A 140751-nucleotide genomic window follows, 5' to 3' on the forward strand; every position below is an offset into this window, starting at 1 on the left:
AGGAGACTAACATAGCAGGGAAATTCTTGATAAGGGTTTGTGTTTTATTTCATCTTGAGATGGGGTCTCACCATGTAACCCTGGTAGGCCTAGAACTAATTATGTAAACCAGACTGGCCTGGAATTCACAGAAATCTGCCTGCTTCTTCCTCCAAACTACTGGGATTAAAGGTGTGGGCCACCACCCCCTGATAAATTTTAAAAACAGAAATCATCCAGATTTGACTATCTAGGACCAAGTGAAATGAGATCAGTAACAGAAACTCTCTAGTCATATGCAAACATGCCTTAAAAAAAAAACAACAAAAAACCAGCAACAGCAAAATAAAACATCCTATATGGTCAAGAAAACCACACACACCCACAAAAAGGAAATTGTAACTCAAATTATGTAAAATGCATGTTAACCAAAATTTAAACAGAAATCTATAATTTAAAAATAATTACTTTAAAAAAACACAAAAGAAAACCATTTCACAGGCTGGGGATATAGCACAGTTAAAGCAATGTTTGCCAAGCATGCCAGGCTGTGGATGGCTAGCACCACATAAAACAGTGTGGTAGCACAGGCCTGTAAGTTCTGGGTTTGGGAGATCGAGACAGGAGAATCAGGACTGCAAAAGCATCCTTAGCTACATCGCCAGTTCACAGGCAGTCTAGGTATATAGTGTACCCCCACCCCCAAAAACAAAATCCTCAAAAAAAAACTGGAATAGAGGGGGCATCTGTCTTTGTAGAATTTCTACAAAATCACTCCTAAGATCACACTCGGTAGGGAAATTCTTCACCTTTCTTTGCTTTGTTTGTTTTTTTGTTTGTTTTCGTGGGTTTTATTTTTAATTTTTTTGTCTCTGTTTTTCAAGACAGGTTTTTTCTGTGTAACAATCCGAGCTGTCTTGCTATCATGAACTCATTTTGTAGACCAGGCTGGCCTCGAACTCACAGAGATCTGCTTGCCTCTCGAGTGCTGGGATTAAAGGCATGTGCCGCCACCACCACCACAGCTGGGCCTCATTTTTTACTTAAGTGGACTGAGCAGAAAAGCCCTCCCCAGCTTCATGCCGCATCCATCCGGCCTGAAGTCCCGCCCCCCCTACAGTCAGGACACTGCGCATGTCAAGTCTCTTTGGCCTCCACGAGGCCCTCGGGGCTCCCTCACGTGCTAACCGTCAAACTCGCCTTGCTAACGGTCGTGGCTCACGGCATATGCAAGGATCCTATTGGCTGAGTCCTAGGACAGGCAGGCGCAGGCGCAGACACAACAAGCCTATTGGCTGAGTTCTAGGGGCGCTTGCGTAGTGGCCAATGGGCGGGGCTGTGGCGTGCAAGCTCCTGGGGCCGAGGTGGAAGCTGAGTGGGTGCCATGCTACGCCTCGCAGCCAAGTTGGTGTCCTTCTTCTGGAGGAGGGAGGACCTCCCCGAGGAGGAGGTCAGGCAACTGGGGCCGGAGCTGTTGGAAGGTAAGGGCTCGAGGAGCCCCCAGCAGGAAGCCCTTCGGCAGGTCTGGGAGGTGGGGAGGGCTGTGACCCCTTAGGGTCATGCTAGGGTGCCTTCTTTGGTGTTCCCCTCTTTCTGTGTGGCCCAAGAACAGGCCTTTAGAGGCAAAGGTTGGCTCATGCTTCTTGGTTTTGGTTTTGGTTTTTCAAGACAGGGTTTCTCTGTGTAGTCCTGGCTGTTCTGGATCTCACGCTGTAGACCAGGCTGGCCTCGAGCTCACAGAGATGTGCCTGCCTCTGCCTCCTGAGTGCTGGACTAAAGGCGTGCCTTATTACTCTTGGGTCGCTGCCACTGGCTTCCTCGTTCTCCCCAAAAGGAGTTGCTGAGCGCAGCATGATAAAGGCCTGTATGTAGGTGTGCTAATGTGCAAAATGTAACATGCGGAAATAACGCTATCCTTCCAAAGAAATGGCTCTCAGCCTATGGCTCGCCACCCCGAGGGAGGTCACATATCCGATATTTACATTATGGTTCGCAATGGTAACAAAATTACAGTTATGAAGTAGCAATGAAATAATGTTATGGTGGGGGTCACCACGGCATGAGGAGCTGTATTAAAGGGCCACAGCATGAGGAAGGACAAGAACAGAGGCTTTCAGCCACAGCTTGATCCGGTTTTCATGAGGCACTGGCTCCACAGGTGTCCTGTGGCCTGGGGGCTGAGAATTTAATTGCCAGTGAGAGGTCAGGGAAAGGTGTAATGGGGACTCAGAGGTGGTGGCTGCAGCTCCAGCCCACGCTGGATCACTGGCTGGCCGGGTCTCTCTCCTCTCCTTGAGGAGATGCACTTTGGTGGGCCCTCACTGCTGCGTTTGCAGCCTTGCGCTCATAGGCTGTGTCTAAGGTGGCGATGAGATGGTAACAGATAGCGCATGTCTAGGCCTCCTCGGATGCCCACGTACACCTGATCATGTACAGGGCACCCTAGCCTGTGCTAGCCACTCACAAATCTGCACGCTGTGCGTGTATTCTGTCATTTAATTATCCAACAGCTGTCATGTAGTGATAGCTACTGCCTTCATTTCATAGGTGGTAGCTGGCGTGTAAAGGGTTAAGGGCCGCGTCAGGGTTACACGTGGTAGAAGCGCTAGAGTCAAGCCAGGCAGCCTAAGTTTGGAGTCAAAGCTCTCCCTGCTTTCACTGCCTGTGTCCCTCAGAACCTAGGATCCTGTCTTCAAAATCACTCTTTCAAACGTACTTCAATGGCTGCTTCTTCAGTTCTCAAATCCAGTCAATAAGTTCCTGTCCCCATGGATACCCATACTTTGCCCTTTTCCGTATAGTTTAATTGTAGTAGGATTTGACTTTTTAAAATTGTGTGTGTGTATGAGAGAGAGAGAGAGAGAGAGAGAGAGAGAGAGAGAGAGAGAGAGAGAGAGAGAACGAACGAACAAGCGCACTCTATGGGTGTGGTAGCTACAGAGGCCGGAAGAAGGTATGAGATCCTCAGGGGCTACAGATGGTTATGACACTCCACCGCACCCCCTGTGGGTGCTAGGCACTGAACTTGGGTCCTCTGGAAGAAGAGCGAGCCCTAAGCCACTGAGCCATTCTCTCTGGCTCTGGGATTATCTTTTGTTATTAATGTAACCTCGTTGCTCACTTGTCCCAGGTGATACCAGGTTGAAAACTGTGCAGGGCGTTGTGACAAGATACTGCAGTGATTATGGCATGATTGATGATCTGATCTACTTTTCCAATGATGCTGTGACCAGCAAAGTCCTTCTGAATGTTGGGCAGGAGGTTATTGCCGTTGTTGAAGAAAACAAGGTGTCGAATGGACTGAAAGCAATCAGGGTGAGTCTTAGCTTGCTAGGAGCAGTTACCCTTCACCGTGACTCTCAGACATGGCCCAGCCAAGAAGGCCGTGGTGAAGTGTGCCTGGGAGGGACAGCTTTTGTCCATTATAGAGATTTCTGTTTTAAAACACAAATAATGGTAATGGCGAATAATTCAGACATAGAAATTTGTAATTCAGAAAACAAAGTTTTCCTATAAATTTATACTGTGTCACCTATTCTTTAATGTTTATTTAAAATTTCTCCAGTGTTTTAAAAATAATTGTTTAAAATTATAAAGATCGGCCATCCTAGCACTTGGAAAGTAGAGGCAGGCAGATCTTTGTGACTTCTAAAGCAACCTGGTTTACATAGTGAGCTCCAGGCCAGCCAAGGCTTCCTAGTGAGACCCTGTCTCAAACAAAGACAAAACAACAGCAACAAAACATTTGATTATCAAAATGATCAGTGGCTTTTATTCAGCAATTTTCTTTTTTATATAAAAATAGTTCTTTGATAGCATAAAGTCTTAGAAGTAGAATTGATAGATTAAAGTATACAAAATGATCAAATTAATATTAAATTAGCAACATTGTATCAACTTGTTTACATGGATGTTAGGATCTGCACTCTAGACCTGATGATAACAGTGCAGGAATTCTTAACCACTAGCTCTCAACATTATTGCTGATTTTGTTACATAGTTTCATTTAGTGTAATTACATGTTTAAGTTTTTCATCTTTGTCTCCTTGACTGTTGATTCCTAAGTATTCTTTTAAAAAAAAAATGGAGCTTCTTTTAAAACCTAAGCTAGCCTTGAGTTCACAATCTTCTGTCTTAGCCACCCAAGTGCTAGTATTACCACATCCAGCTTCTTTTTGAAGTTTAATTTCTATTTTGTATTCTTTATTGTAAGAACATAGAAACAAAACAAATTGTTTGACTGGTACCTTGTCAAATTCAGTTAATAGCTTTAATCACTTGGTTTTTTCTTTTAAGAATGTGAAATCTTTAGGAATTTATACATGCATCTGTGAACAAAGATAATTTTCTAATTTTTTAATTTGGATATAACCTTTAGTTTCTTTTTCTTACCTAATTTTTTTGGTGAGGACTTTTAGTACAGTGTTGAATAGACACGAGGAGAGTGGACACCCTCGCCTATTTCCTGATAGTGGAGGAAAGCATTTCATCATCCATCATTGGGCGACGCTAACCATGGCATGTTCCTTTATTTATGTTCCTTTACTGTGCTGGAAAAGTTCCCTTTTTATTCCTGCTTCGTTGTTTGTATTGCAAAGGATTGCTGAGATTTTTTGTTTGTTTTAGACAGAATTTCGCTATGTATACTTGGCTGCCCTGGAACTTGCTATGTAGACCACATTGACCTCCAAAACATCTACCTCCTTCTGCATCCTGAATGCTAGGAGTAAAGGTGTGTGCCACTACTCCCAGCCTGAAAATTTTTAAATATAAAATTATTGTGGCATCTATTCCTTGCATGGTGACAATTTTTATAAAGACATTAAAATTTTTGAGTTTTTTTTTTAATTTGTGTATGGATGTTTTGCCTGCACATATGTCTGTTTACCTTGTGTGTGCAGTGCATGACAAGGCCAGAAGAGGGCATCAGATCCCCTGGAACTGGCGTTACAGATGGTTATTTGTAACATGATTAATAAAAGCCCAGAGACAGAAATTGGGGTTCAGCCTGAAGGCTAGAAAAACAAAACAGCCAGCCACTGGCTCTTACCTCTACCTCAGTCTGAAATGGTGATCCTGCCTCCAGGAATCTCAGAATGAGACTGTGTGAGAGCTGTCTCCTCACTTCTTATATTCCTCTCTAGGGCTGGGATTAAAGGCGTGCACCACTACTGCCAGGTGTCTGTGGCACACTAGTGTGGCTACTGGGATTAAAGGTGTGTGCCCCCACTGCTTGATGTGTAAGGCTGACCGGTGGAGCTGTTTTACTCTCTGATCTTCAGGCAAACTTTATTTATTAAAATACAAATGAAATACAGTTATTGCTATGTAGGTTGTGGGAATTGAACCCGGGTCCTGAAAGAACAATCAGTGCTCTTAACTGTTTAGCCATCTCTTAGTCCCAAGACACTTTTATACAAGTTTGCTATATGCTTTGGCCATATTAGATCCCATCCTTCCTTTCTTCCCTATCCTAGAAGGTTTGAATTTTATCAAGTGATTTTTATACATCAATGGAAATATTCACTTAATTTTTTTCTTTCTCTTATCAGTGTGATATGTTGACTGAATTTTAAATGTTTAACTACTTCTGCAGTCTGGGATAAACCATATTTGTTCGTGGTATATATTCCTTATATGCCGTTACATTCATTTTGCTAATACGTTCTTGAATATTTTTCTGTTTATTCAAAAGGAATTGCTATACAGATGTCTCCAAAAGTATGTTATATTCTGAAACCCATGGTGGCCAGAAGTACAGGCAAAGCTCCCCCCACTTTTTATTGATTTTTATTGAGCTCTACATTTTTCTCTGCTCCCCTCCCTGCCTCTCCCCCACCCCTTCAGCCCTCTCCCAAGGTCCCCATGCTCCCAATTTACTCAGGAGAGCTTGTCATTTTCTACTTCCCATGTAGATTAGATGGGATTGTGATTTGTAGTCTGGTTTTCTTTGCTTTATGTTTAAAAACCACTTATGAGTGAGTACATGTGATAACTGTCTTTCTGTGTCTGGGTTACCTCACTCGAAATGATGTTTTCTAGCTCTGTTCATTTGCCTGCAAAATTCAAGATGTCATTATTTTTTTCTGCTGTATAGTACTCCATTGTGTACTACACAATGTACCACATTTTCCTTATTCACTCTTTGGTCGAGGGTCATTTAGGTTGTTTCCAGGTTCTGGCTATGACAAACAAAGCTGCTATGAACATAGTTGAGCACATGTCCTTGTGGCATGATTGAGCATCCTTTGGATATATACCCAAAAGTTGTATTACTGGGTCTTGAGGAAGGTTGTTTCCTAATTTTCTGAGAAATCTCCACACTGACATCCAAAAGGGTTGTACCAGCTTGCCTTCCCACCAGCAATGCACAAGTATTCCCTTTTCTCCACAACCTCTCCAGCATAAGTTGTCATCAGTGTTTTTGATCTTGGCCATTCTTATAGGTGTAAGATGGAATCTCAGAGTTGTTTTGATTTGCATTTCTCTGATGACTAAGGATGTTGAACATTTTCTTAAGTATCTTTCAGCCATTTTAGATTCCTCTGTTGAGAGTTCTCTGTTTAGGTCTGTACTCCATTTTTTTACTGGATTATGTGATCTTTTGGTGTCCAGTTTCTTGAGTTTTTTGTATATTTTGGAGATCAGACCTCTGTCTGATGTGGGGTTAGAGAAGATTTTTTTTAAATATTTATTTATTTATTATGTATACAATACTATGTCTGTGTATATGTCTGCAGGCCAGAAGAGGGCACCAGACCTCATTACAGATGGTTGTGAGCCACCATGTGGTTGCCGGGAATTGAACTCAGGACCTTTGGAAGAACAGGCAATGCTCTTAACCACTGAGCCCATCTCTCCAGCCCTAGTGAAGATCTTTTTTATTCTGTAGGCTGTCGTTTTGTCTTGTTGACCATGTCTTTTGCTTTACAGAAGCTTTTCAGTTTCAGGAGGTCCCATTTATTAATTGTTTCTCTCAGTGTCTGTGCTGCTGGGGTTATATTTAGGAAGTAGTCTCCTATGCCAATGCATTCAAGTGTACTTCCCACTTTCTCTTCTATGAGGTTCAGTGTGGCTGGCTTTATGTTGAGGTCTTTGATCCATTTGGACTTGAGTTTTGTGCATGGTGATAGATGTGGGCCTATTTTCATTCTTCTCCATGTTGATAATCCAGTTATGCCAGCAACAGGCGAAGCTTTTAAGGAGTGACTGGCTCATGCGAGCTTATGTGTAAGATTCATGTCCTTCTAAAGGACTCTCCAGGAGCTGTCAGTAGGAGTGCTTGTTGCTCCTGTAGGGGACATACTTTGGGTCCCAGCACCCACATCAGCTGGCTTACAACTGTTACTCCGGTGGATCAGATTCTGCCTTCTGGCTTCCATGGGCAATTGCACACACACACGCACACACACACACACACACACACACACACACACACACAAAACTAAAAGAATTTTTTTTGAGACGGTATCAGTGTGTAGACTTGGTTGACCTGGGACTACTACGTAGACCAGGCAGGACTCTAATAGAGACTCATCTGCCTCTGTGTCCTGAATGCTGGAATTAAAACTATGCTCTACCACATCCAGCTTAATCTGGGTGTCTGTTTGTTTTAATTCTTTTTTTACAAAGTGCCTTCATGAGGCACTTTCTGTGAATCAGGAAGCAAATCTCTCTAAGACACTGAACCCTGTTCTTGAACACTGTACCTGTTCTTGAACGCCCCAGTCCTGCCTGTAATTTGTTTCTTATTCTTCTTTATAATGATGTAAAGAGTCACTCATTTGTCTTACAGGTGGAAGCTGTCTCTGATAAATGGGAAGATGATAACAAAAACTCTAGCAAAGGGTTGGCAGACTCCAGACCCAGAGTGCTGATTGGCTGTGTGACTTCCATGTTGGAAGGTGCTGGTTACATAAGCCAGACCACATACTTCTCTCTGGAGAGTGTGTGTGAAGGTAGCTAAATGGATTTCTGTTTCATATTTAAGATTAAATGTTCTCTTTTAGTAATTTTTATGTATTAAGTTTGAATTGACTACATGTATTATTGAAACAGTCATGTTTCAGAATGGCTGCCAGGTGTTGGCCTCACACAGGGGTTCTTGAATGTTGGGTAGACTTTGGATTGGGGGGGATCATGATTTAAACTCTGCTTTTACTTATTTTGTATTTATCTCTCAAACACATTCACTGGTCACTAATACAAGAATAGTATGTTGTGCCAGGTGGTGGTGGCACACGTACTGGGGAGGCAGAGGCAGGCAGATCTCTGTGAGTTCAAGGCTAGTCTACAAGAGCTAGTTCCAGGACAGGCTTCAAAGCTACAGAGAAACCTATCTTGAAAAAACAAAAACCAACCAACCAAACAAACAAACAAACAAAAAAAGTGTGTTGCTAATATAGGAGCAGTATATTGGTCTAAGAAATGTTCTTTTTGTTTGTTGAGACCGGGTTTCACATTGTAGACCAGGATAGAGCTTGCAGTGATCTCCCTTTCCTGCCAAAGTCTCCTGAGTGCTTGGTCTGACTACAGGTTTGAGACATTACACGTGGTTACGAATAGTTCTAAGATACTTTGCATTCATTAAAGTAAGACTTGGATCACCTTGCATTTTTTTTTCATTTTCCATTTTTAGTTACATTTGTTTCTAGCCAAGCTAAATTTTTACTTTTGTACCTAAAGAAATAATTTGCTCTTGTCATTCACTAAGTTTAATTCTGTGTATGCTAACAACAGCTGTCTAGTAGTGTAGTAGCGTAGTGTCCAGTAGCTAGTCATTGGAGACCTCGGGCCAAAAGGTGTGCCCACTGCAAACTGGAAGGGAATTGGAACCGTTACCATGGGAGTGACTTCTGAGCTGTCAAGCAGCACTAGGCTGACGTGTCAAAAGATGAGGGATCAGTGGCACCTATAGCCTGGGTGCCACTCTCACTGGACCTGTGGTTCCCAAAATGAAATTGGCAGGTGCTATTGGGGATTTTGAAGAAGGCTGTCTGTGATTGTTTAGACCCCTCAGCCATGCCAACTGGAAGCCATCCCCAGTGCAGCCTTGATGGGAGATGTATTTCACACTGCGGCCATGGGTTATGTTGAGCGAATCTTTCTGGAATAAGCACTCTGACACCAGTGGCAGTCAGAAGAGTGATGTCACTAGTGACCCGAAACCAGGATAATTCCTGAAAGGCCTCAGTATCGGCTCCAGTTTATATTTTCATTTTAGACTTTAAAACCACAAGGTAGGAGGCGTGGGGGCAGGGTGTCATGATTTTACAGAAGTGTATATGGCAGTCAGCAGGTTGGTAAGGGCAACAACTGATTGTTTCAGCTCTTTCTCCAGGTCATCCTGCTCAAGGTAGCAAGTGAAGTCATGTTTAGAAATGGGCAGTAAAAACAGTGCTTTAATGATGCCTCTGAATGAGCATCTAATAATTGGTCTTTTATGCCTTGTTCTACCTCACTAGAGGTACAGAAGGTGTACCTGAGAGGTAAAGAGGCGTTTGGATTTTCTAACACAGAAAAACTCCGGTGAGGCAAAGGTTCTTCTGTAGGGTGAGAGGTGTGCTCAGAGATGTGAAATTTTCTACTAACATCATGATTGATAAAACCCAGTGACTATAGCAAAATAACATCCTTGAAAGGAATACAATGTGAAAGACTGGGTAAGATCCCAAAGCATGGGGTCCAAATAGTAGTAGACTAAGAGGCTTTCCAGGACTCTAGCACCAGACACAGCCCAGCGAGGTCCGCCTGGCTCACATTCCTTCTCGTTAAAGCCACTACTTGAGTTGTTCTCATCTCTGATATTCCTGGGGTCTTGGTTTTTGCTTTTAAGACCTACACCTGAAGCTGGTCAGTTTGCTTAATGGGTAAAGGTAAAGGTGTATATTATGCATCCCTGGCACCCTGAGTATGAACCCTAGAATCTTGTATAGATGAAAGGAGAGAATTGACTCTACAGAGTTGTCCTCAAAGCTGAGGACACTGTTTCATAAATACACAGTACAAAATGGCAGAATTATGTTAAGGATTAGAAATTAGACTAATTAGAAATTAGTCTAATTCCAAGACTTCACATTCATTCTCTCCCTCCTTCCCTCCCTTCTTCCCTCCCTTCCTGTCTCCCTTTCTCTCCCTCACCCTCCCTCACCACACCTAGATTTTATGTGATTTTAACACAGGTCATCTTGCATATGCAGTCTTCACAGCCCAGGTTCTTTGGGATTTTATTCTGGTTTTGGTTTTGTTATTGTTTTGTTTTTGTCTAAGCCCTGGATAACTTAGAACTCTCTGTGTAGACCAGGCTGGCCTTGAACTCACAGAGATCTACCTGCCTCTGCTTTCTGTGTGTTATGACTTAAGGTGTGCCCCACCATACCTGGTTAAAATATTTTTGATATGACAAAATATAGAGAGTAGATTTCATGGGGTTGGGGATCTGAGCTAACAGGCCTGACATGAGACTGACCACTGGGTTCTCTGTGCTTTTAGAGCAGTGTTCTCAGCCTGAGGGTTGTGACCCCTCAGTGATCGCATAGCAGATGTTTACGTTATGATTCATAAAAGCAGCAAATTAGAGTTATGAAGTAGCAATGAGATAATGTTATAGTTGGGGGTCACCACAGATAAGGAATTGTATTAAGGCGTCGTAGCATTAGGAAGGTTAGAGCCACTGTTTAGAGACTGGAGGGTGGTTGGTACCCAACACTCTGCTCCATTTAACTATGTGAGAGCATGGATTGCTTCAGGGTAAGGGGTTACATGAATTGGGTCATGACAGAGAAATGAGGGAAGGTGGACCAGAAATTATTTCAATGTGTCATGACTTCAGAGTGCACTGTACATTTGAATTTTACTGAAGCTTTTTCTTTGGCCATTCAGGCTTCCGCCCATGTAAGGGAGACTGGGTAGAGGCTGAGTACTGGATCAGACCAGGGACATGGAGCAGCGAGGCAATCTCAGTGAAGCCACTGCGGTACAAGCGTGTGGACAAGGTAATGTGCTGATGAGTGAGTTTCTGCCACAACTGCTGCCAGGGATTCTCCTTGATGCTGTAGTAAGCCTGCATAGATAAAGCTCAGTCCTAGCCTGTGTTTCATTAAGGAAGTAGATGTGGGGCTGGAGTGATGGCTCAGTGGTTAAGAGCACTGGCTATTCTTCCAGAGGACCTAGGGTTTTTGCCAGCACCCACATGGTGGCTCACAACTGTCTGTGAACTCCAGTTCCAAAGGATCTAGTGAACTCCCTCTTCTGATGTCCAAGGGCCCTGTGTGCACATGGTGCAGAAACATCCAGGCAAATCACCCACACAGAGAAAATAACTATTTTTAAAGGGAAGTAGAGGCAGCAGCATGCTTGTATAATTAAGACCTGGCTTACAGCATTTGCCTGGATGTGTTAAAGGTGTCTGGGAAAAAGCATATACATGAGAAATTGAGGGCCTTGGACTTCCTTGTCATCTGGCGATTTAGGGAATGACATGGGTTGTGGAAGCATTGAGTTTGCACTAGGGTGAGGCAGATGCTTGAACTGGACCATGATAGAGCAGTTGGGGAAAGATGTCAGCCACCACCAAAAATCTCTTTTTTAGCCTGAAAACTCCCAGGCTCGTGTGCATCCATGTTGTACTGGACTTTGCTGGCTTTGCAAGACCAGAGTGGGTTAGTCAGAGTAGAGAAATAAGTATTGAGAACTGTGTCCCTTGTGCATAGACACTTTGAAGCAATATTCAGCACTGCACTTGCAGGTTTGCATTTCCAGCCTGTGTGGGAGGAATGGGGTGATAGAGGACAGCATCTTCTTCAGCCTGAACTCTCTGAAGCTGCCGGAAGGGTACATACCAAGGAGGCACGACATTGTCAATGCTGTGGTGGTGGAGAGCAGCCAGTCATGCTACATCTGGAGAGCACTGTGCATGACCCCCGTGAAGAGGTGGTACCCAAACCATTCTTCTTTGGAAATAAAAAGGCCAATTTTAACTATATTTTTAAGAGTTGTAGTCAAATTCTGTCTAACGTTTCAGTCATTCATGGGTTGTGTATATATGATGCTTGTCCCATAAGATCATACCACCAGGCTGACAAGGTGGCTCAGCAGCTAAAAGTACTCATTGCCAAGGCTAATAGCCTGAGTTCAGTCCCTAGAACTAATATACTAGGAGAGAACTGACTCCCATAAGTTGTCCTCTGTCTTCCATGTGAGACATGACATTACGCGCGCGCGCGCGCGAGAGAGAGAGAGAGAGAGAGAGAGAGAGAGAGACGAGAGAGAGACGAGAGAGAGACTATAAGAGAAAGGTAGGTTTAAAATTTTCCTTAAAGAGTGTATCACATAGTGACATTGATTGTGGCCTGCTTAGGTCTTTGCAAGTATAGTGTGATATTGACACAAGCATACAGTCACCTGGTGACCCATTTCTCAGAACGTACTCCTGTTTTGAGCATGTGTGCTGTATTTTATTAAGCCAGAATAGTTGACATTCCAGGCCCTGTATTTACTGGTGGTTAAAAGAGTCTTCTTTGTGGTTGATTGAAGGTAGAATATTCAAGGGTCTCCTTTTATTTGCTTTTTAGACAGGGTCTCTATTATGTAGCTCTAGCTGTCCTGGAATTCTCTATGTATATCAGGCTGGTCTTAAACTCACAGAGATTCACCTAGTTCTGCCTCCTTTAGGTGTATTCCACTATGCTCAGCCCCAAGAATTCCTTAATCCTTATTCTTTTGGTAGTGATTGTCTTCCTTCATTTTCTGTTGCTGATGACACATTACCATAGATTGGGTCAGGTACAAGAGAATGAGGTTTATTTTGACTCTTTGCCTGGGTCCTTGATCAAGGGCTGCATCTAATGATGGGACTCCCTCCACCTCTCCCACCCAGCCTCAGTGCTAAGGATTGATGCCAGGGCCTTGTGCATTCTAGGAAAATGCTCTACCACTGAGCTATACCCCAGATCCAGAAATGGCCTTCTGGTCAGCAGAGTCCTGAGGTAGCACAAAGCATCACATGTTAAGAGAACCCTAGTTAAATTGGTTTATATAATGGACCCATTGGAGATAACCCATTACTCTGAGTTTAATCTATTCATGAGGACAGAGCCCTGGGATTCAGTCCCCAAAAGTGCTATCTGGACCCACCTCTTTGTTGCTTTACTTTGTTTTGTTTGGGTAGGGGCAGCATCCCACCTCTTCATAGTAGAGATTAAATTTCAGCATGAGTCTTGTTGTAATATGAGGGGGCCGGCTTGTTGGGGTTTCCGTCCCGCCCGGTACCCCACAGCCAGCAAACCCCAAAGAAAATCAACCACACAGAGAACTCTATAAGTTATAAAGCTGATTGGCCCATTAGGTCAGGCTACTTATTAGTTCTTATGACTTATCTTAACCCATTATTCTGATCTATGTTAGCCATACGGGCTCAGTACCTTTCTCAGCTGGGCAGGTTACATCCTGTCTCTTCGGTGGTCTGCGCAGGAGTGGCAGAGGGAGCTTTCTCCTCCCTAGCCTTTTCCTATTCTCATTGCCCCGCCTCTACTTCCTGTCTGGTTGATCTGCCTATACTTCCTGCCTGGCCAATCAGCGTTTTATTAAAATACATGATTGACAGAATACAGACAATTCTCTCGCACCATCTTGTAAAGGACAAATCATATTAAAACCATATAATAGTTGTCATTTTATAATTTTATTCTTTACTCACCTATTTTATTTGACAGGGTCTTAAGACAGCCTCAAACTTACTATGTAGCTGAGGATGGCCTTGAATTTTGATACTCTTGCCTCTGTCTCCTAAAACCTGGAATAAAGGGGCATATACAATCATACCATTTGGGGAGTGAACCCAGAGCTTTGTGTATGCTAAGTAAGCACTCTGTCCACTGAGCTACACATTTAGCCCAACTTTTATATGAAGTTTGTTGTTAAATTGTTTGTTTTAAACAATGTCTCACTATATGGTCCTGCTTGGCCTGGAGCTTCCTATATAGACCAAGCTGGCCTTGAACTCAGAAGGATCTGCCCCCTTTGCCTTTCAACTTCTGGGACTAAGGGCATGCACCAGCATATCTAACATCATTTTTTTTGTTTTAATCTGTTGTCCTTTCAATATGAAAAATATATATTGAGGGGTGGAGAATTGGCTCAGTGATTAAGAGCACTTGTTTTTGCAGAGGAGCCAGCTTTTTTTTTTTCAGCATCCTATGGCAAATCACAGCTCTCTGTAACTCGAGCCCCAGGGCATCTGATCCCTACCTCCTCTGACCTCCTTAAGTACCTGGCACATAAACAATCAGGCAGGCAAAACACTCCCAGCACAAAAGTAAATATATATATATATATATATATATATATATATATATATAATGTAGTAGGTTCTTTTGCTGTTATTGTTATCTTTCTTTCTTTGTTTCTGAGACAGGGTTTCTCTGTACAACATTAGTCCTGACTGTTCTGGCACTTGCTCTGTAGACCAGGCTGGCCTTGAACTCAGAGATCTGCCTGCCTCTGCCTTCCTAGTGCTGGGATCAAAGGTGGCCAACACTGCCTGGCAAAATTTTTTTGTTTGTTTGTGAGACAAGGTTTTTCTGTGTTGCCCTGGCTGTCCTGTAACTTTCTCTGTAGAACACGCTGGCCTTGAACTCAAAGAGATCTATCTATCTGCCTGCCCCTGCTTCCCAAGTGCTGGAATTAAAGGTGTGTGCCACCACCATTGCCTGACATAGTAGGTTATTACAGTGATTAGATATCCTATGTCTGAGTTTTTTCTGTACTTTATTTGCAACAGTGCCTGTCTTCTGGGCTTCCTTGTCTCTTGTTGCAATGACCACTAGTAGGCTCCCTTAGATGCCTTTCATTCTTCTAATCACGGTTCTGTTTCCTCCATGAAACACCAGTTAGTGCTTCGTCTACTTTTCTTCCCCACATCTAGCACCTAGTCCAGTGTCTGAGACAGCTCTGCCCCACACAAGCTGGTGGGCAGCACTTGTCTGATGGGGTGTAGAGGGTGGACTCACCTTGTGGGGCTAGAAATGATTCCACATCTTAATGCTGGAAGATACTTGTTTCTGGCTACTTGGAGCCCAGTTCTCTTATTCATGGGATCCTGATTACTTTCTGGAAGAAGAAACAAAACATGGCCCTCACTTCTCATTCTCTCACATGTTCATCTGCCAAGGCACAGAGTCCAGAGTAAAGCAGGCTAGTTTACTAACTGGGCCTCACCCTGGGGTCTTGATGGGCCTCAGCTCTATATCTGTTTCTCAGTCCTTCATACTCTGGTATTCTTCCCCATGGAGTTGGGGGCAATGCCCATGTATGACCAGTGGGCCTGACTAAGTCCATGAGTGTCACAGCCTCTTGAAGGGTTTATCTCCTTCATTCCACACATGCTGCCTCAATTCTTCTCTGAAAGCCATACATTTTGTTGTTGTTATTGTGTTATGTTTAGTTTTGTTTTATAGTAAGGTCTTGTTATGTAGCCCAGGCTGACCTATAACTAGCAGTCCTGTATCTGCTTCCTGAATACTACAGTTCATGCTGTAGCACATGTCCAGCCACCATGAATTCATGAAGTTCTGCTTCTGCTCCGTGACATGCCCAGTCTATCTTGACCATGGAGTGGAAGCTGCTGGGCCTAGGGAGCCAGGGCATGCTGCCCATTTCCATGCTTGGATCACAGAGCATGTGGACAAGAGGAAGCAAAGGATTCCTTTGTGAGAGAAAGAAGTTTATTTTCTGAAGAGCAAAATTTCTCCTTGAGTTGTTTTCACATACAGTCAGATATTGCTTAATACTGGATATATGTTCTGAGAAATATGTCACTGGTCAGGCAGCTTAGTGATTGTGCATATATCATAGAATACAGTTCTATAAGTATTGCTGTAGGCTACAAAGTAGCATACTGTTCCACATACTGCAGGCTGTTGTTGACCATCTAGACAAATGCAAGTGTAGAAAAGAACAATGAAATGTTTAAGTAGTGGGAATTTTTCATCTCCATCTTACTCTTACAGGACCAGTGCTAAGTATGCAGTCCTGTAATTAAAAGCAAAGAAAAATACTCCACATACAAGTTGGGGAGATCTCTGAATGCAAGGCCCTGTGTGTACCTCCTCTCCTCCTCCCAACATCCATCCACTGTAGGCTTTGAGGCAATGGAGAACAGAAATCTCAGCACTGTAACCTCTATGGGAATAGGTCAGATGCCACCTGTTTCACCCCTTGCTGGTAGCCTTTGAGGGACTTGTGATGCTCTTTTAGAAATTGTGGGACTTGTAGACTCCCTGACTGGCCTCTCTGTCATCTTATCAGGCAGTTGATCTCCAGGGAGGTGGGAGGAAGGTGAGGAAGAGCAGCTACGCTGCAGGGAGGCTTCAGCACCTTGACACTGTTGGGTGTTCTTCAGAGACCCTGCCGCTGTTTCTGAGGCCCCTCAAGATCCCTATGGAGCCCTCTTATTGCAAAACAAAGGTGATATTGAAGTTACGAGAATGACCAGTTTTGGAACATTGAAGGAGGGAGAAAGCAAGGCAATGGTGATCTGGATAGAGTAAGTATGCCCTGGAGATTCAAGTAAAAGGAGCGGGTACAAGTTGCTTTTAAACTGTGATTTAAGGTATCTGTAAAAACTGTATGGTGCCTTTTATTTTTTCCTCTGAAAGTCTATAAAAATCTTACTCCTTGGCCTGGTGAGTTGCCTCACTGGGTAAAGGCACTTGCTGTGCATGCTGAGAAACCTAATTCAGGCCTCCAAACCCATGTAAAGGAAGAAACAAAGAACTGATTCTCTTGAGTTACTCTCTGACTTCTGCAAGCACACCCTGAGGTGCATGCCCACACATGTATTAGAATGAATGAATGAATGAATATTAAAAAGAAATTTCACCTCAAGGCGGTATGGTGACTCATGCCTACAACACCAGCACTGGGAGGCAGAGGCAGGAGAATTATTGCAAGTTGAAGGCTGGTCTGCATAACAAGACTATATTACCCTCTCCATAGACTTTGCCCTAAAATGTCCCTCAATCACGGTGAAGATGTTTGCAGCACCCTTCACTGTTGAATTGTGTGGTTTTAGTTGACTATAAAGTCTCCGCTCTGAACTCCTGACAGTCCATGGTCTTTTTTCTTTTTTTTCCAGGAATAAAGGAGAGATTTCTCAGGACCTCGTCAGTTGCAGACTGGCTGGCTGGGATAAAGCTCGGCAGTTCAGATTTGAGGCACAGGGCAGAGGACAGACCTTCTCAGGGGAGGCTGCTGTTTCTGTTCCTGAGGGTGAAAATGTTAATTCATTGAATCATCACAGAGAAAACGGAAATGATGAGATCCCAGAGAGCAATCTGGTGAACAACACAGAAAACTCTCCAGGTAGATGGTGCAGCTGTTGCTCCATAAGGTCCAGGAATTGAGCTGGCCTTGTGGCCCACTTGTCTGAACTCTTTAATCTGGATACTTGTGCTCCTCCGGTCTTGGGGCTGAGAGAGGGTTGGACACAGCTTGACACAGACCAGCATGTGCTTTAGGAGATACAGGCAACCCTCAGCTGGGAGATGGCCAGTGCCAGAGGCCTTTCCCTAGTCCTGGCTGGTCTTGTGGGGACATCCTCTTCCCTTGCTTCCCTGTTCTGTTAGCCACCTGCAAAAGTGTGTGTGTATGTGTGTGTGTGTGTGTGTGTGTGTGTGTGTGTGTGTGTACATGTACATTTCTTCCTAACATTGTTAGGAAGAAGTTACCTTTCCCCACTAATTGTTGGTTTAAATGTCATTCCCTAGATGACTGTGCTTGTGAAGAAGAAAGTAGAGAAAAAGGAAACACATCAAAGAAACAGGAGTCTGGGCCCGGGGGCCTCATTCCTCCAGGGGAGAAAGTTTCCATTGTGGTCGTATGTCATGCCAAGTATGTGCTTGGAGCTGGGAAGAGCTTCCTGTGGGGTACTAGTGCATGTTTCTCTCTTGGATCATCTGGATGCTTATGTATTTTTTTTCTTCAAGACAGGGTTTCTCTGTGTAGCACTGGCTGTCCTGGAGCTTACTCTGTAGCCCAGGCTCTTGAACTCACAGAGATCTGCCTGCCTCTGCTTCCCTAGTGCTGAGATTAAGGGTGTGTGCCACCGCTGCCTGGCTATGTTCTATGTTTTTAAAGCATGTATTCCTGTCTCTGATGGAACCAATACATAGACAAGAATTGATCCAGAAACTGCCCACCTAGAATAGGATCCACAGTCATCTTCAGCAGACAACCTAACTCCATCTTTACATTTGGATGTGATTTCCCTCACTACCTTTGAGCCCTACTGATGGTAGCCATCTTGAGTTTATTTTCACTGCGTCCTGGTATCCCCAAGGTCTCAATCCATCTACACCCCTCTTCCCATCCTCTGGGCATCTTGTCAAGACACTATAGTGAACGAGAGGTGGAGGGGAAAGACAGGCACAGCCCAGACTAGAAAGTCATTGTCTCCATTGTGCCTCTTCACCTGGTTGGCTGTAACCAGATAGCATTCCCTAGCCTTTCGCTTAAGCCTCCTCTCCTGTTCTCTCTCCTCATGTACCGTTCTGGCTGCTCACAAACATATAGTCACCAGGGTTGACATTTGGGTGCAGGCTTCCTTCCCATCGACAGTCATTTAAATCTTTTTGATCTGACTGGCTTACTTCAAATCCATCGTATTGTAGGTGAGTCACCCATGTAAAATGAGACAGCTTAACTGAGTTTTAACATAGCAGGAGTAATTAGGTAGAGAAAAATAGTTATGAAGAGAGGTTAGCACGTCACAGCTGGGAGCGAGCAGTCAAGAAGAGTGCTGTGCTCGTCACGTGATTAGAATTTGTGAATACTGAAAATGTTTTCCCTGTCAACTTTCGGAATTACAGAAAGGGTTGTTTTAGCACGTAAATTTATCTTGATGTATTAGGTACTTTGCCTGTTGCCCTGATAAAATACTGGAAAAAGACAGTGACTTGGGGAATAAATGGTTCATTTGGTCTCACAGTTCTAAGTTATAATCCAGTAGGATGTGGTGGTGCAGCCTTTGATCCCAGCACTCAGGAGGCAGAGGCAGGCAGATCTCTGTGAGTTCAAGAGCTGCCTGGTCTACAGAGTGAGTTCCAGGACAGCCAAGGCTATACAGAGAAACCCTGTCTCAAACAAAACAAAACGACAGAGTAGATTCTGTCATGGCAACAGCAGGAGTTTTTGGCAGTATCAGCCCAATGCTCTCCTATTTGAAGACCTCTCTGTCAAACAAATAAGTCCATTATCTTTAAATTTAGTTCTACTCAAGTTCTCAGGGTAGAGGCAGAAGGAGGTCAGATTCTTAGCCAAAATAATCACACAGATGACCTTAAGCCCAAATCCTGTTGGAGGATCTTTGTTGTACTTCGAAATCTCCATCAGCCCTGCCTCCATGTTTTCCTCTGCATTTTTGTCTTCCACTCACCCGAATGGCCCATTAAGCCCTGCTTCCAGTGTGCTAGGGATTTTCTAGCCTTAAGTATCAAACTCTTCCACAGTCCAGCCACAAACACGTGGTGTTTGGATTTAACACAGCATTGGCCCACTTCTCAGCACCAATTTTCTATATTAGCTTTTTTTCCTGTTGTTATGATACAAATGTCCCAATGAAAGCAGCCTAAAGGAAATGTGGTTTGTTTAGGTTCACAGTCCATCAGTCAGAGAGCAGTGATGCCTGTGCTCAGCCTGCTTCTCCTTCCTATTTGGTTCAGAATCTCATCCCAGGAAATGGAGACAAAATCAGCAAGTTTTCCTGTCTTCTTAATCTAACCAAGAACAACATCCAGAGCCCCAGCTCCCTCGTGATTATGGACCTTCACCACATTGACAGTTGGGATTAACCTTCACACTTGGAAAATTCTACATTTCTTGTTTTATAAAGTAAACTTTTCTGTGTAAAATTACTGTGTAAAAAAATTACTAAGAAATCAGCATAGCTGTTACAGATTTACAACTTCCTGAAATACTGAAGGAAAAGCAGATTGAATCTGCCTCATTCATAATGAAGACTACATTTCTTTCTTTTTTTTTTTTTCTTCTAAGAAACCCTGGCCGTTGCAAGGAGCTCCTTCTGCTGTGTTTCTCCAACTTTCTCATTGGGCGACATCTTGAAGTGAATGTCGTGAGTGGTGAGGAGGCATTAATAGCCGTGCGTGAGCCGTTTTCTTGGAAAAAACCTAAAGGCTCCCAAGTGTTAGTGCCTGCAAAGACTACAGTTGTTGTGACCACACAGAAAAGGTACCATCTGGAGAGCTGTGTGATTTCCTGTCTGTTAGCTTTATATGCTATGGAGAGGCAGAGCCGTCAGCTGTCATATTGTCCCTTCCACCTCATCCTCAGCTAAGGCGGTGACAAGGGCAAGGCTGGTGTTTGAGCCTCTTCCATTACTGCTCCTGGGGCAGGATGTGTTCCCATGGAACTTGTACAAGCTGATCTGTGTCTGTGCAGGCCAGGCCTGTGCACTCCTCGGCTCTGCCCGAGGCCACTTTGAAGCCAGGATGAATTGGCTTTTGGCTCGTGCCATCCACTCCCGCCAGGCCCAGCTCTGATGCCCAGCTGCACCATCAGCAGCAGATCTGTGCTGTGTCGGCTGGTGTGGCCTTTAGAGCTGTTCCCAGAATTGCAGTACAGCTTGTGTTGGGCCCCAAGATTGCTTGGCCACTGGAAGCCTTTTGGAAGGCCTGATGCCATTTAAGATTGAGGTCTGACTAGAGCATAGGTTCAGAGTTGTGGTTCTTACAACTCTTATAAAAAAAAAAAACATTTAATTGACTTGCTTACAGTTTTAGAGGTTCAGTCATTATCATCATGACGGGGAACGTAACAATGTGCAGGCAGACATAGTGCTGGAGCTGAGTCCTACATTTTGCAGACAGTAGAAGTCAACTGACATACTGAGTGGTATCCTGAGCATAGGAAACCTCAAAGCCCACCCCCACTTCCACTCCAACAAAGCCACACCTCCTAATAGTGCTGCTCCCTATGAGGTTATAAATTACCACAGAGTCTTGATCCATTTTGAAGTGATTTTTGTAGAAAACAGGAGGTGGAGATCTGTTTCATTCTTCACTTACATGATTTATTAGGACTGTCATTTCGCCACTGTTTTTTATACCATTGTTGAAAACCAATGGTTGTAGCTGTATGAGTTCATTTCTGGCTATGTGAGCAGAACTCTTTTGTGTTTGTTTTGTGTTTGAGACAAGGTCTCACTGTGTAACTCTGGCTACCCTAGAAGTTACTATGCAGACCAGGCTGGTCTCAAACTCAGAGAGCAGCTTATGTATAGGTATGTTAATTGTCTTAGTCCCTCCATGTCTCAGTACTTTTTGCAGCTAGTTATTAGCAGTTACTAGGTGCCCTGCTTTCCAGATGTGCATTTGCCTGAGTACCCTACAGCTGCAGAGGTGAGCACAGTCCTGAGTTGCAGCAGCAGCAGCTTTAGTACTGTTGGGTGCCCTGCAGTAGACTGCAGCATTTCTACCCAGAGTCACACAATCAGACCACCTGCAGAGTTCTCAAGGAACCCGATGAAGCTGAGAGACTGAGAGTTCACTTCTGCTCCCTCCACTTGCACAAACTGCATCAGAGTTGAAGGAGTCCTGGGACTGAGATCCCTGTCCTGTCCTCATTATCTCTCCTCACTTCTTCCCATGTCGCTAACTAGATGAAGGCAGAAGCTTAAATTTCTCCAGAGAAACATAGCACCAAGAACCAGCAAAACAATTGAAGCAGATTCTACACAGGGCAGCTTTTACCAAGTGTGGTGTCTGTCTCTGTGTCTCTCCTTCCCTCCCTCTTTCCCTCCCTCCTTTCCTTTCCTTTTTTTACAAATTCACTTTCTTTTTTAATAATTTATTTTTATTTTATGTGCATTGGTGTTTTGCCTGAATTTATGTCTGTGTCAGGGTGTCAGATCCCCTGGAATTTGAGCCCGGGTCCTCTGGAAGAGCAGACAGTGCTCTTAACAGTGGAGCCATCTCTCCAGCCCCTCCACATATCTTCTTATTGGTGATATGTCAGTATCATTTCTGGTACTCGTGTCTTCACTAAAAGTGCAGTAAGAAGAGTTTAGCTACTGAGGAAGTTAGACACGTTGTCTTCGAACTTCATGGTTTGAGCAGGCCCCTGGGACTTTTTCAGTCTGGTCCCCCAGCTTGCACAGATCTGCCTGGCTTCTGTTACAGAGACTGGAGAGCCAAGCTAGAGCTTGTATGGGGATACATTGTGAACCCAGTGTGACCTAGTCTGGTTTTCACATCAGGTGTTTCCATGAACTAATGAACTCTAGCCTTTCTGAAACAGGACAGAATATCTGAGGGGAAATGCCTCATACTGGTTGAACATCTTTAACCCAAAACCCAAAGTCTTCTGAAATCTGAAAATGTCTGAATGTTGAAATCTAAAAATTTCAGATTTTGTTACATTTTAGAAATTCTGTGGCTGATAAAATCTATATAAATATTGCAGAGTAAAATATAATGGGCTAGAAGTATAGCTCAGAGGTAAAGTGCCTAGTAAATGTGCGGCCTGGGGAGACAAAAATCTAGAAAATCTGCAACATCTCTGGACCCATACACTACAGATAAGAGATACTCATAAACATGAAAGTCTGGACTGAGAATTACATGGAGTTCAGTCAGTACTTGCTGTGCAGTCATAAGAAACTGAGTTCAGTCTCCAGACCCATATAAAATAACAAGTCACTATGGTATGCCATGTTGTAATCCCACCCCTGGGGAGGTAGACAGGCAGCTCCTGGGGCTCGCTGGCTGGCCTCACCTAATCAGGTAATCCTAGGCCAACCAGGGACCACGTTTAAAAGTCAAGGATGATACACCTGATGACTAACATCTACAGTTGTCCTCAGGCCTCTGCACATGTGTATGCACACACACACGCACATACATGCTATACACACATAATATAATTGCTTTTGATTTAACTTTTTTTTCTTTTAAGGAATTCAAGGCGACAACTTCCAAGTTTTCTTCCACAGTATCCAATACCAGATAGACTAAAAAAATGTGTGGAACAGAAAATTGACATCCTGACTTTCCAGCCGCTTCTTGCAGAGGTAGGAAAACCATCTGTGGGATGGTACTACTAAGGCACCATTCCAAAAAAGCAGGGTGAGTCGTTGGATTCAGATCTCCTGTCAGTAATTTCCATCATAGGTAACTAGGAATTTCAGGATGACACGAGAATCACCTTCACGTATGACCTGGTGTTAAAGAGTGCTCAGGAAGATGAGTGGGAATGGGAGATCCAAGCCAGCCTTCTGCTCTGCCAGGTCTACTATGGTCTACCCTGGTCTACTGTGCCAGGGACAGGAAACTTCCCCACTTTCCTTACGTAGAGTCTCAGGACACTAAAGACGGGTGGACAGCACACTGGTGCTTGGTGAAGGAGCACTGAGAATCGGGTCTGTGGAAAGACTTAGATATGCACCAACTCAGGAAGTTCAGCCCTTCTGAACTCAGCAGCGAGGCACAGACCTGAGTGACTGTGGAGTCAGATGCTTTAGCTTAGGTCCAGATGGAAACGCCGTCAACCCCTCAGCATCCCCTTGTGCTCTGCATTGTCCCTTTGCTGAAATGTTCTTCCCAGGAGAACAGGCAGGGAAAGAGTTGTGCACTGCTTGCAGGGAAGGTGGAAGACCATCTTTTAGAGTTCAGAAGCTGCAGAGAAGTCTAGAAAACAAAGGTCTGATTAAGGTCTGGCATTGGATGGGACGTCTACCCTGTCCCAGGAAGTACTTGCTATGCAGCTTCCAATAGTCTGAGGAACATCCACTTGGGAATGTATGGGCTGGGCTGGGGGCGGGGTCTATACAAGCATAACTTGAACTTTTCACAGGCTTCTATCTAGATTTCAGAGGGAATCTTGGAAAGCTAAGCATTTGTAGCAGCAAGAAGTACATTCCCTGTGAGAAACCTTCAGAGGGCGATGCCTGAAACTTTGAGTGAAGCTGAAAGTATAACGGAAGGTTTGAGACTATCACATGTTATGAATGACAATGTTTTTAACTGTACAGATTAAGTTTTCTGCTCTTAAGAAACATAATGGTTAGCCTGACGGTAGTGGCCCACACCTTTAATCCCAGCACTCAGGGAGGCAGAGGCAGGTGTATCTCTGTGAGTTCATGGCAGCCTGGTCTACAGAGTGAGTTCCAGGACAGCTGAAGCTACACTGAGAAACCTTGTCTTGAAAAGAAAAAAAAAGAAAGAAAGAAAAGAAAAGAAAGAAAGAAAAGAAAAGAAAAGAAAGAAACAATGGTTTAATCATCCAGTTTAAAACACAAATAAGGCAGGGCAGAGAAGGGAATTCAAAGGCCAGTCAGTCTAGCCGAAATGGTGAGCTACAGGTTCAATGAGTGAATCTGTCTCAAAACATAAGATGAAAGGGGCTGGAGAGATGCCCTGGCAGTTAGTGGTAACACTTGTTCCTGTTGCAGAGGACCTGGGTTTGGTTCCCAGCACCCATACGGGACTCATAGCTTTTTGTAACAACAGTTGTAGGTGACTCTGATGCCCTCTTTGGCCTCTGTGGGCATTGCAAGAATGTGGTATAGATAAACATTTGTACATAAAAATAACAAATAATATGGTCAGTGGTGATGTACACCTTTAATCCTAGCACTTGGAAGGCAGAGACAGGTGGATCTCTGAATTCGAGGCCATCCTGGTCTGCAGAGTGAGTTCCTGTACAGCCAGGGGCTGTTATTCAGAGAAATCCTGTCTCAAATAAATAAATAAATAAATAAAACAAATAAATAAAACAAATAAATGATAATAATAATAAAACTTAAAAGAGTAAAAATATGCAGAAGTAACTGAAGACATTCTGACATCAGTCTCTGAATGCTACATGTACCCAACACAGGTAAGTATACCTACATGTACACATGTGCATGGATGCATACACACAAAGTTAAGTGAAGTTTGACTGGGCATTAGAGTAGAATTTCTAACTATTCCTGTTTAGTGCCTTAAACATAGTTCTGGCATTTTAGTGTGTGTATGAAGAGCTTTCTCAGCACTGATGATTTTACACTCACAATGCTTACTGTCATAGTTGGCTTCAGATGCTAATTTGATGCAATCCAAAATCATGTGGGAAGAACTGCCTCCATCAGATTGATTTGTGGACTTTTTTTCTTTCTCTTTTTTAATTTATTTATTTAATGTATATGTGTGTTTTGTCTGCATCTATGTCTGTGCATAGTCTGTGTGCCTTGTCAGCAGGGACCAGAAGAGTGTATTGGATCTCCAGGGATGAAGTTAACAGACAGATGTGAGCTGCAGTGTAAATGCTGAGAATTGAACCCAGGTCCTCTGGAAGAGCAACTAGTTTTCTTAGCCTCTGAGCCGTCTCTCCAGCCCATGAAACATTTTCTTTATTGCTAATTGATGTAGAAAGACCCAGTATGCCTGCCATCCCTAGGCTGGTAGGCCTGAGCTCTATAAGAAAGGTAGCTGAGCAAGCCAGGGGAACAAACTAGTAAACTGCATTTCTCTGCTAGTTTCTGCTTAGAGCTCCCACCCTGAGTTCATTTATGTAACTAATTGCTATAGCAAAGACCTCTAGAAATAAGTAGAAGTGATGAGAATGGGCGTCTTTGTTTTGTTCCTGATCTTAGGGAAATAGTTTTCAGTTTTTCATCACTACGTATGACTTTTATAGTCATACTTTGTCATGAGAGAATGTTGTACTTGGTCAGATACTTTTTTCTGTATCTGGATGATCATGTGCTTTTCTCCCTTCATTCTGTTAAGCACTTTGCTGTATTTGTTAATTTTCATGGGTTGACCTATTTCTACCTCCTAAGAATAAGAACTCCTTGGCCATAGTATATAATCCTTTTACTATACTATAGCATTGTTTGTTAGCATTTTGTGACAATCCTTGTATCAATATTCATAAGAGATACTGGTCTGTATTGGAGCAGGAGGTATGGTTAGGGAAGTTCTGTTTGTTTTGTTTTAAGATAGAATCTACTTATGTTACCCATAATAGCCTCAAACTCGTGAGCTGAAATGATCCTCTTTCTTTAGCCTGCTGGGTAGCCAAGTGAAGTACACTCTTCTCTCCACCTTTTCTTACCGTCCCTTTTCCCCCTCCTTTCACCTCTCTATCCCCTTCTTCCTCTTGCCCTTCATCTTCTTCCTCCCCATTCCCTCATATAACTGACTCTGTGCAGCCCAAGCCAGCCTCAAACTACAATTCTCCTCTCTCCATTTCCTGAGTGATGGAATTATATGTGTGTACCACATTTTTTTCCTTTCTTTAGAATGTCCTTTCTGACTCTGATATCAGAGTAACGCTGACCTCTTAGAATGAGTTATAAAGTATTCCCTTGGGCTTCTGGAAAAGTTTAAAGAGGATTTCTGCCTATTTTTAAGAGTGTTTTTTAGAATTCACTCATGAAACCACCAGGTCCAGGGATTTCCTTTGTTGAAAAAGTTTTTGGTTTCTGATTCTGTTTCCTGAGTAGTTACAGTTATATTCTGATTGTATTGTTTCTTTGTGGTATAGTCCTTGTATCTTTTATGTTTCTAAGAACTTACCATTTCATCTAGATATTTTTACAGTTATTTCAGATGTGAAGGAAAATGACCCTTGACACTATTTCTAGGCCAATGGAGAGCCTGTCCTCTTTCACAAACATCCATGAAGTTACACTGCCCTTTCCAGAATAGCTCAAAGACCTGACCGATTAGGGACAACAGAGTTGGCTGAGAGCCCAGAATGTGGTAGTGGGTAGTGGTTTTGGCCAATGAGGTGCTGTGGTCCTCCATAAGCCCAAAGGTGGAGGTATGCTGACTGGGTGCATGACCTCTAACCCTGAATCATCCTGTCTGGAGTAGATGTCTTGGATGTAAGCAGTTTAGACATCTGAACCCTAAGGGTGCTTATTCCCTAGACATAGATATGGGATGTGCTCACACTGGGTGATTCTTTTTTTTTTCAGCTTTTGAACATGTCAAACTACAAGGAGAAGTTCTCCACTCTGCTGTGGCTGGAGGAGATCCATGCAGAAATAGAGCTGAAAGAGTATAACATGAGTGGCGTTGTCCTGAAGAGGAAGGGGGATCTGCTGGTTCTGGAGGTCCCCGGGCTTGCCGAGAGCAGACCTTCTCTCTATGCAGGTAGATCTCACTGTGGATTACCTGAGGCCAGAAGAAAGTAGTTTTAACCGGCCACGCACTTGGATTATCCCATTTCTGTTCACGAGGCAACATTTACTGAGAAAGAAATGATCTAATGTATATGCTATACATGTTTCTTTGTTACACATTATCTATCCTTAAGCAACAAATACCAGAAATTTTATATTTTATTATACTTCATTAAGACTTGATTTCAGAGTGAAATGGGAAATTTATGATTTGGTGTTTAACTCATAGTAATATATTTTTTACCTAGGTGACAAACTGATTTTAAAATCTCAAGAATACAATGGACATGTCATTGAATATATCGGCTATGTCATGGAGGTAAGAGGACACTCCTCAAAGAGTGAAGGTCAGACTGACTCACCCATTCTCACAGAGGGTACTCCAGTGGCTTTGTCTGTATTGTTGGAAACTTAAAGACACAGTGATCTTTGAGTAGATTTTTTTGTGTAAAGGAACCTTCCTGTGTAAGAAAGTGTAATTTTCAACTATATAAAACTACTTGTAAGCCGTGTTTGCATTGAATCAGCTTTGGACACTGTGGGCATGATGTAGAAGAGCCAGTGGGTAGGAGCCCCAGAAGGATGCACTAGTTAAGTATGGTGCTGAGGCAATCAGTAGGATGCTTTGTGCAGTAAAGTCAGGTGCTTGCTCAGAAAATGCATGCTTCATTCTCAGCATGACTTCCCTTGGTTCTGCCATCAGTTTTCTGGTCAGAACATGGGATAGGATATTCAAGTTGATACAGAAGGCATCCAAGAGGCCCAGATGGTGGTAGAGAAGCCACATCTGAAACACATCATGCTGAAGTCAAGTTTGCCAGCTTTCAACCAGCAGGTATAGTCCACCTTAGGTAGCTTGGTCTTGAAAAGTTGTGTCCTGTTAGGAGAGTTTGGGGAGAGACAACACAATGCTCAGCCCTTACTGAGGGCTACCCACTTCCAACTGACACAGAGAAGGATCTTCCTGCCTAGCCATGTGCTAGATGTCTTAATTAGGTTTTTGTTGTGATAAAACATCAAAACCAGGACTGGAGAAATGGCTCAGAGGTTAAGAGCATTGACTGCTCTTCCAAAGGTCCTGAGTTCAATTCTTGGCAACCACATGGTGACTCATAACCATCTATAATGAGATCTGATGTCCTCTTCTGGTATGCAGGCAAACAGTGTATAATAAATCTTTAAAAAAAAACAGAACAAAAACACCACAACCAAAAATTAGAGGAAAAATGGTTTTTTGGTTTACACCTTACAGTTTATCATCAGAAGAAGCCAAAGCGTGACTTTAAGGCAGCAGAAGCCATGGAGAAATGCTGCTTATTGACTTATTTCTCATGGGATGCTCAGTCTGACATATTATCACCCAGGCAACCTACTCAGGGGTGGCACCACCTTCAATGGACTGGGCCTTCCTGGGTGGATCATTAATCAAGAAAATGACCCACAGACTTGCCTGCAGGCCAGCCTGAGATGCTGTCTTAGTCGAGGTCTCCTCTTCTCAGATGACTGGCTGTGTCAAATTGGCGTGGAAGGAGCTAGGACTGCTCCACTTGCAGCGCCCCTCCTACCTCTGTCTTCAAAAACTCTGACTGTTCTAATGTTTAAGTTGCCTTGTGCTTGCTTTTATGTCTTCCCATTTTCTTATTTCATTTGCAACTTTTCAGATAGAAGGTCACATCAGTCTACAGGATCCTAAGCTGCTGAGGATCACGGTCCCTCACTCATAGTTGTTTGGTTTTAGTATGCTTACTGACCTTAGTTGTAGACTCCCTTTCATGTTTTGTAATCTCTGGGTTACTCAGAAGCCTATGCTGGGTGGCTTTTCATGGAAAGGGCTGTGTCAGCATCTTCTGAGAATGGAAGAACTCTGACAGGCTGTCCCCATGTTTACTGTGTGTCACCTCCTGCCCGCAGTCTCAGGGTCTGAATTGTCATTGCGGCTTCTGCCCTTGCACAGTGTCGGGCCTGGGCCTTGGAAAGCCACAGCCTCAGCACTGCTTCCACCTGAGGATGTTTGCGTTCCTTTGCCCCGAGTGTACCCGAGGTTTCCTTTCTTGACTTTCAGGAGAAACTTTGAGGTCTTATTTTATGCAGGATCCAGCCTTATTCATCCCCTGTATTACTAGAAAGGGAAAGTCTTAAGTGACCCTTCTGTGGCAGTTTTAACTCAGCAGGACCACTCTGATGACTTGGAGTTGTTAGCAGGTTGATCTCCTTTGAGTCCTAGGCACCATATTGTAGGTGCACTTGGCACAGGGAGAGACTGGTTAAGTGTTGCTGATGCGAATGGAGACATTGCCCATTTGTGTAGTTTAAGAATGATTTACTCACTTCCAGTTAATTTTGCAGGTACTTAAGATACTAAATTTTGGCTCAAATCTATAAAATGATATTTTTATGATGTATTGCTAGATAAAGATGCAAGATTGTCCCTGGAAGTCCAGTCTAGTGTATAGAAGTTGAATCACTCGCTTGTTTATCACTCACTTGTTTTTTTAGATTCATGAAGAAGATGTAACTCTTAAACTTAATCCAGGATTTGAACAAATGTATAACTTTGAACCTATGGATGTGGAGTTTACATACAATAGGTAAGATTTTAGTAAGTTTAATAAAAATATTTTTCATCCTCCCAGATGGGCTATCCTTGAGTGAATCAGTTGACGTCTCCATGAGTGTGCAAAAAGAAATGGCTTTTTAGCCTTCCTGTGCTTTGTGAGTGATCTGTGTATTAGGTCCCAAACTTCCCAAAAGGCAATAGCACTGACTGTGGCCCAAAGCGACAATCTGGGGCCAGCTCAGGCTAGATGCTGACAGGGAAAACAGAAGGATTACTGGTGGAGAGAAAAAAGTCTGCAGTCAGAGGTCTTCTGAAGCCTGTGATTTCTGCCTGTCAGGAAGAGCTGCTTCCCTTACCTCCCTTGCCACTGGCAAATGGGGCATGTTGTTCTTTTTTTTCTTTTCTTTTCTTTTCTTTTCTTTTTATTATTATTATTATTATTAAATTTTTTCACCTCCTCCCCTCCTCCCATTTCCCTCTCCCCATTCCCCTTCCCCCTCCCTCTTCAGTCCAAAGTGCAGTCAGGGTTCTCTGCCCTGTGGGAAGTCCAAGGTCCTCCCCGCTCCATCCAGTTCTAGGAAGGTGAGCATCCAAACAGACTAGGTTCCCACAAAGCCAGTACATGTAGTAGAATCAAAACCCAGTGCCATTGTCCTTGGCTTCTCAGTTAGCCCTTCTTGTCAGCCACGTTCAGAGAGTCCGGTTTGATCACATACTCCATCAGTCCCAGTCCAGCTGACCTTGGTGAGTTCCCATTAGATCAGCCCCACCGTCTCCGTGGGTGGACGCACCCCTCGCGGTCCTGACTTCCTTGCTCATGTTCTCTCTCCTTCTGTTCCTCATAAGGACCTTGGGAGCTCAGTCCAGTGCTCCAGTGTGGGTCTCTGTCTCCATCTCCATCCATCGCCAGATGAGGGTTCTATGGTGATATGCAAGATATTGATCAGTGTGGCTATAGGATAGGGCCAGTTCAGGCGCCGTCTCCTCAGCTGCTCAAGGAACAAGCTGGGAACATCTCCTTGGACACCTGGGAACCCCTCTAGAGTCCAGTCTCTTGCCAACCCTAAAATGGCTCCCTTAATTAAGATCTATACTTCCCTGCTCCCATATCCACTCCTCCGCCATCCCAACCGTACCATTCCCCCAAGCTCTCCCCATCCTCCCCTTCTCACTTCTCTCTCCCCATCACCCCTTACCTCCACCCCACCCTACCCCCAAGCTCTCAATTTTTGCCTAGCAATCTTGTCTACTTCCAATATCCAGGAGAATAACTACATGTTTTTCTTTGGATTTACCTTCCTATTTAGCTTCTCTAGGATCACAAATTATAGGCTCAATATCCTTTATTAATGTCTAGAATCCACTAATGACAGAGTACATACCATATTCATCTTTTTGGGTCTGGGTTACCTCACTCAGGATAGTGTTTTCTATTTCCATCCATTTGCCTGCAAAATACAAGATGTCATTGTTTTTTACCACTGAGTAGTATTCTAATGCGTATATATTCCACACTTTCTTTATCCATTCTTCCATTGAGGGGCATCTAGGTTGTTTCCAGGTTCTGGCTATTACAAATAATGCTGCTATGAACATAGTTGAACAAATGCTTTTGTAGTATGATATGGTATCTCTTGGGTATATTCCCAGGAGTGCTATTGCTGGATCCTGGGGTAGGTTGATCCCGAATTTCCTGAGAAACTGCCACACTGATTCCAAAGTAGTTGCACAAGTTTGCATTCCCACCAGCAATGGATGAGTGTTCCTCTTACTCCACATCCTCTCCAGCAAAGGCTATCATTGGTGTTTTTGACTTTAGCCATTCTGACAGGTATAAGATGGTATCTCAAAGTTGTTTTGATTTGCATTTCCCTGATCACTAAGGAGTTTGAACATGACCTTAAGTGTCTTTTGGCCATTTGAATTTCTTCAGTTGAGAATTCTGTGTTCAGTTCAGAGCCCCATTTTTTAATTGGGTTAATTAGCATTTTAAAGTCTAGTTTCTTGAGTTCTTTATATATTTTGGAGATCAGACCTTTGTCTGTTGCAGTGTTGGTGAAGATCTTCTCCCAGTCAGTAGGTTGCCTTTTTGTCTTACTGACAGTGTCCTTTGCTTTACAGAAGCTTCTCAGTTTTAGGAGGTCTCATTTATTCAATGTTGCCCTTATTGTTAGTGCTACTGGGGTTCTACCTAGGAAGTGGTCTCCTGTGCCCATGTGTTGTAGACTACTTCCCACTTTCTCTTCTTCAGATTAAGTGTGTTCAGATTGATATTGAGGTCTTTAATCCATTTGAACTTGAGTTTTGTGCATGGTGATAGATATGGATCTATTTTCATTCTTCTACAGGTTGACATCCAGTTCTGCCAACACCATTTGTTAAAGATGCTTTCTTTCTTCCATTGTATACTTTTAGCTCCTTTGTCGAAAATTAAGTGTTCATAGGTTTGTGGGTTAATATCTGGGTCTTCTATTTGATTCCATTGGTCAACTTCTCTGTTTTTATGCCAGTACCAAGCTGTTTTCATTACTGTAGCTCTGTAATAGAGTTTGAAGTCAGGGATGGTAATGCCTCCAGAAATTCCTTTATTGTATAAGATTGTTATTCTATCAAAGGCAATCTATAAATTCAACACAATCCCCATTAAAATCCCAACAAAATTCTTCACAGACCTTGAGAGAACAATAATCAACTTCATATGGCATTTTGTTCTTTATTGTCATGAAACTGTGGTGCAAATCAGAGCCACTCAGCTCTTCTGTCTTCTGACCTGCAGGCCCCACATTAGCCTCCTGCTACTCTCTGTCCATGGCAGCTTTGGACTCCCTCAAGTTCCTCTGGCCCTTCTCTCTTCACCACCAAAGATAAATATAAAACCAGCAGTTTTATATTTACAATAAACCTCTTCCCACCCATGGAACAGTCCATTGTAGTAGTTTCACTGCACCCTCAGTTACATCTGATGCCAAAACCTGGGAGCAGAGCCAGTGGGCTAGACCTTCCCAGAGGGTCTAGCCCCTCCTAACCAATCACATGTTTCTGAGAACTTCTAAGTGTAGGCTTTTATCTCTTGGTCAGTTTAAGGAAAATTGATGCTATTAGGATAGTGTCATCTAGTCCTTGAAAACATCGATCTGTCCTTTCATTTACATAGTCTTTAGTTTCTTTTTAGCAATGTGTACTTCTCAGTTTGTAGTTTTGCATATGTTTTGGCAAGTTTGTCCCCTTTTTGTTTGGTTGGTTGAATTTTTTTTTTTTGAGATAGGGTTTCTCTGTATTGTCCTGACTGTCTTAGAACTAGCTCTCTAGACTAAGTTGTCCTTGTATTCAGAGACAGACACCTCTGAGATAGACCATCTCCTGAGTGCCATGATTAAAGGTGTGAACCACTGTGCTTGCCACCTGGCGTGTGTGTGTGTGTTTGAGGCAGGCTAACAGGATCTCATACATTCTTGACTAGGCTGAAACTCTTCTATGTAGACCATGCAGCTCTAACTCACAGAGATCCACCTGTCTCCGCCTCCTGGCTCCTGGCCTACTTTTTAAAGCTTAGCACTGTTGTAAACAATACCACCTTTAACTTCCGACTGCTTGGTCTCAGTGTTTCCTCTCCGTCAGGAGTTGAGGGTGACATGGAAGGCTCTGACTTGTCCTTCTGGCAGGTTGAGGACAGAAAGTCCTAGTTTACTTGTAATTTTTAGTCAAAAGTAGACACTGAGCACTCAAGAAGCAGAGGCAGACAGATCTCTGAGTTCCAGAGAGCTCCAGAGAGCCAGGTCTACATAGTGAGAACCTGTCTCAAACAAAGAGAAAGAGTAGATACTGATTTTATCAAATGCTTTTCTGTATCTTTTGAAATTATGTGGGGCTTTCTGTTTTGGGTTTATCAGTCAATTTTCTTAATCTGGTTTCTAATATGATTCAGCTTTGCCTCCTAAGATGAACGGTACTTGGTCATAATGTGATTTCCTTTTATGTTTATTAGGTCTTATTTGCTAAAATTTTATTCATTTTTTATATTTATGTTTATGAAATCATATTTGTCTACAACACATTGTATATTCTGGAAAACTTTGTATAGAATAGATATTATTTCTTCCTTAAATATTTGGTAGAATCCCCTCTGAGGCCTTCTAGATACAGAGTTTTCTTTGGAAAGCTGTTAAGCTGTGTATTCCATTTTTCTACCAGAAAAAGGATCATTTAGGTTTAATACTAGGTTTTTTTATTTAGTGTGTGTGTGTGTTTATATATGTACATGTGTGCACACATGCATGTAAGTGTGTATAATATATGTGGGTGCATGTGCCATTGTACATGTAGAGGTCAGAGGAAGACTATGGAGTTCATTCTCTCCTTCCACCTTTACTTGAGTTTGGGAATTAAACTCAAATCATCAGACTTGGATGGTAAGTCCCTTTACCTACTGAGTCATCTTCTGGCCTGGTTATTAGGTTCCTGTAAGCTTTAGGAGTCTACATTTTAAGAACTCTGTACTTCATCTAGGGTATCTTATTTGCATTTAAATTATTTACAGAATTTTCCTATTATATTTTTCCTATATGTGTCATCTATAGAGATTTCACACTTTTGATTCTTGATGTTAGTGGGTTTTGTATTTTTTCCTCTCTCATCAGTATCTCTAGAAATGTGGGATCTTTTAATTATTTTATCTTATGTGTGTGTCTTGCCTGCAAGTGTGTATGTGCTTTATATGCATGCCTGGTGCCCATAGAAGCTGTAAGAGGGCATCAGTCCCCTAGGTGTGGAGTTACAGATGGTTCTTAGTTGCCTTGCTGGGGACTAGGAATCTAACCTTAAGTCTGTGCTCTGAACTGCTGGGCCATCTCTCCAGAACCTTGTCAAAGAGTTCACTGCTGACTTCATTGGCATCCTATTCTTTACTGTTCTGTTCTCTGTCGCATTAAGTTTTGCTCTGATCCTGTATTATTTCCTTTTTCCTACCTATTTTTGGCTCTGTCTGCTTTTCTTTTTCCAGCTCCTCATATGTTATAAGTGAAGACCATAAATTAAAGACCAGCCTTTTTTTTTTTTTTAAACACCTCATGTGTTTGGTTCTGGATAGATATTACCCTGAGTTACTTACCCCTCTAGCTTAGATGCTGGCCGATTAGTTCCCAATGAAGACATAATAGATTCTTTTTTAAAAGGCACTGTGTGTGTGTGTGTGTGTGTGTGTGTGTGTGTGTGTGTGTGTGTGCGCGCGCGCGCGCATACAAATGCATGCAAAGGACAGAGAATAGCATTAGATTTCCTGGAGCTGGAATTACAGGTTGTAAGGTGCCCAACAGGGATGCTGGAATCTGAACTCTGGTCCTCTGCAATAGCAAAGAGTGCTCTAAACAGCTGAGCTGTCTCCAGCCCCAAGATTCTCTTTATCTTGTACAAAGATGCTAAAATAAACAGATGATATCTTGCGAATCTTCCTCTTGAACCACTAGTTCATACCCAGGGAAGCTGGTTTTTGTGATCCCTTCTTTCTCGTTTCTGCCCTCCTTTGGAAGCCTTGTGTATTGTCCTGTGTCCCACAGTACACATATATACTGCATCTATTTAATTTTTCTTATTTTCTATCTCTTTGTTAGAGTCAATTTGATCAAGTCCTGGGGTGATTCTGTTCCAGCTCTTGTCCCTTTTTTATATGGAGTTCATTGTATCCCAAGCAATTATTTTGCAAAGATTGGAAAACAGGGCTTACATAGGTTCAGGGCATCTGACAGAGATATCACAGAGTGTACAACTCTTAGTTATGCACCACAGAAATGGATCCTGATAGTGGCTTTTAGCAACCACCCTACACCGTCTAATAGTTGGGAATGGTCAGGTCCCTATGTTGTGTCCCACCACCATCTGAGCCTTCAAGAAACCTGTTCTTTGTCTCTAAGAAGGCATGAGCCAGCTCTGCTCTGTGATTGGAGCCAGATTACCCAATAGAACAGATAAGCATCTTCATTTATGCTTTTGAGTATTAGTAATCCTGATTTATTGAAAATGGGTTTTGATTTCCTGTGTTTTTCTTCTTTTTTTTTCTAATTTCAAATGCAGAAAATCTTACAGCAAAACTGTTTTTTATCTTGGTACAGGAATATCAATATCTTTATTACTATTCTAGAAGGATGGTGTCTACTGCCCCGAATCCTCAGCAGTCTCTGCCTAACCTTTGGTTTAAACTCCTAATTGGTTGTTGCCCCTTCACTCTCCTGTCACATAAGGGCAGGAACGTGCCTTTATGACCCTGTAATGCTTGGCCTCCACATGGTCTTTATCTACAAGATTTTAGTAAAATTTGTGTTAGTGTGATTGCTGAAAGTTCATTGTCTAGTCTGTTTTCTGTTGCTGTAGCAGATATCACAGACTGGATAATTTACCAAGAGATTTAGTCTCACAGTTCTGAAGGCTCCGCAGCTGTGGCGAGGACCTTCTCATTGCACCAGAACATGGCAACGGTACACTGAACAGAACACGTGAAAGATGCAGAGAAAACAGGACAATGAGTTTGAATTCGTTTTGTAACAAATGTTGTTCACACAGAAATGGTTCGACCTCATGACCTAATCATCCCATAAAGGTCACACTTTCCAAAGCCATCACAGAGGCAGTTGTAGTCACCAGCACATAAATAAAAATTACATCTTAAGTTTTTGAGTTTGGAAGTAGCATTCATGTGGTAGCAGTTATATCATCAGGTATGTGTAAATGCTAAACTTACGGTTCATTATTTTATGTCTCCTTCTGGCAGGACCACAAGCAGGCGGTGTCACTATGCCCTTGAACACGTCATCCATCTGGGTGTGAAAGGTAGTGATACATTTCCTAGAGTGTGTTCATAGAGTTCATGGGGTTTCTGTGCAAAATGATCTCAGTTCTTCAGTTATATGTAAGAATTAAAATTACATAACAGCACATATTTTTAATTCCACTGAGCAATTTGTGTCCTCCCCCCACTTTTTTTTACTATTTTAACTATGTAAAAATAGCGTACTTAAATAATTGAAAATTATGTTTCTGCTCTCTACATTTAATCCTGGTAGTATAATTCATCTTTGTTCTCACAGAGATAAGCAATGGCTTGATGCAAAGTCTATGCCATACTATTTAAAGTTAAAACTAGGAAAGTGGGAACCACCATATTCACCAGAGTGGAATATGAACTGTTTTACAATCAGCCATAATGTTTAGGTTGTCTTCATTCATATTTTTTTTAACTTTTTCTTGTTTCAAAGTATTATTTCCAGAAGAAATCATTTTACAGTCTCCCCAGGTGACAGGGAATTGGAGCCTTGCACAGGACACCAAAAGTGATGGGCAGTCTATCACTAAGGTAGTGTTTTGATGACTTCGATAGATTTAATATATAATATGAATTCAATTCTCAGTTGACTGGAGTATTAGTAGAATGTTTTTCACAAATAATCCAAAATTTCAGTTAAAATAAAACTAAGATAGCTGGGTGTAATCCCAGCACTTGGGGGGCAGAGGCAGCTTTGTGAGTTCAAGGTCAGCCTGGTCTACAGAGCGAATTACAGGACAGCCAGGAATATGTAGTGAAACTGTCACAAAACAGGGAAGCTGGAGAGATGGCTCATTTGTTAAGAGTACTTGCTGCTCTTCAAGCGGACCCAGGTTTGACTCTCAGCCAGGACACGGCAGCTAACAACTGCCCTTAGCTCCAGTTCCAAATCATATGATGCCCTCTTCTGGTCCTTAAGGGCATTGTATTCACATGGTGCACTGACATAGATGTAGGCAAATCCATACATACAATAAAAAATAAATCTTAATAAAATAAAATATTCATAGGGTATACTTAGTTTAACTGTGTATACAATTGTATGTAAGATCAAGATATTTAAACAAGGTAAAATTAAGATATAGGTGCTTCTGTGATTGTACCGATTTATTTTTAAATTGTGTACTTTGAGGTGGTACACAGCTTTAATCCCAACATTCAGAAGGCAGTGTTCCACGTGGCTTCCTACCTTTCCCTTCCGTCCTTCCTGCCTCTGATTTTGTGTCACTGTCTGAGCCTTGAAGGCGATAACACAGATACCCCATTTGTGGCTGGGCATTCAACAATTAACTCAGGACTTTGACCAGTTGTGAGTATCTTTAAGACTCACTGACTAATGTTCATAAAAAGTAAGCTTCTCCAGCAAAGTTGATCACAGCATTCATAATGAGCATTAAACGTAATTAGAAGCAAAAGTGGTAGTTTTATAGCTGGGGAGATGGCTCAGTGGGTAAAGCACCTATTGCTCAACCAACCATGAGAACTTGAGTTCAAATCTTAGAACCCACATAGAGTTGGTCCTCAGTAGAGCACATCTGTCCTCCCAGCATCCCTACATCAAATGGGAGGCACTACCAGGAAACTCCCAGACGTTTGCAGGCCAGCTGGCCTGGAGCCACAGCAGTGAACAATAAAATAGTCCCTGTCTCAAAGTGTAAGGTGAGGAATGATACCCACAACTGTCCTCTGACCCATATCCTGTCAACCATGGCATGTGCACATTTACTCTCATGCAAACATGTGCACACATACTCATGTACACCACACACACAGGGAGAGAGAGAGAATGAGGATGGTAGTTACAGGATGCTTACTCAATCATGGAAAACACTATAAACAAAATAAGAAAGGGTTATCCATTAAAAATCATCAGCTGAGCTGGGCGGTGATGGCGCACACCTTTAATTCCAGCACTTGGGAAGACAGAGGCAGAAGGATCTCTGTGAATTCGAGACCAGCCTGGTCTACAAGAGCTATTCCAGGACAGGCTCCAAAGCTACAGAGAAACCCTGTTTTAAAAAAACGAAAAAACAAGCCTGGCGGTGGTGGCGCACGCCTTTAATCCCAGAACTTGGGAGGCAGAGGCAAGCAGATCTCTGTGAGTTTGAGGCCAGCCTGGTCTACAAGAGCTAGTGCCAGGACAGGCTCCAAAGCTACAGAGAAACCCTGTCTCAAAAAACAAACAAAAAAAGCAAAAACAAAAACAAAAATAATCATCAGCTGAGGGGCTGGAGAAATGGCTTGGTGGTTAAGAGCACTGACTGCTCTTCTAGAGGACCCAGGTTCAATTCCCACCATCCACATGGGCAGCTCACAACTGTCTGTAAATCCAGTTTCAGGGCAATCTGATACCTTCACACCAATGCACATAAAAGTTAAATAAATCATAAAAAATTCTTTAAATTTTTTTTAAAAAGCTGGAGCAATGACTTAGCAGTTAAGAGCACTGGCTGCTCTTCCAGAGGTCCTGAGTTCAGTTCCCAGCAACCACATTGCAGTTCACAGCCATCTGTAGTGGGATCTGATGTCCTTTTCTGGCATAAAGGCATACATGCAGAAAGAGCACTCATGCATAAAATACGTAATTTTAAAAAAATCATCAGCTATGTATTTACTTCTAGTTGTTTATTTTGATCTGAAAATAGAAGTCTTCATTGAGCTTCCATTTGCAAATCTCTGTCTTTTATCCCCTTCCTCCTTGTTCATTCCGTTGCCTGATTCTCAAGAAAAGTCTGTGTAGGAGATGTGTATGGGATGAAGGAAGAGAAGCTACTGCTATTTAGATGAGGGTTTGCTGACTGCCTGAATCATTACATTCTTAAGTGCAGAATGTATTTCTAGCAAAGCTGTAAATAAATCTTGGCATTCCATCAGTCAACCAAGGTGGAATTATAGGGACTGGAGAGATCGCTCAGAAGTTAAGAGCATCTTCCCGAGGACCCAGGTCTGACTCCCATGTGGCAGCTCACAACTGTCTGTAATTCCAGTTCCAGCAAATCTGACACCCTCTTCTGGCCTCTATGTGCACTACACACAACATTCAGGCAAAACATTTGTGTAGTTAAAAAATAAATAGTTTTTAAATATACAAATAAAAAAGAAAGAAAAGGACTAAAGATAAAACTTCAGTGGAAGGGAGGCCTAGCATGCTCAAGGCCCAAGTTCAATCCCCAGTACCCTCTCCAAAACACTCATACAAAGTATATAAAACAATAGTTTTAGACATTGCTTATTAGCCATATTAGAACTTACTCCTAAGCAAGAGGAAACAAGTGAGGTGGGCAGCATTGTTTAGAACATAGCATTTAGGGAGCAAAAAGAAGAAATCCAGGAGAGACTTAGGTTGAGGAGACAAAACTTGAAGGATCACATTGACAAAGCAGAGTAGTGAGGAGAGAACAGAGTTAGGCGGAGTCCGGCATCTACAAAGGGTCCCTAGAGTTCTTGCTGTCGGTCTCTTAGCTTGTGAGAAAAATGCCCAAGGCTAGATGATAACATCCTCCAGTGTTGGTGCAGTTCTACACCCAGAGAAGTCTAGCCTTAGTGAGGACTGTGCTCCCAGACTGACAGGATGAGAGCAAGTCTTAAAATCCCAGGTGCTTGGCAGTGGTGGCGCTCACTTTAATCCCAGCTCTCAGGAGACAGACAGGCGGATCTCTAAATTCGAGGCCAACCTTGTATATAGAGCAAGTTCCAGGACAGTCAGGACTGTTAACACAGAGAAACCTTGTCTTGAAAAAAACAACCCTGGTTGTTGATCTGTATCCCAGAGTAAGGTATTGACTGGGAATCAGCAGAGGAATGAGACTGAGGTCATTGTCAGTTCCACAGTGGGTGGAGGCCAGCCTGGGCTACCTGAGACCCTGTCTTAAAAAAACAGTCAGGTGCTTGAGAGATGGCTCAGCATTTTAGAGTACTTGTTGCTCTCGCAAAGAACCTAGATTTGATTCCCAGCACCCACATAGTAGCTTACAAGTGCCTCTAACTCCAGTTTCAGGGGATTCTGTTCCCGCTCCTCACGTCCATAGACACCAGGCATTCAAATGGTGTACATACAGACATGGACGCAAAGGACTTACACACTCTTTAAGTTTTTTAAAAATAGACAAAAATAATATAACAATGCTGGGCAGAGGTTTCACATGCCTTCAATCCCAGCACTCAGGAGGCAGAGGCAGGCAGATCTCTGTGAGTTCAAGGCCAGCCTGGTCTACAGTGTGAGTTCCAGGACAAGCTCCAAAGCTACAGAGAAACCCTGTCTCAAAAAGCCAAATAAATAAATAAATAAAATAACATCTAGAACTCAATAAGTAGAAAATTCATGTCTGACGTCTGGTTTAAAAAAAAAAAAACCAGGCTAGGGATATAATTCAGTGGTTGAGACCTTGTCTAGCCTGTGCACAGCCCTGGGCTCAAACCTAACACTGCACACCAGACTTAAAAATGCAACCGGTATGAAAACTTTTAATTAATTGGAACCAGCCTCTACCCCAAATAACCCAGTTGTAAAGTTAGAATACAAGGATATTAGAACAGTTATTAATTAGTTACACTAATAGAAGACACTGGGTCAGGCATGGTGGTGCATGCCTTTAATCCCAACACTTAGTAGGCAGAGGCAGGTGAATGCCTGGGCAGTAGAGGTCTACAAGGGGAGGTCCAGGCCAAGTAGGGCTACTTATTAAGACCCTGGCTTGAAAAAGAAAGGAAGTAAGAAAAGACATGGAGACCTTAACTGAGGGACATGAAAGATAAATTTAACAAAACAAAACACAACCTCATCCTTTAGAGATGAAAATTTCAGCTACTAAGATGAACAAAATGTTAGAGAATCGTACCAGACTAGGAGATCCAGAGGGAAAGTAGCTGAAGACATCACACCAAAAATTATGTGAAAACAGCAAGAAAGACTTCAGAAATCAGGAAAGCAGTTTCCATTATTCACAAGTCCTCTTTCTAAAATGAGTGACAAATATTAAAAGTCATAGAACAACTTCAGGTGGCCTCACACACTTTTGACTATTTGCCTCTCAGATAAAGAGGAGCAGGCAGAAAATGTAAGGAAGCATATTGGGGCCATGTGTGATATCACAGACCTGTGATCTTTGCCTGGGCTACATAGCTAAATCGTGTCTCAAACAAAACCCCTGGTGTTTTGAAAAGATATGTAAAATTGCTAAAGTGTAACCCAGATTGATGGTGGGTGGAGGACAAATACAGGTGACCCGTACCAAAAACAGCGCTAGTCGGAGGACAAGGGCATATTCTTGTGATGATTAATTTTACATGTTACCTTGACTGGGCCAAAGAGTGAATCTTACTCTGGATTGTGTACCAGTGAAGGTACCTGTGAATGAGGTTGGCGTTTGACTTTGTGTGTTGATAAAGCTTGCTGCCTCCATCTGTGTTCGTATGGTAGCACGTCAGATGAGGCCTGCATAGGATAAACAGACTGACAGGCCCCTCTTCCTAGCCTCCCTCCTGCCAGTGTCCACAGTTGGAACCCCAGCGTACTCCTGCCATCAGACTCATACTGGAGCGTGGCTGTTTTTGAGACAACAGTTATCTTACTAAAACTCACGCACACCTTTGGCAATCTCCTGACCCTGGTTCTTTAGCCTTAGGCTAGAGCATGCCATCTGCCTTACTCATCCTTAGCTTGCTGGCTACAGGTGTTAGGAGTCCTAATTCAGTTGTTTCTATCCCCAGCCCATGTTGTTGTTTTCTAGCTTTTGATGTGGGTTTTAGGCATAGGACTGGGGTCCTCATGCCTGCATGGGAAACATTTTACCAACTGTGCTATCTCCCATCACAAACTGTAAATCTTAACATTCCAACTAGTTTTATTGTTGTTTTCAGAAACTTGACCGAGTCATTATAATGTATAAGTTTTAAAATCTAATTACAGATTTCATATATATATGAAATAACTAATAGAATATGTGTGTGTAAAGGCCATAAATATCGATGGCAGTATTGAAATAAAGTACTTACCATTCCTCATATTAAAGTATATCCTCATGCTAGACTATGGTCAGACAAATAGAATTACAGGACTAGGCAATGGACTAAGACCATACCAGTTATCCTCTGCAGCACCAATATGACAGTGATGGGAAGCCACATTGGGAAATCCTGGAATAAAATTTGACTGCATGTATTTTTAATGGAGAAATTTTATGATGCAGAGCTTCAAGATTTATTATATGAAAGGCATTGATTACACAAAGATATATATATATATGCAAAGCTATGAATTAGGAAGTATTTGTAATAGAAGAATTAAAAATTCAATACCGTTGGCTCAGAGCAAAGTATATCTATATTCAAACACACCTGTAAAACCAGTTCTTGTGTAGGCTTTGAACACACTTGACAAGCAGTGCTGGCTTTCTGTGTTCTCAGGAAGGCATGAAGATGCTGCACAGCAGAGTCCTCATTACCTCTGTTTCAATTTCATCATGACAAAACTCTAATGTATTTATTTTTCAAAGAACTAGTGAAAAGCATAAACTTTTAGACAGGTTTTTATTCACTGTCTCATGTTTGAATTATGTTTCAAGGTAGACTTGTGACCTATCCAAAGAACCGTTAAATGTGACACAGGGTGTTGGTGATAGGTATTGTGTGCTGCTCTTTAAACTAAGCTTCTGTACATGAAGCTGCTGTTGTAACTACTTTCTTCATGATTATTTCCAGAACAAGAAAACAGTGAAGGGCCAAACTAAACATACAACAAAGGAGAGGAACATGGGTACCACAGACCTGCCAGAGAAGGCTGCCTCTACTGCAGAGACCAGTGAGTTGGGTACAAATATATAATGGACTCAGTGAAGAACAGTGAAGAAACTTGTACTTAAAGAAGTTGCCTGAGAAGCACACTGTGGTTGGAGATCCAGTCACGACAGACACATTGTCCACAGAAAGCTGAAGCCCCATCTGCCTGCTCCCCAGGGGTGTCTTGGTGATTTAGATTAGATGCTTTAGAAAAACCTTAGATTGCTTTATTCTTGCCGTGCGTGCTCCTAAGTTGTAGTATACTCTCTATATTTAAGTCAGTTTTGCAGTATCACCCAGTTGGTGCTAAAGTCCTGGACTCAAGTGATCCCTTACTTAGCCACAGTGGCAAAAACTACAAGCAGGATTCAGCACACCTGACTTGTAATGCTGACAGACACAAATGCCTAGTAAGCATTTAAAAATGTGTTCAACATCTTTAGCTATCAGGAAAATACAAATTAAAACTACTCAAAATTCTATCTCACCCAAGGCAGAGAGGCTAATATGGAGAGACAACAAGTGTAACTGGAGACTGCGCTTGCATTTCCCAGCCACCCAGACCAAGTAACCACACAGAAACTATATTAAGGGGCTGGAGAGATGGCTCAGAGGTTAAGAGCATTGCCTGCTCTTCCTGAGTTCAATTCCCAGAAACCACATGGTGGCTCACAACCATCTGTAATGAGGTCTGGTGCCCTCTTCTGGCCTGCAGACATACACACAGACAGAATACTGTATACATAATAAATAAATAAATAAATAAATAAATATTTTTTTAAAAAAACTATATTAATTACAACACTGTTTGAATGATGGCTCAGGCATATTTCTAACTAGCTCTTACATCTTAAATTAGCCCATTTCTGTTAATCTGTGTATCACCACAAGGCTGTGACATACCAGGAAAGGTTCTGGCATCCTTCTCCTTTGGCAGCTACATGGCATCTCCCAACTCTGCCTTCTCCCAGCATTCAGTTTAGTTTTCCTACCTACCTATATTCTGCTCTGTCATAGGTCAGAGCAGCTTCTTTCTTAGCCAATGGTAAGAAAATATATTCACAGCATACAGAGGGAAATCCCACATCAAAGAAGTGCTGATAAAAAATGCATATTTACTACTAGTAAACAGTCTAGAAGTTTCAAAAAATTAAAAACTAGGAATAGGGTTGGAGAGATGGCTCAGCATTGAAGAAGCACTGGCTGTTCATATGGAGGACCCATGTTTGGTTCCTAGTGCCTACATGACAGCTCACAACCATCTGCAACTCCTGTTCCAGTGGATCTGACACCCTCTTTTGGCCCCTACAGGCACCAGTCACTCGTCAGTCATGTGGTGCACAGATACACGTGCAGGCAAACATTCATACATATAAAATAGATCTTTTTAAAAAAAACTATGAATAGAGGAACTCTCATATTGCCCTGACATACTACTAGATATATATCCTGAGAAATCTAAGTCAGTATACAAGAGATGGTTACAGATACATATTTATTGTTAAACTTATTGTTAAACATAATTTGTTTAAGAATGTGGAACCAACCCATCCAATTTGAATTGATAAAATTTAATACATACAGCTGTTTTAAGATAAAAATGAAATCATGACCCTTTTCTGGAAAATTATGGAATGGAAATTACTATGCAGTTTTCCAAACTTGGAAAGACAACTTGGAAAGACAAATAGCAAGTAGTTTTCTCTCATATGCAGATCCTAAATTTTAATTATTAGACATGTTTCTTGTTGGTACATTGGTCATAAAAATAGAAAGGGTGCTGTGAGAAGGAATGAAGTCTTAAGGGGGCCTTGGGAAAAGGAAGAAGGGTTTAGACTGCACATGACATGAGAGCAGAGGGCAGGCGGTGAGGGAAGGAAGGGATCAGTAGGTGTGTAGTGGCCAGAGACTGGGGTCAGGAAGGGCACCCCAGACGAAGTATGAAAGTGCCACAGTAAAACTTAAACTTTGTATGCCAACTTTAAAACAACTCATTTAAATGTTTGGGGAAAATCATCAACAAAAAAGGTTTTAAACCTTGTATGTAATATTTCAGGGGATGCTATATTATAAGTGGCTTAGAAAACTAACTTTTCCTGACTTTGCCTCAGAAAACATAGATGGTTCTGGAACATGTTCTGCCACACTGAAAGTTGTTGGCATTGTCAGGTTTTATTTGGCCTTTATAGTATCTAATAAGCATCTGATGATCTGACGAGGCTGTCTTTCCACTTCACATGCAGTAGATGAAATTCAGATCCCTAAAGCAAGAGATAAGGAGTTTTTCAATCCAGTGCTCAATGAAAACCAGAAGCTGGCAGTGAGGAGGATTCTGAGTGGTGACTGCCGACCCCTCCCATATATTCTTTTTGGACCTCCTGGAACTGGAAAGACTGTGACAATAATTGAGGCTGTTTTGCAGGTAAGAACGGTGGTGCTGGTTGCTGTCGGTCTGTGCTGTGTTCATGTATTTGTGTCTGATAAAGTATTAGTTTAAACTTCAGAGACCTCTGTAAAGAATTTAAGAAAGATTTAGCTCCTAACATTGTCTGTTTATGTATTAGGATTTTAAGTTTATTTCATAAGTGTAGAAGAAAACTTCATTTCTAGACTAGTAAATCTTTGATCCCATTGTGAAGCTTTACTGAAGAAGTTGCCTGGACAGTACTGAAGCCACCACTCTGCAGCTATTGCTGGTCTCTCCTTTATATTTCTGATTAAACTTATGAAAATACTGTGTATATATAGTACTGCAGTGTCATTCCAGATTTTGATTAGCAAGCATGATGTGAGTATTCTGTGCTATGCTACAAGTTTGGTTTGTGAGATTGATATAACTTGGTGCTGTCTATGGATGTGTGTGGAAGGTTATGGTTGCAGAGCTGGGGATATAGCATATACAGGCTTTGGATAGCCCTGCATTTGCTCTTTCTCTGTATGTTTGTGGGAGTGGGGGCGGGGAAGAACTACCACCTGATTACATCTCGTCTGTGCCCAGTGAGGCGGGGTAGTCTCTTGGACATTGCAAGGAATGTCTCAGATGCTCAGAGATTAGTATCCGATCCCACACCCCTTGTTCCCTATAAAGGAATCTGTATGTTGAATAAATACTCAGGGTTTCCACTCTGTGGCAATAAGATCCCTGGTCTCTTACTTCTTAATGAAGGTACATTATGCTTTGCCGGACAGTCGGATTTTGGTCTGCGCTCCCTCCAACAGTGCTGCTGACCTTGTGTGTTTGCGGCTTCATGAGAGCAAGGTTCTGAAGCCAGCTGCCATGGTCCGGGTGAATGCCACCTGCAGATTTGAGGAGGTGAGCCCCAGTCATGGGATGGGCACCTGGAATCCTTCCATGAAGAGTACCTAGTGGGCAGATTTGAGCAGGAAGTAATAGCTTGGTAGACACCAAACTATTGTAGAAAGTTATAATGGAAAAAATTGCTCTATTGTTGTGATACAACTCAGCTACATGGTGGGCTCTTATTCCTGAATTTTCATTATGTTCTCACCCTATCTCCAAATTAACAGTGCTTTTGTGGACATTCTCAGTTTTGTTAAATTCTCATCAATACTCCTGTTTCCTAAGATATAATTCTTCAAATATATTCTATTTTCTTTTTAGTTCTGTTTTATTGATTTGGTTACCATTGTCCCTTTTGGAAAACTAGAGTATCCTAGTTTGTTTTTTAATAAATAAAATAAATAAATATTGCTCAAAAAATAAATTATGGCTAGAAAAACATAGTAAGTTGCTTTCTGGATCATGTAAAGGGTAGTAGTATATTCATGCCTTTAGAGTTCATAAAACATGAACTTAATATGAAAATATAAGACATTTTAATTTAAGATAATCATTAATAATTAATCATCACTAAGAAGTAGCAACAGGGCAAGATTATCTTGTAGAATTCCTCCCAGCCTTGCTGTTTTGTCCAGTTTAAGGAAATGATCAATAAATTGAAACCCAAACTGACTCTAACCTCTTTGCCTCAGACTATTATTGATGCCATCAAACCATATTGCAGAGATGGAGAAGATATCTGGAGAGCCTCGCGCTTCAGGATAATAATCACCACATGTAGCAGTGCAGGACTGTTCTACCAGATAGGAGTGAGGTAAGTGTCGAATGTTGGAGGAGCAGAGTCCCCCACACTTAGGTCAGAAGAGGTTGACCAGATGGAAACTGAGTAGGGGAGGGAGGTGCCAGCCATAGGATAAGAGCGGTAAGGGGTGGGCGTCTTTTCTGAGGAAACAGGAGTATTGATGAGACCAAGAGACTCAAAGGGTTCAGCAGTACAGTGGCTAGGCAGGTGGGCGAGCAGCATGGACAGTGGTTAGAGAGCCCTCAGCGTGTTTATGGAATGGAAACCTCAGAATTGGGGCCTAGTAAGCAAGAGTGGAGATAGGAGCAACAAGAGGCTTGAATTTCTAGAAGAGGCATTAGGTATGACCCTTAGTTTATAGAAGTCTACTGAATGAGTAGCTTAAAGGATCTATGGAAGGCAGGCTACTTAGGAAACAGCTGAATTCTGTGAGGTTAATCCTGAGTGGGGGCAGCTCAAGTACCCACTAGTGGTGTCTCCCGAGAAGATGGAGCAGTGATGGTGCAGGAAGGTCAGGAGGGATGGGCTAAGGGCCAGAGAAAGTTTCCCAAGAACTTGTCCTCAGTGCTAGGAGGAATGTCCCAAGAGCTGGAAAGAAGCTGAGTGAGGAAGCTCCATACCAGTGCACTAGAAGTGAGCCAGGGAGGCAGCAGCCAGGCCTTGGTAAGAAGAGGAGGTAGCACAGGCCAGACTGAGGGAGGAGGAGGAGCAAGCTTCCCTGAGGGTGAGTCCCAATTTCTGAGATCCTAAGGACAGTCAGCTCTGCAGCTTGGAGCAGAGTTACCCCAGATGTAGCTATGAGGATGACTACCTAGGCTCACACATGCTCACCTTTCTGACCTGAGTTCTAGGCATCCAAGAGCAGAGAGAGCCAAGTGTAGCTAGCCCCAAGCAAGTTGCAAATTATTTCATAAAGATTCTTTAGTTACCTATTTTATTTATTTTTAAGCTAGGAATTTAATATTTTTAATATTTTATTTTGTATGTACATGTGCGGGTGCAAGGGTAAAGGTCAAAAAACACTTTGAGGGAGTTGGTTTCCTCCTTCAAACCTGTATGTTCCAGGGATCAAATTCAAGTACTTAGTGGCAGGTACCTTTACACTCACTCTGAGCCATCTCACTGGCCCCACAATGTCATTTAATTATGTAACCAGTATGAAATCACTAATGAGACAGTCTACATTTAATTATTCAAGTAATTAATAAGAGCTCTTTAAGTCAGACTAGCCACTGTAAGATGCTTAAGAGCCGCACCTGGCTAAGAGGCTGCTGGACGGGAGGGTGCAGGTCTAAGCAAGGGTGAAGGGTTTCTGTGATGCAAGGTGCCAGAATTCTAAGCTCCCAGGAGGCACTCAGGCTTCGTTCATACCCACCCTCACCCCTTCATGTCCTTCCAAACCAGTACACGTTCTGCTTACAGAACACCAACTGCCGATAGGGATGCGTATGAATCTCCTAGCAGGCCTGCAGCTCTGTGACTCCAAGTCTTGTATGTTACCATACCTCTTGGTCTTATCTTCCCTGGAAAACCCCACTGTGATCCCAGCACCACAGAGCAGAGTTTTGCCAATATGTGTTAGGTAACGGTTGCTAAACAATACAATGAAATTACCATTCAGACATCTTTGGCTCTAGAGTTGGATACTTCACACACGTATTTGTGGACGAGGCAGGGCAGGCAAGTGAGCCAGAATGCCTTATTCCTTTGGGACTGATTTCAGACATCAATGGTCAGGTAAGGTCTGTGTCTTGTGTGTGTTTCTGTCTTACTGTTTTCCCTCGGTGACAGTCACAACCTTCAAATGAAAGGACTAGGACCTGAGGATCTGGGAGGTCAGTGCTGTGCTGTTCATCACAGCGTCACTCCTTTGTGGCTGGGAAGAAAGGCCCTTGCTTGCTATTATTTACTTATTGCAAACAGAAGATAAGAGCCGTTGTAGGTACTGGGACTCAATGGCAGACTCATCAGCTGAAGTTTCCAGTGTGGGTATTCCACATGGCAGAGGGGAGAGGACAGGGCCTCATGCTCTGCTAAGAGCTGACTGTCATTCCATTACATTTTTCAGGGGCTCCTCACTCAGACCCCCAGCCCCTCCAGCTCTGTGTATTTCTGGTAGATCCCCATCTTGTCTTCTCTCTGCTACTTGGGACAGTGACATGGATTATCATTTTAGAACATGTTTCTTTCAGTTCCCCCAGCTGTAAACTTGGGATCCTCCAGATGTGTTTCCACCATCTCCCCTCAAGTCACGAGGCTCTATGAGACAGTCTAGGAGAAACTAAGGAACAAACAAGGACTGGTCTAATTAAAACACTCCCGAGTCTAGTCAGCATGATGTTAATGAGTGTGAAGCCTACCAGGAAAGGACATCATGGAAAAGGCCAAGGATAATTTCCCATGGTCAGGCACAGCAGAAAATTCCAGAATACAAGCTGCATGCCTGAGACTTTTGTCACATTGAGAGATAAGTGGAAGAGGCAGCTGTACTGCTGTACCAGGACTGATAAGAGCAGATAGTAGCTGCTTAGTGAAGAAACCTGAGTCTCGAGCCCATCCAGTTTCTCATTTCCCACTTCTCGGTCTAAGTCATTGTCAATACTAGCTGTGTCCACCGTGGTCTCTCTGTTTTCCCTCATTCCACATAACCAGAGTGTCCTTGGGGGCCCTGCCTGCACACCCCAGCCCTACCCTACTCAGAGCTCTTCTACTGTGGCTGGACTGCTTGCTTGTCTACTCCACACTAATCCGGCATCTTTGTATATGCTATAGATTGTTCTTGCTGGAGACCCCATGCAGCTTGGCCCAGTCATCAAGTCCAGACTGGCCATGGCCTATGGGTTGAATGTGTCTATGTTGGAGAGGTTGATGTCCAGACCAGCATACCTGAGAGACGAGAATGCCTTTGGTGCTTGTGGTGCATACAACCCTCTTTTGGTGAGTTCCAAACTCTCTGATTTGCCACACAAATGGAGAAAGAGCAAAGTTTTATTGGAGCAGACAGTGCTGGCTGGAGGAGGGGCTGCTGAGGACAGCTGAGGACAGCTGCCACACTGCTCTCACTCACCTCCCCTTGCCCATGAGTCACATACATGAGCAAAGACTTCTGCGTAAGAGAACTGGATGTATCTCCGTCTCCACAAACACCCTCTTGCTCCTTGCCCTCCTCCCCTCAGGAAGCACGTTCAGCACAGTGATGCCCAGATACCTGGGGAGGAGGATAAGCAGCATGTGTGGCTCTTCCACTTCCCAGGTAGCATTTAAGGTACTTTCTGCCTGCTCTTCTGCCCCACAGGGACTGCTGTTTGGATCAGAGGGTGCCATGGAATTGTAACACTGATGATGTGGAGTTTGGGGATCCAAGACAATAAAAGAAGTTAAATCTGCCTTACTCTGTAAATTTAGGAAAACAGAAAATGGCTTTTATAACTATGTGAAGGAAGAGAGGGCCTGCCCCTGAGGCGTGAAGGGATCTGTCCTATGTGGTCCTCTGACCTAGGTGCTTCTGGGTGTAAGTGAGAGCCTGGTGAAATCAAAAACCAGAGCCTTCCATGAGTGGAAGGGAAAGCTTATTCAGACTTCCAAGGCGATCTCTTGGGGTTGGGCAGAGAGAGGCGAAATAGCGGGAGAGTTTTGCCAGTTGTAAGGGTTGTGTTGTGGCAGGAGGTAGGTGAGTTAACTGGAATAGCCTGAGAGCTCGCATGGGGCTTTGACCTATTGAAGGCTTGTCTGAGTTAATAAGGAGCTAGATGCTCATTCTGGAGATAGTTGGCTGAATGGGGCAGATAAGGGAAGTAATAGCTTTTCATTACAAGCAGAAACCCACTTGTCAAGGTTTCTGAGGAAAGCTGGGTTTTGGCAGCAATCCTTCTGTGTACCTGTGAGAGCCCAGCGTGAGCTGAGCCCAGTCTGTCATTTAGGACAGTGCCAGTGGAACTGCCGTTTAGGGCCTGAAAGGGACACTTTGCACCTAACACTGTCAGATTCTGAAGGTGGACTTTGGAACTTGCATCTTTGGGAGCTCACAACAGAATGAACTTGGAAATCTGAACTCTGTAGGACATCATTAAATGGCTAGAAACTTCTATAATTAAACATTCTGTATAAACTTTATTATTACTAAACTGTTATAATACCAACAGATTTCCATCTGAACTTGTTTTCCTGGTGTTAATGAAGTATAGTAGTCATGAGAGGTTTTCAGAGAAATAAAACCCTTTCCTCCATTGGAAATCCAAGGAGTGAGTGTTGCACAGACTGAGGAACGTATGTTGTGATTCTTCAGGCTGAGGAGGATCTATGGGATAACACTCATAAGAAAGGTGCCTGCTGTCTCAGGAGCAGAGGAACTCACAGGTGCCCCTAAGATGAGGTGCAGCATGGCATCTCCTGGGTCAGAGAGGATGCCTGAGTGCTGCCCTGCCCAGAGATACATTCTCACCCATCTCCTGTGCATGTTGGGACATGCAAATCTTTTTCTGAAAAAGAAGTGGTTTCCTCCTCTTTCCCTTGTTCTCTCTGCTTTTGGGGCTGGTGTGAATCTTCATAGTGAGACACAGTCTGCTTTTTGAAATGTAGTTTATTGTCCTAGGGCTAACGGGCATTTTGCCAGTATAATTACTTCAGTTGCACTGAAAAAATATCTGTCAGGGACAATTTCGTGGGGAAAAAGATTTGTTTTGGCACCATTTGAGGGGATAATATGGCATGGCAAAGAAGGCATGGTGGGATGAGGCATCTGCCATCAGGAAACAGAATCTGGCTTCCTCCATTTTCCTTTTTTAGCCCATGAGTTGGTGCCACCCACACCTTACTAAACTCCTTTAGAAATACCTTCAACAGAGTCACCCAGAGGTGTGTCTCCTAGGCAACTCCAAATCTAATGGAGTTGACAGTGACAGTTGACCATCACAGCCATGAACAAGGACAGATGCTTGTATTGCACCAATTTCCCAAGCAGTTGGAGGAAACAACTTTTTCCTCACGCTGGTGCTTTCCCCAGGACCACAGATGTGCCAGGGCTGTTAGAGCAGCTCTTACTTCCTGCCCGCAGCACTGGGTCAGAACTTTATAGCACTTCATTTAAAGGCTGAGGTTGTAAGATGTAGGAGCCTGCTCCCACAAAGTCAGCTAGGGTTCCTGGATTTGGGGGACATTAAGGCTAAGGAATTGTCAGATGAAAAAAACTGAGACAGAAAACATAGGATAGAATGTCAAAACAGCCCAGAGTTTATTTTAGAACTTGCTTATATACAAAAGCAGAAGTAAAACACAGCATAGTCAGTCAGTGTCTAACCATAAGACCATTCCTGTCCTTGAGTGAGCAGCCTTCTAACTAACATGCGCTTGCTGTTTGGAAGCAGCCTCACTTTCTATCTTGATGTTCCTGAGGTTTGTCATCAGCAATATTCTTTCTACTAGATGGTGTGTTGTTTCCTCATGGGCTAAATCAGAAGTCTCCCAACAGCCCTCAAGGTTATTGGAAAAAGCAAAGCAGACAAGCTTGAACTCAAATGACTTACAAGTCAGAATGGACTCCAGATGGAAACTGAGACACGTGAGCTCCCACAGTAAGGTGGCAGATCAAAGGCAAAAACTGCAGCACAAAGAAGTATCCAGAGCTGACTGCACCCATTAAGAGACACTCAACAATCAGGACCCAGAAGAATCACAAAAGAGACCTTTTGTCCCTCCTGATGTTTACCTTTTCTGCTAAAATGGATTCTTGAGATTCAGAGTCACCTGAGAAACTTGTCCTGGCCTCAGATTTCAAGCTAATAGAACAGATAGAGGCAGGAACAGGGAACTACCCGATGAAGTTAGCATTAAGATGGTTGGTTTCAAGCTTGCCTTGCAAGGACAACAGGGATAAAACCTGGACAGGAGCTGTATGGTTTTCACTTCTCCTTGTGACCTGTGCCTACCCTTTCCCTACAGGTCACAAAGCTAGTGAAGAACTATAGGTCCCATTCGGCCCTGCTGGCACTACCCTCTCGCCTGTTCTATCACAGAGAGCTTGAGGTCTGTGCTGATCCCAAAGTAGTGACTTCGCTGCTGGGCTGGGAGAAGCTGCCCAGAAAAGGCTTCCCTCTTATCTTCCATGGCGTGAGGGTAAGTCTGCCTTGACTACTGAGTGCTCCTTGCATCTGGTGTTGCAGGAAGGGGAGGAGGAGGAGGTGTCTTCATTTAGAGAACAACCATGATGTTCCCAGTGTTGTGAGTCCCCTGTCTGTGCTACATTAGCCAAGCATTCTCCATGGGCCTGAGGTGGGGATGACAAGCTCTGATCTCTTAAGTGTAAAGCAGCAAGAAAGGGCTGCTGCTGACCTCTCTTGTCAGAAAGTCCATACAGAAAGAGCTTAAGAGTAGATATTGCAAGTCCTGCCCTTTGGTGTTTGCATTAGGTAAATACTGGGTTCCAAAAGGAATCACAAGCCAGTATCAAAGAGCTCAGAGTGTGGATTAGAAGTCTAGGAGGAGGCCGGGCGGTGGTGGCGCACGCCTTTAATCCCAGCACTTGGGAGGCAGAGGTAGGCGGATCTCCGTGAGTTTGAGGCCAGCCTGGTCTACAAGAGCTAGTTCCAGGACAGGCACCAAAAACTACAGAGAAACCCTGTCTCAAAAATAAAAAAAAAGAAGTCTGGGAGGATGAGCTAGAGAGATGGCTCAGTGGTTAGGAGAGTTTTTTACAGTCACAGACCTCTGTTCAATTCCCAGCACTCACATTGGGTGACACATAACCACTTGAAACTCCAGCTCTAGGAGATCTGATGCCTTTAAGTTTGCACTACCATATACATACAGACACATAATGAAGAATAAAAATAAATCTGTGAATAAAAAAGAAGGCTGAGAAGTAAGGCAGGAAAGACCACTGGAAGCTGGGCACTCAGGACTGACATCCTGACAGTACTTGCCCTACTCTCAGGACCAGTCAAGCACTCAACCCCAGCTCCAGAGTCTGACAGAGCTTCTTCCTACAAGACCTCACAGAGTGGGGTTGAGATGCTCATTAGCTATAATGAACTGCAGGAATTCACTAAAAGCAGGTAGTTTGTATTGGGAATTTGGTTGTCATAACCAGAAATCAAGTTTTACATTCACCTTCTCAAAAGGGAAGAGGATTTGAATTATGATCCAAAATTAGTGTCACACCCAGAAGGGAGGATCATGGCAAATAGCCCTCCTCTCCCATAGCCTGGTCTTGTAGGTATGTGAGCCCACAGACAGCTGCACCCAAGCGCAGTCCCTGACTCAATTTCTCTCTAAATCTTTTAAGGACAAAAGGTGTTCTGGGTCTGTTGAAAGTGCATTTGAAGACATGTGTGCTGGTGACTCTGGAGCACCCTCTCAGAGACAGTCCTAATGTGCGCCCCTACCTCAGGAATATCCTCCTTGTGGTCTGGGTAGCTCTACCCATCGTCAGAAGCCTCTAGTACATCAGGAAAGACAAGTGGCTGTTATAGTGGAAGGAATCTCTCTAGAGTGCCCAGAAATGAGCCTCGTGAGGCATAACCAGTGTTAGGGTGGAACAAAGGCACAAAGCTTTACTTGAGCACATGAGGATGTATTCATAAATGAGAGTTCAATATCTTAAAGATCTCAATTCTTTAATGCAGTCTAATTTTAAAAATTACCACAGGCCAGACATGGTGGCATACACCTTTAGTCTTAGCAGTCAGAAGGCTGAGGCAGGCAGATTTCTGAGGCCAGCCTTGTCTACAAAGCAAATTCCAGGACAGCTAAGGCTACTACACAGAGAAACCCTGTCTTGAAAAACAAAAACAATACCACAAGCTTTTTTTTAATGAGGACTATTTTAATGACAGTTAAAAATGTTTTATAAAAGAAAATAAGTACAGTCCTATGTATCACAAATAATAAAAACCCAGAGACAGATAATGGGGTTCAAGCTGAAGATCAGGAAAGCAAAGCAGCCAGCCACTAGAGAGACCTTACCTCTACCAAGGCTCAGACAAAGGCGTGATCCTGCAATGCTCTCCACCAATCTCAGACTCTACACTCCACTGAATTCATGTCTCTTCCCTTTTATATTCTCTCTCCACCCAGCCATATTACTCCTGTCTCTACCTCCCCAATGCTGAGATCACCTTTGTGTGAGCTCTGTTTCTCCTTTTAGACAGATTCAATCTTGTGTTGCCTAGGGTGGCCTTGAACTCACAGAGATCCCATCTGCCTCTCCTGAGTCCTGGGATTAAAGGTGTGTGTGCCACAACTGCCTAGCTTGTATGACTGACTAGTATGGCTGCTTTGCTCTCTAATATTCAGGCAAACTTTATTTATTGAAACACAAATAATATGCCACTTTAGTCAATTTTTAATATTGTCAAAAAGAACCAGACAAATGAATTACTAGACTTGATGTTACAAAACATATTATACAAAGTTAGAGTAAATAAAAGTGTCCAGTATTAAATGTATATTAAATATGCAGTGTAGTAATAAAATACTTACCTAGCATGTGTTAAGACCCTGGGATCAGTCCTCAGTACCACAAAGATGAAGTGTGTGGGATATATGTATGCACACACATACATTATATAGTTGACCATAAAGGTACAAGCTGGTGGAAGGGAGTCCAAAAATACAAGTGGATATAGAGGATTTTTCTTTTTGACCCAGGGTTTTACTGGGTAACTCTGACTACCTGGAACCCACTCTGTAGACTAGATTGGCACTGAACGCAGAGATCTGCCTGCTTCTGCCTTGGGGTTAAAGACATGTGCTAAAGATGTATGCTACCATGTTCGTCCCAGTATGGAGACCTTTTAAGATAAAAGTACCTTTCAGTCCCTGAGAAGCAAGATGGAAATATACATTTGATCACCACCAGACCCTGGGAGTACATGTACAGAGGCCAGGGAACACACTCTGGGAGAGGGAGGAGGAGTGACCTGTGGACCAGTATCTCTGTTTGATCCAGGGTAAATATCTCAACAGGTTTCTCGTGGGCAGGTATTCAGTTGTTCTTTTTGTTGTTTGGTGTTAAAATTTATTTATTATGTATACAGTGTTCTGCCTGTATGTATTCCTGCAGGCTAGAAGAGGGCACCAGATGGTTGTGAGCCACCATGTGATTGCTAGGAATTGCATTCAGGACCTCTGGAAGAGCAGCCAGGGCTCTTAACCTCTGAGCCATCTGTCCAGCCCCTTGTTATGTTTTTTGAGACAGGATCTCATGTATACCAGGTCAGCCTTGAACGTGACATATAGCTCAGGATGACCTTCCACTTGTGGCCCCATTGTTTCCACCTCTAAGTGCTAGGTTTATAGGCATGCACCACCATACCTAGTTTATTCAGTGCTGGAGATCAAACCAAGAACTCCATGCATCATGCCTGGCAAGTGTTCTACCTAATGAGTCACACCCCCTGCCTTGTTTGTGACAGTCTTGCCAACCCAGGCCAACCTTGAACTCAAAATCCTTTTCCCTCAATTTCCTTAGTGCTGGGATAACATGTGGAAGCCCCCACGTCTGACTTTTATGGACACTTTTAACTGGGAGGTCTGTATCAGGCAGGCAGAGTTTCAGAGATCTTGTAACCATAAGAGGTGGACTCTCTTGCTTGTCTGCATAATCTGTGCAGCTGTGAGTCGGCAGGGATAGCCAAGTAGACTGCACCTGGCTCTGTCACAGGAAGGTGGTCACTGGGAGCAGCTGGATAAGAGTGGTCTGGATAGGCCACATGAAGACCTGTGAATAGAGTCAGACCTGGAAGCCGTTGAGGGAATAAGCCCTGCTTCTGCTGTGAAAAAGTCCATTTGTATTCCAGCGGATATAGAGATCACTGCAAGTGATTTAATCATATTTCAGCATTTTCTGAATGTCAGATAATCTGCTAAATTCTAGGCCCTGAGAACATGTGGTCCACGGCCAATCTGAGCAGAAAGGACTATATCCCTGTGTGAATTGACTGCAGTGTTGCTGGCAGGCTTGGCCCTTATTTACTGAATGCTTGGCTACCTCTGGTGACAGCAGACAGAATGTTCTGGTGCCCACCTGTGATTTAAATGTACCAGATAGAATTGCTCAGTAAGGTGTTTATGGCATGCTCAGGGTAGGGTTGAAATCCTAGATACCACAAAACAGGCCCAGAGGAAACTGTGTCTTTTTGCCACAGGAATTGTCATAGAGAAGTCACAGTATACATCTTGCACAGACACTTGGGCTGTGCTGCTTTCTGCTTTAGTAGCAGCACTGAACAGGACAATATGGCCTCATAAGATCCACCCTCCCCATCCACTCCGCCAAAAGGATAAGGTCTCCCATGGTGAGTCAGCCCCTCCCCGCTGCATCAAGGTTGAGCCAGGCATCCCACCACTGGGAATGGACCCCAAAAAGCTAGCTCACACAACATGGATAGATCCTGGTCCCACTGTCAGGGGCCCCTCAAACAGACCAAGCTAGCTACACAGCTGCCACTCATATGCAGAGAGGGCCTAGTTTGGTCCCATGCAGGCTCCCCAGCTGTTGGTCTAGACTCTGAGTTCCCGTGAGCTCTGGTCAGCTGTCTCTGGATTTCCCTATCATGATCTTGACCCACCTCTCCCACCTTGCTCATATAATCTGTTCTCCTTGTCTTCTACTGAAGTCCCGGAGCTCAGCTTCTATAGTTCCTGGATGAAGGCTCTATGATGACAGGGTATTCACCAATCTGATTGCAGGGAAGGCCAGTGCAGGCCCCCTCTCCACTATTGCTAGGAGTCTTAGCTGGGGTCGTCCTTGTGGAGTCCTGGAATTTCCCGAGCACCAGATTTCTCCCTAACCGCATAATGGCTCCCTCTATCAAGATCTCTCTTTCCTTGCTCTCCCACTCTGTCCCTCCCGCAACTTGACCATCCCATTCCCTCATGTTCTCATCCCCCATCCCCTCCTCTCTGTGGCTCCCCAACTCCCAGTTTACCTAGCAGATCTCATCTATTTCCCCTTCCCAGAGTGATCCATGCACCCCTCTTAGGGTCCTTCTTGGTACCTAGTTTATTTGGAGCCGTGGACTGTAGTTCGCCAAACGTTTTTTAAAATAACTGTAGGGATTTTACTCTCTCTGGCCTAAAAGTAAACAGGATTCATTTTTCTTCTTCCTCAAGAGACATGAGCAGAAGTTTGGATAAACAGTGTTGTGGCATCATGATGTGAAAGCTTATTTCAGATCCTACCTTCCGCTTGCGGGCGATGCAGCCAGAATAGAAATCTTGCAACCTCACTCTGTAGGCCTTGTGGACAAGGGGGTAGACTTGTTTTCAATCTTGGCTGTTGCTTAAAGTTCATATTTCTTCTACCTTAGCCTCTCCAGAGGAAAAATAAAAGCCGGCAGTGGTGGCACATGCTTTAATTCCAGAGCTTAGAAGGCAGAGCAGACAGATCTTTGTGAGTTCAAGACCAGCCTGGTCTACATAGTGAGTTCCAGGTCAGCTAGAGCTGTCTCTGAGACAGTTAGAGATCTGTCTCAAAAAGAAAGAAAAAAACAACAACAAAAGAATGCAAATGCTAAGTTTTCAGCCAGAAACAGGAGGGAAATTCCTCTTCCTCTGTCCTGTCTTAGTTTGGGTATCTAGACTCCAGATAAGAGAGGTAGGCAGATATTTTACAGTGGAAAGGCTGTGCTAGAGGACAGGTAAAGCCATGAGCCATGTGGCAAAACATAGATTAATAAAAATGGGTTAATTTAAATGTAAGAGCTAATTAGTAATAAGCCTGAGTTATCAGACAAACATTTACAATTAATACAAGCCTCTGTGTGGTTATTGAAGCAGCTCCCAGGACAGGAAAACTGCACATATATGTGACTTTGTTGAAGTAGAATGGCCTGCTTGGAAAAAGTCACTATAAGGTATAGCAGGCTTTCTCAGATTGCTGTCTCCCACATCATGACACAGAGACTTATTATTAGTTATGAAGGATCAGTTTTATCTTATACATATCCTGCTAGCACTTATAACTTAATTTAACCTGTTTCTCTTAATCTATATTTTGCCTTGGCACTTTTTACCTTTCTTTCATTCTTTATATCATACTTTCCTGCTTCCTCTGGCTGGCAGGTAGGTGCTTTGCTGGCCAGCCCAGGATGTCTTTCTCTCTTTCTCCCTTATTTTCTCTCCAGCCTAAATTCCTTCTCCTCTTTATTCTCTCTGCCGTCATCCCTGTCTAACCCTCTACTGCCTAGCTATTGGCCATTCAGCTTTTTATTAGACCAATCAGGTGCCTTAGGCAGGCAAGGTAAAACAAATATAGCACATCTTTACATAGTTAAATAAATATTCTAGTCCACAGCAGTGAGGGTAGGCTTGAAGTTTCCTATGCTCAGGATACCACTCAGTGGATCAGTCAACTTTTTCAACACCATGCTTCCCATATGCTGCCATGTTCCCTGCCATGATAATGAACTGAACCTCTGAAACTGTAAGCAGCTCCCCTCAATTAAATGTTTTACTTTATAATAATTGCTGTGGTCATGGTGTCTCTTCATAACAATAAAACCCCTAACTAAGACAAGTTGATATCAGGGATTAGGGTATTGCTGTGATAGGCCTGACCATGGGTTTGTTTGAAGGAATTTGGAGTTTGGTACTTTGGATTGTGAAAGCAGTGGAATGCTTTAAGCACTGCTTAAAGGGTCATAATAGTAGGAGCATAGATGTTAGAGGTGTTGAGAGTTATTTGAACTGTTGGGGGGTTGCTCAAGAGGTTTCAGAGGAGAATAATTTTAGTATGTTGCCTAGAGATTGTTCTTGTGATATTTTGGTGAAGAAAGTGGCTGCCTTTTGACCTTGTTTGAAGAGTCTACCTGAGGCTAAAGTAAAGAGATTTGACTTAATTCTATTGGCAGAAGAAATCTCAAACCAATTTAGTATAAAACTCTGTTGTGTGGCTATTAGTGATAAGTATAATGAAGATTTATATGAAAAGGAGATAAATGGATTAATAAATGGAATGGAGTAGTGACCTCAAGGCAAGATCCCACTCAGCTAAATCCAAGAAAGAAAACAAAGAAAAGTTTAGAGCTGGGTATTGTGGTGCACACCTTTAATCCCAGCACTCAGGAGGCAGAGACTGGCAGATCTCTGAGTTTGAGGCCAGCCTGGTCTGTAGAGCAAGTTTAAGGACAGCCAATCTTAGGCAGTAAAGAACAGAAAGCTGGTGAAGATGTAATTAAACAAGGAACAAGGGGACCATGTTCCAGCCCCAGCAAGCAGCAAAACTTAGCAGTTTTTGCTACATGGTTCTGGATTTAGAGTTAAGAACAAAAAAAAGGAGTAATGGAATAAAGCCACTGAGGCCAGGCATTGTGTTAGGGTGTTCCTAAATGGAGGCCTAGTAGAGAGGCTATTAAGTAAGCCTGTGAAGTTGAAGCCTAGATTGCCTTGGAGAACATAAGATGTTAGACATAGACATGCTAGAATCATGAGGTGCCTGCCAAGGAAAGCTGCTAACAGGGAGTGGAGCCAGCCTAAGAGAAAGAAGTGTCTTGCAGTCAACAAAACTGAATGAAGTTAGAGATTTAGAGAGTGGTTTTGACATCAGACATGGAGATACAGATAGAGATGCAGAGTTTGGAGTTTTCCCAGCTGGTTTTCGGTCTTGTTTTGGTCCAGTACTTCCTCACTATGCTCCCTTCCATACATTTTGGAACAGTAATGTATATCCTGTGCCAATATTATTGGAAGTGTGTGATCTGCTTTTTGATTTTAATTTTTACAGGTGATTACAGTTAAGAGATTGCATAAATCTCCAAAGAGACTTTGATCTTTGGACTTAAAAACATTGTTGAGACTATGATAGACTATGGGAACTTTTGAAGTTGAACTAAATTTTTTATTATGATATTTTACATGCTTATGGGGCCAGGGAGTGGAATGTGGTAGTTTGATGTAATTGGCTTCCATAATCTCATAGGGAGCAGCACTATTAGAAGGTGTGACTTTGTTGGAGTGGGTATGGCCTAGTTGGAGGAATTGTATCACTGTGGGAGTGGGTTTGAGGTTTCTTATGCTTAGGACACTGCCCAGTGAGTCAGTTGTTGCCTGCAAGATGTAGGACTCTTGGCTCTTCCAGAACCACATCTGCCTGCATGCCGCCATGATGATAATGGACTGAACTTCCAAAAATGTAAGCGAGCCCCTCCCCATTAAATGTTTTTTTTACTAAGAGTCTCCATGGTCATGGTGTTTCTTTACAGCAATAAAAACCTAACTAAGACAATCTGTAGCTCTAATTCCAAGAGATCTGATACCCTCTTCTGACCTTAGTGAGCACCAGACACATACATGGTACACATGCATAAGGTAATAAAATAATTTTAAAATCCTACCATAATCCTTTTTCTCATTAATGTTTAAGATATTTAGGTTATATTATAAATAAAAATGGATAAAATTACATATCGTAAAACAGGCTGTTCTGAAAGGTAATTGCGATTATTATAGCTTTATCTAATTTACTTTTTATTTTGTTGAGTTTTATAAGAGAGGATCTTGGTAAGTAGTGCAGGCTGACCTCACACTCAGACCCAGTGATGGGATAAAGATGTGCATCATCACACTGAGCTTTGTTCATTTTTAAATTATGGGGAAATACGCATCACAAACTTCACTGTGTTGACCATTTTAAACTGAAGATCAGTGCTGTTAAGTATATTCATAGTTTTTGGCCAACAATCTCTAGAATCTTTTCATATTGCAAAACTGAAACTCCCTCCCTACAAAATCTTAGTTCTCCACTAGCCCTGCCCCTGGGAGCCTCCCATGATGACCTTGTGTAAGTGGACTATACAGTCATACTCCGCTGCCTGACTGTTTCACTCAGCATTCCTCAGGGTTTATCCATCTCGTAGAACTTCAGGATTTCTTTGTTTGTTTGTTTGCTTTTTGAGACAGGGTTTCACTTTGTAGCTCTGGCTGTCTTATAATTTACTATGCAAACGAGGCTGGCCTTGAACTCACAGAGATCTGTGTGTTTCTGCTTCCCAAGTGCTGAAATTAAAGGGATGTGCCACCATTTCTGGCCCTAAAATGGTAGATTTGTACAACCATCCCTTTCTTTACTTATATAAAATATAATGTGGTTCTAGGCCAGGCTTAGTGCTATAGGCCTTTAATCCCAGCACTTGAGAGGCAGAGACACATGAATCTCTGTAGGTTTGAAGCCAACCTGATCTACCTAGCAAGTTCTATGTCAGCTTGGGCTACATAGTAAGACTCTGACTCAAAACATTTTTTTGTTAGCCAGATGTGACAACACATGCCTTTAATCCCAGCACTCAGGCCAAGGCCATCCTGTTGTGCATAGTGAGTTCCAACCTAGCCACGGCTATGTAGCAAGACCTTGTCTGGGGTGAGGGGGACACAAAAATACTTTTTATTTAAAAAGATGGTTCTAATTTCCAAATTACTTAATGATAACTGTCCTCATAGGTTATAAATTCTGTATGATGGTAGAGATGTTTTTTCTGTTGTGTTTACTGTGTATTCCCAGTTCCTACTTGAGCTCTTTGATCCTTGGTAAACATCACTAGGTAAATAACATGTTATGTTCTCACTATCTCAGGGAAATGAGGCTCGTGAAGGGAGAAGCCCGTCATGGTTCAGCCCAGCCGAGGCTGTCCAAGTCATGCGCTACTGTTGCCTCTTGGCCCAGAACGTCTCCAGCCAAGTTTCTTCCAAGGATATCGGTGTCATCACACCCTATAGGAAGCAGGTGAGCCCACCCGGACTCTGCCTTCGTATACGATCACTGTGGCCCTTGGTCTTTGGTTTCTGAAGACCAGAAACAAGCTCATTTTGAACAGCAGGAGATTTTCAGAGAAGCAGAACCATGTTCTAGTGATGCTGAAGATAGGAAATTGGTAAACCATACACCTCATGGCCATTACTAACCAGCCACCTATCTTATTACACCCAGGGCTGAGCATTATTTTTACATTCTAGGTAATTACATCATAAATATTTACATAAGGACCTGTGGAATATCTTGGTATTTTGTCCCTTTAAGAAAAAACTTTCAGGAGGCTGGAGTGATGGCTCAGTGTTTAAGAGCACTGGCTGCTCTTCCAGGAGTCCTGAGTTCAATTCCCAGCAACCACATGGTGGCTCATAGTGGGATCTGATGCCTTCTGGTATAAAGTCAATAGAGCATTCATATAAAATAAATAATTAAATCTTGAAGGAAGAAAGAAAGGAAGGAAAAGAACTTTTGTCAGGGCAGTGGTGGCATATGCCTTTAGTCCTAGCACTCTGGAGGCAGATCTCTGAGTTCGAAGCCAGCCTGATCTACAGAGCAAGTCCAGGACAGCCAGGGCTACACAGAAAAACCCTGTCTTGAAAAACCATTTAAAAGAAAAAGAAAGAGAAAACAAAAGCTTTCAGCTTCAATCCCAGAACTTGGGGAAGTTGGCAGGAGGGTCTCTGAGATGATAATGATGATGATGATGATGATGAAACATCTTTCTATGTGTAGTTCATATCTTTAGCAGTAGCCTTGGGAGATTGAGGCAGGAGAATTGCTGCTAGTTAGTGACTAGTCTGGGTTATTCACGTTCTAGGCCAGTCTGCTACAGAGTGAGACCCTGTCTCGATAAAAGAAAGCTGTCCATCGCAGCCCTCAACCAGTATGTCTCAGAAGTAATGAATGCTGTTAGCGTTTGTGAGGATCACCCTTCCACAAAGGATTGTAAGGCAGCAGGTATTGCTGATCCTATAAAGGTCTCTATAGGTTGTGACAGCCAGAAACTCTCCATGTTTATTTTTACCGGTTCTGAAACTGTTGTGACTAGCGGTACCTTCCATACCAAACACAAGTTTTAGTAGCTGAGTTCCTGCCCCTTTGGTACACAAGGCACCAAAGCTCAGGAGAGGTCCTAGAGCCGCGAACGAAGGGCTGATTGCACGGCAGTTGTCAAGACCATGCAGGTGTGTGTTATGAAATTTTTTTCTGAAGTGGGGCAAGAGGCAAGAGTGAGTATGTAGTTTTCCTGGTGGCACAGAGATAGCAATAACCTGATTAAGAACCCACAGCCACTTGGTGCTGGCTATTTTTCCTCCTTGGTAAGTTTGGGGCCATTGGCCACATAGCTCTCTGGAAACAGAGCATCTTCCATCATGATGCTGCAGTGTAGCTCACTCACAAGTCCAAGTTCATATGTTCTTTTTTTCTTTTCTATTTATTCTTCTCTCATATGTTACATCCTGTTACATCCCCTCCCTCCTCTTCTCCCAGCCCCCCCCCCCACCTCCCCTTTCCCCCCGATCACTTCTTCATTTCCCGTCAGAAAAGGGCAGGCCTCCCAAGGATATCAACCAAACATGGCATATCAAGTTACAATAAAACTAGGCACATTCCCTCATATTAAGACTGAATGAAGCAACCCAGTAGGAGGAAAGGGATCCCAAAAAACAGGTAAAAGAGGCAGAGATAGTCCCTGCTTTGACAAAAACAACCATAGTATATATACAGAGGACCTATGTCAGACCCACACAGGAAATGCCAACCCAAGGAGTCTAACTACACCCGTGAAAACACAGGAAATAAATAATCTCACACTAGCAAAAACCAAAAGAAGGGAAGCACACACACTACTACCACCACCAACAACAACAAAATAACATAAATTATCAGTCATTAATATCTCTCAGTATCAATGGACTCAATTCCCCAGTAAAAAGACACAGGATGCCAGGCAGTGGTGTGTACACCTTTAATCCCAGCACTTGGGAGGCAGAGGCAGACAGATCTCTGTGAGTTCAAGGCCAACTTGTTTTAGAGTGCGAGTTCTAGGACAGGCTTCAAAGCTATACAGAGAAACCCTGTCTTAAAAAAAACAAAAAACAAAAAACTAAGACACAGGCTAACAGAATGGATATGAAAATAGTATCCATCTTTCTGCTGCATAAAAGAAATACAGCTCAGGGCTGGAAGAGGTGGCTCAGAGATTAAGAGCACTGACTGCTCTTCCAGAGGTCCTGAGTTCAATTCCCACAACCACATAGTGACTCACAACCATCTGAAATAAGATCTGGCGCCCTCTTCTGGCGCATGGGCATACATGGAGGCAGAATGTTGTATACATAATAAAAATAAATAAATAAATCTTTTTAAAAAAGAAAAGAAAAGAAATACAGCTCAACATCAAAAATAGACCTTACCTCAGAGAAAAATATTTTCTAAACAAACAGACCTAAGAAGCAGGCTGATATAGCTAATTTAATGTCTAACATTAAAATAGCCTTCCAACCAAAATAAAGCAAAAGAGATGGGTAAAGACACTTAATATTCATCAAAGGAAAACTCCACCAAGATGACAAGGTCTCAATTCTTAACATCCATCTCCAAATGCAATGGCACCCACATTTGTAAAAGAAACATTGCTGAAATTTAAATCGCACATTGAAACTCACTCATAATATTAATAGTGGGAGAATACCTCACTCTCACCAATGAACAAGTAATCCAAACAAAAACTAAGCAGAGACATAATGGAACTAACAGACATTATGAACCAAATGGACCTAGCAGATACCTACAGAACATTTTACCCAAACACTAAAGAATATACCTTCTTCTCAGCACCTCACAGAACCTTGACCACATACTTTGTCACAAAGAAAGTCTCAGCAGATACAAGAAAATAGAAATAACTCCTGTATCCTATCAGACCTCCACAGGTTAAAGTTGGATTTCAACAACAGAAAACCTAGAAACTCATGGAAACTCATATAAACAACTGTCAACTGAATGACTACTGGGTCAAGGCAGAAATAAATAAATTACAGACTTTCTAGAATTCAATGAAAATGAATGCACAATGAACCCAAACATATGGGGTACCATGAAAGTGGTGCTAGTGCATAAAGAAGTGCCTGCATAAAGAAGTGCCTGCATAAAGAAGCTGGAGTTTGGCTGGAGAGATGGCTCAGAGGTTAAGAGAACTGACTGCTGTTCTAGAGGTCCTGAGTTCAATTCCCAGCAACCACATGATGGCTCACACCCATCTATAATGAGATCTGAGATCTGGTGCCCAGAACACTATATGCATAATAAATAAATTTCAAAACAAAGAAACTGGAGCTTAATAACACACTTGAAAGTTCTAGAACAAAAAGAAGCACGCACACACACCCAAGAACAATAGACAACAGAAAATAATCAAACTCAGGGTTGAAATCAAGATAAAAACAAAGAGAACAATCAATGAAACAAAGACAGTTCTTTGAGGAAATCAACAAGATAGACAAACCAACTAAAAGACAGAGAATATCAAGATTAACAAAATCAGAAACAAAAAGGGGGGACATAACAATAGACACTGAGGAAATTCAAAGAATCATTAGATCATACTTCAAAAACCTCTACTCCACAAAATTGGAAAATCTAAAAAGAAATGAACAATTTTCTTGATAGATACTACTTACCAAAGTTAAATCAAGATCAGATGAACAATTTAAATAGACGTATATCCCTTAAGGAAATAAAAGCAATCATTAAAAGTCTCCCAACCAAAACAAAACAACAACAACAAAAAAAAAAAAAAAAACAGAGCCAGATGGTTTCAGCACAGAATTCTATAAGACTTTCAAAGAAGAGGTAATGTCAATACTCCTCAAATTGTTCCACAAAATAGAAACAGAAGGAATATTGCCATATTCATTTTATGAGACCACAGTTATCCTGATACCCAAACCACACAAAGATTCAACAAAGAGAATTACAGGCCAGTTTCTCTCATAAACATTGATGCAAAAATGCTCAATGACAAAACTCAGAAATCAAATGCAAGAAAACACCAAAAAGCTCATCCACCATGATCAAGTAAGCTTCACCCCAGAGATACAGGGATGGTTCATGAAAATCTTTCAATGTAATCTACCATATATACAAACTGAAAGAAAAAACCCACACAGTCCATCTCATTAGATGCTGGAAAAGCTTTTGATAGAAATCCAACACCCCTTCATGATAAAACGTGGAGAGATCAGAGATACAGGAGACATACCTAAACATAATAAAGTCAGTTTGCAGCAAGCTGATAGCCAACATCAAATTAAATGGAAAAAAACTCAAAGCACTTCCATTAAAAGCAAGTTAATGTATTTGGCTGGGTTTTTGGGGGGGCTAAACATTTTTTTAGATTCATTTTTTTATTTTATGTATAAATGTTTTGTCTGCATTATTGTCTGTATAGCATATTATGTTTGGTACTAGGAATCCAGAAGAGAGCATGAACTGGACTTACAGGCAAGTGTGAGTGGGTCCTGGCAACTGAACCCAGGCCTCTGCAAAAGTAACAAGTGCTCTTAACCACTGGTTAATGGGCATCTCTCTAGCCCTACGGATAAACTTTTTTGTTTGTTTGCTTGTTTGTTTGTTTGGTTTCAGACAGTTTCTCAGTAGCTATGGAGCCAGTCCTGGAACTTGCTTTGTAGACCAGCCTGGCCTCGAACTCACAGGGATGCACCTGCCTCTGTCTCCTGAGTGCTGGGATTAAAGGCATGTGCAACCATCGCCTGGCAAGGATAAACATTTTTATGTTCTTGTTCACTACATGAATTACGATTTATTATTAAAAGTAATATTTTGAGTTTGTCAAAATGGTTCATCAGGTTAAGGCACTCACTGCCAAGCTTAACCTGAGTCACTTCCGAAGATAACATGATGAAGAGAACCAATCCCTGCAAGTTGTCCTCTGACCTCAATGTGTATGCCCCCCAAATATTAGGTAAGTAATATTTGGGACCAGGAGATGGTTCAGTGGGTGCTTACTGCATATACATGAGTGCCTGAGTGCAAATCCCCTTGAACTCATAGCAGTCCTCCTACCTCAGAATCTCAAATTCTGGGATAGCAAGAGAGGAATCACCTTGACTAGCTTCATTTTATTCTTCTTTATTCTGCTGTTGGGAATCTTTTAGTAATTTATCAACTTAGACTTTGAGCTGTAATTACAATCTTGGTCAGGTCTTTGTCATTTCTGTCCTTGCTAGAATCTGTGCTTTGGCATTTGCACATGAAGTTTTTTAATGTGGCATCTTCAAGTTATTGAGATACAGTGGTAATAATGTCCCTGAAGGCTCTGCTAGACCCAACACCTGCAAACACTCCTGGTTCCTTCATGTTTCTTAAGTGAGTGTGGGTCACATTTTCAGTTCCTCTGAATGTATGTATGTATGTATGTATGTATGTATGTATGTATGTATGTATTTTGAGACAGGGTTTCTCTGTAGCTTTGAAGCCTGTCCTGGAACTGGCTGTTGTAGATGTAGACCAGGCTGGCCCCAAACTCACAAAGATCTGCCTGCCTCTGCCTCTCGAGTGCTGGGATTAAAGGGCGTGTACCACCACTGCCTGGCCTTCTGAATGTTTTTAAACTTTTGTTGAGAACTAGAAATTTTAGGAAACATAGTAACTTGGGGTTCTGATTCTCACCCTAAGATTGTTGTGCTGTCTTCTTATTTGCTTCTTTGGCTCATAGCTGTCTCTACTCTGTCTGTGGCGTCCATTTTTTTTCTGGTATGTGTCCTTACTGAATTTTATTTTCATTGTTTTTAGATATGGCTTCTAGGGGAGTACAAGCCCAGCTTAGTGGGTCATCAGTTTTCAGGAATCATCCCCATCACCTTGTATGGTTGCCATTCACTAAGTATTTATCTTCAGGTGCCTTTCTGTGCAGACCTCAGGCCATTTGAGTCTTCCCAAGCTACTGCTTCTCACCAGACTCTTTTGTGTCACTTCAGCCAATAATACACTCACTCCCACCTCAAGGTCTTTTTTTTTTTTTAAGTAGGAGAGACAGCTGTAGATGCTGGGTGGGAACTCAACTCTTTATTTTCCTATTTTTGTTTTGTTGGTTTTTTTTGGGTTTTTTTATTTTGTTTGGTTAGTTTTGGTTTTGGTTATAAGCCTAGCTTTTAATAGCTGAGCCATCTTTCTAGCCCACGAGCGGAACTCTTGGTTCTCCATATATGCTTGCCTTTTGAGGTTACAGCCAGATGGAAGAGCCCGCATTCCAGAACACAGACTCCCATTATTCTTACCCAGAGTTGAGTAGCATTAACACTTGTTGGGCTGTGATTATTTCCAGAACACTGAATGTGCAAGTGTATGGTTGCTTTGTGGGAGTAGACTTGTCTGTCTCCTCACTTGGTTGTCACCATCTTGCCTAGGTCTTGTTTTGACCCTTCATGGATACTAGTAGACATTCATGGGAGAACAGATCATGTGGCATCAGCCTAGCCCAGTGCCACCTGCCATCAAGCCGTCCTTGAGGCTCAGCTCAGTCCTCAGGATTGCACTGATCTAGGCTGAACGGCTTTCCAGCCTCCACACCACCCTTGGTCACTGCACAGCTAGCTGTCCAGCATGGCGGATTAGTTCAGGGTCTTTATGGCCAGCTAATTTTCATGGGACTAACCAGGAGTCTGAGAGACTCTTTTGTTAGTGTTTGCTTGTTTGTTTATTTTAGAGATTAGTTTTTATTTTATGTGTATAGATGTTTTACCTGTATGTGTGTATCTACAACACGTACATGAAGTGCTTGTGGAGGCCCTAGACTAGAGTTAGATGGTTGCGAGCCACTTTGTGAGTCAATTCTGGATCCTGTGGAAGAGCAACCAGTGTTCTTCATTGCAGAGCCCTCTCTATAGATTCTGGGATTTTTTGTTTTGTTTTGTTTTGGTTGGTTGGTTTTTGGTTTTGGTTTTGATTTTTCGAGACAAGGTCTCTCATATTGTATAACAGTCCTAGCTGTTTTGGATCTCTCTTTGTAGACCAGACCTCGAACTCTCAGAGAGAGAGATCTACCTGCCTCTGCCTCCCAAGTGCTAGGATTAAAGGCTTAAACCACCACCCAGCCCTAGCTTCTGGTTTTTAGAAATAGTTTCTGCTTAGATCTCAAACTGGCTTAGAACTCATTTTATATCCCAGACCAGCCTCAAACTCATGATCATACTGTCTCAGTCTCCCAGGTGCTCACACAGGAATCTTAAATGGTAAGGGTTTTGTTTTGTGTGCTAGGAATCAAACAGCCTTGTGCGTGGTAGTCAAGGACTGAACCATTGAACTACATTCATATCCTTTTATGTTACTTTTTTTTTTCAAGACAGGGTTTCTCTGTGAAACAGTCCTGGCTGTCCTGTAACTCATTTTGTAGATCAGGCTGACCTCAAACTCACAGAGATCCGCCTGCCTCTGTCTCCCAAGTGCTGGAATTAAAGGCATGAGCTACCACCACCCATATATTTCCTGTTAAAAGATACCCTCAGTATTTTTCATTTTGTTATTATTCTATGATTTTTTAATATTTACAAGTATTTTGCCTTTGTATATGTCTATGTGCCACATTATTTCTTGCTGTCCAATAAGGCCAGAACAGGGTTTCAGATCCCCTGGGACTAGAGTTACACATGATTCTGAGCCTTCATATGGGTGCTGAGAATTTGAACCTGGGTCATCTGGAAGAGTAGTCAGTGCTTTTAACCACTGAGCCATCTCTCCATCATCCTGTCCTACCTTTTTATCCCCATATCCAGCTCAGAATGTAGCACATATGAACATATATAACTCTTTATAAAAGTGTCACTCATTTGCCAAGAGAAAGCAAGTAACCTTTGCATTGATGGTCAGATCTGCTGATAGCAAGAAACCAGCTTGTCTGTGGTGGAGACACAGGATTTTAATCCCAGCACTGGGGATGCAAGCCAATGGATCTCTGAGTTCAAGGCCAGCCTGGTCTACAGAGTGAGTTCCAGAACAGCCAGGACTACACAGAGAAACCCTATCAAGAGAAAAAGAGAGAGAAGCCATCACTCAGATGTTTATTTGTCACAGCTTGGCGCAATTGCCCTGTGTAGCCTTGCTGGAAGGAGCCGGAAAGGCTGAATCCTCCAACATGTCCCCATGGGACCTTTGCATTGGCATCACTGATGCCAAGCTGCAGAGGTATAGTCTGAGAATGGTGTGTATCACTGTGATCAAGCAACTATAACTTAGAACATGCTTCTCAAATCCCTTGCTTGTTCTCACATACAGGTTTGAAGAAGGGTTTGAAAATTTTAAAATGTAGGGCAGGGCTGGAGAGATTGTTCAGAGAGAGGTTAATAGCACTGGCAACTCTTCCAGAGATTCTGAGTTCAGTTCCCAGCAACCACATGGTGGCTCACAACCATGTGTAATGAGACCTGGTGCATGGAGGAATACATCCAGGCAGAACACTTTATACATAATAAATATTTTTTTAAATGTAGGACAAGAAGGTTACAACAAAAGTGCTAAAGGCTGAAGTGGGCACTGAACTTGAGCCATCATTAAGAACTGAGGTTCTCGGGCTAGAGCAAAGATTTGTGAGCCACAACAGAGCTCCACTAACTTCAGGCTACGAAAGCACAGTGGGTCCCAGTGTAACAACAGAGTGGGGAGATGTTACTAGTGGTGTCCCAGGCTTTGCCTCTGGCCACATGGCCCCTGTGTGCCTTCCTAAGCATCACATGCAGGGACTTCTTGGGCATCTGTGGTGGTTTGAATGAGAATAGCCACTAGAGGCTCATATTTCTGAGTTGTTGGTCCCTAGTTGATGGGACTGTCCACATTCTAATGTTCTATTCTTCCAAAGTCCAACAGAATCATCCATTAAGCTGTGCTTAGAGCATGCTGACACTTCTGTAGCCCACAGTTCCAAAAATGTCCTGAATTCCTCCTGCAAACCAACTGCAAAGGCCTGAGAATGACATGGTCAGGTTTAGTCATAGCAGTGGCCACACTTCTCTCATACCAGTTTTCTGTATTAGTTACTCCCATGCCACTTTGAGACACCTGACAGAACAACTCAGGGAGGAAAGGACTTATTCTGGCTCATGATTTCAGAGGATTTCAGTCCATCGTGATGGGGAAGACATGGTGAATAACTTAATTCCTGGCAACGGAACATGTGGCAGAGACTGTTCATCACAGGACTGGAAAGCAGGGCTAGAAAGGCCCTTCAACAGCCTTCAGAAGCCTATTCTGCCAACTGAGCCCCACTTTCTAAAAGTTACACAGCCTCCAGCTGTGGACCAAGTGCTCAAAAGTATGAGAGGGAATACATTTCAGACCCAAATCATAGTAGTAGTTGGGTTAACTGCAATAGGTATATATCTTGATTTTTACAATGTTATTTTTAATCTTATACCTTGTTTTAAAGGTGGAGAAAATAAAAGTCCTTCTGCGGAATGTGAACTTGACTGACATCAAGGTTGGCTCAGTCGAGGAGTTCCAGGGGCAAGAATACTTGGTCATTGTCATTTCCACTGTAAGTTCTGTTTGTGGCCAGCTGACATGTGCTTGAAATTGCTGGTTATTTAATGAGTGACAGATACATTCAAATAAAGTGGTAGAACCTAGTTCACAGTGTAACGTAACAGACTGCACTGCAGGCTAGAGACTCTGGTACTAGACTCGTGTGTTTCCAAAAGTGGTAACTATACTACATTGTTTAACAAAACCCCAAAAATCAAACCAGGTGATGGTGGCAGAGCACACCTTTAATCCCAGCACTGAGGGGACAAAGGCAGGTGAATATCTGTAAGTTCAAGGCCAACCTGGTCTACAGAGTGAGTTCCAGGACAGGCCCCAAAGCTACAGAGAAACCCTGTCTCGGGGTAGGGGGGGGAGATCAGGAGCCCAAGTGAAAAGGGTTTAGGAAGAAATGGCCAATGCATGGAGGAAGAATAAACTAGTGAATGACAGATGAGGTTGTGCACGCCTTTGATCCCAGCATTTCAGAAGCAGAGGCAGGCAGATCTCTTTGAGTTTGAAGCTCCCTGTTCTATATAGTGAGTTCCAGGACAGCCAGGGCTACATAGTAACACCCTGCCTAAAAATAAAAAACCAAAAGAAAGGAAAAAAGATAGTGAAAGACAGCTAGAGAGCAGAGTGGGTCAGATGGCAAAAGGAGGCCCAAAGATTTGCTTTTATAGCACCACACAAGGACAGCTTAACTCTCAAACCACTGTCTTTTAATTTTTAAAGTATCCCCATTGCAAGCTCATGCTAACTGCTGAGTGAAAATTCAGATACAAAAAAAGAAAATGAAGACCCAGACAGAACCTGTTAGCATCTGGGGGGACTTCCTGTCTGCAGACAGAATCGTGCTGTCATCAGCCCTGTCTCACTTTAAACACAAATGAGGTCATGTTCATGTTGCTTCTTAACCTTTCTGCTTTATGTATTTAAAAAAAACTTGAAATACCATTTTTATTCATCTTTGTGTCTTGTAGGTGCGGTCAAATGAAGATAGATTTGAAGATGACCGTTATTTTTTGGGTTTCTTGTCCAATTCAAAAAGATTTAATGTTGCAATCACAAGACCCAAAGCATTGCTGATCGTTCTGGGAAACCCACATGTCCTTGTCAGAGTGAGTTCACAGAACACTGGGCTGCCATTGTTTTGATGGAGAAAGGCGGGGATACAGGTCACAGGAAATGACTTATGAGGTCAAACATACACCTGGCACCAGGAGAGTCTGGGCCTTCACTCACTTGGCTCTCTTCTTTTCCTCAGGATCCCTGTTTTGGAGCGCTGCTAGAATACAGTGTTACCAATGGTGTCTACACAGGGTGTGATCTACCTCCCGAACTGCAGGCTCTCCAGAAGTGAGCTCTCCAAACCCACTGAAGCCTCAGGACCAGCCTGGATGCCTTTTTGACTTTTCCTGACCCCTGGGCTACAGCAGCCTCTGTCCTGGAGTTTAGTGGTCAATGTCACTCCACTCTTGTATACCTGAATAGGTAAACAAAGCACCCAGGTAGAAGCACTGTGGAGGAAAGTGCTTTTATGCTCACTGTCCAGTGTCAGGATCTGTGGGGCACAGGAGAGTCTGCCTGCTGACAAGGAGACATTGTGCCTCACTCTAGGGACCCTTAAGTCCAGACATGCTTCAGTCTTCTACAACTCTTGGGGCTTCCTGGTCTCAAGACTGAAGACGGTGTAGGTAGGACCACTGAGTCAGCTGAGCTGCTCCTGCTTCCTTTTACTGATCTTGGTTCACAACAGTTTGTTTCTGCCAGTGGGCAGTCACTGCCACTACCCTCCCCCAAATAAACACTACAGTAACCCCGACCTCTTTCTGTCTCTGAGTCCACCTGCATCAGTGATAAGGGTTTTGTCTTTCATTTGCACCCTGCTGGCTACAATCTCTGGAGCTGGCTCTGCCATCATCTGCTCTGTCCTGATGTAGATGTATATGAAACAACAGGAAAGACACCAGCTCCAGTTACCTGAGAACCACAGGCCACAGCTGGCTGTGTTGCAACACCTGAGAACTGAGGAGGGTGTTGGGTGGGACAAAGCCCACCTAGACCCCAGTATTTCTGGAAAGGGGCAGTCAGTAAAGGCCCGTACTAGAGCCTTGCCTGTCCTCCCTGGCCTGTCCCTGCATTCAAGTAGATGCCAACTTGTAAGAGCCTTTATGCCTTAGGTGAAACAGACTCCTTAATGGACCAAACTGGACTTCCAAGTCCGTACTCTAGAGGCACTAAGAAAAGAAGTAAAATCTCACCAAGCTTCCTCCCTCTAGCTTAGGGGAGGCCAGGACAAGTTCTGTGGCTCTGCCATGGTCTGCTGTAGGCACTGCTGCCAGAAGAACTGCACTTGGAGGTGGGGTCTTTCCAAACCCGGTGAGCAGCAGTGTGGAGTTCAGCCCTTTTGTGCAGGTGAGGACTGTCTCCCCGAGAAGAGTTCCCACTCCCTCAGTCCTGCAGCACCTCTTACTGCACAGGGCTGATGGAACCCGTATGCCCAGATCCTGGGTGCATGGAGAGATCCCCACAGAGGCTTCTGCTCTAAAGGCCTGCACCCATCCTATTACAGTGTTCCCCTCCACCGTAGGGACTGGACCTGGCTAACTAGAGCACAGAGGGATAGTCCCCCCCAAAATTCCAAGAGCAATAACCTCAGGACCACAATGGGCAAGGTACTTTCCTCAGGCAGAGAATGGAGAGTCTTACGTGAGGGGCTTTGTTTGGATGGAGTTGAGAGCAGCACAGGCCAGCCAGCCTCCAGCCAACTTTCTCCATTCTTCCCTCGGCAAGCATAGTGATGCCCTCAGCAGTACTCATGACCCTTCTCCATCCCAGGAAAAACCATAACCTTCATCCTGCCCATGGCCTCTGGATCCTTGAAGGTGCTGCCCCTTAGTTAGCCTTTTCAGCTTAGTTGCTGTCAGGCCTCCACATCTGTGTCATCTTTTGCTCCAGATCAGAACTCAGTTGCAGTGTGGCCACCAAGAAAGGCCTTAGACCTTAGCTATATGAGCAAGCGAGGGCAAGAACAATGACAGGGTTAACACCAAGAGGTAGCTAGCAGGTTCTAGGAAGGGAGCCAGTGATTAGGGATGTCAAGTAGATGACAGTTCATTAGTGACCTAGTCTACTGAGTACCCATCTAAAGATAGTCATGAACCCATGGGCCTCAGCACCTTTCTACCCCAGAAATAGCCACCCAGCTCAGGGTAACCACATCTGTTCCCGCTTGAACAGAACATCCTATGGCTGAGACAGGTGTAGGGCATACACCTCAAAATCTAGAGAGTGCTGGAATCAAAGGCATAAGCAAGGTGGGCCAAGGTTAGCAGCATCTCAGTCAGGAATAGAAGCCAGGAGGGATCACTGTGGGGGACATTATACAGAGCAGGCAGCAGCCTGCATAATTGGGATGACAAAAGGAAGCCACAGGAAATACTGAGTACAGAAGGCCCTCTCTCAGGGGTGACAACTCTACCCAGACCAGTGTGACCCCCTGCCAAGCAAGGACCAGAAGCATGTGTAAGCAGGTAGGCATTTGATGTGCAGTGCCAGCGGAGCGCAGAAGATGGTGCAGGTCCTCTGGAGTTGTAGCTGATTGTTGGATGCCGTGTGGGTTCTAGGAATCAAACCTGGTTCCTCTATGAGCAGCCAGTGCTCTCAACTACTAAGCTGTCTCTCCAGCCCCAGTTTCTCGTTTTTAAAAGGCTGCTCACAATGTCATTCCAAGTATTATGTACATTTTGCCATTCCAAGGCATAACAGAGCCACCTGTCAGTATCTTGTGTGAGGTGAAAACGTGCTAACGTTTTATACTACTGTTGCCCAGCAAAAGGACATCCTGCAAAGCTAGACATGGTGCTTTTTCCCCGAACCTGTATTTCCACTCTCCGTAGATTTGAACCCCAGTACAAAATATTATGCTTGTCGATCAGAATGAAAGGAAATGTGAATTTTCTTTCTTTTTGACATATATTTTCTGTTCTGTACCCTAAATGAAATTTCACGTTCATTACCCATGGCTCTAGAAGATGAGTGATGAGCTCTGACCAAGGAAGTCCAAGCAAACACTTGATGCCCCTGGCCTTATAGCGAAGTGGCAGTTCCCAAGAGAGAGTGATGGGATGGGGAATAGCCCTATGCTGCCTGCTCAGGACATTTAAAATGGAGTTGTGTGTTGTGTGGAATGGCCTCTGACTACTTAGCTCACCTCAGATACAGAAAGTACTAGTTGCTTTGATTTGTGATCCCATGAAGCTGAACACGACACAAGAGTTGTGCCGATATTTCCATTCTTAATGCTATATAAGAGCCTAATCAAAATGTTGCCAATTTTCACAAAAACTAAACATGGAGGTAAAATTTGAATTGGAAATGCATCTTGCAATAGTCCAACAATAGTTGTTCTTAGCTCTTTGAGAATTTCATACAGTATATTTTGATTATTTTCACCCTCCCGCTAATTCCTCCCAGATCATCCCCCACTCTATCCACCCTGCTTGTGCCCCCCTTTTCACCCATCAAGTCCAATTTGTGCAGCCCATGTATTGATGTGCAGCCTTCTACTGGAATGTGGTCCATTTGCCAGAACAACATTCTTAAACTGACTCCTCAGCAGCTATCTGCTGCCGCTTGCTCCCTGGCTAGCGGTGAGACTTCATGTCTAACTCATGTCTCCACGCTGAGACTTATTCTCAGCAAGGGACTTATTCATGCTGCCAGAACTGACATGCGTTTGCATATATATGCAGCTGCCCTGCTGTTTCTGGAGGACACTATTTCCTTGTATTCATCCACCACCTCTGACTCTTCAAACTCTTCCTGCCCCCTCTTCAGCAATGATCCCTGAGCCTTGGGAGACAGATGTGATGTCCATGTCCCAATTTAGGGCTGAGCATTCCAGTCTCTTATTCTCTGTATCTTAGCCAGTTGTGGGTCTCTGTGTTAATGACCATCTACTGCAAATAGAAACTTCATTGATGAGGGTGGAAAGATGCACTAATTAGATTAATTAATACAATGTTCATTTAGCAGAATAATAGTAGTGGGATCTGCCATAGAGCCTGCGACTCATCTAGCCGCAGGTTCTAGGCCCAACAATGGTTTCCAGTGGTGTGGGAGAATTTTCTGTTTTCTGTCAATCATATTTTAATAAAATGCTGATTGGCCAGGCAGGCAGTATAGGCAGGAAAGCCAGACAGGAAGTAGGGGTGGAGCAAGGAGAACAGGAGAATTCTGGGAAGCAGGGAAGTTCCTCTGCGATTCCTGCGCAGACCATCGAAGAGGCAACATGTAAGCTGTCACACTGAGAAAGGTAATGAGCCCATGTGGCTAACATAGATAAGGATAATGGGGTAATGTAAGTTATAAGAGGTAATAAGAAGCCTGACCGAATGAGTCAATCAGTTTATAACCTTATGGAGTCCTGTGTGTAATTTCTCTTTGGGATTTGCCGGCTGTTGGGGTACCGGGCGGGACGGAAACCCCAACAAGCCGGCCCTCATGTTACATATGGCGCCCAGACGTGGATAGGTGAGTCCACGGAAGGCCTGGGAGAGTTTGGGAAAGAGTAGAGTGGGGTATGTTTTCTTGGTGGCAGCAGTTTTTCGGTTCTGCTCTGCTTGCTAGAGGCGGGCAAGTGCTCTCATCTAGGAGAGGCTTCTTGACTCAGCCTTGGCTGCAAAACCTTGCAGCTCATTGGGAGGTCCTGCCACGAAACACTTGGATGCTGTTGGTGGAGAGCAGAGCGCATGCTTTTCGGTCGTAGCAGGAAAAAAGCTGTGCTGTTTTGAAGTGCCGGCTTTCTGGGCTGTCCTGCCAGGACAAACTCTGACTCTTGCAGGCAGGCAGTCCGACTGAGTGTGGTCTGTGAGCAGAATGATGCAGCTTGCTTGCTAGCAAGGACCTTGAAATGCCATAGAGTTGTGGCAGTGAACACAGTTCTGGCTGGTATCTCAGCCATGAGACTGGAGAGCTGGGGAGTGGGCTAGATCCAGCCATCAAAGCCATGGTTTTAGGCTCATATGGTCAGAAAAAGAGAGACATATAGTAAAAGAAAGATTCAAAGTTAAAGAAAACCTCTAAATGGTTTACAGTGTTTTAAAAATATATGCAGGTTTAAAGTTAAAGTTCTTAAAAGGAAAGAAAGAGAGTAGTTGGGTGTGATGGTACACACCTTTAATCCCAATGACTGGGAGGCAGAGGCATATTGACCTCTGAGACTTTAAGGGGTCGAGGTAGATTGACCTCTGTGACCTCAAGGTGTGGTAGTACACGCCTTTAATCCCAATGCCTGGGAGGCAGAGACAGATCTCTGTGAGTTCAAGGTGTGGTAGCATACACCTTTAATCTCAGCACTGGGGAGGCAGAGACAGGAGGATCTCTGTGAGTTCAAAGACAGCCTGGTCTACAGTGTTATTCCAGGACAAAGATATACAAAGATCCTGTCTCAAAAAGTAAAAGTAAAAATAAAAGAAATAGAGGTTAAAATAAAGCCATATAAAGATGGAAAATACACAGAGAATGTTCATACTGTATGCTATTATGCTCTCTTTAAATTGTTTGATTGCTGAGGAAGGAGCAACAACTGCTAAAAGACTTTTGTTTATAAATGCTGCTGAACTAACCCAAGATAGAAATTTTGAAAATACCTTGGCTTCAAAATTGAAGTCAAAAGGTATGTTACTTTGGAGAAGAGATTTTGCTTTTGTTTCCACAGAAAACGAGAGGCTTTGGATTTATTCAGAGTTAAGAAAAATCACCTTTGACCAAGGGAGGCCACCTGAAAAATCTCCGACAGGAATAGATGGCCCAGATGTCTGAGTTTTACATCCAGAACAGATTCAAGACTACTGCCTGAGATGATCAAGACTCACAGGATACTCCAGTCAGGACTTGATTATAACTCTAAATTTTCTTTAGGTCCCCATAAGATCATCAGCGCCCCCAACCAGCAGGAAGTAGCCTGAAATACTACGCCCACATTCCCAACAAATGGACTATGGGTATTTTTCTTTGTTTAAAAAAAAAAGAGGGAAATGGTGTGGGAGAATTTTCTGTTTTCTGTCAATCATATTTTAATAAAATGCTGATTGGCCAGGCAGGCAGTATAGGCAGGAAAGCCAGACAGGAAGTAGGGGTGGAGCAAGGAGAACAGGAGAATTCTGGGAAGCAGGGAAGTTCCTCTGCGATTCCTGCGCAGACCATCGAAGAGGCAACATGTAAGCTGTCACACTGAGAAAGGTAATGAGCCCATGTGGCTAACATAGATAAGGATAATGGGGTAATGTAAGTTATAAGAGGTAATAAGAAGCCTGACCGAATGAGTCAATCAGTTTATAACCTTATGGAGTCCTGTGTGTAATTTCTCTTTGGGATTTGCCGGCTGTTGGGGTACCGGGCGGGACGGAAACCCCAACAAGCCGGCCCTCATGTTACATTCCAGGTATGGATTCACCGATTAGAAATGGTTGGTTACTCCCACGATGCTTATAGCACCACTGCATCAGTGGGTGTTGTTAAGTATTTTTCCTTGACCAACAATCCTCTCCGCCAATCACAGTAATCCCAATCAGACCAAATCAGACCAAACTTAGAAGATGCCCAGATTTAATGGGTGCCAGCACTCCCGGGTGGCCCCCCAGGAAAACATGGAGAGGGGAGCAGAGTACCGAAAGACCCCGGAAAACCAGGAGACCACATGTTCATTCTCTGTGGGGTAGTTTGAATAGCCTGTGGGCGTGGTCTTGACCTTCCTTAAGGAGGGGTCACAATTTGGTGGGCTTTCTTGAAGGTGGAGTCTGGACTGTGGCCACTACCAGGGGAGGGGGCTTGGAATGGAGTTTTCCGCCCAACATTTCATATGGATGCCAGGGGGTTGGGCATTTTGTACCAGACCAGCCATTATAGCTTGCAGGGCTCACAACTAGATAAGACTGTTGCTTACTTTCTTCCCCTTGTAGTATACTTAGCATATCCAGCACTAGGATCTTACTATCAAGTTCTGGAGGGTAACCAAGAACAAGGGTAGTGTAACCAAGAACAACAGTAGTGTAACGAAGAACAAGAGTAGTGTAACCAAGAACAAGGGTAGTGTAAGCAAGAACAATGGTAGTGTAACCAAGAACAATGGTAGTAGCCTGTAATATTTTTGAATCTGTACAAATTCAGTGATCAACAACTCCAAAAGAAGTAACCCATTCCTGGTACTAGACTTTGTCAGCCTCTGGTATCTAGTAGGGGCGTTGTTGCCCCACTATTGGGCAACTCCATTTAAACACTGATTTTTGTCTTTATTATTTTGTTATGTATATGAGTATTTTGCCTGCATGTATGTCTGTGCAACATGAATGCAGTGTCTGCAGATTAGAAGAAGGATCCAGTCCTCTAGAACTGGAGTTGTACACTGTTGTTAGTGCCCATGAGTGCTGGGGAAAACTCCATGGACCTGAGTTCAATTCCCAGCACCCATGTAGTGGCTTATAATGTCTGTAACCTCAGTCCCAAGGAGTTATTCTGACCTCTGTGGCCACTGCATGCAGGTGGTACATATACATACATGCAGGCAAAACATCCATACACATAATTTAAAAAAAAAAAGGCTGTCCACTCAGAGTGGATAGGTAGAGTCCTTGGAGAGGCATGTCCAAATAGCTAATGAAGGAGACATTTGGAAAATGAAGGAACTACGGGTCAGAGAAAGATAACTCACTAAGAAGTGGTCAGTCAGTCTGCAAAAGTCCCAGTCATCAGAGAAGGGCAAACAGAAAGCAGTGCAGAGCTTGGAAGGTAGGCTGATGGAGCATAAACAGCACAGTCCTTCTGAGAAGCCAAGGAGGGTGCGGGGAATACTCAGAGGGCCTCAAAATGACTGCATGGGAAACCTAGGGTGATGGCTTGTCATAGGTAACTGGGGCATCTTAGTGCAGCCAGGAATGGGGAGTGAGATGCGGTTAACAACAGCAGGGAGTAAGGTGAAAATAAAATCTGTGGAAGCAACAATGCATCCTTCACAGGTAAGGGTCAGAGTCGGACCACAGAGGGGACAGTTGCCCCCCTCCAAGTTCTGATTTAGTCCGTGGAGAAGTTTCCAGATAGCTAATGGATAGTTACTGAAGTTACTACTTCAGGCACACACAAAGACAAGAAAGATGATGATGGAGGATACTGAGCCAGGGAATCCTGCAGGAGGCCAAGGCCACAGAAGTTTGTGTACAGTAGCTCCTGAGGACAGCACTTGTGGGTGGCCCAGGGTGTCAGATGACAATCAGCGTCATGGCAGACAATCAGCGTGATGGCAGAAGCCCCCACGAGCTGGCACAGCTCCATGAATGTTATTGTGGGTGAAGTAGCTGGGTGCTGGGTTAGCAAGCAAGCATGCATATCCGCATGGGGTGACAGGGTAACATCCCATCACAGCGGTTAACTGAGCGCCCCTGGGTTCAGGGGCATGGCTGCAGTAAAGAGGCATGTGGGAGGGAGCCTTGGAGAGGACATCCCACATTTTTGTGCAGGCTCTAGTCTGGGAAAAGAGGTTCGGGTTTTCTTGCCCATGTCTGCAACACCTCACAGAGCAGCCTCTGCGCTCATGAGGGACCCAGGGTCCAGTAGGAACAAGAGAGCTGAGGTGTAGAACTAGAAACCCAAACCTCAGGTCACTAGGCAAGATCTAACCCCACAGTGGGCGATCCATCCCTTTCAGTGCTCAGGGCTAGAGGAGCCGGTGCTCGGCCCAACCCTGATGCTAGAGGATGGTCACTATGAACTCCGTTCATTTCATTTAATTTTTTAAAATTTTTTATTTAATTTTTTTTTTTTGCAAAGTCATCGCCAACGCCGCAGCTACGTATTAGGTGGGGGGGCCTGGGGGCGGAGCCACGCCGCGGAGTTGCCGCAGGTAAACAGCCCCCCTCCCCGGCGGGAGCGGGCCCCGCGGCCCAGGCAGGAGAGCCGCCGCCGCCCCCGGGAGGGACGCAGGGCGCGGGCCGGCTACAGCGCACAGAGGGGGCGGCGGCGGCCCGGCGCCCTGGCAGCCCGACCCCTCTCGCGGGGCGGCAGACCCCCGAGCCCCGCCGCATCCCCGCTGACATCCCCCTTCCGGCGCCCCGCGCCCTGCGCCCCCGCGGTCTCAGTCCCCGTCGCCCCCCGCCGCCCCCCGCCCGTACCCCACCGGGCCGCGCCCCCGCCCCCCATGCACCACCTCCTGGAGCAGTCGGCGGACATGGCGACCGCGCTGCTGGCGGGCGAGAAGCTGAGGGAGCTGATCCTGCCTGGCTCGCAGGACGACAAGGCGGGCGCGCTGGCCGCGCTGCTGCTGCAGCTCAAGCTGGAACTGCCGTTCGACCGCGTGGTCACCATCGGCACCGTGCTGGTACCCATCCTGTTGGTCACCCTGGTCTTCACCAAGAACTTCGCAGGTGAGGCAGAGCGCGCGACCGCAGGTGTTTAGCGCCCAGCGCTCTGAGCGCGCTCGCTCTCAGCGCCAGGCAGCTCGCTCCAGCTGGACCGCACCCACCTGGCCAGGCGGTGAGGCATTGCCCTCGGGTCTCATCCCAGACCTTGGGCAGCACCTCAGTCTGGCAGGAGGGGTTGAAGGGAGACAAGGCCTCCTCGAGAGCCCTACTCAGTTTTATTGTTGTTTGGCTTTGCATTCCTGCAGCCTCCAGCCACGAGGGGAGTAGGCCTGTCTTTGGGACTTGGGGTATGAGTTGTAGAATGTCACAGTGTGGACTGAGGCTTGGAGGAGTAGCCAATGAGGACCAGAGAAGGATGTTGTAAGTGTTGAGAGCCACTGCCCAGGGATAGTGAAAATCCCATGATGCTTCGCGGAATTCACGGGGCCGATAGTATAGGAAAGTGAGGGTACTCCTGAGGAGCTCTGAAGTACCCCCCTCCAAAGGTTTTCTGCAGAAGAGGCCAGACATGGCTGACCCTGGAGGACATCAAGCAGTGATGGCCCAAGAGGCCACCCTTGGCTGGCAAAGGAGGTGTAGGTGGAAACTGGGGCAGGTCAGGAAAGAGACTGAAGTGTTAAGTCAGGGGGGCCTGGTGTAAGAGGAAGCATGTCAGTGCAACTGTGGTCATACCCAGGAAAGTGCCCGTGCACCGTGGGTCCTGCCTAAGGCGATAAAACCAGAACAGCCCAGTGAGCCAACTGGAGACACTAGGGAACTGCCTTCTGGTTTCACACATAGACAGGAAATAGCATCTCCTACCTGGGGCTGAGCTGAGGCAAGGACTCAAGCCTAGGTATCCACATGCACAGGACTAATCTGTGGCCCAGAGGTGCCAGTTTCACAGCAGGAGGAAGGCAGCCAGGGCTCTAGAGTTCCTCTGGAGGGGCAAGTCGGTCTGCCCTCTGCAGCTCCTGGGCAACACGAGCAGGTATTTTGATACCCGTTTCTCCACCATCCTCCACAGGTGCCTTACCTTTCAGGAAACTCCAGGACCTAGAGATGTCCAACCTGAGAGGAGGCGTCCTTCAGACTGCTTAACACTACCTCAAGGGTGGAGGAAGTTCTCCTGGTCTCCATCCTTGCACACCAAAGGCTCTGACACTCAGGATTAGATGTCCCCATAAGCAAGACAGAAGAATGAGGGCACAGTGGGGCCTCCCGTCACACCCAGGTGTGTGCATAAAGGGGCCTTTGGCCCAGCTGGTCACAATGCCGGCCATGGGGTGGCTGGCTTACAACAACAGACGTGTGCCTCGTAGTTCTAGGGGCCAGAAGCCCAAAATCCAGGTGTGGGCAGGGCTGAGTTCTCTGTGAATGCCCTAGAGATGACAAGGACCCTTTCGTCCTGATTAGCTAGTAGCTGCAGACCATCTCTGGTATTCCTTGGCCTGTCGCTGTATCACCCACACTTCGTGTCTGCCCACTATTGGGGATTCCCCCATGTCTGTTTCCGTCCCTTGAGTCACAATGATACCTTAGTGTTGGGGTTACTCTACTTCACTCTCATTTACATCTACACAGACTTTCTGTCAGTCCACAGGTATAGGCTAGGACTGTATTCAGCAGATACTTGGGACCACAGCTCTCCTTATAACACACATAGTAGGGTCACCTCAGATGTGGGTATATACATGGACTGGGCCGTTTCGGTGAATCCCTTGATGTGAGCCCTACCCTCAGACACTGCCAACCCGGCTTGTCACCTGTGAGGACACCGAACACCCTGCATCCAGCTGGGCCTGGAACCATCAGGATGTCCCCAGAGTCAGTCCTGACCCTGGACCTGTTCCTTCAAACCTCCTATGCTTTCTCTCAGAAATGCTTGTGCCCTCCTGAGGCCCACATGTCTAAGCCCATATACCCATGCTAAGCTAGTCCTATTGCAAGTATGAGGAGGGGTTCTGGCCTGCTACAGCATGGACAAGCAGCTATAGTTGACCAGGAATCCTGCTCTTTTCCTAGGAGAACAACCAGCCTTAATCCTACCCTTTGCTCTCCCTGACTTCCTGCACAATTTTGAAGCATTAACTGCTTCTCTTGCCTTTGATTGATATTCAGAACAGTACAGTAGCTTCTTGTGGCTCTTCACCATCCTTTTGCCCCCATAGAAGCTAGAAGCATCCAGGGACCTCAGACACAAGAGAACCGAGTGTGGGGAAAGGGTGCCTTAATGGTTCGTTCTCCCGAGGCCCATCAGAGTGTGGGAACCTCTCAGTGAGAACATAGGAGAAGGTAGGACAGGTGCATACTCAGGACCCTGTGCCAGGGCTCTGACTGGGACCTGCCTGAAGGATTTTGGACTTCTGGCCTCCTGATCTGTGAAGTACGTGTCTGCTGTTTTAAGCCAGCCACCCCACTGCTAGTACTGTAACCAGTATGACCAACAGTCCCTCCTTTTTTTTTTTCCTGCATACACCCGGATTCTGCCTATGGGGCATTCAATCCTGAACGTCAGCGGAGGGTGCTGTGTGGATACCCTCTGAGGAGGAGTCTGCCCTCCTTGTCGTGGGTTCCACTGTGCTAAAATGAATTTCCTTGAGCTCAGCGCTGTTGACCCCGCCAGAGCTGGAGGTAGAGGTCGCAGTGGGGGGGGGGGGGATAGCCCTGGAAAATCTCAGAGGGCTCCCATCTAGAGAGCAGCTGGTGAAGGGGCCAGAAGTGCCATGAAGTAACTCCCCTGCCACTCAGGCAGGAGTGGGGAGCCCATACACAAAGTCCAGAAGCAGGGGGTGGGGGAGGAGGCAAAGAGTCACCAGACTACTCAGACCCAGACTGGGAGGTCAGATAATCAGGTCCCAGGGACTTGGGGGAACTTTTGGGTATCACCTCAGTGTGACCATCCAGCTCATAGAAAGTGGGATGTCACATAGTATGTGTCTCATTCTTAGTGTTCTTCTTTAAAATAGGACAGCTGAAAGCACCCTGTACCCATAAGCACAGGTGAGTCCTGCACCTGGCCTCTGGACTTTTCCTGGGCATCCCACCCAGCAAGATGGATCTCATAGGGGGCCTGTGGGGTGGAGGCACTCAGACACTGGCCCCCGAAAGTCAACCCTTTCTGTCCCAGGTATGGGACAGGCCTGCAGCACTCAGAAGTATCCGCCCATAGCACTGCAGGAAGCGCTAGGATAGAGTACTACCCCCACCTACACGCACAGATGAGGCAGTCAGCCTGCAAGAAGCCAGGGCCACCTGTTATCTGCCCACACTGCGGGAACGGACTAGCACAAACTTAGTGGCTTCAAACAATGTCCAAGTCTAGGGTGTGGCTGGGCAGCAGAGCACTTGCTTCGCGTGCTGGAGGTTGTAGGTTGACCCCCGGCACCTTACACACACCAAAAGGCAAACAAACGAGGCTGGTGAGGTAGCTTAGCAAGTAAAGATGCTTGAGTTTGATCCCTAGAATCCACAGGGTAGGAGGAGAGAACCAATACCCATCAGTTGTCCCCTGACCTCTGTACATATGCCATGGCACACATAACGCCCACATACATACTCATAAACACACACACACACACACACACACACACACACACATGTTTAAAAATTAAGAGAAACGGTTCTGTAGAAGTGAGTATTACAATGTGGGTAAAATGCAGGCAGGGCTGGTCCTTCTGGAGCTTCCTGTGGCAAGTTCATTCTCCCCTTCAGGACCTAACTACATCATTGTCGTTTGGCTCAGGCCTTCTCTACCCACCCCTGCCCGCCTTTGAAAGGGACTCTTGTGATTTCATTGTCCCACTCAGGTAATCCAGGATCATCTCCCATAAAGTCCTTAATTCCTGCTGTAGAATCATTCTGGCTACACAAAGCGACACAGTAACAGGGCCCAGAAATCATGATACGGTCATCTTGGGAGCTGTCATTCCACCATGAAGGAGTTTGGAAAGACTGTACCTGTCCTGGGGTTGGGGGAGCTGAGAGGACAGTGGTAGCTCTGAACTGGCCAGAGCCAGCAGCCTCAGCAGAACCAGGGATTCCTTGAAAGGTTTTCTTCCTTCCACAAGTGACAGAGGCACAAGTGAGCTGGGCTGTATGTGGACTGGACCCAAGGAGTGGGCTGGACTGTGTCTAGGCTCAAGTTCAGCCCAACCCTGGACAGAATTCCAAATAAAAACCCTCTAGGTCTGTGCTCATACTATTTAGACCTGCTTTTCTGGAGGCTCCAACACGCACTTAGTGCCCTGTGGTTACTGTTGCTGGCTCCATGCCACTGTGACGGGGTAGGCAGTGTCAGTGCTGGACTGGCAAGCAGTTTCCTTGGCTAGGAGCCCCAGTGCACACTCGTGAACAGCAGGGTTCCCAGGAGCCCAAGTATACACATTACAGGATCCTTCAACAGCACTCTCCAGAGATAGCCCTGTCTGTCTTGAAACGGTCCAGCTTTTGTGTGTCTCCTCGTTGAGCACCTGTACTTACCCAGGCAAGACTCGGGAAATCCCACAAGAGGGGCCTCAGTCGGAGAGCTCCGTGCAGCCACTGTAGTGTCTGGGTACCTGCCATCCTGCCCAGTTCAGGCCCAGCACGACGAGTCCACAGCATCACCACCCTGTGGTACCCAGCCATGCTTGAACACTTGCACTCCTCTAGGTCCTTTGGTATCAGCTGTGCCATCAGAAGCACCATGTGCCTCTGCAGACACAGGCCAGCAAAGGAGGAGTTTGGCCCCACTGAATGTGCCCATGGGAGTCAGGGGGTCTTTCCACTCGCTTGTCCAGCTTGCAGCTCGGCTGGCCGTAGGGATTGGCTTGATACAGGGTGGGAGACAAATTTGCAGAGAGAAGACCACGCAACCTTCTGTGGCTTTAGGGATCAGCTGTAAGGACAAAATCTATATATATGTGAATAAAATTCCATTTTTCCAACCAAGAGAGCTGATTCCTTTGCTTCCCCTGTTTGCTCTTCTCAGAGCCCAGCTCACCCTGCCCTGGACACCTGTCCTCCAGGACCTCAGGTTAAAGGGATCAGCTTTCCCTGACTATCCGTAGCCTCCTAGTCAGCCCCTGACCATGACTAGGTGCCCAACTCTCATGTGGACATGGCCTCAGCTTCAAACAACCCCAATACCTGACCATCTAAGCAAGGCTCACTCTGTCTAACTCACCCACACCTCTGCTGGGGCCCTCCATACCTCTCGGGACCGTCTGAGGAAGACCAGTGGCCACATTGGCCCTGCCTTTGGGACTCTCCTTGACTGGGTACTTATGTTCTGGTAGTCCTTGAGCCCTAAGCTGCTTTGAGCCCTCATGATATGTGACTGTGTAGATAGATGGATATACTCCCAAGGTGACCAAGGTCCTAGGCTAAACTAGAATGGGGCCAGAACCCCTAAATGTTGGTACTACAAGAAGAACATGCAGCCAGTGGGGTCCCCCACCTCTTGGGCCCCTGAAGGCATCAACTGTGATTAATGTCTGTTGATTATTTTTCTAGTTGCTGTGGCAGAAACAACCTAACGGAGGAAGGATCTGGTCTGGTTCACAATTTCAGGAAATGCATTCCAACATGGGGAAAAGGCATATGGCTAGGGTGACTCCTGCTGTAGCTCATTCACATCAAGGTGCATACAACCCCTGTAGTCTTCCCCCGGTTTCATGCTTCTAGCTAGACCCCACCTCCCAAAGATGCCACAAACCTACCAAAACAGTGCTACCTGATGGGCACAGATGTTCAAATGCATGAACCTATACAGAAAATTTCATATTCAAACTTGGGGCATGAGGGCTCCAGACAGGGTTTCTCTGTGCAACAGCTCTGGCTGTCCTGGAACTCTCTTTGTAGACCAGGCTGACCTCCAACTCACAGAGATCTGTCTGCCTCTACCTCCCAAGTGCTGGGATTAAAGGCGTGCACTGCCACCACTTGGCCATATTCAAACTCTTAAATTGGTCTTCCTGCTGGGCTGGGTCTCTGCCATCTCCCTATCTGCGTTAACTCGAGACTAGGTACAGACAGACTGTCCAATTAGATTGTGTTACTTCTTGATTTCAACACTGACGAAGGGCTTCAGCCTGGAGCAGGAGAGGCTTCTAGCTGACCTGCCCTGGGGCCAGGCTTGACGGTAAGAGCTGGCTAAGGAGGAATTGGCTTGGGTTAATGCCACAGGTGGCCATGGTCTGTACCTAGGGATCTTGACCCAATCTGGTGGGCTTTGAGCCTCCAAGTTTTCTGGAAGTGAATTACAGGCGTAAGATTGCAGCACAAGGCTGATCCTGGCCTGGTGCGAGCATGTGTACCCACTTAAGTGCAAACAGGCCCTGTTCATTTTCAGTAGCAGATGCATCCAGCCGCTGAGCATCCGCTGTCCGTGTCCACCAGCATCCAGAGTTCCCACACTGCCCTTCCTCCAGGACAGGAGACTTGTGAGACCCTTTTCGCCCGTCTTAGACAATCTTTTCTCACAGAATTTGGACTTCTGTGACTGCCTCTGGCTAGAGAGGAGCATCCAGGCCACCAGTCCTGACAGCACAAAGCCAGTGGCCGGGATTGGTTTTTGGTCCTTGTGGGAAGCAGAAAGGGGAACCCTGGCTGCCGGCATGGCCTGTCGTGATCCTCTCTATACCTTGGTTTGTCCTGTACAAGACTGTAAAGTCTTTCTGGCTTTTCTAGACCAGCTCTGGTCTTCCTCAGTGCTTCCAAACAGGTCTTAATCCCTGGCTAACTACTTTGTAAGGATGGGAGCTACACACACAACACTGTTCTCGGGACATGGTGAGGGAAAACTGGCCTAAGGGGTGAGTCCGTTAGGAAGCAACAGCCCTGGCATAAGGCAAGCAGCTCTGTGGGTGGGGCTATAGAGGCCATGAACATGAGAGAGCCCAGCCACCCGCACAGGGGATAGGTCTGAGCAGAGATGGGATCGGGTCTATCCCATGCCCTTCATCCCAAGACCTGGTCTTCCTCAGGCTACTCCCACCTCTTGCCCTAGCCCATGTCTCCTCTCTACCCTCAGAGGAACCAATTTACTGTTACACTCCGCACAACTTCACCCGTGACCAGGCGCTGTACGCCCGTGGCTACTGCTGGACAGAGCTGCGGGATGCGCTGCCCGGCGTGGATGCCAGCCTGTGGCCATCGCTGTTTGAGCACAAGTTCCTGCCCTACGCACTGCTGGCCTTTGCCGCCATCATGTACGTGCCCGCACTGGGCTGGGAGTTCCTGGCCTCCACGCGCCTCACCTCCGAGCTCAACTTCCTACTTCAGGAGATTGACAACTGCTACCACCGAGCGGCTGAGGGCCGGGCCCCCAAGATTGAAAAGCAGATCCAGTCCAAGGGGCCGGGCATTACGGAGCGGGAGAAGCGAGAGATCATCGAGAATGCTGAGAAGGAGAAGAGCCCTGAGCAGAATCTGTTTGAGAAGTACCTGGAGCGCCGGGGCCGCAGCAATTTCTTGGCCAAGCTGTACTTGGCACGGCATGTACTGATTCTGCTGCTCAGTGTAGTGCCCATCTCCTACCTATGCACCTACTATGCCACCCAGAAGCAGAATGAGTTTACCTGTGCCCTGGGAGCCTCACCTGACGGGCCAGTGGGTAGCGCTGGGCCCACGGTGCGTGTCAGCTGCAAGCTGCCATCCGTGCAACTGCAGCGGATCATTGCAGGTGTGGACATTGTCCTGCTCTGCTTCATGAACCTCATTATCCTAGTCAACCTCATTCACCTCTTCATCTTCCGCAAGAGCAACTTCATCTTTGACAAACTCCACAAGGTGGGCATCAAGACGCGCCGGCAGTGGCGGCGCTCACAGTTCTGCGACATCAACATCCTGGCCATGTTCTGCAATGAGAACCGTGACCACATCAAGTCGCTCAATCGGCTGGACTTCATCACCAACGAGAGTGACCTCATGTACGACAACGTGGTGCGGCAGCTGTTGGCAGCCTTGGCTCAGTCTAACCATGACACCACGCCCACTGTGCGGGATTCAGGCATCCAGACTGTGGACCCCAGTATCAACCCTGCAGAGCCCGATGGCTCAGCTGAGCCACCTGTGGTCAAGCGGCCCCGTAAGAAAATGAAGTGGATCCCCACCAGCAACCCGCTGCCACAGCCCTTCAAGGAGCAACTGGCCATTATGCGTGTGGAAAACAGCAAGGCCGAGAAGCCCAAGCCTGTACGCAGGAAGACAGCCACAGATACGCTTATTGCCCCGCTGCTGGATGCTGGTGCCCGGGCTGCCCACCACTACAAGGGTAGTGGAGGTGATCCAGGTCCCTCCCCTGCCCCACCTGCTGCCTCTGACAAGAAACATACTCGTCACTTCTCCTTGGATGTGCATCCCTACATCCTAGGTACCAAGAAGGCCAAGACTGAAGCAGTTCCCCCTGCCCTACCAGCCTCCAGGAGCCAAGAAGGTGGCTTTCTGTCCCAGACAGAAGAATGTGGGCTGGGCCTGGCTGCAGCACCCACCAAAGGTAGGGAGCCAGGCAGGTGGGAGATGGGGCAGGATGGAGATTCCCAGGGAGCCCTGAGCAGGAAACTGGCAGTCTCTTTGTCTAGGACACAGGGCAGAAAACACCAGAGAACAATGTAGGTGAAGTGGCAACCAGGCTAACTAGCTTGGTCCTAGCAGTTAGCGTTGTTCCTAAGGTGAAGGGCAGGCCTCCCATAAGGCAGAGGACGGGGAGGAAGGCAGGACCGCAGTCACCAGGGAACATATCTTCTTTGGTCAATACAGACTTCAGGCAGATGTGAGCCGCTGCAGGGGATGGGGGATGTTCCGCCAACAGCCCTGCTATTTCTAGACAGTGAGACTTAGCCAGGCAGGCTGCTAAATGCAAGGGTGCCTGCCGTCCGTGGATGCTAAGGGTTCAGTAGGTCCCGTGGGTAACACTGGGAGGGCTATAGGAATGAGGAAGATGGTAAAATGCCTGTGTTCCTGCCTGTTTGCAGATGCTCCGCCCCCTGAGAAGGAACTCCCATACCCCACAGAGCCTTCCCTGCCAGGGCTTCCATCTGGGGGCCCGTTTCACGTCTGTTCACCCCCCGCGGCTCCTGCTGCCGCCCCCCTGTCACCGGGCAGTCTGGGCAAGGCTGACCCCCTCACCATCCTGAGCCGAAATGCCACTCACCCCCTGCTCCACATCAGCACGCTGTATGAGGCCCGGGAAGAGGAAGATGGAGGTCCCTGTGCACCCTCAGACATGGGCGACCTCCTCACCATTCCCCCACCCCAGCAGATCCTCATTGCCACCTTCGAGGAGCCAAGGACAGTTGTGAGTACTGTGGAGTTTTGAGGGGCAAGGCCTCCCAGGCCGCCAAAAACTCTCTGCATGAGCCAGGGATGGCCCAGCTGAGCCTAGCCTTGAGTAGACCTGAACTCTGCTCACCCGGTACTGCCCACACCCCCAGCCTCCTGTCTGCATGCCACGGGGCCCAGCACTCCTTCCACCTGGCTCACCATGGCATCCACAGGTGCAGGCTGGGGCAAGAGTGCCAGGTAGGGGGTAGGATACCCCCCCAGCATCAGCCCCCCCTCCCACCGCTGCGTAGTGGGCCTCAAGCTGGAGAGTTTATTTTTCTTGTGGGTTTCATTGTATGCTGAGACAGCTCAGCAGACCTAGTGAGGCCCGGCCTAGGGTGTGTAAGGGAGATGCTGAGAAACGTGGCACTGGCCTCAGGACAGACCCCCCCAGGGGTCGCTCATTTAAGGGCCTGGCCCCTGCAGAGGGACCTGATGCCTTCAGGTGGGGGAACCGAGGGCTGCCCCAGGTCCAGATCAACATGCACTTTCTCCTCATAGCCTGACACACACTTTATTTTACTATGATTACTGTAACTGACACGCTTCTTTATCATCAGGAGAATTAGGGTGCATTTCAAGCAAAGGATGGTGTGTGTGAGTGTCACACGCCGAGGTGGGTGTAAGCGTGCAGGTCAGCAGGTGTGGCTATGAGCACCTGCCTGAGTGCTTGAGTTTGCCAGAGGGCACAAGTGCCCACGCGCAAGCAAGCTCATGAGCAAGTTAGGGGGCAAGCGTGGTGTGAGTGAGCCTGAGTGTGTGTGAGTGTGCGAATGGCACCCACGTGAGCAGTGGGTGAGAGCAGACATAGACACCAGGGTGCGAGTGAGGGAGGAAATACAACGCAATAACCACATCCCCCTCCCGGGTCCCCAGCTGCCGGCTGGGCTGCTTCCCATGGGAGTCCAGACCCCACTGGCCCCACCCCTATTACCTCAGCCACGCGCCACGTGACGAAGTATTAACAAGGTAGCACTGAGCATATCAATAAATACTATTCTGATAACTCCCTGTGCTTTGAGGCCCTGCCTCCCTGTGCTAGTGCAGCCTGCCCAGCCTGCAACACCCATCCGCACCTGGGCATCTCTTGGAGTCACTGGGAAACAGTGGGCAGGGCCAGGCAGCCCAAGATGCAAGACCATCAGGCCTCCACCCAGAAGTGTGAGGAGGGGGATCGTGGGGTGCTGGACTGTGGGGCTGTGGGCGGACAGAGTATTAGGAGAACTCTCTGGGGAAGTATATAGTATCTTAGTCCTGTTCTATGGCTGTGAAGAGACACCAGGACCAAGGCAACTTAAAGAAGAAAGCATTTATTCGGGGGGTCGGTTACAGCTTCAGCACAGCACGGTGGGAGCACAGCATATGCAGGCGTGGCACAGCAGCAGTAGCAAAGCGACATCCTGATCTGCAGATCTGCAGGCAGGAAGCAGGGACAGAGTGGGTCTGGCTTTTGAAACCTCAAAGCCCACCCCAGTGACATACCTTCTCCAACAAGGCTGCATTGCCAGATTCTTCCACAACAAGCTACCAGCCGGGAATCAAACATTCAAATATATGAGCGCACAGAGGCCATTCCTCTTCAAACCACCACATACAGCTTGGCCCCAGGCCATTAAGTGACCACAGAGACCAGTGACCACAGAGGTGGCAGGATCCAGGAAGAGCTCTTGGATCGTAGGTCCTGACTGTGGTCAGGATGCACTTATCCTGTTCATTAGAAGGTCCACAGTAAGGTTTCAACCTCAGGTCCAGGGTTCAGTGAGACAAAGCTGACCCTCGAGAGCCACAGGCCCTGCAGGCCAGGGTAGGTGACCCTGTGGGTCTGAACAAGAGACTCCTTGAAGATCGGTGGCTGAGGAAGCGAGGCCAGGAATTCATAAGACATTCGGGGGGGCATAGTCTGTATATCAAAGGGGAGAGGCTCAGCTGGGGTCAGGACAGCCACCTCTGGCTTCTGCCTCCTGAAAGCTCCTTTAACTAGCCATGGCGCAAGACCAAGGTGGGCAGGACAAAATGCTCCCATGTCCTCCACTGCGGCAGCCACTGCCACAGTCAAAGCCTAAACATGCTGACCATGCAGAGACCACATTCTGGTTAGATTATTTGTTTTAAGATGGTTTGTTATCATCCACTTAAAGCTAAAACAGATCACAGGACCCCTGCCCCCATTGATTTAGTTGGGGGGATGCTAGGCGCCAGTCCCAGTGCTTGCATATGCTAAGCAAGTGTTCTATTGCTCAGTTACACCTCCAGCTCAGATGCCTGCCATAGAAAGGGGGTTTGTTGCTCATAGACAATAGAGGGGACACCCCACATCACACAGGGCCACACACCAGAGAGCACCGGAGTGAGGCACTATGGGGAAGTGAAAGACAACATCATCCAGTATGGATAGCTTCCTTGGAGTGACTGGGGCAGGTGGATAGTGGCCCAGACTGGGGAAGGGGTAGTGATGGGCACCACACCTAGTATTACCTGCCAACTCTGGGGAGTGGCCTGCCTTTGAAGATGGACACCTGTCCAGAGCCAGCAAACTCCCAGGTCAGCAGATCAGAGTATAGAAGACAGCCAGGTGTGGTACCACAGCATTTCATTCCAGCATTCGGGAAGCAGAGACAGGCAGATCTCTCTGAGTTTGAGGCCAGCCTCATCTACATAACTAGTTCCAGGCCAGCCAGGGCTACATAGTGTGACCCTGTCTCAGAATCAAACCAAAACCACAAACAATACATACAGTATAATACAGAAAATGCACCCTGTCCTCAGAAAGCCCACCCTGAGCTAATGCTGGACACCATCTGGCATCTCAGGTAGCACTCAACATTTCCACACATTCTAGGAAGGGGCTTCTGAGACTCAAAAGGAACCCTGGGAGAACAGCGGGATGCCTCTAGGCTACTTGCTTCCCTGGAGAAGACCCACACCCACAAAATGGCATGGCAGCTAAAGTAACAACAACAAAAAAACCCTCAGGGTGTTGGCCTCTTCCCTGTTCCCTGGCCCTCTCCGCTCACTTCTACTTCCTGCATGTGGTACCTAGTGCACCCTGCATGTCTTCTACCCACTCCTCACAACTGCGTCTCAGCCTGAACACTCAGGGGCTGGGCTCAGAGGGGGAGACTCTAGGGAGCTGCTGGTCCGTGTGGTGCCAAGTCCAGCAGCTTTACTTTCCTCAGAGGCCCTGTTTCCCCGTTCATGAAGGCAAGTGCCACTGGCCATAGAATGTCCAGACCGTGGCCGGGCCTGCTATCCCAGAGCTTATACAGGGCAGAAGTAGACATGGGAGAGGCTGGACCAATTGGAGCCACAGCTGGCTCTTGGGGAGAACCAAGGCCAATAAAATAGCCACTTCTCTCCTCTATTCTTGGATTAAGCCTAGAGGGACCTCTCAGGGGAGTCCTGTCTGGAAGAGATTGGTAAAATGAGAAAACAATGTTGTCTCTCTGTGTGGAACTGACCTTCAAGGGGCTGCTTCTGGAGAAGGGGCTCAAGTCAGTGTCCTGCAGAAGCTGACGTGGTGGTCCTGGGCATACTACCCCCTCACTCCTCAGCAGTGTCCTCTGGTGCCATGTTCCCATTAGCTAGTCTACCTTTCTGGAAGCAGATGGCCAAGGACCTGAAGACAGAATTGTGATCCCTGGGGCCACACTGAGCTGAGTCCCTTGCCAATTTGGGCTCCCTTTCTGGCCTCTACTCCAGCTCTGCTTCTGTGGGGCCTGTCTGGTTCGGGGTTGTCTCTGCTGTTCTCAAACCCAAGCTTTCCTTATGGCACCCCTTAAAGCTAACTAGGAACCCGGGAAAGCCTTCCACACTCTGCACTCACAGTGGCTTCAGAAAGCTCCTTTCTCTTCCGTGGCTCTGGCCACGTTGAACCCTTTCACGGCAAGCCTTGCCTGCACTGGCTCCCTGTATGAGTTACCTCAGAAAGCCCATCCAGTGGCCTCCTCCCATCTGGCCAACTCTGTGACAAGTAACCCATTCGCCTCGTGGCAGACCAGAACCCGCTCGAACAAAAAGCACACGGGAGCAGCTGTTGGAGGGCAGAACTCAAGCTAGCATGCTGTTCTCCCAAGCAAAGTCTAAGATATAGGGGAGACCTGGGCTCTCCTAGCTGGGGGTCTGCCATAGTTTACCTGTTATGGCTGAAAATGCCCCCCCCTCCCAGACACCATTTCCTATTTCTGGCTCCTGTAGACACCAGCAGGTTAGAGGGCATCTCTGGTTTTCATCACCTTCCTTCCCCAACAGCCACTTAGCCAAAATAGAATTCTGGCACTTCAGGGTCAGCATCTATTTTAAATGTCACCCCATTTAATGTCCTCTGCCTTCTTCCCTCTTTCCCTAGGCAGGGCAAATGGGAGGTGGCACCATAGCCTGCCCACAGAAAAGGACAGGCTCAGGGGGAACCATCCAAGCCAACGAGAACTGGAATCCAGGCCTCTTCCTGACACTAGCCTAGCACTAAGCTTTTCAACCAGACAGTACAGGTACTGGGACAGTAACCTCACTGTGCCTTGTGACCAAGTAGAGAGGGGCTGGCAGTCTGTCAGCCCTAAGCCCATCCCTGCCTCCTGCTGAGCTGCATGAATGTGGCCAAGGAAGCCAGAAGAGGAGAGGTGACCACAAAGCACAGGCATGAAAGTTGTGAACAACAGGGACAGATCCGAGACCCCTAGAACAAAGATGTGTATCACTAAGGAGCAAGGAAGGCAGAGGTCACCTGGAAGCCAGGCCCCTTGGGGGATCAAGAAGCTGTATGGGGGAGACGGCGACTAGTAGCACAGCAAATACCTGCCACTCGTCTCCATGTGGACCTCTTGTGTAACAGCCTGCTGGAGGGAACCCTGCCTGGTGCAGAAAGGAGGTTCTAGAAGGGCCATTCAGAGAACCAATATCAAAGGCAGGGTCTCCAAAACCCAGGGCCAGGGCTGCAACCTTTCCCCTCTTGGAGTCTGAAAGGGTTGTATGGGGCACTTGAGAAATGAGCAGAGTTTACTCCCCGTTTGAAAGGTCTGTCAGGGCCTGCTCTGGGTTGTTGCTCAAACGGAGAAATGTCCACTCTGACTCCACCTGACTTCTCCCATCCACTCACCAACCTTGGGCGGGAGGACCAGCAGCCCTTTGCAGCCTCGAGACCTGGCCTGAGTGGGCCAATTGGCCCCACCCACTACCCTGTTCCAAAGTGCAGTTGGAGACTGGTTACCCTGATACTGGGCACTGGCCAGGCTGTCACCGGGGCCCCGCCCACCCAGAGACCCCGCAGTTTCCAGACTCTCGGTCATATGCAACGGAACTCGCGAGGTCCTGAAGGCCTTGATGACTGACTTGGACCAGCTTCTTGCTCCTTAGTCCTGTCCTTGTGCCTCTCCATCTGGCGGCGTGTGATCCTCCAAGAAAGCCATAAGGGCGCATCATACGATCCCTAGTTTCTGTCCCTTTCCAGCGCTGCGGACTGTTTCCTGAACGCTAGGCCACCGTGTGGACACCTAAAGAACGCAGCCCCATTGCACAGACTTGGCTGTGGGGCCGGCACCCCGCAGAGTGTCCCCCGGTTGAGCTCTAGGACCTGGGGGCGTCGGGCCGGTAGGCGGGGCCCTGCGCTTAGACCCGGCGGGGGCGGGGTCTTTCACGCGCGCGGCCCAGGGAGGCATTTCCCGGCATGCCGTGCGGCCCGCACCCTCGGCCTGTCCGGCCCGTCCGGCCGCCCCGCCCCGGCCCACCCCGTCAGCCCGGCGGCGCGCGCATGGAGGCCGGCTGAGGAGCGCCGCCGCCTTGCTCGGTACGCCGTGGCCTGGCCGGGCGGGCAGGTGGGCGGTCGGGGACTCGTCGCGCCTGGAAGGCGCGTGCGGGAGGGCGCGAGCTGCAGGTGGGGACTACGGAGACCGACCAGGGGCACGCATCCCACCGGGTCAGGCTGACGCAGGACGGTGTAGATTTTCTTGGGAGTCCCAGAAACAACCCGGACGCTCAGAAGCGCACTGCTGGCTTTGGGACGTCAAGAGCTTCTTTAGAAGTGAGCTCGTCTCCAAGCTCCCGTGCTCCTCCAGCGGAGGGGCTGCAGGTTCGCTAGTCTGACGAGACTCTGCGGTTCCCGGGCCTCCCTCTCTTGCCTCTCTAAGAAGGCTCGTCTTGCGGTGGCCGTGGTACTGTGGGCAGGATGCCAGGCTCTGGCAGAGTGGACGGCTCCAGGAGCCTGCAGGCCCCTACAGGGCATCTGTCTCCAGGTGAACAGAAACTAGGTCCCGGGAGGACTAGCTAAGGCTTCTTCACCTCCGGTGTGTTTCCTCTTCCGGCCCTCAGCTCGGCCACACTTGGGTAAAATATGTCTTGCTGCAGCAGGTTTTCTTGGGTCCGGTAGTGCCCAGGCTTCAGAAACGAACAAGAGGCGGCCAGGGCTTTTATGCACCCTGTTACTTCTTCCTTTCTTGGTTCTCTGAGTAGGCAATGAAGGCTTGTCTAGATAATCCACCTGGTCGTGGTCGGCTGAGGAGCAGGTTTTCAGAGATTGAAGAGTAGGATGGGTGTGTCAGCTCAGGGGTTTTGTGGATCGGGAAATTTAACAAATGTCTGTTTCTCGGACTTTTAGAAACTGCGAGTCCAAGGGCGAATGCTAATCTTTTTGGGTTGCTGATTGACAGCTGCCTGGCTCCTAGAGGAGCCATTGTGTTTTCATGGCTGCTTTAGTGTCTCTTATAAGGACACCAATCCCATCATAGGATCTTCCTTATGGCCTCATCTGAATCCAGTCACCCCTTAAAACCTCTGCCTATTGATGTCATTACTTTGAGGCGCAGCTTTTCAGTGTATGATTTCGGTAAGAGGATGCATTTAGTTTGTATTAATAGGACCCAGGCTGGGCAGGTGGGGAGCCTGTCTGAAATGGCTCTGCATTCAATGCAGAACCTCTAGTTACTTTGAGGTATGCCAGGGCACTGTCTCCCTGTGAGCCCTGACATGAATTGGCCTTTCCTGCCCTTTGAGCCAGCGTTTTCGCTCTTAAAGCCATAGACGGCTGTGAATTTTCAAAAATCTAAGCCTAGCTCCCCTCGAAATGTAGCAGATGCTAAAAGTTCGGGTGTTTGGCATGTAGAAGCATCTTGCCTGGTTGATAGCAGGCCTGGAACAGCCTCTCCCACAGTCCTCCTCAGCAAGGAGAGCTGTTTGGAGGCCCGCTTGGCCAGCTGACTTTACCCTGTAAAAGTTTACAGTGTGGTCTTGGCCAGGAATAGGTCTAGAAACTGCTAACTACTGGGGATTTATGAAGAGGTTTGTTCCCTGGGGAGGTTGGACAGTAGGAGGTCACTTCTTGTGGCTTGAGTATGTCTGGAAAACATAGTGCAGGGACGGTGGCTGAATGTTTGGTGAGTATGAAAGTGGGGGTCTGTCTCGGTTGCTCAGTCAGAAATAATGAGCAGAGAGAGGAAGTATTAGTAACCTAATAATATTGCCTCTGAGAGACAGGAAACCAAAGGATTGGAAAATGTGTGGATTTGATAGTGGCAGAGACTCAGAATCACAGGCTTCTGGCCGGGGGTGGGGGGAAGCTGTCAGTGGCCTTCTTGCCTGATGTCCCCTCCCTGCTGGCACTGCTCTGCCTGGGAGCCACAAGGGGCCCTGGTGCTGTGTTTGGGTGTCAGAGCTTGGCTCTTGACCAGCTGTGGGCTCCTCCACCTACCACACGATTGGAGGTGACTGGAGGTGAAATCAGCCCAGCCAGAGACTCTCCACAGCTATCCTGAGCTAGTAGTCCAGCTTTGGTGGCCTCCATACTCCTCAAAGGCTCAGAGGCACCCTAGGCAAGCTTTGAAGGATAGATCTACCAAGCTAACTGCAAACCTGCAACTGCCCCACCTCTTAAAGGGCAGGGCAGGCAGAGATGATGTGGTCCTTTCCCATTTGCTGCTGCTCTGGCTGGCCCTCCCACTTATGCAAGATGTTTTAAGTTCTCGTTTCTTGCTTCAGCAGCCTGGTGCTGCTGTTAGTACTACTGGTTTGCTTCCATATGTTCAGCCAGACCATGGATGATCATCTCCTTCACTGTTGGTCGCTGTTTGGGCTATACTCCCCACCCCTGCCTGGGGTTCCATGGAGTGAGAAGGACAGTCCCTACACTGTCCTGGAAGACAAATTCTCCCAAGCTGGCTCAGCACATCTCCCTTTTCCTGTTTCTTTGAAGCTTTTTATTCTATTAATGAAAAGAGAGCCCTATGGTGAAGCTATGAGCAGGTGCTACAGGGTTTAGTGTAGTCCTGGCTATGCCCAGGCCCTGAGCCAGCAATGACTCTTCCCAGATGTGCTAACCTTTATATAAAATGTCCAGGGTACATTTTAGGATAGGCTCCAGACTAGGGAGAAGGGGGACCCCAGGGCAGAGCAGTATGAGACGCTCCATAAGGCCAGGAACACATGGCTTCAAAGGCTACCTCAGAGTCTCTACTGCCCTCTACCTTGTAACCCTTGCTGGCCCTGCTCCAGTTCCTCTTGCAGAAGGCTAATAGTGCTTAGGATTTCCTGCCCTCATTTTAATATTGACCACAACATTAGAGGTTTGATTACACCCAGAGAGACCCCCTGAATCACATTTATCAGCAGGACTAGAGGAGACTGTAGGTGGGGGACTGAAAGTTCCAAGAAGTGTGCAGATAAAAGTGGTAAGTCAAAGTGAGCCCAGAAAGTCCCTGGGGTCTGTGGGGACTGTTGTCATCTTACCATACCCCCATTCTGACCCAGCTCTTTCCAGGGCACATTTCCCTCAGTACACATTACTAAGGTACTCAAACACACCAAAGCAGAATCACCCTTTCTTGCCGTAGCTGAAGGAAAATTAGAGTTCTAAATATTAAACATTAAAAACATTACAAAACCCAGGAGGTAAGAACATGTACTGCTCTTTTGCGGGGGGCAGTGTTTCTCTGTGTAGCTCTAGCTGTCCTGAAACTCGACTTGTAGACCAGACTGGCCTTAAACTAAGAGATCCACCTGCCTCTGCCTCCTAAGTGCTGGGGTTAAAGTGTGCATCACTTTTCCCCACAAGTACTGCTCTAGAAGAACTGTTGTTTGGTGTCTGGTAGGCACTGTACCCATGTGCACAAAACACACAGGCACACAAATATACATATTTGCTAATAATAAAAATTCTTAAAAACATTACTGTGCCCAGGGGTAAGGGTTTTCCAATAGATTTGTTATTTTTAAAGGCTTTCTCCAGCCAGGACCATTGTGTCTGCAAGTGTTTCTGTCCTGAGCGCTCAGTTCCTGTGGATGTTTACATATTCGGATTTACACACACACACTTTGTTAGACCAACATATATAAAACAAATATAATGTTGTTTATAAGTAACATGTACAATATTGGTGATTTTATTTTGTTTGAGGAAATGGTGTCTATAATTCATGAAACCCACCAGCATGGAATTATGGAATTGAAATACCTTTACATGATTTTACTAAGACTTTATAGTTGGGAGGGGTGACTGGAGAGATGGCTCAGCAGATAAGAGTACCATACTGCCTTTGCAGAGGACCTGAATCCAGTTCTTAACACTTACATCAGGTGTCTCACAACCACCTGTAACTCCAGCTCCAGAGTATTCTGTCCCCCACTGGCACCCAAACATATGTGCACATACAGGCACACATACAAAGACACTATATATATACACACATACATACATACATACGTACATACATACATATATCTGCCTGGCTGGCGGTATCTGACCACTGGCACATACGTGAAGTCTGTTGAACTTGCTGGGCCATAGTTTGAAGCTGCCTTTGTCCCCTTTGGACAATGTGTTACTCTTCTCTCTGTGCCATCTGGGGCTCCCAGTGACACAGTAAGGCACCACAATGCCATGGACTGGCTACCAGGGTACTACCCCTTGTCAAGTTTCTAATGCAGTTTCTTCCATGTTAGGTTTCTTTGTCTTTTGAACTGGGAAAATTATCTTGGCTCCTCAGGATGCTGTCTTCTTGCTTAGTCTTCCATCTGGCTCATAGCCAAATGGCTGTGGCCATCGTTATAAAAAGAATGGAGGGTTTCCTTGAAGTGGCTTTCTCACAAAGGCCCTGGGGTTCTCAGCATGGGGATAGCAGCCACAGCACTGTGTCCTACAATAACCTCAGAGGAGTTAGTGCAACTCCTCAGAGAGATGCAGGTTAGCTTCACTATGTTTGCATCTGTTGTGGGTTGAAGCCCCTGTGTGCCAGGGACTTCCCCTACACGGAACCATCCATACGTTGCTCAAGGAGGCTGCTGGCCACTCACCAGTCTGGCACATCCCAAAAGAACCCTAGACTTCAAATAGCATGGACCTAGTAGGAAGCAGCCAATGGTATAGGGACAGGAAGGCCAGGGTCCTATTCTAAGGGTTGTTCAAGACTGACCCAGTCCTTTTGCCACAGTGATCCCTGGTCCTGCCTCTGGGGCCCCAGGTAAGAACTATGTCTGTATTCCTCAGGCATTCTGCATCAATTAGGAAGCTGCTGTCCTGTCATGGAGGGAGAGGAGAAGCCAGCTCAAGAGGTAAGGGAAGCCAGCTCAAGAGGTAAGGGAAACCCAGCAACATCTTTTGGGCTGCTCACAGTAGGGTGAGGGTCCTGGTGCGGCTATCTTGGGTTCCTTTAGCTGCTTCTCTGCAGAAACCTAACTTGATATAACTAGTGTTTTAGAGTCCAGCTGGAAGTACCTCCATGGATTAGACCTGAGGCAATGGCCCCTCTTGGGCTTGCTAAGGAAGTACAGCAGGTCTGAAGTGTTCCTGACCTGTGCGGTGGGGCCCAGGTATTTGAACACTTACTTGAACTCTCCCTCTGCAGGCTGATATGGAACCCGTGGTAACATCAGGGGCCTCGGAATCAGTGCCAAGGGTGCTTTCCGGAGACCCTCAAAACATCTGTATGTTTCTCTTCAGGACTTGGTATAGACACAGTACTGGGTCCCGGGGAGGGAATGGGACTATCAGTGGCCTGCCCAGCTGTGGGGAGGGAGTAAAAGCAGCAGGAACCCCTCACGGCACTCAGGTGCCCTGAAATATCCTAAAATTGGCTGCCAACTTATACCTGCACAGAGCCTCTGCTTCCCCTGAGTCCAGCCGTATTCGTGACTGAGACACTTCAGGGCACATGGTCATCTCCCCTTCCCCATCCACGGCACTCTCCTACGACAGTTTGGGTCTAGTTGACAGTGGGTAGAGAACTCCTGCCCAGGCCCCTCAGAAAGCACTCTGCTCACAGGTGGCTTGTCTGATCATCTGGGTAAGCCGGTTGTGTGGAGGGCACTGCCCGCCAGAGATTATTTGCCCAATGGGAGTCAGTTCTCACAGAGGGCCTGGAAAGGGTCTATAGCCGGTGTATAGGCGACTGTGCCCTGGCATCAGGCCATAGCCCACATGGCCTTTACTGTTGTTGCAGCTGACGTGGATGCCTTCAACTTGCTCCTGGAGATGAAACTGAAGCGGCGGCGTGAGCGACCCAACCTTCCACGTACTGTGACCCAGCTGGTGGCCGAGGATGGGAGCAGGGTATATGTGGTGGGCACTGCTCACTTCAGTGATGACAGCAAGCGGGATGTAGTGAAGGTGAGCACTTGTCCTGTTAGCACTGCATCTGCCAGTCTGCACCCCAGGGACGCGGGCTAGGGCAACCAGACAAGAACTGTGCAGCAGGCATTTCTAGCTCTGGAGTCCCCGGGAGTGATAAGTAGTGTTTCCTGCGCACAGCTCAAGCCTTATGCGTCTTCAGTTTTAACAAGTAAAGCTGTCTCACAGCTTTCTTTGGTTGCTTTTTCTCTAGAATTTGTCACTGAAGCCACACAGGCTGTTAGTACTGGCTGTTCCCTGGTGTGGGGTTCTTTGTAGTAGTCCAGTGTGGAACTACTAAGAGGATGGGTCTATTGGAGTGTGGCCCTTGCTTTACAGACTATCCGGGAGGTGCAGCCTGATGTGGTAGTTGTGGAACTCTGTCAGTACCGTGTGTCCATGCTGAAGATGGATGAGAGAACGCTGCTACGAGAAGCCAAGGAGGTCAGCCTGGAGAAGCTGCAACAGGCTGTCAGGCAGGTGCGCACATGAGCATCCTGTGAACTCTGGGTGCCAGGTCTACATAAAGACCTGAAGCTGCTGCCCTTCTCTGTAGAGCCCAGAGTCTCCTTTGAGCTGATGACAGGCAGACTCCTCACAGTCATTGCAGTAGTACCCTGGTGACAAGCCTGCTCACCCAGGGGAGGATAGAGGCTGAAGAGGAGATGGGTAAGGCTCCTTCACAAGGCAGGGACCTGTTTTGCTAAGCTGCAGTTGCAGGTCTGAGCTTTGTCTGGCCCAGCACATTGCTGTATGACCCTTGACTTCCACATTGCCCCAGCCCTGCAGGGCTAAGAGAAGCAACACCTAGTAGCACATCCTTGTGAGCTTGGTTTTCAGAGGGCACCAGCAGTCCTGCCCCAGCTGCAGCGCACCTCCTCTTACTTGAAGGAAACGAGTGTTAAAGTCTCAAGTGAGGGTCCCCAGACATCCTGAGCCCTTTTCACCCTGAGTCTCCAGATGAGGGCTGTCCCCATAAACCTTTACTGGATACCCTGTTAAAGAAGTCACCATGCAGTGCGGTGTGAGGTTTTGTTTGTTTGTTTTTGTTTTATTTTGGTTTGGTTTGGTTTTGAGACAGGTTGGTTTCTCTGTAGCTTTTGGAGCCTGTTCTAGAACTTGCTCTGTAGACCAGGCTGGCCTCAAATTCACAGAGATCCACCTGCCTCTGCCTTCTGAGTGTTGGGATTAAAGGCATGCACCACCACTGCCCAACCAGGTGTGGTTTTAATACCAGTCGTGTGTCGTTCCTGTCCCCAACCCCCGTGCACCCTCTTTACAACAGAGGGTTCCATACTCCACTAGAAGAAGAGCCATACAATTGTCTGGGCCCATCGGTGAGGGCCTAGGTAAAGGTCAACAAAGTGGGGAGGCTGGCACCTGTTGCCCCTTGTCCCCTCAAGGAATCTCACGTGGCACTTAGTCTTCCCAGCAACAGTGTGTGATCGCATACACAGGTGGTTCCACCAGGAGGCTACTGTCCTGGTGTCCAGTTTCTATTGTGGGTTGGCCTTATGGGCACTCTGATCCCATCAGCTCTAGTTCCTCCAATAGTCAGTTGGTACTGCCTGACCCATGATGCCAGGATAAGCATGGTGGATTTCTGTGAGTCTATGAGTTCAAGGCTAACCTGTCTTCAAAGCAAGTTCCAGGCCAGGGCTACATTCTAAAAAACAGACAAGCCAGGTGGTGGTGGCACACGCTTTTAACCCCAGCACTTGGGAGGCAGAGGGGATGAGTTTGAGGCAAACCTGGTCTACAGAGTGAGTTCCAGTTCTGGATCCATAGCTATTGAGAAACCCTGTCATGAAAAACTTAAAAAAGAAAAAAAAAAGACCCTTTCACCTAAATCTCATAACTTAGACTTTGTGGTCTGTCCCCCAGGTCAGATAAATAAGGACACTCCTGTAGGATAAATTATCACCAGGTCTCACAGTGCACTCTCCTGAATCAAGAAAGGTACAAAGTAGACAGTCTATGCAGTAGCTCACAGGGTGACCTTTCCTAAAGAAAGGCCACCTGTCTTAGCCATGCAGTGGGGAATCTCAGCATACTGACCCACCTCAGGGCCCAGCCAACCTGGCCAGACCAGAGGCAGCCAGTGTCACTGAATGCTAGGCATTCATGTTGCCCTCCACAGATGGAGGTGGCAAGTACTGAGGCTCCCTGTAAGTGCTGAACTCCAGCCTGTTTGCTCAGGACCAACTTGTGCCTCAGACACCTGGTCAGGTAGTCTTAATATCTTCGACCATCATATAAAAAAAATTTTTTTTTTCAGGGAAAACACATTTGATTGATTCTTTTTTTTTAAATATTTATTCATTTATTATGCATACAATATCTGCCTACATGTGTGCCTGCAGGCCAGAGAGGGCACCAGATCTCACTACAGATGGTTGTGAGCCACCATATGGTTGCTGGGAATTGAACTCAGGACCTTTGGAAGAGCAGGCAATGCTCTTAACCACTAAGCCATCTCTCCAGCCCCCTTGATTGATTCTTGAAGCCAAGATGACCTACTGTTGTCTGAGCCTCCTCATGAGCCAGGATGGCCTGTCCGTGGCTACTGGAAAGGGCCTAGCTCCAGGGCACGCTGCTGTCCTCATACTGCTTTGCCTTGCTCACTGTGTGCACTATAGCTGACACGGTTCCTCTTCCTACAGAATGGGCTCATGTCTGGACTCATGCAGATGCTGCTGCTGAAGGTGTCGGCCCACATCACTGAGCAGTTAGGCATGGCCCCTGGTGGCGAGTTCAGGGAAGCCTTCAAGGAGGTGAGTGCTAGGCTTAGATTTGTGGATGCCTCGGTGGGGGCTGGTGGCAGCTACCCATGGCGTTAAAAGTCCTAACATCCAACATCTACCTCAGGCCAGCAAGGTACCATTCTGCAAATTCCACCTGGGTGACCGGCCCATCCCAGTCACCTTTAAGAGGGCCATTGCTGCACTCTCCTTCTGGCAGAAGGTCAAACTGGCCTGGGGCCTGTGCTTCCTGTCTGATCCAATCAGGTAGGACAGCCTCCCTGGCCTGTTCCTGGCACAGTCCACACCTGCTATGGTCCCTGCCCTGAGTCAGCAACACAAGACGTCCCATGCCTCCATCCTTGTTCACCCCCTGAGCTCGTGCCCTCTACCCTCAGCAAAGACGATGTAGAGCGCTGCAAGCAGAAGGACCTGTTGGAGCAGATGATGGCAGAGATGATTGGGGAGTTTCCTGACTTGCACCGAACCATTGTCTCAGAGCGTGATATCTATTTGACTTATATGCTGCGGCAGGCTGCTCGGCGCCTTGAGCTTCCCCGCGCCTCTGATGGTGATGGACAGGCCCGGGTGGGAACTCCCCAAGATAATTGCTCTGTGCCTCCCACTGACTTTTGCCCTCCCTCGACAGCTGAGCCCAGGAAGTGTGTCCCATCTGTGGTTGTGGGTGTCGTTGGCATGGGTCATGTGCCTGGCATTGAGAAGAACTGGAGTACCGACCTCAACATCCAGGAGATCATGACGTGAGTGCCCTCCCCACCTCACCCAGCAGTCTCTGCAGCTGCATGTGGTGGTGACCCACACATGTTCCAGCCAGGCCTACCACACCTCTCCCTCCCACAGAGTTCCCCCTCCGTCCATCTCTGGCAGAGTGTCCCGGGTGGCTGTGAAAGCTGCCTTCTTTGGCCTGCTGGGCTACAGTCTTTACTGGATGGGCCGTCGAACCATGAACCTGGTCCTATCACTGCCTGCTGCGCAGTTCTGCCTCCAGAGGGTGAGCGAGGCCCGGCCAGGCCGGTAGGAGGACCATACAAAGAAGAGACCACACCCCGGGGCTCTACTCCTGCATCACATCTGGTGCTTCCAAGGAGCTGGCACCACCTGTCCGGGGATGTCCCTGGGTGCAGATTCATCCAAGCCACCCCCTATGGGGGCTTAGGCCAGGCTTACCCTACCTTCCCCATGCCTAGCCCTCCCAAATAAAGAATATTTAACTGTCTGAGCTCAGGCTTCCCAGCAGCCCCACACACACATTGTAGGGGCCACCCATGGGTGTCAGGGCCGTCCACAGTGTCAGGACCCAGTGGCCTAACTCCCAAAGGGCCAGAAACTGAGGGGAGGCACTGAGGTGCCCCACACCTAACCCCAGGGTAGGCCTGGCAAGCTGTTGCTCTACCTACCTCACTGTGCCTTGTGCTCTGGCCGGCAGGAGCATCTGGCCCCGAGTGCATCTCACTGTGGGTTTGGGGCCGGCCAATTTGGGGAGCTGGGGGTCCATGCAGCTCCTTCCTGTGGGTGTGTAAGGCCTTTGGCTGGCCTGGACATGCATGTGGCATTGCCAGCTGCATCTCTGCCTGCAGAGAGTCTGTGGTTTGGTTTTTGTTTTTTAATATCAAAAAAGTTTTTACTCAGGTAATTTTGACGTCAAAGAAAAAAACAAACTGAAGCAAATATCAGGAAATACAAGCCTTAAATCCAGCGAGGACAAAGAAGTCTTTTTATTTGTATTTGTGTGCCCCAAGTGGGCAGTGTATGTCAGAGAGTCAGCTTGGGTGTCCAGGTCAGCCTCTGCTAGACTCCAGTACAGCTCAGTGTGGCATGGGGCTGCCTCAGGTATCAGCCTGCTTCTCTGGCTGCCCTTGGTGCTAGGAGGGGCTTGACCTAATTCCTGTGCATTAGGTGGGACGCCCAAACTGCACTGTGGACAGTAGTGGACCCTCTATGGGCCACAAACCTAGGACCATGGTTGTCTTGTGCACACCCAGCCATTCGTGTATACAGGTGTGGCTCCTGGCATACTGCACAGCCTAGCAAGACCAAGACCACTTTGATTATCCTTGTGCTGACTGCCAAATAATATGAAACACTGAGCTGGGCAGGGGATACAGGGCTGGTTGGGCTGTGTACTTCTGTCTCACACTTGTGGATTCATTCCCTAGAAAGAGAAATAAATTTTAATTTTGGAAGTTCCCGTTTTGTGAAGTGTATGGAAATGGGACTCAGGTGATGGGGACTGGCTTCCTCTTTTGTCATCTGCCCCCAGGTCTGCAGGATGCTTAGAGGTACTCCTGCATCCCAGAGTACATACTATCCACCTCAGCAAAGTATACAGGCTGGCCCCTGGTGCTCCCTAGTGCCTAGCAAGGTTATCTGTGTGCCAGCCAAGTGCATGTATTCAGCACCTGTATACCCTCTGGTTCACGCTTCAGGACTGCCTCGCAAATGTGGGAGAGGGGATACATCATTTCTTGACTAGAACAAGGTAGACCCCAAAGGTAGCCAGTGAAGTCCATGTTAGTGGCAGCAGCAACAACACAGATCCTCTGGCCAGGGCTGAGGTGCTAAAGTCTATTGTCACAGAAAAAAGTCTGCATACACAGCATCCTGCCTCCAGTGTAGAAGGGAAGGAAATTCACTAGTGTAATCGCACAGCTCCAGGAGCAGAGCTAGGTTCATTGCAGTTTTAGAAACCCACTGTGGCCCCAAGAAAAGTTCCAAATGTGAATTCTCAGTGGCTGAAATGAAGGAACACAGCCAGAAAGGAGTGCGTGCATTTGTCCATGCTCAAAGTCTTCTGTGTAAGGCTAATAGGTTTCCCTGAGCACTGGATTCTGTCTACCTCCCATCATCAAGGTTCATACCACCTAGATTGCAGTTGACAGACACAAAATGGGGAGAAAAGGAAATGTGATCACTTCAGAGAGAATTTCTGTATGTGGTAAGTTCAGACTCCTGCCGTGACCCAATACCCAATCTCTCTTCAGCCTTGCCCTAGTATATAATTGTTGACTCAAATTATCCCTATAGTAAGTCTTAGGTGGCCATCTCCCACAGATCCCACAGGAACACTGACAAGATTTCTGGCCCTTTTCCGGTCAAAACAAATGAGAAAAAATATCCTAACAGAAGGGCACTGCATAGTCTACATTATAAGAATACGTTTATTATAGAAAGGAATCTACATTGGTATGTGCTCTGAATTAAGCAGGGACATTATCCAAACATCTGACTCAGAACAAACTAAAGACTCGGGCCCTTGCTTGCAGCCCCTCCTCCTCCTCACAGAGAGAGGATGATGGAGAGGAAAGCACCAACATCATAAATCTGAAACATTGACATCCTGAGCAGAGGGGCAAGACTCAAGTTTGGAATGACTGACTGCCTTTGTATGTACATACATAAGCTGCTGGCTAAAGACGAGATGAAAGCTACATCTTTAGGATGTTAAACTACTGTCCGAGATTGTTGGCTCTCTGAATAAAGCAGCTCAAAGATTCAATTTCTGGTTTTATGCGTGTGATGGACAGAACCGCCCAAACCCAAAGCACCCAGTGGTGTTGGGGATGACCTTGGCTTCCCAGCAGTTAGAGGAGCCTCTGGTGGTCTTTTAGGACGTCACTCAGCCTGTAAGTCCACTTGGAGTATTCCAGGCTTTCACATGTCACCACGGTAGAAGCTTCGGAGCTCTACTGGTCAGGTACACTGATGTCAGAGGCTAGAGAGCGCCTCCGGCCCACTCTCAGCGACTTATCGAAGCCCGGAAGTGGACAAAAGAGAGAGAACCAATCAGAGTCACGCTTCTGGGCGTGCCCCCCGCCAACCCAGAATTGGGCGATGAAAAACTTCCGGTCGTGGCGAGCGAGCTTCCGGTGGCGAGGCGAATGGCCTCACTCAGGGCCGCGTTCGGGGCTTCGCTCGCTGCTGCCGGGACCCGGCTGCAGTCCGTCGGCCTCGCGCTTCCGTCGCCCGCGCTCTGGTCCGCCTGGGCTGCTGCCATGGAGCCCACGCCGCGCTGGCTAGCGGCGCTGCGCTTTGACAACCGCGCCCTGCGCGCGCTACCGGTGGAAACGCCGCCGCCCGGGCCCGAGGACGTCCTGTCCACCCCGCGGCCGGTGCCCGGAGCCTGCTTCAGCCGCGCACGGCCCGCCCCGCTGCGGCGGCCGCGCCTCGTGGCGCTGTCGGGGCCCGCGCTGTCGCTGCTGGGGCTCGAGGCCAGCGAGGAGGCCGAGGTCGAGGCCGAAGCCGCACTTTTCTTCAGCGGCAATGCTCTGCTGCCGGGCGCCGAGCCCGCCGCGCACTGCTACTGTGGACACCAGTTCGGCCAGTTCGCTGGGCAGCTGGGCGACGGCGCCGCCATGTACCTGGGCGAGGTGTGCACTGCGGCCGGCGAGCGCTGGGAGCTGCAGCTCAAGGGCGCCGGCCCCACGCCCTTCTCCAGGTGCGGAACTCGGGGAGCTCCCAGGCGGCCCCCTTCTGCGCGCTTGGGTGAAACGAGAAGGGGCTCAGTGGTGCTCTTGGCCTGGGCTGGGACAGCCAGCCCGACGCCAGAAGAGCTCCATGGAGGGCTTAGTCCATAGAAGGTGGAGCGTCTTTGCAAAAGGTTTTGTGGAGGAAGGCATAAAGGCCTGATCGGGAGGTGCCCGGTGACAAGACTGAGAACAGGGAGTTAGGGGCTGTGTTCCCTGACAGACACTCTGTAGAGGTCGCCAGCTGCTGTTTTGTCAGGTGAAGCTGAAGGAGCACGCCTACGGCTGCCCGTTATGTTGTCAGAAACATACCGAGGACTTTGGAGCCAGTTCCGGGAATGATACTGTTTGTTTGCCCAGTTTTCGAGGTGAAGTGTTGAGACTAGTGTCCAGGCATCTGTTTTCCCGTGTTGCTTAAGCAATCTGCTTCCCCAACTTGCCCAGACTCTAGCAGGCCTCTCTGTGCACCGTCTAGGGACTGGAGGGACAGTCTCTTCTCATACCCACCTTCTCTGTGGCCATTCTCCCAAGCCTTTCAGTTCTAATCGCTCGCTCTCTCTCTCTCTCTCTCTCTCTCTCTCTCTCTCTCTCACACACACACACACACACACACACACACACACACACACACACACACACACACCATAGTTCTTGGATTCCTGTGGAAGTACCCAGGTGGTCCAAGACAGGCCTGTCCAAATCCATCCAGGCCCAAAGAGGCTCTTACCCAAGTCCTGCCTCCCAGGTCCAGACAGCACTTCGGGCTCTGTTTCTGGTTTTTATTACATGATTGTAAGATGCTTGTTAAGTAACTAAGAGATAGTGAGTTGGGGTTTTATGGCTTGATGCTACATCTGCCTCTTCTTCCAACCACCAGCGTGCCAACCATCCCCCACCAAGTGTCTTCATCTCAGGGGAGTTCTCAGAATAGTGGGGTCTTCCTCATCTTCCCACCCCCAAGCCTTTGATCTGTGCCCCAAGCCAAATTGATGGCTTCACCTGGCACTCTGCTGCTCGCCTGGAGCAAGTTAGCAGAGGTGTCCACTCTTGGAAAGAAGGGCAGATGCCACATTCCAGAGCCCACTCGTTCTGTGAGCAGCTCAAACTTCTTCATTTTGATATTTTTGTTCACAAGTTACAAAAAAAAAAAAAAAAAAAAAAAAAAAGCCTGTTGTCAGGATAACTTGATGTCGGAAGGCTTTGTTATTTATATCTTGTCATGGTGCTGAGAATCAAATCCAGAATCTCACAAGTTCTAGGCTACTACTGAGTCACATATCCAGCCACAAAAGATGCTTTTTATACGTACTTTTAGTTGGTGTTTCCATACCTGAGTCAGCTAAAATGTTTCCTTTAAGCCAGGGATCCCTTTGACAATTGCTTAGGTCTCATAATTGGTGTGTCAGGTCCCTGACCTCAATGCTTTGCCAAGACTTGAGGCTGACATTGGAGGTGGTTGTGGGGTCAAGGCTTCTAGAGCCCTGAGATGGGTAGGTGGCCTCTTCCCCTGCCTCCTCCCTGCCTTCAGGGAGGACTTCAGGGCAAGCGCTTGTGGTAAGCTCAAGAACTCTCCTGCTGGAGGCTGGAGAAATAGCTCAGAGGTTAAGAGGCTCCAGAGTTCCTGAGTTCGATTCCCCACAACCACATGATGGTTCACAACCATGTGATGGTTCACACAACCATCTAAATGAGATCTGGTGCCCTCTACTGGTGTGTATATACGTAATAAAGAAGAAATCTTTAAAAAAAAAAAAAAAAGCTGTACTGCCAAGCCTCAGCCCTGTGCACAGCAGCCTACCTGCATGCCAACATTAGGTTACAGAGAAGCCAGAATTGCCATGTGGTCACACAGCAAGGATGAGAGGGTAACACTGCCAGAAGAGAGCTCACAGGGCAGATCACATTTACTAGACTCCAACTAGGTTAGCACGGACTATGTTATCCATTTCTTTCTGTCTTGAGACAGGGTCTCACTACATAGCTCTGGCTCTCTTGAAACTTGCCACATATACTATGCTAGCCTTGAACTCAGATTCATCTACCTCCGCCTCCCAAGTGCTGGGATTAAAGGCATGTGTCTCCACACCAGACTTGATCTTAAAACTTTTGATTCTCCTGTCTTCCACATACTGTGGTTACAGGGCTGTACACAGTGTATTGGTTTGATCGGTTACAGGTAGGGGCCTCTGTTGGTTAGGGCATCCAAGGCATCCCTCATGCAAGGAGGGACTATGGATGTGGCCTGTCCAGATAGGTAAGCCATCACTGTGCTGGGCTCCCAATATTGTATTTTGCTAAAAACAAAACAGGCCCAGTGTGTGGAAAGAGTTCAAGGTATACAAACTACTCATAGAATGCAGTTGTGTCTCCCTTTTTGTTCTTTAGATCCCTGTAGCCCCTACTGAGTCTGTCACACGTAGACATATGGCCATGCAGTTTTGTTCCTTTAGGGGTGTGACATGTGCTGCATGTCCCAACAGCTGCTTGTCGCAGCACTGCCTACTATGCTGCAGTCACAGCAGTTTCTGCCTGCCCTTTGTGTTTGGAGCAGAGCCTGTGTCCTTCTCTGGGACCCAAGTAACAGCTTCCGTACCTGCTCGCTCAGGGTGTGCCTTGGTGTTTTCATTGCTGTGAAGAGACACTATGACCATGGCAACTCTTATAACATCAGACGTTTAATTGAAGGGGCTCACTTATGGTTTCAGGGGTTCAGTCCAGTATGATCATGAAAGGAAGCATGGATGGCAGTGTGCAGGCAGATGTGCTAGAGCTGAGTGTGCTACATCTTGTAGGCAACAGGAAGTCAACTGACTGTCACACTGAGGGAAGCTTGAGAAAAGAGACTTCAAAGCCTGCCCCCACAGTGACACATCCTCCAAGCTCACACCTCCTAATAATGCCGCTACCTTTGGGGGCCATTTTCTTTCAAACCTCCACAGTGATTTTCTGTTTATTTGGTTGGTTGGCTTTTTTCAAGACAAGGTTTCTCTGTAGCTTTGGAGCCTGTCCTGGAACTAGCTCTTGTAGACCATGGCCTAAAAGTCACCCGCCTGCCTCTGCCTCCCAAGTGCTGGGATTAAAGGTGTGCGCCTCTGTTTTTCATTATTGCAGATGGTGCTAATGTGTATAATGCAGTAATTATTGTAAGAGGGGTTTGTGTAAAACACTCCTGAAGACAAAACTGCAGATCTGAAGTGTTTTCTTGTCCCAGCCGTAGTTGTGTGACTGCCACACCAGAGCTCCTGTAACCTTTGCCTGACTGGCCCCCTGTCCTGGGTTTGATTCCAGACAGGCTGATGGTCGCAAAGTCCTGCGGTCAAGCATCCGTGAGTTCCTGTGCAGTGAAGCCATGTTTCACCTGGGGATCCCCACCACGAGGGCCGGGGCCTGCGTCACATCTGAGTCCACAGTGATTCGCGACGTGTTCTATGATGGTAATCCAAAATATGAAAAGTGCACGGTTGTGTTGCGTATAGCTCCCACTTTTATAAGGTAATGCCGGGGTCCATTAGGCCTGTCTACGTGCACTTGCTCATAGATCATAGAAGATCCATGCTTCTGCAGCCAGAATGTTGAACCCAGCTCGTGAATAAGCAACAGCACCTGGCTGTGGTCAGGATTTAACCCCAGATGCCTCTTGATGCCCCTTGACCAAGAACTACATAGAATTTCCACAAGAAAATAGCCTCATTTAATGTCACCATAAGCAGACTCCTATAGCTTTTTGTCCTAGTCATCCAGTAACTTCATTAACCTAGTCCTATCTAGCAGGCTCCTTTGTACCTTAGCTTGGAGCTATCTGAATAAGGAACTTCCAGGAGGTGGCTCATGTGTTCTTACGGCTCTCCATCCTGTCATGCCCAGACTAGTTGGCAATTTGTTACTCGCCACCCACCCCACACACTGTTGGTCTCTGGGAGGATGGAAAGAGGCCAGAGATGATAACCGCTTTACTCTAGATGTCCTTCACCCTAACTTGGTTGATATTTGAGTAGAAGCCTTCCTGTGCCGTACACAATGCTGGTAGCATCACTGGCCTCTGCCCACCAATTACCAGTAGCAACACAGTTACAATAAAAAAAATCAGCCGGGCATGGTGGTACACACCTTTAATCCCAGCACTCAAGAGTCAGAGGCAGGCAGATCTCTGATTTTGAGGCCAGCCTGGTCTACAGAGCGAGTTCCAGAACAGCCAGGGCTACACAGAGAAACCCTATCTCTGGTTAACAAAAGTCTTTGTACATGACTAGTATCCCTGTGGGACAGCCACCCTGCTGTAACTGCACTTCATGCATTCTCTCTGGTGGAGCCTGCTGGTCTTCACAGTATTTGGGGTATGCAAAAAACCCTGTGTGGAGTTGGAGTTGCCAAACTAGGCAGCCATGGTGGTTTCTGGGCCTGATGGGCCTCCCGGGATCTGTGAACTAGAGGTTACTTGTCATGTCTGTTACTCAGAGATCTGGCTAGGCTCTGGCTGGGTGTTGCTTTGTCTATTCAGCATGTTCTTTCCATTGTAGGGCTACAAGGCCTTGTAGCCATGCTGGTGTTTCTTTTTCTCACAAAGGGATGGGATCTGTCTGACATATTGAACACTGGGGTTTTTCCTGCAGATTTGGCTCCTTTGAAATTTTTAAGCCCCCAGATGAATACACAGGGCGTGCAGGCCCTAGCGTGGGACGGAATGATATCCGAGTGCAGATGCTCGACTATGTGATCAGCTCTTTCTACCCTGAAATCCAGGCTGCCCATACCAGCGACAGTGACAACATACAGAGGAACGCTGCCTTTTTCAGAGAGGTAGGCAGGTTTCCCACTGGGCCTCCCCATTGACCATGGGTTGAGTTCTACTTGTTGGCCAATGTGGTCACTGTGGCCAGAGACAGAGGCCTTTACCTGGTATCCCTGTCCTTTTCTGCTCCTTGCTGCTGCTCTCAGGTCCCATCATCTCCCTCAGCCTCATGAACCAGGGCTTTTGTTATTTTGAGACAGTTTTACCAAGTAGCATTGACTAGTCTGGAACTTGCTGTAAACCAGCCTCTGCCTCCTAAGTGTTGGGATTAAAGGCATGTGTCACCATACACTATACACCAGGGCGTTTTGATGGTTTGACAAGACACCTGGTACTGAGTACACCTACAAGAACCAAGAGGCCCAGCTAGTCTTGGAAGGAAGGACACAGGGACAGAAGCACTGTTGAGTGCTGGATACCTGCTGCATGGGTTGGTGGCCTCAACTTGGGGAGAAGAGATGTGGACACCCCTGCCCCCCAGCAAAGACCAGGCATAGTTCTGTTTCTGTGTGGCTTGGGCTAGACTAATACAAGTTATTACTGCTGATCGGCAGAATACTCCAAACATGAGTCCGTGGGGCTTTGTCCCACACCATGTCACTCCTATTTCCCACCTCTGGCACAGTTGCTGGAGATGTGGTGTGGCAGAGCCACAAAGCACCAGGAGGAGCTATGAGGCTCAGCTTTATGCTCTCACACAGAAACAGGGGTGATCTGGTGAACTTACACTGTCCCTTTAAGCTCCTGTCTTTATGTCATGAAACTAGAAGGCCAGTACTCCCTGGTTCCCAAGAACTCCTGTGCTTTTCACACAGGTGAGGCACAAAAGGCCAGTTGCTTGGGCAGTAGGGGCTGTAGTGTATTCCTGCGCTTGGGCTCCTTTTCTCCAGGCCACACTGGAACCCTCTGGTTGGGTCACTGGTGGGCTGCTGGGGACATGGCTGTATAGTACCCGGTGTGGGCATGGGATAGGAATGTCTAGGAAATGACAAGTGTGGTGTTTTCCTGGGCCTCAGTCTGGGATGCTGATTTTTATGCTTTATCCAGAATTGGTAGCAGATAAAAGAGGTGGTATATAAATCAACTCACCCCAAACATACTTCTGAAACACTGAGTGGTGAAGGGAGTATTTATAGTGGGCCCTAGACTGAGATCTGCTTAGAGAAAATCCACTGGCATCCAGGAGGTGCGCTGGGTGTTCTGGCATGAGTAAGGGCAGATGGGCTTCAAGGGACCAGGGAGGGAGCAACCAAAGCCTGTCCTGCTCCAGGTGACACGAAGAACAGCACGGATGGTGGCCGAATGGCAGTGTGTTGGCTTTTGCCATGGTGTACTCAACACTGACAACATGAGCATCGTGGGGCTCACTATTGACTATGGACCCTTTGGCTTCCTGGACAGGTAATGCCCTTAGGGTTACAGGTGATGGACCTTTTGCCTGTTGGTCACAGCATAGGGGTCATGGGTATGGGAAAGGAGCAGGGAACAGTAAGACCTACATGCTGCTCATGTGCCTTTTTTCAATGTTTCATTCCCAGCAGTGTCTGGTCAGCCATTCCTACAAGCCAGAAATCAAGGGGTTTTTTGGAACTCACTGTGTAATTCAGGCTGGTCTTGAACTTGTGATCCTCCTGTTTTAGGCTCCTGAATGATAGGATTATAGGAGTGTGCCATCATACTTGGCCTCCCTGGTGTTTTGAACAAAAAAGGATGATGTCTTAGCATATTAGAACAAGTCCCTCCACTGCCAGGGTGTAAGTGGGTCAAAGGAGTGAGGATGCGGGGGAGGGGGCAGAGCAGAGACAGATGTTAAGGATGGAGGTGCTATATATCCGGTAGCTTAAGTCTGTATGGGTCTCAAGGAGCTTCCCCCTGGCCTTGAGGCTGAACTGGTTGTGTTTAGGTAGAATAAAGTACGGCTATTCTAGAGTTCTTGGCATGGGCTCACAGGACCTGACAGAGCAAGAATGGTATCACATTAGCATAGTCATCAGTCTTCCCCAGGAGCCTGCCCTCCTGTGTCTCCCCTGATAGCACTTCTTTGTGTGGCAGATATGACCCTGACCATGTATGCAATGCCTCTGACAATGCTGGGCGCTACACATATAGCAAGCAGCCTCAGGTGTGCAAGTGGAATCTGCAGAAACTGGCTGAAGCCCTGGAGCCTGAGCTGCCACTTGCTCTGGGTGAGGCCATCCTAGCAGAGGAGTTTGACAGTGAATTCCAAAGGCACTATCTACAGAAGATGCGTAAGAAGCTGGGCCTTATTCGAGTGGAGCAGGAAGAAGATGGGACACTTGTGGCCAAGCTTCTGGAAACCATGCATCTTACTGGTGAGCCACAAAACCATCATTATGGGCAAATACTCAGTCAGTGGCACTGAGGACATTCTCATTTCCCAAACTGGAATTGTCTTCTTTAAATGTTCTCTGTCTACCTCCCCAAACACCACCTTTCTGTTTTCTGTAAATTTGACCACTCTAGGCACCTCAGTAGAATTTGTCTGTGACTGATTCTACTACACAGAAGATACGTAGGTTCTTCCATGTAATAACATGTCTGAATTTAACTCCATTTTTAATGCTGAATATCCAATGTCTATGGTAATGATCCCCTTGAGTCGTTCTTGGTTTTTTGTTTGTTTGTTTGTTTGTTTTGAGACAAGGTTTCTCTGTGGAACAGTCCTGTCTGTCCTGGAACTCACTTTGTAGATCAGGCTGGCCTCAAACTCACTGAGATCCGCCTACCTCTGCCTCCCAAATGCTGGGATTAAAGGCGTGAGCTACCACCACTGTCAGGCCACCCTATTGTTTGTTTGGTTTTTTTTTTAATGTTCATTGATGTTTGCCTGCATGTATGTCTATGTGAGGGTGTCAAAGCCCTGGAACTGGAGTTAAGACAGTTGTGAGCTACTATGTGGGTGCTGGGAATTGAACCCTGGTCCTCTGGGTTGAGAGCAGTGCTCTCAACCTCTGAGCCATCTCTGTAGCCCCACATTGGGTTTGCATATAATGCTACTTTCAAAGTATATGCCCAGCTTGTTTTTGCCTGTGTTAGTGTGACTACCCCGGCTTTTTTATTTTTTAATAAAATAAATGCAATAGGGTCTCTCTATATAACTTTGGTTGTTGTAGAACTTAGCGTGCACTAGGATGGGCTGGAACACAGATCTACCTGCCGCTGGTATTAAAGGCATGTGCCACAACCTCAGCCTCTTTAGATCATGTTTACATATGCAAGCATTTTATAGACAGGCTGAATCACATCTTTTTCTCCATTCTTTCAACCTGCCTCTCCATCGCAGGGATGGTAAATCCATTTACAGTTACAATTAATCCCTGACAAGTTTGTTTGTTTTTGTATGTCTTCTCTTTTGATTCTTTTCTCCATTACTCTGGCAGTATTTTCATCTTCTTTTCAAGATTGATTTATTTATGTGTATAGTATTCTGCCTGCAGGCCAAAAGAGGGCACCAGATCTCATTATAGATAGTTGTGAATCACATGTGAGTGCTGGGAATTGAACTCAGGACCTCTGGAAGAACAGCCATGTTTTCACCTTTTGAGACAGGGTCTCATTGTGTAGGTCCTAGTTGGCCTGGAACTTGCAATGTAGACCAGGCTAGCCTCAAACTCAAGAAATCTGCTTGCCTCTGTCCCCGGAATGCTAAGATTAAAGATGTGTGCCATCACAGTGCCTGGCCTTTTTAAAAACTATTATTCTGTGTGGGAAGGCAAATGTGCCCATGGTCCTACAAGCATGGCAGTCATTTTCAGGAATCCATCTCTCCTACCTGGGTAATGAGCACAGGTTGTCAACCACAGTGGCAGATGGCTCTATCCATTGAACCATATTATGTTTTGAAACTGTATGCTTGAACTGGGGAGATGACTCGCTCTGCAAGGATGAGAACCCAAGCCCTAACCCCTAGCACCCACATAAAAAGGCAGGTAACCTCAACATTGCAAGGTGGGGGAGGGCGCTTCCAGTTGAGTGTCTTGAATGAAGCAAGGCCTAGAGCAGTAGAGGAAGGCAGCAGAGATCTTGCTCTGGCCTTCTTGTGCATGCATCATATAGAGATTGGGAAGGCTGGTGAGATGGCCCATCACATCCTGAGGACCTGTGTTTGACTCCCAGAACCACAGAAAGATGGGGGAGAACTTATTCTATAAAGATGTCCTCTGACTTCCACACATGTACCACAGCATGTAAGCAAGATAAACTGGATTTTGCTATCTGGCCTAGAACTTGACAACCTCCTATGTACTGTGTGATTATAGGTATGTACTGCTACACCTGACTTCTCATTTTATAAAGTTGTTTTTCAAGACAGGGTTTCTCTGTGTAGCCCTGACTGTCCTGGAACTTGCAGAGATCTGCCTGGAGGCTTGTGCCACCACCACTTGGCTTTATTTTATGTTTTTAAGAAATTATTTTGTCCGCATGCATACTACAGTGTTGTACACAGCAGAGGTAGAAGTACAATTTCTAAGAGTCAATTATAGTTCCATGATTTGGGTCTTGGGGGATCAAACTAGAGCCAGTACATGTGGCAGTAAGCCATATCCATTGTCCACTGAGCAATCTTACCAGCCCTCATTTCCCATTTATTTGTGTATGTTGCTTAGAAGTTGCATGGTTCCAAGTAAAGATGATTGCTGGGTCAGGCTGACTGCTACAGTGTATCAAGTATAGTAAACAGGTATATCAAGGTGCCCTAAGCAGGCACTGTGACTGGGGTTCCCATGCTAGCCTTGGTTTTTGTCAGTGTCAATCCATTTTTCAGGTGACCTACAAAGGACTTGTAACAGATGTCTGGTGGCTGGGCAGGAGTTAAGGAGCCAGCATCTGCCTCCCAGCACCTGAGCAGCTCATTTTTCAGGTGCTGACTTCACAAACACCTTCTATATGCTGAGCTCCTTCCCGACCGAACCATCAGACTCAGCAGAGTTCATAACCAGGCTGACCTCCCAGTGTGCCTCTCTGGAAGAGCTGAGGCTTGCCTTCCGACCCCAGATGGATCCTCGGTGAGCAGACCCTTGGATTTCTTTTCAGAAGGGGAACAGCAGGGAGGCTGGAGACTGCCAGTAAGAATCCTTCACAGGTGCACTAGGAGCCTTGCAGCTGCCCCATTCCTGGGCATGAAATACAATAAGGCTACATTTCTGCAGCATTGAGGACCAGGGCACTAACACAAAGAAACAGAGCACACGTGGACTGGGATGGGGATGCCAAGCAGACTTTGCCTTCCCATACCATCTCTTACAGGGTGTGCACACTGCCCAGAGATGTGGGAAATGGTGGTAGTGGCTTATAGCTTTCAAATAACAACCCAGAGGCTAGTCATGCTAGTCATGCAGATGGGATTTAGTGGAGACTGGAGCAGTAATCATTGAGAAGAAATGGCACTTCCATTTGGTGGAAACACCATGGTCAGATGGTCTCTGACCTCCTCAGCTAACTACAGTACCTGGGTCCAGGGCATTCTGGAAGTTGCCCCAGCACCTGAGTCATATGGCTATCTACAAAGCAGCCAACCTCACAGCAAGACAAAGTCTGTATCCCATGCCACCCCTCCCTGCAGGCAACTCTCTATGATGCTGATGCTTGCACAGTCGAACCCACAGCTCTTTGCACTCATTGGCACTCAAGCAAATGTCACAAAGGAGCTAGAGCGTGTGGAACAACAGTCACGGCTGGAACAGTTGAGCCCCGCTGAATTGCAGAGCAGAAACACAGACCACTGGGAAACCTGGCTACAGAAGTACAGGTAGGCAACTTCCAGGGTCACCTGTCCAGGCTTCTTGGCACAATGGCACAAGGAGGTGGCTGCAGATGGCTCTGAATTGGGGGGAATGGAGAAAGCTGTTCTTGTTGGGAAAACCCAGCTAGGGATATAATTCCAGAGCCCGTCTGGACAAGGAGAAGGAGGGCGTCGGAGACACTGCTGCCTGGCAGGCCGAACGTATGCGCATCATGCATGCCAACAACCCCAAGTACGTCCTAAGGAACTATATTGCACAGAATGCCATTGAAGCTGCTGAAAACGGAGACTTCTCTGAGGCAAGTACACACCTGTGCCTACTATGTCCCTGGGAGGAAGGGCTGCCATTAAATATGCCCCTCCCCTAATTCTTCTCACCTATTCTCTAGGTGCGACGTGTTCTGAAGCTGCTAGAGTCTCCTTACTACAGTGACACAGCAGTCACTGAGGCCACAGGCCCTGAAGCAGTGGCAAGGACCACTGATGAGCAGTGTTCCTATAGCAGCAGACCACCCCTCTGGGCGGCAGAACTCTGTGTAACATGATCCTCATAGAGGCCTCGGTGTCCTCACATGTCTGGAGTCTCCCGAGGCTTCCCCGGCGCTGCTGAGTTGTTGAGACCACTGGGATCTCTACCCTAATGGTCTCTCCATGATGGCAGAGATCTCCAGTCAAAACCTGACCCATCTCTGTCTGATACCACCTTAGCAGTATTGCTCTGACCTAGCACTCAACATGCCCCGCACACTGTGCTTCATGCCAATAGAGGAACTGTTTCATGCTTATAAGTGGTACAAACAGGGCTAAATAAGCCTTGTAGCCTGTTTGCATATCTTGCCACAAAGGGCTGGGCCTGACACCTGTTAAAACTCCCAGGCCCCTAAATAAAGCAGCCTTTTCAGGTCTGTCTGTGTGCTCACTACCCTAGCCCCAGACAGGTCAAATGGAAATGCAGCACCATGATCTTGTCTGTCCTCAGGAGTCCTGGTAGTAGTTGTTGAAGTTGATGCGAAGCAGGAAGTCCTCAAGGTGAGGCTGGTAGCCACGGTTCACAAGGTTAGTCACCACTGGAGAAACATTCAGCTCTCAGACCCCGCCCACCCTATGCCTTGCCACCCCAGCAGCCCAGCCCAACAGGAGGGCTCACCTTTGAAGAGGAAGTGGGAGTAGTACTTGAAGGTGCTGTAGGACTGCTGCATGAGTGGGAAGTTGGGGTGCTCGGCTCCACGAGGGCCAGTAGCCGGGCCCCAGGTCTGAGAGATGAGCTGGCTTCGGAACTTGAGCACCAGGCTGAAGATGCTATGGATGATGTTCATGACTGGTGCTGCCTTCTCTGTCAGTAGGCCCCTAGTAAAGGGTAGAGCTGCTGGTGGTCTGCCCAGTGACTTGGGCACACCCAAATGCAGGTGCCTGTCTCACCTGAAAACAGCCCTATGCAGGTACTCAGCATGGGCCCGCTGGATCTCCTCCAAGTCACCCACTACAGCTAGCCGGGCTCTGAACTCACACCAGCTGACATGCAGGATCTGGTTTGCAATGTAGCCCTGGATGACCTTCACGAAATGCTGCATCTCATGCTTAAACAGCTGCAGCTGGCGGAACTGCACTGAGCCAGCTGTGTGGCTCACTAGGGCTGTTGGAGAACAAACAGGGTGAGCGTCAGCCTGAAGCCACACATGGGATGAACTTAGGCCAGGCCTCACCTGTGCGCTTGAGGTGGAAGCAGATGTCTTTGAGTGTCCACATCATGAGCTTCAACTGCAACAGGAAGGAGAAGATACCACTGTACTTGTTCAGGCAGCTCTCGGTGATAACGATGTTGAGGGGCCAGTCAACCTGTTTAGGAACCCCAACTTAGCACCTGCAGCTGCAGGACAAACCTCCCCTACACACCCATGGCAGGACACTGCTGACCTTGTACCTGAGCTCCAGGCAGCTCAGCACATCAGGGGCATTAGGGGCAAACACCTCAGGCAGGTACTTGAGGGCAAGAGACAGGTTGGTAGCATGTGGGGTGTCCCCATGGAGGCTATACTGCAGTGCCTTGCTCAGGATGCTGTTAAGGACCAATGGGTTGAGCAGCTCCCCAGGTGTCTGTCCAGCCCCTAGCTAAGAAAGTGAAGAGACAATGTTTCAAGGAGTTCCAGGTTTATGTCCTTCCCTCCCTACTTGCCTAGCAACCCAAGTTCTGCCCAAGCAGCACTGTCACCATGTGGGTGGGTCTGAGGCCTGCAGCCACCCACATCCTACCCACAACACCTCTACTGGCCAGTCTGATTCCAACTCCAACCTTTTCAAAGAGCAGGTCACTAAGAGACTGAGCAAACTCTCCGTCTTCCATCAGCAGGAAATGCCGCAGCGCTTCAAAATGTGTCTCGAGGTGCAACTCCACAAAGAAATAGTCAACTGCAGCTTTGTTCACCAAGGTGACACTGGTGGAGGGAAGCTGGAAGTTAGGGCGGCAGGCAGGAAAGGGCAGGTAGTTGCAGTTGGGCAGGTAGCGGCACTCACTGGGCAGCCAGAGGTGCTGTCAGGGAGCGCTTCATAAGAACAGGCAAGGTCAGCAGCTCACTGAGCTGCACCGCACTCTCGTCTACTGCTGACTGAACCTGGGGATCCACAGGGAAAGCAAAGGCCTGGGGAAGCAGGTGGTGTACCAGGTGGGCAACAGGAGGTTCTGCTGTGGGAAACAAAATAGACTTGCTGAAACTTAGGCATGCAGTGGCCTAGAGCACTCCCAGCCCCCACCTGCCCACTGTAGCTGACCCACTCACACATAGACTCATAGTTGTCTGGGTACTGCTCCAGGTGGTAGAGCTTTGTGAGGTCTGCCAAATAGGCTTGCTCCTTGTCCCAGCGTCTGGCCTCAGTCTCTGTGTCTGATAACTCCTCACTAGGGCCTGGGACAGCTGTGTCTTCCTAAAAAGAGGTCAACCTCAAGAACTGCATCCCCACCCAGTACACTCTGCCCTGTCCCCCCACTTTGCCTGTGCTGAAAATGGGCATATAGGAATCACATGTGGTGACATTCCCTACATGGTCCCCTGACCTGTGAGCTTGGAGGCCATGGAGAGAGGTCTTCAGCATCCCTGTTCCTCCCTGGACCTGAAAAGATACAAAAAGGGTAGGAGGGCCAACAGTCCCCAGTACCTGATGAGGGGACAATGAGGCTGGCCCAGAGAACCCCTCTAGAACCCCCAGCAGCAACTCGATCCTAGCTGACAAACAAGGATCTCAGAAGACAGCCTGACACTACTTTCTAGTGTGCCATAGGTCCCACCCTGACCATCAGTGCCCACTCTTACCTGTCTCCTCAGGGATATCATTTCCTAGCGTGCTAGGCTCAGCCACAATAGGGGGCTTGGTTGGGCTGCCTTCTTCTGTGCTGCCAGTGCTAGAACAGGTGGTAGGCTTCGTTTCTCCAGGTAGTTGTGGCCCACATTCCGGAACAGGGCTGTGTGCTTCCACACAAACGCCTGACTGGGACACACGGGCAGGAGAGCACTGATGGGGCTTGAGTAAGTCGGGCTCAGCTTCTGGCAAGGGCTCCTCCAGAATCAAGGGAGGCTGAGTACATTCATGTGGCTGAAGAGCCTCTTCTGACACATTCTCCCCAATCCTGATGCTTGCCTCTGACACATGACCATGGACGTTCCAACGTGGTCGAGAAGGAGCCACATCTGACACATTCTCCCCAACCTTAATGCTGGCATCTGACACATGTCCGTGGATGTTCCAACGTGGCCGAGAAGGAGTCACATCTGATACATTTTCCCCAACCTTGATGCTGGCATCTGACACATGTCCGTGGATGTTCCAACGTGGCCGAGAAGGAGTCATATCCGATACATTCTCCCCAACCTTGATGCTGGCATCTGACACATGTCCGTGGATGTTCCAACGTGGCCGAGAAGGAGTCACATCTGATACATTCTCCCCAACCTTAATGCTTGCTTCTGAAACATGTCCATGGACATTCCACCGTGGCCGAGAAATAGCCACATCTGACACATTCTCCCCAACCCTGATGCTGGCATCTGACACATGACCATGAATGTTCCATCGTGGCCGAGAAGGAATCACATCTGATACATTCTCACCTACCTTGATGCTGGCATCTGACACATGTCCATGGACATTCCACCGTGGCCTACGCGAAGTCACTTCGGACACATTCTCCCCAACTCCAATGCTGGCCTCTGACACATGTTCATGGATGTTCCACTGTGACCGAGGAAAAGCCACGTCTGACATATAGTCCCCCTGCTTGATGCTGGCATCTGACACACATGTGGAAATGCTCCTAAGTTGCTGGCAGGGAGCCATTCCAGAAGCAAGTCTCTCTGTGGGGACAGCACTCCCTGACATATGTTCAAGGAGCTGCCCCACAGGCTGGGAGCTCTCATCCTCAGGAGTGTCCTGCTTGAGTGGATGTGGGCAAGGCAAAGTCTCCTGCGTGTCATGGACACATGAATCGAGTTTTGTGGGCATGTCCCCCAGTAGATGCTGCTTTTCACTCTCCAAACTATTTTGGACATGCTGGAAGGGTCCTGGTAAAGAGGAGGTGGCCAAAGTTGGCCTCAGAACGGTATTGAAATCATACTCTGACTGGGCAGGCTGGAGCCCAGCTGCTGTGAGTGCTGGCCCTGGAGTTATAGGGGGTAGGTCTGAACTGATGGTCTGCAGTGCCACCTCTAAGAAGGGAGAACCAATGTTATCCATAGGCTGTTCAGTCCCAGGGCCCATGGGCAGAAAGTCTGTAATGTTGAGATCAGTAGAGAACGGCCCAGCTCCCTCTGCCTGTCCAGCCCCAGAGTTATCAGCTCCCTCTGCTGCAGACTTGTGGGTTGATGGTGTTGATGCACCCGGTAGACTTAGACAATCCCAACGCTGTTCTGTGGACCCCAGATCACTGCTATGGCCTTCATCTGCATGCTCAGTACCCAGAGATGTGACCTGAAACACAGGACATATTGAATTCCTCCAGTCACTTAACCCTGTCTCCCAGGTGAGCTCAGTGACCAACACCTACTAAGTGCTGAGGGACATAGGACAACCAGGCCAGAGCATCTAACTCAGAGTCCCAGCAGGGCTTCCAAGATCCTGCTAGAGCCTATTACCTGAGAGCACGTGCTTGGGAACACACTTGGCAGCTTCTGGGGCTGGTGAGCCTCCACGTCGCTCAGCATCTCCTGAAATTCAAGCCCACAGAAAAGACACAGTAGCTCTGTAGTGACCAGCAGGCGGGCACACACCACAGCCTGCATACAGTACCCCTCACCCATCACAGATGCCACTGGCCCTGCTGCCCACTCACTCTTCAGGTTTGGCTGGAAGCCTGAGCCTCAGCAAGTACCATCTGTGTCCTTATACAACAGGACGGCATGAGTACATAACTGTGTGCAAGAGCTGGCAGCTGACACCACTGCAATACCTGAATGCGCTTCTGGTCGTCTAGGAGAAAACGAAGCCGTGCGCTTTCCAGCCGATGTCTCTGGATTCTCCACAGAGCCTTCTGTTCTCGACGAGCTGCCTCTGCAGACAACTTGCTATAATGGTCAACCAGCGCCTGCCTGAAGCCACATGCAGAGGACATGGTCACCACCACCACTCTGCACCATCTGGTGGGCATACTCGGGCTAAGATGGCTCTCCAGGTAGGCTCCCTCCCAAGACTTCTGTTCTCCATCTTCCCCACAACAGACTGGGCTCTCAGGGTGGCCTTGTTGCCCACCACACTTATAGGCTCCAATGGACAGATGCCCCCAGGGACTTGGCACTGCTGTTGGACAAATTGCCAGAAGAAAAATGTACATGGCCAGAAATAAGAGAATAAGCAGGTGGCTGGGGATCAGCCTAACGAACCAGGCCACATTTTCTTTACTGCACAGTAGACCTCTTCCCATCTGCATGTTCAAACCCAAGAGAACTGGAGACTGGCAAAAAGAACAAAATCAATGAAAACCCAGGGATTCCAAGCCTCCTACTACTGGGCATTGAGGCACAATGCATCATCTCCAGTTTGGCTGGCACAAGTCAGGAACATGGCCTCTATGTCTGGTTTTCCTCTTATGTGAACAGAGTATCTACCCACATGTGTGTGTATGCACAGAGCACATGCAAGAGGCAAACCCCTCATTTGCCCTGTAAACAGTATCTAAGCTGGAACAGCTGAGCTTAAGGGCACCAAAGACTATGTAGCCAGTCCCTTCTATAAACACCTTCCACTGAAATAATGAGCCAGTTTCCAGGACAGACTAATGACCCAAAGAGGAAACAGACACAAGAACTATGCTAGATTAATGGCCCATTGCTCTGTTGGGCCAGAAACAAGTTTGAATTAAAAAAAATAAATAAATAACATCCAACGGAGAGGACTTTGGACTTCCCATAGGGTAGGGAACCCTGACTGCTCTTTGGCCTGGAGAATTAGGGGGAGGAGGAGTAGGGGAAGGAGAGGGGAGGGAAGTGGGAGGAGGTGGAAATTTTTAATAAAAAAAAAAATTTAAAAAAAGAAAATAATTGATTATTTAAAAAAAAACAGCCCAGCATGGTGGCAAATGCCTTTAATTCCAGCCTCAGCAAGCAGATCTCTGTGAGTTCGAGGCCAGCATGGTCTACAAAGTGAATTTCAGGACAGTCAGGGCTGTTACACAGAGAAACCCTGTCCAAAAACAAACAGCCACAAAAGGTGTAGTGGCATACACCTATAACCACAGCACTAGGAAGGCTGAGACAGAAGGACTAGAAATTTACAGCCAGCTGGCTACACAGCAAGATCCTGGAGACGTGGTTCAATGGTAGCGCTTACTTGTATGCACAAGGCCAAAAGTTAGCTCCACAGCACCACAAAATAAATAATATTAATGAACAGTCAGGACAGCAAATACATAATATGTGTGCTGGGGCTGGACCCCAGAGCATAGCCTAAGGGCTCTAACCCCTTTTCCCAGGAGAACATCCTGATCCAGCAGACTTACTAGTCTTTCTGTCTTGATATAGGCACAGCCGGGCAGTGGTGGCACACACCTTTATCGGAGGCGGGCGGATCTCTGTGAGTTCGAGGCCAACCTGGTCTACAAGACCTAGTTCCAGGACAGGTTCCAAAGCTACAGAGAGACCCTGTCTCAAGAAAAGAAAGAAAGGAAGGAAGGAAGGAAGGAAGGAAAGAAGGAAGGAAGGAAGGAAGAGAAAACAGCCAAATAACAAGTAAGGAATGTTGCTCACTAGTAGACCACTTGCCTAGCAACATTGGGACCTTGGAATTGATCCCTAGCATCAAAAAAACCAAAGACAACGTAAAATAACCATCATTAGTTTGTACTAAATCAGCACTGTGGAACCTGCTGCCACACAGCCCTACCTGGCCTTTCTCTCCAGTTCTTCTTCCAGGGCCTTTAGCCTCTTCTCCCGGTCACGGAGCTCACGAGCATAGCTGAAATCATCATCTAGCTCCTCTTGTTTAGCCGCCAGGCGTCGCTACACAACACAGACAGCCTCATTTACTAAGGCAAAGATTCCAGGAGTCAGAACCACCCAGAACCCAGACCACCCACCTCTTGATCCTTTAGAAACTGTTCCTTCAGCCGCTGAAACTGCTCTCGCTTCCTGGTGTCCACAGCCATCTGTTCTGACATCTGTCGGTCTTGGAGAGAAGGTGAGAGGCATATGCAATTGTGAAGAGCCCAGCAGGAAACCCAGCAGAGTGGAGGAAAGGTCTGGAACTGCACTCACCACTCAGCTCAGTTAGGATCCTAGATGCTGCTTCCCGGGCATGGACAATTAGTTCTTGTTTTGCAATTTCCATACGCAATTCCTAAAAGACAATAAGCAAAACATATTAGTGCCCTGTCCCTTCTCCTAGGACAGAGTGGAAAGAACACTACCCTAGTTCTCCAAAACAACCTGCTGCTGGCCACTGTTAAGAAATGCCCTTCCCAACCTACACAGAATGTTAGCAGGTGATGCCTCACCCAAGGCTGGAAAGACAGGGAGGCCTCCCCTTGCAGCAGCGAATAGGAAGTGACTATGTACCCAGAGATAAGTGAAGGGCTGATGGGGCAGTGCCGCACTGAGTCTGTCTTTGCCTGGTTTCTCCTGCTGCCCATTAGATCGGCACTGGCCAGTCACTAATGTCTTGTCCTAGAGTACACTGGAGAATTGTGGTGCTGCTTCCAGGAGCACACCCATTATTTGTAAAGACTACTGAAGTGGAGGAACTTTAGGCCTTGCTGTGTTCTGAAACACATTGCCCATGATGTGTATGTCTGTGGGAAGACCATCAACCTGCTGAAGCTCTGTTGTCCCCGGGTGAGAGGGTCCTGCTAGCTGGTCGGGGGCTTGTGTCCAGGTGGGCAGTCAGGTCTTTCTAGGGACTGTGTCTGATTTAGATTTAGATTTTCCAAATGGAGCCACCCATGTGGGTAAAACCTGGAATGCAGACAAGGTTACCCAGACTTGGAAACAAAAATAAAAAGGCCAAGGCCCTGTTCTGAATACCTGTCACCAAGCACCCTGGGTGTCCCCACAAAAATATACTACCAGGACAGAGACACCAGAAAGAGCCACTCTGCCTTACATGCCCCATGCCCAGTACTTCTTCTTGCCCCTGAATCTGCCTGGCTGTCCCCTACTACCCATTAGGTACCAGGCGAGAAGTTGTTGAGCCTGGCACTGGCTCACCACTGGGGTGGGAGCTCCATAAGCCCAGAACCCCAGGAAGTGAAGGGAAGCACAGAGAAAGCCAAACTCCCACAGCCAAGTACCTTTTCCTCCTTGCTGATAGAGCTGTGACGGGCGACACTCTCCATTCGCCCAACATAGACGGCACAGTCCTTCTCAATCTCCTTCAACTCCTCAAGAGAGAAAATCACTGAGATGCGAGGGACAGGGACATCAGACCAACAGAGGTAGTGCTGCCAAAGAGGAAGGGCGTCAGTGAGTACATGGCCAAGGCTGGGAACAAAAGCCAATCACTGCTTCACAACTGGGTTTGCGGCAACGTATGTAGATAGCCATTTCCCTGAAAAGTCCACTCCTAAATCTGGGGGCAGCTGAAACCCTTGATGACTCCACAGAGCAAATACCCCAAAATGGAGACACCATGGATGGGGCCATCAGCATCAGCAGAAGTGGAATCAGAAGCCGAGGAGCACTGTGGGATCTCATCTCACACACAGAGGACTGTGGCAGCCAACACACTAGCACCCACCAGTCAGACACAGTTCCTAGACAGACCTGACCGCCCACCTGGACACAAGCCCCCTACCAGCTAGCAGGACCCTCTCACCCGGGGACAACAGAGCTTCAGCAGGTTGATGGTCTTCCCACAGACATACACATCATGGGCGATGTGTTTCAGGAACACAGGAACACAGTCCTCCACCTCTTTGGAAATGAGCACGTAGCCATGGGTCCAGTAAAACTTATCTGGACAGAACATGGACAGAACAGGATGATCTGCAGTTACAACGGCCCTGACCCCAGGCAGAGGACACAGCCTAGCAGCCAGTGGCTACTTACCTCTGAAGCTGAGGTATTCATGGTTAACCTGGATCATGAACTCCCTATAAACATCTCTGAAGACTCCACTGTACACCCAATCATGGATGAACCTGTGGGATAATGGGACATGGCGGGGAGGGCGGAGCTAGTCAGGCGTGGGTGGCAGGTGGGTGTAACAAATAGGCAGGATCATCAGCTGAGTGTGGCCAGTCCACAGAGTGAAATGGGACACTGTCGGTGGATGCTGCCAGCTTTGGGTATGGTATCCTGCCTAGTACACCCATTTATCCAGAGTGCTTCCACATGGACCCCAACACTCAGTGGATCTTGGACAATAGGAAACTCAAATACATACTTGGTCTGAGTGTAGCCTTCCCCCATGCACTGCAGGGAGACCAGGCATGGCCAGTGCAGGGCACCCACCGTGTGTAGGGCTCACAGCTGGTCTTCAGGAGAGACAGCAGCACAGGATAGTGCTCATTACTACAATTATCCAGTGCCTCCTGGTAGAGGTAGGACAGGAGCTTCACGCCCTGCAAACAGGGAGAAGAAGCAGGATGGTGTACAACCACTGCAGCATACAGCACACTGCCTGTCTAGGCAATATGACTAGCAGACCACACACCACAATGGACAAGAAGGCACAACTCAAGGGAAGCATACAAGCTCACATGTAGGAAAAGGAAGGATGACTCACGGTGGGGAACACAGCCCTGGTCTCTCCACTGGTCACCAGGGATACAGTGCCAACACCACAAAGCTCAGCCAAGTACCTAGACACAGAAACTGGATCAGATCAGATGACAGGAGCACAGGGTCCCAAGGACCAGATCAGACCAAGTAAGCTAAATATTCATTTCCCCCTAAGCAACTGGTCTACACAGGCTTTAAAAACTACTTGTACCCACAACAACCAGATCTAAGCACCCTGTTGGACCCCTGCCCAGCACTGTTTCCTGTGCTGTCCTCCCAGATGGCATTAACACATCCACACTGGGTGTCCCCACATCATCCCTACCTTGACTCCCTAACTCCCTCTTATGATAGGTTTCCACCTTGTCTGACGAGGACGAGCACCGACCCCCTCATGAACACTCACCCCCTCTACCCCACTGTAGTCTGTGTTCCATATGACCCCCACTCACAACAGGACCCATTCATAGCGTCCAGATCCCAGGCTCTACTGTCCCAACTCCTGCTGCCTCGAACATGTCCACCTCCCATACTATCTGCCAGCAGACACATTATAATGCACATAGTAACCAGCTGTGCACCGACTGTTCAGACAGTCAAGGACTAATCCCCTGGCCCCCATGCCAGGGAGCAGATCTGGCTCTCCACAACCCTGAAAGCCCCACATCTGCTCCTGAGGGCCATGCGAGGCCACTGTGCTGAGGTTCACCTGAGTTGCCGGCCCAGTTTCTTGAAGAGAAAGCCAATGGTGAGGAGACTCAGGGTAGGCGGAGTGGAGAGAACACAGGCCCGGTAATACTGCAAGTATCTCCTAATGCCGCTGGTGAAGGCCTGTGGGCAAGGAGTGGAAGGAGGGCAGCTGGGACACAAAGGCAGTCATGCATTCAGGACTTGAAAGGACACCCCCAAGCTGGAAACAAGGCCCCTGGTGGCCCCATTTTCCAAGCAGTGGGCATTTATGGCTTAAGCCCGGCCAGGAGGAAGATCATGACTAGAAGACATAGGTTAGGAATAGGATCTGGCCGGGCAGTGGTGTTGCACAACTTTAATCCCAGAACTTGGGAGGCAGAGGCAGGAGGATCTCTGTGAGTTCGAGACCAGCCTGGTCTACAAGAGCTAGTTCCAGGACTGGCTCCAAAGCTGCAGAGAAACCCTGTCTCAAAAAAAAAAGAAAAGAAAAGAAAAAAAAGGAATAGGATCTGCCGCAGATGCGGTTTTGCCCCCTTTGCATCGCACTAAGACAGGGTCAGCCTGGAACAAACCCTGTACATCTACCTTGGCCTGTCTTGCCTACATGCCAGGAAAACAGGAACCACAGCCTCACCTCCCACCGCCCACGGATTGTCTTTTCAGACTGATTCTATAGCACCTGCAGCCTCTTAGGGATTCCACTCACTGTTCTGCATGGAAGGTCTTTCCCATGCATCTCCAAACACACCCCTGAAAACTAATGTGGGGTAGTTCCTTTGCCTGCTGATTTTACCCGTGTGGCCCAGCTCCTCCTAGGCTGCATCCTGCCCCCACCACTCCCTGACAAGTGCCCATGTTTTCTGCAAAACACTCTGCTAACCTGCACACCTGTCCTCACCTGCCCTGGCTATCAGGATTCTCTAAGATTCTACCAGCTTGCAAGTTGGTTGCAAGTCTTTCAATAAACAGAAAATCCTGGGTGTCTCAAGAATCAGTTCATTAGAACAGGAAATCCACCTTGCCACACACCATACAAAACACTGGGGCCTGTGTGGAACAGGTGGTTTATACCTGGCTTACATGCCTCTCATAGCACTTGGTCCTTGCCCTCACAGTCCCTAAATGTTCACACCTGCCTCCCTCTACGCCTTTGCCCAAATACAGCTGACACGGGGTTCCAGTGAAGTAAAACAATGTGAAGACACCCAGCTTCTTAAGTTTGGATTGAGGGGTTCTCAACCCATAATTCTGAACTCTTGATTCTTTTGTGAAGGTAGCATGGTTCTCACAAAGGCATACCTGGAACACAAGGCCCCTGCTGCACAAGGAGCCTACTACAGGTTGTAGAGAGAAATGGCTCAGGCGTGTGTAGTAGGTTCCATACTCCGCCACCTCTGAAAGGATGCTGCTGATGCTCTCAGGAGATGCACCTGACACATGGACGCCCAGCTCCACTACAAAGGCTTGAGTTTGCTACAGAGCAGAGAGAAGGAGTTACAGAGGCCAGACATCAAGACCCTATGTGATACCATTTCTTTCCACTCAAAGTTCCCCAAATCCAAGACACACAAACAGAAAGTTCTGAAAACAAAATGCAAGCCACGGAGCTGGAGAGATGGCTCAGGAGTTAAAGAACTTGTATGTACTGTTCTTGCAGAGGACCTGAGTTTGGTTCTCAGCACTCACGCTGGGTAGCTCATAAGGAAATCCAGCACTCTCTTCTGGTCTCCACAGGCACCTGTGCTCACATGTACATACTGACACAGAAACACACAACCCAGGTGTGGTGGTATATACATCTAATCCCAGCACTTCAGAAGTAGAACCAGTTAGATCTCTGTGAACTTCAGGCCAGCATGGTCTACACAGTAAGTTCCAGGATACAGAAAAACCCGGTTTCAACAACAACAACAAAAAACCCAACAATTGCAACTGTTGTAAGAAAGAATCTGGGTGAGTGATATGGCTCAGCAGATGTACTGGCTAGTTTTTATGTCAAGCTGGCACAAGCTAAAGTCACTTTTGAAGAGGGAACCTCAACTGAGAAAACATCCCCATCTGATTGGCCTGTGGGCAAGCCTGTGGCGCATCTTCTTAATTGATGACTGATGTGGGGGGGCCCAAGTCACTGAGGGCAGTGGCACCCCTGGGCAGGTGGCCTGGATGGTATAAGAAAGTAGGCTGAGGAGGCCATGAGAACAAGCTAGTGAGCAGCACCTTCCATGGCTTCTGCTTCAGTTCCTACCTCCAGGTTCCTGCCCTGACTTCCCTCAGTGATAGACTATGTTACCTGGAAGCCAAATAAACTCTTTCCTCTCCAAGTTGCTTTTGGTAATGGTGTTTCATCACAGCAATAGGAAACCTAATTAAAACAGCAGGTGAAGTGCTGGCCACCAAGACTGACCTACCCGAGCTTTATCACCAGTACTCAAACGGTGAAAGGAAAGATCCAGCTCCTAAAAGCTGTCCTCTGGCCTCACATGTACACATAGCACATGTCTCTGCCCTCTGCCCCCCAACGAAATAAATGTAATTAAAAAAAAAAACAAAAAAAAACCTCTGGGCTGGTACAGCTCAGTGGTAGAGCAGCTGACTAGCATGTGCCAGGCCCTCGGTTCCCTCCCTAGGAACACACACACACTTAAATAAAAATGATTGTATGTCAACAAATTAGATAGCCCAGATCAAACGCAAAATTTCTTAGAAACATAAATTAACAAAACTGACTCCAGAAAATAGAAATCTACCTACCTATAAGAGATTGAACACTGAGTCTGCAGACACAGCCTCCTAATAGGGCACACCAGTAAATTCTGTGTCATATGTGCTTTGATAGTTCAAGAAAAAAAAACAGGGCTGGAGAGGCTCCTGTTAGGAGTTAAAAGCACCAATGGTTTTGCAGAGCACCTGGATTAGGTTCCCAGCACCCACACGGCAGCTCACCACCCCTCCCCCTGTAACTTCAGTTCCAGTGCAATCCTTTTTTTTTGGGGGATGGGGGGGTGGAGGGCTTTGTTTTGGTTTGGTTTTGGTTTATTTGTTTTTTTGAGACAGGATTTCTCTGCGTAGTTTTGGAGCCTGTCCTGGAACTAACTCTGTAGACCAGGTTGGCCTCAGACTCACAGAAATACACCTGTCTCTGTCTCCTGAGTTCTGGGATTAAAGGCGTACTCTCTCCTGTCCTCCATAGGCACTGGGTACACATGCGCATACATACATCCAGGCAGGAAACTCATACACATTAAACACACACACACACACACACACACAAATCTTTTTTTGTTTGTTTGTTTTTTGGTTTGGTTTTGTTTTGTTTTGTTTTCAAGATAGGGCTTCTCTGTGGTACCCTGACTGTCCTGGAACTCACTCTGTAAACCAGGCTGACTGCAGACTCACAAGAGATTTGCTTGCCTCTGCCTCCCGAGTGCTGAGATTAAAGGCATATGCTACCACATCTAACTGTAAGTCACCACTCTTAAAAATTCAAACAGAATGCCTGTTTTGTTTTACAGTATTGGGGATTGAACGCAGGGCCTCTCACATGCTAGGCAAGAATTCCAACACTGATTTATATACCAATCTAACTTGTGGCTATCTTTAGTCAGCCCACAGAGCTGGCCCTCCCTGCCACTCATGGCACTGGACCTCAACCTACCCCTGAGCATGCCCAAGAGAGCACAGGTTATTTGATACAAGGTTGAGCCTGGTAGCCATGAGCCCGTCTCACCTGACACAGAGAAAATGTAGCAGAAACAACGCCCAGCAGAACATTCAGTGAGTCTTTCACCAGCTCGCTTTCCTCCACCAGCACAGGCTTGGGGGTCTGTAGTAGACCCCCACTGAGGGCCTGTAGCTCCCCATGGCAGAGCCTGCAGAATCTGTCAAAGGCATCCCTCCCTGCCTCGGTGAGGTAGGGCTCCTCTCGGTGACCAGGAGGGCTGTGAGGAAGACAGAAGAGAAGGGGATGAACAGATGGGGCAGCATGGACCTTAATGCCAGGTCTGCTTTCCCAGGCTGCAATAGAGTTTCTCAGGCAAATGCCCTGAGGTCCCAAAAGCAGCACCCAGTCATGACTCACATAGTGTATTGTTCTTGTGTGTTGTGTATGTATGGCATATGTATGTTTTATTATTTTATTTTGTGTGTGTGTGTGGGTGTTTTGCTTTGCACTTACATCTGTGTACTACATGCATGTCTGGTACATACTGAGGCCAGAAGAGGGTGACAGATCCCCCGGAAACAGAATTACAGATGTTTGTGAACCACCATGTGGGTGCTAGGAATTGAACCCAGGTCCTCTACAAGAACAAATTCTCTTCACTGCTGAGCCAACTCTCCAGCCCCATTATTTTATTAATTTTATGTATGGGTGTTTTGCCTACATGTATGTCTGTATACCACATGCATGCAGTGTCTGCAGAGGCCAGAAGAGGGTGCAGAGCCCCTGGAATTAAAGTGACAGACAGCCAGGATGGTAACCCATGCCTTGAATCCCCGCACTCAAAAGGCAGAGGCAGGAGGAGCATGAGTTCCAGAACAACTAGGGCTACACAGAGAAACCTTGTCTCAAAAAAGCAAGAAAAATTTAAATTAAAGAAAAGTTACAGACAGTTGTGGGTTGGTCCTAGGAATTGAACCCAGGTCTTCTGGAAGAACAGATGCTGTCATTAACTTCTGAGCCATGTCTCCAGCACCCACCCCCAAATTTTTAAAACATAAAAATTAATTGCAGCAATGTCAGACATGGTGGTTCTTGCCTGTAATTCCAGAATTTAGAAGTCTGAGACAGGATGATCAAGAGTTCAGGGCCAATTTCAGCTACATTGTAAGTTAAAGGCCAATGTTGAGCATGTGAGACCCTACATTTTAAAAAGCACTAGTGTAAAAACTTAATTAAAAACAAAATGTTTGCTATAAGATTGTGTCTTTCAGGAATTTCAGAAACTACATCCATAAATTCTTACCAGCACAATGCGACTGCAAAAAAACAATTTACTCAAGACACTAAGGTAGAAAGACTTGAGTTCTTATCTAGCTTAGGTTACATAAAAGGTCCTATCAAAAAGAGAGAGAGAGAGAGAGAGAGAATGCACATGCAAACAAGCAACATAAGCTACTAGCTGGGCTCTGCAACTTTCATATACTACATGCCCTCAGCATTCTACAACACTGTAGACCCTCAGCATTCTACAACACTGTAGACCCTCAGCATTCTACAGCACTGTAGATCTCAGCATTGTACAACACTGTAGACCCTCAGCATTGTACAGCACTGTAGACCCTCAGCATACTGCATACCCTTCTAGCACACTACATGTCTTCCACAGTGCACATTCTGCATGGGGTTTCCTGTTTGTTTTTCAAAAGATGTATTTTACTTTCAGTGTGAGTGTGTGTGTGTGTCTGTGTGTATGTGTGTGAGTGAGAGAGAGAGAGAGAGAGAGAGAGAGAGAGAGAGAAAGTGTGTGTTCAAGGCCACCCTGTGCTATATAGTGAAACTTTGTCCCTCACAAACAAACTGCCCATGGGAAACCTTTTTAAATAATGTTTCTTGATTTCTTTTAAGATTTCTTTTTATTTTATATGCATGAGTGCTTGGCTAAATGTATCTGTGTACCACATGCATGCCTCATACCTTCATAGGCCAGCAAAGGACATCAGATCCCCTTCTGACAGTTGCTACAAACAGTTGTTAGCTGTCATGCAGGTGCTGGGAATCAAATCTGGGTCCATTGAAAGAACAGCCTGTACTCTTAGCCACTAAGCCATTTCTCCAGCCCCACTTCTTGATTTCTATATGAATAACCTCTGGGCATGCCACATAATTCCGGAGCCTGTAAATGATCAAATCGGTATTTCCATTCTGTAGCCTACACACCGGTAGTGTTCTTCATCCTATGACCCTACGTTAAAGTTCCTTAGATGACAGGGACAGAGATGCAAATGTATATATAGTACCAGTTACTTGAGAGGCTGAGGTAAGAAGAATCCTTGAGCTCAGGAATCTAAGGCTAGCCTGAGTAATACAGCAAGACCCTGTCTCAAACATCATGACTTTGGGAATACAGTCCTCCATGCAGGTAACACTGCCTGAGTGCTACTTTGTGCTGGAGCTCTCTGGCCAATCCTGTGCTTCAGAGACCTCCAAAAGGATGAAGTGTGTTCACAATGGATAACAAATGAGCTAAGTGACCGTGTCTCCCAAACAACAACCCAGCTAACAGATGAAATAGCACTAATAATGTTTACAAAGAAAGCAGTGGGCTATAAAGTCAATTTCTCAACATGTAAGGGGTTGGTAGAATTGCTGTGTACAAACAAGACAGGACCAAAACCCTAGTGTGAAGTTACAGGACAGAGAAGTCACTAAAAGGCAAGACACTATCAACACCATAGCAGAGAGCTTGAGGGATCCAAAAGCGCCATTATGATCACATCTAGAGAAGTTCCTCACATAGGAGCAGTGCCCTGCACACAGAAAGGCTTTATTACTCCCCATCATGTGTTCCTCTCAGGGACCCCAAGGGAACCGGAGGCCACATCAGATGGCACACGGCTCCTCCAGCCCTGACTCTTTACTTCACGGCTCCCCTGCTGTTTTCTCAGACTGAGTAGCAAAAAGCATGAACAGGGCTCCATGACAAATGTCTGTGAAGTATATGTCCTCAATTCTCATTCTGAGTGTTTCCAAAGTGTACCAACTCAGACCAGGAAAGGAACTGAAGGAAAAGACCCATGGACCCAGATATATACAGAGTATGTGGCTACAGATTAGCCAATGCTAGCCACCCAGGGAAAGGCTGTTATGGCTGATGCTTCTACCAAAAGAAGGCACCACACCCATAGCTTCTACTCATGTAATAAGTTTCTTGGAGCATCTCCCAGGCACTGACCACACAGCCTGCTAGCTGCCCTAGGACATCTGTCTAGCAGTCCTGCTGGAAAGACAGACTGTGTAAGTATGGTCTGCAGAGTTAACGCCACTGAGGTGGAGGGGTGGGGAGCTCTTTCCCCTCCTCATATCTCACCTCATAGGATTCAGACACCATTGTACACTAGCTTACCTGAAATGTCAGCCCCTTCATCTCAACACCGATGTTTCTACAAACAACTGCCTGGGGTTTCAAAGTAAGCTGTTGACATGGGACAAAAGCACAGTGCATTTAAAGGCAAAGAAAGGGTCACATACCATCCAATGCGCTCCCAGCACCTCCGCTTGCTGGCTTCATATGTGAGCACAGCTTCCCACAGGTCCAAATCCGGGGTCATGCTTGGTTCAGACTGGGAGTCAGGAGTTAAATTGGAAGCTGATTGGAACCCTTCATCTTCCCACTGATCCACAATCTGTGGGACCTGGAGACCACAAGGAAAAGTAGTTCATTATCTCTTTGTGTATGCATTCATCTAAATGTGGCATAACATTCCAGAACTTTATCCTCATCCATTTATTCCCTAGAGGGACAGACCTAGCAAAATATTTTATTTTTTCTCAAGTTCCTATGTACTACACAATGTACTCCTCTACAATGGCATCACGGAAAGAATTAAAGTAATCCACTATTGACTGGAGAGTTGGCTCAGAGGTTAAGAGCACTGGCTGCTCTTCCAGAGGTCCTGAGTTCAATTCCCAGCAACCACATGGTGGCTCACAACCATCTGTAATGAAATCTGGTGACCTCTTCTGGCACACAGGCATAATTGCAGACAGAGCACTGTATACATAATAAATAAACAAATATTTTAAAAAAATAATTCACTATCAATTTCTGTCAGGTGTGGTGGTGCATGCCTGTAATTCCTGCACTCCCAAGGCTGAAGCAGGATTATCAGTTTGTAACCAGACTGGCTGAATGGAAAGATTTACCTAAAACAGAAGGTGTTAATTTTTAATTTCACATAATACATGGCCTCATTTTAGGGAAAAGAGCAAAAAGTCATATGGAAGTCCCAGTACTCTGTAGGATGAGGCAAGATGATCTCCATGAGTTTGAGGCCAGCCTGAGCTATCCTGAAACCCTGTCTTTACTCACCCCACCCCCTCAGCACCCAGGCAAAAACAAAACTATACTAAACCTGGAAAAATGTATGTACACTGAGATTTTGCTGTAGC

General features: G+C 46.6%; 5 protein-coding genes across 13 annotated transcripts in view; 4 read left to right on the top strand and 1 right to left on the bottom strand.

Moving 5' to 3' along the window:
• Window positions 1-1319: 1319 nt before the first annotated feature.
• Window positions 1320-74515, top strand: Mov10l1 (Mov10 like RNA helicase 1). Of its 2 annotated transcripts, XM_048444892.3 has the most exons (26): window positions 1320-1460; window positions 3110-3294; window positions 7775-7937; window positions 10861-10973; window positions 11726-11910; window positions 16379-16522; window positions 17114-17340; window positions 17745-17868; window positions 20029-20223; window positions 22948-23062; window positions 26960-27137; window positions 27415-27485; window positions 29663-29754; window positions 36484-36542; window positions 36968-37065; window positions 43234-43333; window positions 45555-45733; window positions 46478-46624; window positions 47305-47426; window positions 49052-49151; window positions 50187-50351; window positions 53352-53525; window positions 62980-63129; window positions 72599-72706; window positions 73674-73811; window positions 73958-74515. In XM_048444892.3, the coding sequence occupies exons 1-26, from the start codon at window positions 1364-1366 to the stop codon at window positions 74051-74053; spliced, it is 3525 nt and encodes a 1174-aa protein (XP_048300849.1). In that variant the 5' UTR covers window positions 1320-1363; the 3' UTR covers window positions 74054-74515. The 2 variants fall into 2 exon arrangements, with proteins under 2 accessions (XP_048300849.1, XP_085534983.1); XM_085678857.2 differs by lacking the exon at window positions 20029-20223.
• An 8355-nt stretch (window positions 74516-82870) lies between these two features.
• Panx2 (pannexin 2) lies at window positions 82871-93399 on the top strand. 3 transcript variants are annotated; one of them, XM_085678852.2, is made up of 4 exons: window positions 83001-83111; window positions 84131-84321; window positions 90103-91566; window positions 92045-93399. In XM_085678852.2, exons 2-4 carry the CDS (start codon window positions 84288-84290, stop codon window positions 92386-92388), a joined length of 1842 nt encoding a protein of 613 aa, XP_085534978.1. In that variant the 5' UTR covers window positions 83001-83111; window positions 84131-84287; the 3' UTR covers window positions 92389-93399. The 3 variants fall into 3 exon arrangements, with proteins under 3 accessions (XP_048300848.1, XP_085534978.1, XP_085534977.1); XM_085678851.2 differs by having other exon boundaries at window positions 83032-83111; window positions 84115-84321; XM_048444891.3 differs by lacking the exon at window positions 84131-84321 and having other exon boundaries at window positions 82871-83111.
• A 4656-nt stretch (window positions 93400-98055) lies between these two features.
• On the top strand, window positions 98056-108922 carry Trabd (TraB domain containing). 5 transcript variants are annotated; one of them, XM_085678856.2, is made up of 10 exons: window positions 98056-98172; window positions 102859-102923; window positions 103217-103295; window positions 103811-103977; window positions 104317-104457; window positions 106641-106751; window positions 106846-106985; window positions 107117-107289; window positions 107368-107479; window positions 107580-108922. In XM_085678856.2, the coding sequence occupies exons 2-10, from the start codon at window positions 102894-102896 to the stop codon at window positions 107755-107757; spliced, it is 1131 nt and encodes a 376-aa protein (XP_085534982.2). In that variant the 5' UTR covers window positions 98056-98172; window positions 102859-102893; the 3' UTR covers window positions 107758-108922. The 5 variants fall into 5 exon arrangements, with proteins under 5 accessions (XP_085534982.2, XP_048300844.3, XP_048300843.3 ...); XM_048444887.3 differs by lacking the exon at window positions 98056-98172 and adding an exon at window positions 98279-98406; XM_048444886.3 differs by lacking the exon at window positions 98056-98172 and adding an exon at window positions 98468-98617.
• A 1675-nt stretch (window positions 108923-110597) lies between these two features.
• Window positions 110598-122660, top strand: Selenoo (selenoprotein O). The gene is made up of 9 exons (XM_085678853.2): window positions 110598-111174; window positions 114491-114694; window positions 115813-115999; window positions 117262-117392; window positions 118044-118324; window positions 120874-121018; window positions 121576-121761; window positions 121898-122054; window positions 122145-122660. Exons 1-9 carry the CDS (start codon window positions 110618-110620, stop codon window positions 122307-122309), a joined length of 2013 nt encoding a protein of 670 aa, XP_085534979.2. The 5' UTR covers window positions 110598-110617; the 3' UTR covers window positions 122310-122660.
• Window positions 120380-140751, bottom strand: part of Tubgcp6 (tubulin gamma complex component 6) — a 21923-nt gene continuing 1551 nt past the window's right edge. The window contains exons 2-25 of one of the 2 annotated variants that reach the window (XM_048444883.3): window positions 139831-139994; window positions 136369-136579; window positions 133941-134114; window positions 132661-132782; window positions 131956-132031; window positions 131682-131791; window positions 131277-131368; window positions 131044-131183; window positions 130520-130669; window positions 129489-129570; window positions 129311-129399; window positions 129118-129233; window positions 127190-127328; window positions 126876-126947; window positions 125061-126711; window positions 124805-124860; window positions 124530-124674; window positions 124267-124435; window positions 124046-124187; window positions 123670-123864; window positions 123459-123591; window positions 123175-123388; window positions 122903-123102; window positions 120380-122822 (exon numbers count right to left, since the gene is read on the bottom strand). In XM_048444883.3, the coding sequence (XP_048300840.3) occupies window positions 122731-122822; window positions 122903-123102; window positions 123175-123388; window positions 123459-123591; window positions 123670-123864; window positions 124046-124187; window positions 124267-124435; window positions 124530-124674; window positions 124805-124860; window positions 125061-126711; window positions 126876-126947; window positions 127190-127328; window positions 129118-129233; window positions 129311-129399; window positions 129489-129570; window positions 130520-130669; window positions 131044-131183; window positions 131277-131368; window positions 131682-131791; window positions 131956-132031; window positions 132661-132782; window positions 133941-134114; window positions 136369-136579; window positions 139831-139994 (4734 nt within the window). In that variant the 3' untranslated portion in view covers window positions 120380-122730. Of the gene's footprint in view, window positions 122823-122902; window positions 123103-123174; window positions 123389-123458; window positions 123592-123669; window positions 123865-124045; window positions 124188-124266; window positions 124436-124529; window positions 124675-124804; window positions 124861-125060; window positions 126712-126875; window positions 126948-127189; window positions 127329-129117; window positions 129234-129310; window positions 129400-129488; window positions 129571-130519; window positions 130670-131043; window positions 131184-131276; window positions 131369-131681; window positions 131792-131955; window positions 132032-132660; window positions 132783-133940; window positions 134115-136368; window positions 136580-139830; window positions 139995-140751 lie in introns of those variants that run through there. The other variant, XR_007234187.3, reaches the window with a different exon arrangement.

This window comes from Myodes glareolus, chromosome 19 (assembly GCF_982192425.1).
Source record: "Myodes glareolus chromosome 19, mMyoGla1.1, whole genome shotgun sequence".
Classification (NCBI taxonomy): Eukaryota; Metazoa; Chordata; class Mammalia; order Rodentia; family Cricetidae; genus Myodes; species Myodes glareolus.

Bases quoted from the DNA above. Each gene is read 5' to 3' on its own strand.
- Trabd (XM_048444886.3), top strand. From the start codon at position 98,551: ATGCCAGGCTCTGGCAGAGTGGACGGCTCCAGGAGCCTGCAGGCCCCT. The intron at 98,618-102,858 runs GTGAACAGAAAC...TGTATTCCTCAG, and splicing joins TACAGGGCATCTGTCTCCAG to GCATTCTGCATCAATTAGGA. The intron at 106,986-107,116 runs GTAGGACAGCCT...CTCTACCCTCAG, and splicing joins TTCCTGTCTGATCCAATCAG to CAAAGACGATGTAGAGCGCT.
- Mov10l1 (XM_048444892.3), top strand. From the start codon at position 1,364: ATGCTACGCCTCGCAGCCAAGTTGGTGTCCTTCTTCTGGAGGAGGGAG. The intron at 7,938-10,860 runs GTAGCTAAATGG...TTGGCCATTCAG, and splicing joins TCTGGAGAGTGTGTGTGAAG to GCTTCCGCCCATGTAAGGGA. The intron at 20,224-22,947 runs GTACCATCTGGA...TTTTCTTTTAAG, and splicing joins GTTGTGACCACACAGAAAAG to GAATTCAAGGCGACAACTTC.
- Panx2 (XM_048444891.3), top strand. From the start codon at position 82,886: ATGCACCACCTCCTGGAGCAGTCGGCGGACATGGCGACCGCGCTGCTG. The intron at 83,112-90,102 runs GTGAGGCAGAGC...CTCTACCCTCAG, and splicing joins CTTCACCAAGAACTTCGCAG to AGGAACCAATTTACTGTTAC. The intron at 91,567-92,044 runs GTAGGGAGCCAG...GCCTGTTTGCAG, and splicing joins GGCTGCAGCACCCACCAAAG to ATGCTCCGCCCCCTGAGAAG.